At 44.7% G+C, this 122,379-nt stretch overlaps 1 protein-coding gene across 2 annotated transcripts; it reads right to left on the bottom strand.

Annotated features, from left to right (window-relative positions):
* Nucleotides 1-52,613: 52,613 nt before the first annotated feature.
* On the bottom strand, nt 52,614-117,291 carry ggt6 (gamma-glutamyltransferase 6). Of its 2 annotated transcripts, XM_043704269.2 has the most exons (4): nt 117,056-117,291; nt 76,465-76,715; nt 65,777-65,890; nt 52,615-55,413 (listed from the first exon to the last, which is right to left on the bottom strand). In XM_043704269.2, exons 1-4 carry the CDS (start codon nt 117,163-117,165, stop codon nt 54,143-54,145), a joined length of 1,746 nt encoding a protein of 581 aa, XP_043560204.1. In that variant the 5' UTR covers nt 117,166-117,291; the 3' UTR covers nt 52,615-54,142. The 2 variants fall into 2 exon arrangements, with proteins under 2 accessions (XP_043560223.1, XP_043560204.1); XM_043704288.2 differs by lacking the exon at nt 65,777-65,890 and having other exon boundaries at nt 52,614-55,413.
* Between the last annotated feature and the right edge of the window lie 5,088 nt (nt 117,292-122,379).

Raw genomic sequence — 122,379 nt, 5'->3', positions numbered from 1 at the left:
TCTGCCGTCAGTGCAGCATACCCTCAGTGCAGCGTACTCTCAGTGCAGTGTACCCTCAGTGCAGCGTACCCTCTGTGCAGCGTACCCTCAGTTCAGCGTACCCTCAGTGTAGTGTACCCTCAGTCCAGCGTACCCTTGGTGCAGTGTACCCTAAGTGCAGTGTACCCTCAGTGCAGCGTACCCTCTGTGCAGCGTTCCCTCAGTGCAGTGTACCCTCAGTGCAGCATACCCTCAATGCAATGTGCTCTCAGTGCAGCGTACCCTAAGTGCAGTGTACCCTCAGTGCAGCGTACTCTCAGTTCAGCGTACCCTCAGTACAGCGTACCCTCAGTGCAGCGTACCCTCAATGCAGTGTACCCTCAGTGCAGCGTACCCTCTGTGCATTGTACCCTCAGTCCAGCGTACCATCAGTGCAGTGTACCCTCAGTGTAGCATACCCTCAGTGCAGGGTACCCTCAGTGCAGTGTACCCTCAGTGCAGGGTACCCTCAGTGCAGTGTACCCTCAGTGCAGCATACCCTCAATGCAGGGTACCCTCAGTGCAGTGTACCCTCAATGCAGGGTACCCTCAGTGCAGCATACCCTCAGTGCAGCATACCCTTAGTGCAGTGTACCCTCAGTGCAGCGTACCCTTAGTGCAGTGTACCCTCAGTGCAGGGTACCCTCAGTGCAGCATATCTTCAGTGCAGTGCACCCTCAATGCAATGTACCATCAGTGCAGGGTACCCACAATGCAGTATACCCTCGGTGCAGCGTACCCTCAGTGCAGCATACCCTCGGTGCAGCAAACCCTCAGCGCAGCATAACCTCAGTGCAGCATAACCTCAGTGCAGTGTACCCTCAGTGCAGCATGCTCTCAGTGCAGTGTACCCTCAGTGCAGCGTACCGTCAGTGCAGCATACCCTCAGTGCAGCGTACCTTCTGTGCAGCGTGCCATTGTTGCAGCATACTCTTAGTGTAGCGTACCCTCAGTGCAGTGTACCCTCAGTGCAGTGTACCCAAAGTGCAGTGTACCCTTGGTGCAGCATATTCTCAAAAAAGCGTACCCTCAGTGCAGTGTACTCTCAGTTCAGCAAACGCTCAGTGCAGCATACTCTCAGTGCAGCATACCCTCAGTGCAGTGTACCCTCAGTGAAGACTACCCTCAGTGAAGTGTACCCACAGTGCAGCGTACCCTTGGTGCAGCATAATCTCAGTGAAGTGTACCCTCAGTGCAGCGTACCCTCAGTGCAGCAAACCCACAGTGCAGCATACCCTCAGTGCAGCATGCTCTCACTGCAGAGTACCCTCTGTGCAGCGTATCTCCGGTGTAGCGTACCCACAGTGCAGCCTACCTTCAGTGCAGCGGACCCACAGTGCAGCGTACCTTCAGTGTAGTGTACCCTCAGTGCAGCGTACACTCAATGCAGCATAACCTCAGGGATGTGTACCCACAGTGCAGCATGCTCTCAGTGCAGCGTACCCTCAGTGCAGTGTACCCAAAGTGCAGTGTACCTTCTGTGCAGCATAACCTCAGTGCAGCGTACCCTCAGTGCAGTGTACCCTCAGTGCAGCATACCCTCAGTGCAGCATAACCTCAGTGCAGCGTACCCTCAGTGCAGTGTACCCTCAGTGCAGTGTACCCAAAGTGCAGTGTACCCTTGGTGCAGCATACTCTCAAAAAAGCGTACCCTCAGTGCAGCGTACCCTCAGTGCAGCATCACCTCAGTGTAGTGTACCCTCAGTCCAGCGTACCCTTGGTGCAGTGTACCCTAAGTGCAGTGTGCACTCTGTGCAGTCTGCCGTCAGTGCAGCATACCCTCAGTGCAGTGTACCCTCAGTTCAGCGTACCCTTGGTGCAGTGTACCCTAAGTGCAGTGTACCCTCAGTGCAGCGTACCCTCTGTGCAGTGTTCCCTCAGTGCAGTGTACCCTCAGTGCAGCATACCCTCAATGCAGTGTACCCTCAGTGCAGCGTACCCTCTGTGCATTGTACCCTCAGTCCAGCGTACCATCAGTGCAGTGTACCCTCAGTGCAGCATACCCTCAGTGCAGGGTACCCTCAGTGCAGTGTACCCTCAGTGCAGGGTACCCTCAGTGCAGTGTACCCTCAGTGCAGGGTACCCTCAGTGCAGCATACCCTCAGTGCAGCATACCCTTAGTGCAGTGTACCCTCAGTGCAGCGTACCTTAGTGCAGTGTACCCTCAGTGCAGGGTACCCTCAGTGCAGCATATCTTCAGTGCAGTGCACCCTCAATGCAATGTACCATCAGTGCAGGGTACCCTCAGTGCAGTATACCCTCGGTGCAGCGTACCCTCAGTGCAGCATACCCTCGGTGCAGCAAACCCTCAGCGCAGCATAACCTCAGTGCAGCATAACCTCAGTGCAGTGTACCCTCAGTGCAGCATGCTCTCAGTGCAGTGTACCCTCAGTGCAGCGTACCGTCAGTGCAGCATACCCTCAGTGCAGCGTAACCTCAGTGCAGCATACCCTCAGTGCAGCGTACCTTCTGTGCAGCGTGCCATTGTTGCAGCATACTCTCAATGTAGCGTTCCCTCAGTGCAGTTTACCCTCAGTGCAGCGTACCCTCAGTGCAGTGTACCCTCAGTGCAGTGTACCCAAAGTGCAGTGTACCCTTGGTGCAGCATATTCTCAAAAAAGCGTACCCTCAGTGCAGTGTACCCTCAGTGAAGACTACCCTCAGTGAAGTGTACCCACAGTGCAGCGTACCCTTGGTGCAGCATAATCTCAGTGAAGTGTACCCTCAGTGCAGCGTACCCTCAGTGCAGCAAACCCACAGTGCAGCATACCCTCAGTGCAGCATGCTCTCACTGCAGAGTACCCTCTGTGCAGCGTATCTCCGGTGTAGCGTACCCACAGTGCAGCCTACCTTCAGTGCAGCGGACCCACAGTGCAGGGTACCTTGTGCAGTGTACCCTCAGTGTAGTGTACCCTCAGTGCAGGGTACCTTGTGCAGTGTACCCTCAGTGTAGTGTACCCTCAGTCCAGCGTACCCTTGGTGCAGGGTACCCTCAGTGCAGCATATCTTCAGTGCAGTGCACCCTCAATGCAATGTACCATCAGTGCAGGGTACCCTCAGTGCAGCATACCTTCAGTGCAGTGTACCCTCAATGCATTGTATCCTCAGTGCAGGGTGCCCTCTGTGCAGCGTTATCTCAGTGCAGTGTACCCTCAGCGCAGCGAACCTTCGTTGCAGTGTGCTCTCAATGCAGTTTATCTTCAATAAAGCATACCCTCCCTGCTTTAGTGTCAGGAGCCAACTGTGGGACTTGAATATCTCAGGATTTCAGGATGGAGATTGCTCCCAACAGAGGCAAGGCCATAGACACAAGTTGAATGAGTATTCCTGCAGAAAGTTCAGGAGAATTTGTAAATCGACAATATCATTATTATTTACAGATTACTGTCACGTGGTTTAATTTACAGACTCCTGAAATAAGGAGTTAATTAATTATTTACCAACTGGATTGGGAGTATTTATCAAGCATTTAGAAACTGGATTGGATGAATTCATTAAAACTTCAGTGAACAGGTTTTAAGAATCCATTCATCTTTTCAAGAGCAGGCTGGGAAATTTCATTAATCATTTGGTGATTGCATTTGGAAAATGTATTAATTATTCAGAGACTAGATTGGTTGACTCTATTAATTATTCACTGCCTGGATTGGGAGAATTCATCACTTATTTACTAACTGGATTGGGAGCACACATTAAATGTTTTAGAGATTGGATTCAAAGAATTCACTCGTCTTTTAGAGGGGATGTGGGAGAACTTGGGGCTGCACGCTGGCACAGTGGTTAGCACTGCTGTCTCACAGCGCCAGGGACCCAGGTTCGATTCCAGTGTCAGGGGACTGTCTGTGTGGAGTTTGCACATTCTCCCTGTGTCTGTGTGGGTTTCCTCCGGGTGCTGCGGTTTCCTCCCACACTCCAAAGATGTGCAGGTCAGGTGAATTGGCCATGCTACATTACCCATAATGTTAGGTGCATTAGTCAGAGGGAAATGGGTCTGGGTGGGTTACTCTTTGGAGGGTCAGTGTGGGCTTGTTGGGCCGAAGGGCCTGTTTCCACACTGTAGGGAATCCAATCTAATTTGTGCAATCATGAGGTCAGGATCTTGTGGAGGGGGTGGGCGTTTCATCAGCTGGTGGGAGAGCTGGATTGGGAATCTTAAAGCAAGGCACGCTGACACCAATGGGGACATCGTGGTCATTGGGTTGTAATCCAGAGGCAGGATCTGAAGTTCAGGTTCAAATTCTGGTGAAAGTTCAATTGGTAAAGCTGGTGACTAGTGGTCTTTTTATTTGTGTTTTTTAAAACCTATGGATTTTTGAACTTTATTAAATCCAGGGATTTTCAAGGATGACTACATGCTTTGAAAGTGAACAATTTGATACACATTGTGAACTCTGTGTATCTGAGCAGACAAACGGGAGCTGATTGTTTCCAGGTGAAGCTGATTGGATTGTCAACTTTGGACCAAATATCAATGACAATGATGCTCTGCTTGACAACAGCAAAGTGATTGGTTGTCAAGGAGCTGAACAGCTTGGACTGTCAGTGAGACAGAGAGAAGCTGGTTCAGCTCAGGAAAGAAACCAGCAGGTCTGCAGCAGTCAGAACTTCTCTCTCAGTTCTCTGCAATAAGTCACTTTAAATCAGAGGATAACCAGTTTATCTTTCCTTCAGCAGTTAGTGCAAACTGTGACCTTGAATTGGAAAAGTTAGAGATCTTTCATAAGTGAACCAGCCACCCTGTGCCTCTTGCAAACCAGTAGATCCAGAATAAGATATGGACAAGGAGAAACCTTTGGATCAGCAAGATCCAGTGCCAAGAGATCTTGTGAACAAATTCTATGGAACTGTTTCTTCAATTTATGTTATGTCCATGTTTTATTTTAGAGTATGTGTGTGTGTGTGAGACTACTCAGACCCCTTGGCATCATGGTAGCCCACAAACCCACCAACACACTAAAACAGCAGCAAATGAACTTGAAAGACCCTATACAGACAACGAGCAAAACTAATGTAATTTACAAAATACTGTGCAAGAACTGTAACAAACACTACATTGGACAAACAGGCAGAAAACTAGCCACCAGGATACATGAACACCAACTAGCCACAAAATGACATGACCCTCTCTCACTAGTATCCTTACATACAGATGAGGTAGGATTCCACTTCGACTGGGACAACACATCCATCCTAGGACAAGCCAAACAGAGACATGCACAAGAATTCCTCGAAGCATGGCATTCCAACCGGAACTCTGTCAACAAACACATCGAGTTAGACCCCATCTACCACCCCCTGAGAAAAGGAACAGGGGGTGACTTCACCACAGGAAATAACATCACCACAGGAAATGACATCACCAACCCAAAGAAACCCAAACATATAAATAGAAGCAGGAATTTTCAGCATTCTTCACCTGAGACCCACTGAAGATGTTACCTAGTAGGGTAACGAAACATCTGGAAATGAACCTTGCAGCTCAGCGAGCAAACCTACATCCAAAACCTCAACCTGAGCTACAAATCTTCTCAAAACTCGCTATTGCTCATAGTGTTCAGGAATGTGTAGGTTAAGTGCATTTGACAGGGGAAATGTAGAGCAATACAATAGAGGAATGGGTCTGGGTGGGTTTCTCTTCAGAGGGTCAGTGTGGACTTGTTGGGTGAAATGGCCTGTTTCCACACTGTAGGGATCTATGATGATCCGCTCAGCCAAGTTCCCTCACAATCTTAATTGTATGTTTCAATTAAGTCATCTCTGACTCTTCTAAACTCGAGAGGATACAGGCCCGGCCTGTCTAGCCAACCTACTCTCAGGCAACTTGCTGCCCCAACAGGTTAACCAGTTGTGAAGGCCACCCACTGCTGGGTTAATCTCACTGACAAAGGATTGGGGCCCCTAACCTCTTCTTAACTGGCCACTTAGAGACTTCAGTTAGTGGTCAAACACAGGCTTCCATGCAGAACATAACACCTGAGGCAAAAATATACAGGGACTTGGGAAAGATCTAACTAAGTGACCTTTCCTCCAGGTCCCTTTGGGAACACAAGATTCTGTCCAAACTAACTGAATTCAGTTAATTCATTAATTAATTTCAACTCAGATTGGAATAATTCATTAATCATTCACTAATTCGATTCTGAGAATTCATTAATCATTAAGGATTAGACTAGGAGGATTCATTAATAATTTACTGATATTATTGGGAGAATTACTTAATCAATTACTAACTGAAATTAACAAATTCATAAATAAATAACTGAATAGATTGAGAGATTTAATTAACTATTTACGGATTGCATTGATGAAATTGATTGATTATTCATTAAATTGAGGGAATTCTTTCATTTCATGATCAGTTTGGGAGATTTCAGTAGACATTCAAGGATGGATATGGGAATTCATTTAGCATTGACAAATTGGAAGAATTCATTAATCGTTCAGTGATTGGATCGCAGAAATTATTCGACTGTTTACTGATTTTGTTTTGAGTGAGTTCATTAATCATTCACATATTGAATTGGGATTACAATTGAAGACGTGAATGATCAATGAATTCCCCCAATTTAATCTGTGAATAACTAATGACTTTTCCCAATCTGATCAATAAATCATTAATGAATTTCCCAATCCAGTCCACTTTTTTTTGCAGGGAATTCATTCGTTATTTATTAATTAAATTGGGAGATTTATTTAACCGTTTAGTGATTGTCTTGAGAGAATTCTTGAATCATTTTGTGATTGGATTGAGAGAATTCATTAATCACTTCCAGATTGGATTGGGAAAATTTATAAATCACCTTGGGGCCAAATTTGTAGCATGCATTAATCACTTAGAGCCAATGTTGAGAGAACACATTAATTCTGAGACTGAAGTGTGAAAATGTGTTAATTAGTTGGATTATTTATTTTAAAATATTTAAGTTGGATAGAGATAGTTTTTGTTACATCAAACACAATTCATTAACTTTTTATGTTTACATCAATACATTGAAACAATCATTCTGAGTTAATAAACATATATCCCAGTTGATACTGTGTCTGCACTACGTGAAAGAAATTGCATTTACATAACACCTTTGATATTGTCCCAAAACACTTTACAGTCAATGAAGAACTTCTTAACTGCAGTCACTATTGCAATGTAGGAATTAATGTAGAATGAATCTATGAGTTACTTCTTACCCAGTTCCTCCCAGTTGTGTCCCATTCCTTATCTATTTATGTACACATTGAAATGGGCTCTGGGAACGGGCTCTTGAAATATATTTGCAAAGTCACAAAAACAGAAATTGCTGAGGAGACTCAGCAGATCTGGCAACATCTATTGAAAGAAAAACAGAGTTAATGTTTCGAATCCAATGACCCTTCTTCAGAGCTGTTCTGAAGATTTGGATGAGAATGAAGGAGGCATGGGTAGGAATTTTGCAGATGAAACTAAACTTGGTGTGAAGAATGTTATCTATAATTACAAAGGGACCTTGATCAATTGGGCCAATGGGCTGAGGAGTGGCAGATGGAATCTAGTTTGGATAAGTGCAAGGTATTACATGTTTGTAAAACAAATTAGGACAAGACTTATACAGTTAAAGGTAGTACCCTGGGTAGTGTTGTTGAGAGAAAGTGAGGGCTGCAGATGCTGGAAATCAGAGCTGAAAATGTGTTGCTGGAAAAGCGCAGCAAGTCAGGCAGCATTCAAGGAAAAGGAGAATTGACGTTTCGGGCATAAGCCCTTAGTGTTGTTGAACAGAGAGACCGAGAGGTTCAGGTACATAGTTCTTTCAAAGTTGTGTCACAGGTAGGCAGGATGGTTAAGAAGGTGTTTAGTGCTCTTGGATTCTGGATTAGTGGTGCTGGAAAAGCACAGCAGTTCAGGCAGCATCTGAGGCGCAGTCCTTCATCAGGAATACCTGGTATTCCTGATGAAGGGCTTTTGCCCGAAACGTCGATTTTACTGCTCCTCAGATGCTGCCTGAACTGCTGTGCTTTTCCAGCACCACTAATCCAGAATCTGGTTTCAGCATCTGCAGTCATTGTTTTTACCTAGTTTAGTGCTCTTGTCTTCGTTGCTCAGACCATTGAGTATAGGAGTTGGGCAGTCATGTTGAGGGTGTACAGGACGTTGGTGAGGTCACTTTTGGAGTACTGTGTACAGTTTTGATTGCCCTGTTATAGGAAGGATATTATTAAACTGGAGAGGGTTCAGAAAAGATTGACCAGGATGTTGCCAGGAATGGAGGGTTTGAGTTATAATGAGAGGCTGGATAGACTGGAACTTTTTTCACTCGTGTATAGAAGGTTGAAAGGTGACCTTATTGAGGTTTATAAAATTATGAGGGACATAGATAAGGTGAACAGCAAAGGTCTTTTCCCCAGGGTGGGGGAGTTCAAAACTAAGGAGTATATTTTTAAGGTGAGAGGAAAAGGATTTAAAAGGGACCTAAGGGGAAACATTTTCACACAGAGGATAGTTCATACAACATTGAAAAGACATTTGATCGGTACATGAATAGGAAACGTTTGGAAGGATATGGCCAAACGCAGGCAAGTGAGACTAGTTTAATTTGGGAAACTTGGTCAGCATAGACCAGTTGGACCGAAGGGTCTGGGTCCATGCTGTATGACTCTCCGACTCTCCAATAATTTCAGTTTTGGTTTCAGATTTCCAACATCCACAGTTCTTTTGTTTTATATTTACACAGTGGTGTGTGCAATGTTTTTAAAATGTTTCATTAGCACGTGAATCCCTTGGAACTTATTCATTATTTAATAGCTGCCTCCTGATATCATGGTTCTGTCTATATTTATTTATATATTGAACTGGTCATTGGAAGGAGGAGTGCTCAAAGGAAATATTTCATGCATTGCTGTCACATTTCATTTCCTATTGCTCTGGCAGCACAAAAATCTAATAAAGTATATTAAATTATTTAATGCTTGAGTTCGGGGTATTGTGCTCTCTTTTTTAGTACTGCCTTGAATTGGCAACAGCAGTGCCAATTAGTTTAGAAATAAAAAGGGAATATGCTGGAGGAGCTCAACCAAGTTTACATCTCTACCTCTCCTTTATCACTATCAGCACTCGTTTTGTCTTCTGCTCTGAGCTCCCTTGCCATCTGTTCCACCTGCCCCATCAACAGCAGTTAAAAAAACCCACCAATTCCAAAGAAGTGACATCTCAGACTCGAAATGCTAATGCTGCTGTTCCTTTCTGCAGAGATGCTGTCAGACCTGCTGAGTTTAAGAAGTTTAAAGGAATTTATAGTATCTACGGAGATGGTGGTGATGCAGTTGGCAGTAATCTTCCAAGAGTCCTCAGATTCTGGATAACTGCCAGCGGATTGGAAAACTGTCAAAGTTATACCTTTATTTAAAATGGGAAGAGACAGAATAAAAAAGGATAACTGTACATTAGTTAGCTAAATGGGTGTCATCGTGAAAACCTTACAGTCTATTAGAAAGCATGGCAGGAAGCAGTGAGTTTAGAGTGGATTTGAAGAATTTTTCTTTCACCCAGGGGGGTGGTGGAAGTCTGGAGTGTACTGACTAGGAGAGTAATTGAGGTAGCAAGTGTCACAGCCTTTAAAAAGTCCTTGGATGAACACTTGAAATGTTATAACATTCAAGGGTACAGGACTAGTGCTGGAAAGTGTTGATTTAGTGTAGGTTTTTGTTGGTACACACTAGAAGGGTGGAAGGGCCTCTTCTGCACTTTGTGATTCTATGATTCTTGATTTAGTAGCAACGTGATTAGAAATATATCATATGGTCAGAGTCAACACTGGGACATCATGACAAATTTAGAACATAGAACACAAAACATAGAACATAGAACAATACAGCACAGAACAGGCCCTTCAGCCCTCGATGTTGCGCCAACCTGTGAACTATTCTCAGCTCATCCCCCTACACTATCCCATCATCATCCATATGCTTATCCAAGGACTGTTTAAATCTCCCTAATGTGGCTGAGTTAACTACATTAGCAGGTAGGGCATTCCACGCCCTTACCACTCTCTGAGTAAAGAACTTGCCTCTGACATCTGTCTTAAATCGATCACCCCTCAATTTTGGCCCCTCGTACAAGCTGACATCATCATCCTAGGAAAAAGACTATCCTCAGACCATTTTGTATGTCTCTATCAAATCCCCTCTCAGCCTTCTTCTTTCCAATGAGAACAGACCCAAGTGTCTCAGCCTTTCCTCATAAGACCTATCCTCCAGACTAAGCAACATCCTGGTAAGTCTCCTCTGCACCTTTTCCAATGCTTCTACATCCTTCCTGTAATGGGGCCACCAGAACTGTACACAATATTCCAAGTGTGGCCATACCAGCGTTTTGTATAGGTGCAGCATGATATTGCAGCTCCAGAACTCAATCCCTCTACAAATGAAACCTAACACACCGTATGCCTTCTTAATAGCACTATCCACCTGGGTGGCAACTTTCAGGGATCTATGTACATGGACTCCAAGATCCCTCTGTACATCCACACGACCAAGAATCTTTCCATCGACCCAGTACTCTACCTTCCTGTGAGTCTTCCCAATGTGCATCAGCTACCTTCCCCCCAACCCTACCCCTCTCCCATTTATCTCTCAGCCCCCGACCCACCAGCCTCATTTCTGATGAAAGGCTTATGCCCAAAACGTCGATTCACCTGCTCCTCGGATGCTGCCTGCCCTGCTGTGCTTTTTCAGTGCCACACTCTTGACTCTGATCTCCAGCATCTGCAGCCCTCATTTGCTCCTGCTGATAGAAGTTGCTGCCCATTTCTTCTGGTGGCACATTGTGAACTGGTCCTCAGAACGGAGGACCATTCATAAAGAGCCCTATCCCAACCCATATCCCAGAACATTGCCATATCATTCCAGATGGATTTGCCAATGGCTGGGCTGCTGGGTATATCCAAGAAAGCAATTAATACATTTTTAAAGAATATGGTATTCATGTTGTGGATCAGCCATGATCATATTGAATATTGGAGCAGAGTCAAAGAGCCAAATGGCCTACTCTTGCTCCTGGTTTCTATGGACGGACAAAGAAATACGTCAGACCAATAGAGAAAGGCAGCACTATCATAGCAGGAGTTTTGGATAGACTGCGGTATTGTGAGATGAGGCTCTGGTCTCTTTGGGACAAATGCAGACACTGAGGATGCTGGAGATCTGAAAGAAAAACAAAACAGAGTGCCGGGAGAACCAGCAGGCATAGTATTAGAAGTAGGCCATTCAGCCCATCAAATCTGCTTCACCATTCAATGAGTTCACAGCTGGTCTGATAATCCTCACCTCCATTTTCCTGCCTTTTTCCCATAACTTTTGATTCTCCTTACTGATTAAAAATCCATTTCAGTGTTGAATTTACCTAATGATCCAACATCAACAACCTTCTACCATAATGAATTCCAGATTCACAATCCTCTGAAAGAAGGGAAATCTCTTCATCCCCCAGTTTAAATGTATGACCCCTTATTCTGAGATGGTGCTTCTGATCCTAGACTCTCTCACAAGGGGAATCAACCTTTCTGCATCTTGTCTGTCAACTCCCTGAAGAAACTGATATGTTTCAATAAGGTCACCTCTCATTCTTCTAAACTCCAATGAATGCAGGCCCAACCCCACTTCGCCTCTTAAGTAAATCCCTCTACACTCAATATTGGCCTTGTGAACTTTCTCTGGACTGCCTCCAATACCCCTATATCTTCCCTTAAATAAAGGGACCAAAACTGTCCACATAATTCCAGCTGTGGTCTGACTTGTGCTTTGTAGGAGGTCTTCCTTAGTTTTCTATTACAGTGTTATATATATTGAAATAATTGTGGTCTCTGTATTGATCCCTTGGCACACCACTAGCTACAGGTTACCATTCTGAAAATGTCCCCCAACTTTGTCTTCTATTTGTTAGCCAATCCTCTATCCATGCTCAGACCCTATGTCCAATACCATTGGCTCTTATTAAGCAACTTTATGTGCAGTTGATTATCAAATGCCTTTGGAATTCCAAATATATTGCATCTTCTTGTTCCCCTTTATCCACTACAATTATTTACAGTGTATATTAATGACATGGATGAGGTAAGTGAGTGTGCTGTTTCCAAGTTTGCAAATGACACGAAAATAGATGGAAGTCAAGTGGTGAAGGTGATGCAAAGAGTCAGCACAGGGATATAGGCAGTTGTAGCAATTGGACACAAACAGAAAGAAAAGAAGAGGTGGATATTATTGAAATGGAGAAAGACTGCAGAAAGCTAGAGAGCAGAAGGATTTGGGAATCCTCGTCCATGAATACAAAATGCTAGCATCTGAGTTCAGCAGGTTCAGCAGGTTAAAGGAAAAGCAAATGAAGTGTTGGCTTCTATTTCAATGGGAATGCAATACAAACATAGGAAGCTAGTGAAACCACAGCCGGAATACTGTGAACTGTTTTAGGCCTCTTACCTAAAGAAAGATGTACTGACATTGTAGTAGTCCAGAGAAGGTTCACTAGACTGATACCAGGTCTGGAGGGATTGTCTTATGAGGAGAGGTTAAGTCAGTTGGGCATGTGTAGTTGTTGGAATATCAAAGAAATTATTGAAATTTACAAGATTCTTAGGGGATTTGAGCGGGAAGGTTGTTTCCCCTTGTGGGGGAGTCTAGGAACAGAGGACAAAATCTCAGAATAAGAGGTTGTACATTTAAGACAGAGAGTGAGGAGGAATTTATTCTCTCAAAGATTAGGAAACCTGTGGAATTCTTTACCACAGAGGGCTGGCAAGGGTGAGTCATTAATGTTTGTTCAAGGCTGAAATAGACAGATTTTTAATCAGGAAGGGGTATCAAGGGTTAAGGGGAAAAGGCAAGAAAGTGGAGCTGAGCATTATCAGTTCAGCCGAGATCTCATTAAATGGCAAATAGACTCATTGGGCTGAATGGTCTACTTCTGCTCCTATGTCTTGTGATGGTTGTAACCTGCTTGTTACCTGCTTAGAATACTGTAGCAAACAGATATTGCATGTCCTTGATAGGTATGTCCCTGTCAGGCAGGGAGGAAGTGAGAAGGTAAGGGAACCGTGGTTTACTACTGAAATTGCATCTCTTGTTAAGTGGAAGAAGGAGGCTTATGTGTTGATGAGACAAGATGGTTCAGATGAAGCTATGGAGAGATACAGATTAGCTAGGAAGGATTTAAAGAGAGAGGTAAGAAGAGCAAAGAGAGGACATGAGCATTTTTTAACAGGTAGAATAAAGGAGAACCCTAAATCTTTCTATTGATGTGTGAGGAATAAAAGGATGACTAGGGTAGGAATTGGGCCAGTCAGAGACAGAAGTGGGAAGTTGTGTGTGGACCCTGTGGAGATCAAAGAGGTACTAAAGGAACATTTCTCATCGGTTTTCACCTAAGGAAAAGGAGAATATTGCAGAGGAGAAGAATGAGATACAAGATATTTGACTAGAAAGGATCGAGGTTAGTAAGGAGCAGGTGTTATCAATTCTAGAAGAAGTGAAAGTAGACAAGTCCCTTGGACTGGATGGGATTTATCCGAGGATTCTCTGGGAAGCTGAGGGACAGATAGCTGAGTCTTTGGCTTTGATATTTGAGTTGCCATTGTCGACAGGTTTAGTACCTGAGGACTGGAGGATTGCAAATGTGCCCTTGTTCAAGAAGGGCAGTACAGATGACCCAGGTAATTATAGACTAGTGAGCCTTACTTCTGTTGTAGGAAAGGTTTTGAAAAGGATTATAACAGATAAGATTTATAATCCTCTAGTCAGCTCAGCCACATTAGGGAGATTTAAACAATCCTTAGATAAGCACATGGATGATTTTGGGATAGTGTAGGGGGATGAGCTGAGAATAGTTCACAGGTCAGCTCAACATTGAGGGGCCGAAGGGCCTGTTCTGTGCTGTATTGTTCTATGTTTTATGTTCTAAAGCAATAGGTGGATGAAGGTGAGGGAGAAGGTGATACATTAGACGGAGAGGTAGAGCAAATAGATGGGAAAGGTGATGGACAGGGCAGGAGGGTGCTGCCGAGTTGGAAGCTTGGGACTGGGATAATATGGGGGGAGGGGAAATGAGGAAGCTGTTGAAATCCACATTGATCCCGTGTGGTTGCAGGGTCCCAAGGCGGAATATCAGGCATTCTTCCTCCGGGGGGAGGGGGGGGTTCTGTCCTTGTTGCATTGGGAGGGGTGGGGTTCAAGGGCAGTGGTGCATGAAGTAGAGGAGATACGCTGGAGGGCATCATCAACCACGTGGGAAGGAAAGCTGCAATCGTGGAAGAAGGAGGCCATCACAGACTTACTGAGGTGGAATTGGGCGGTACAGTAGCACAGTGGTTAGCACTGCTGCCTCACAGCGCCAGAGACCCGGGTTCAATTCCTGCCTCAGGCGACTCTTTGTGTGGAGTTTGCACATTCTCCACGTGTCTGCGTGGGTTTCCTCCGCGTGCTCCGGTTTCCTCCCACAGTCCAAAAATGTGCAGGTTAGGTGAATTGGCCATGCTGAATTGCCTATAGTGTTAGGTGAAGGGGTAAATGTAGGGGAATGGGTCTGGGTGGGTTGCACTTCAGCGGGTCGGTGTGGACTTGTTGGGCTGAAGGGCCTGTTTCCACACTGTAAGTAATCTAATCTAATCTAATCCTGGGAACAGATGCAGTGGAGGTGGAGGAGTTAGAAATAAGGGATGGCGTTTTTACAGGAGGTAGGGTGAGAGGTGGTGTAGTCTTTGTAGCTGCGGGAGTCGGTGGGCTTGTAGTATATGTCTGTGACTGGTCGGTCACCAGAGATGCTGATGGAGAGGTCCAGGAAGGGGAGGGAGGTTTCGGAGATGGTCCAGGTGAATTTGAGATCAGGGTGGAAGGTGCTGGTAAAGTTGATGAAGTGTTCAACTTCCTCATAGGAGCACAAGGTGGCGCCGATACAGTCATCAATATAGCTGAAGAACAGGTGGGGTGTGGTGCCGGTGTAGCTGTGGAAGATGGCCTGTATTAGGAGATCCGGTAGTGACAGAGAAATAAGGAATTGGTACGGCACAGAAAAAGGCCATTCAGCCCATTGTGGCTGCATTAGATCTTCAAACAAGATTCGTCACCTAATTCTAACCTCCTGCCTTTTAACCTGTATATTATTGCTATCCAAATAGACATTCAAAACCCTCTTGAGTGCCTCAATTGAACCTGCCTTCATCATGTTTCCAGGCTGTGCATTCCAAACCCTAACTACTCACTGTGTGAAAGAGTTTCCTCTCACATCACCCTTGCTTTGTGTGCAAATCACTTTCAATCTGTGCCCCCTCGCTTTTTTTTATTTTACAAGTGGGAATACAACAGTCTCTTTCCTATCTGCTCTCTCCAGCTGCTCATGGTTTGGAAAAAAATCTACCAAATCTCCTCTTAGCTTTCTTCTCTCCAAGGAGAACGGCCACAACTTCTTCAGTCTATCCTCATCACTGAGGGGAATGTCTATGAATGTTGTTTATACGTACATCTAGAAGGCATTTAGTAAGAGTTCACACAAGAGATTAGAGCAACACTGAGAGCAAACAGAGCTGTAGGTGACCTGAGGACATAGAGGCTGCCATTGGAGAGAAGGTAGACACAGAGAGTAGGTACAGAGGGAATGGCAGAATATGGCAATTTCCACTGATCCATCCTGGGAATTCAGCTTTTCACCTTGCATTGACTGATGAAACACAGTTTATAGGTGACCCTAGGTTAACAGGAATAGCAGTTCATCCAGACAGGGTGATTAAAAATTGCTCAGTCCTTTGAGCATAGGAGTGAGGAAGTCATGTTGAGATTGTACAGAACATCGGTGAGGCCTCTTCTTGAGTACTGTGCATTCTGTCCAGTTGAATTGAATTGAATTGAATTTATTGTCACGTGTACCGAGGCACAGTGAAAAGCTTTGTCTTGTGAGCAATACAGGCAGATCACAGAGTTAAGTAGCATAGCTAAGTAAATAATAGGTAAACAGCAGCAAAAACCAAAAGACAGGTATAGGTGACTGCTAAGGGTTTGTGAGTCCATTCGGTATTCTAACAACAGTAGGGTAGAAACTGTTCCGAAACCAGCTGGTGCATGTGTTCAGGCTTCTGTACCTTCTCCCCGATGGCAGAGGTTGTAGAAAAACATTGCCAGGGTGGGATGGATCTTTAAGAATGCTGGCAGCCTTTCCTTGTCAGTGGGCCTGGTAGATGGATTCTGTAGATGGTGAGGTTGGCCTTTGTGATTGTCCGGGCTGAGTTCACCCCTCTCTATAATCGTCTCCGATCTTGAATGGTACAGTTGCCATACCAGGTAGTGGTACATCCAGACAGAATGCTCTTGATGATGCACCTATAAAAGCTGGCAAGGGTATTTGTCGTCATGCCAAATTTTCTCAGCTGCCTGAGGCAGAGGAGATGTTGTTGGGCCTTTGTAACCAGTGTGTCCACATGAAGAGTCCAAGAAAACTTGTTGTTGATGACCACTCCCAGGAGCTTGACACTCTTCACTCATTCCACCTCTGTGCTGTTAATGTGTAGGGGGGGCATGTGTAACATAGAACATTACAGCACAGTACAGGCCCTACGGCCCTCGATGTTGCACCGACCAGTCATACCAAACTGAAGCCCATCTAACCTACACTATTCCATGTACGTCCATATGCTTGTCCAATGATGACTTAAATGCACTTAAAGTTGGCGAATCTACTACCGTTGCAGGCAAAGCATTCCATACCCTTACTACTCTCTGAGTAAAGAAACTACCTCTGACATCTGTCCTATATCTATCACCCCTCAATTTAAAGCTATAGTATATCCCCTCGTGCTCGCCGTCACCATTCTTGGAAAAAGGCTCTCCCTGTCCACCCTATCTAACCCTCTGATTGTCTTATATGTCTCTATTAAGTCACCTCTCAACCTACTTCTCTCTAATGAAAACAGCCTCAAGTCCCTCAGCCTTTCCTTGTAAGACCACCCTCCATACCAGGCAGCATCCCAGTAAATCTCCTCTGCACCCTTTCCAAAGCTTCCACATCCTTCTTATAATGTGGTGACCAGAACTGTAGACAATACTCCAAGTGCGGCCGCACCAGAGTTTTGTAAGCTGTATCATAACCTCATGGTTCCGGAACTCAATCCCTTATTAATAAAAGTTAAAACACTGTATGCCTTCTTAACAACCATGTCAACCTGGGTGGCAACTTTCAAGGATCTGTGTACCTGGACACTGAGATCTCTCTGCTCATCTACACTACCAAGAATCTTACCATTAGCCCAGTACTTTGCATTCTGGTTACTCCGACCAAAGTGAATCACCTCACACTTGTCTGCATTAAACTCCATTTGCCACCTCTCAGCGCAGCTCTGCAGCTTATCTATGTCTCTCTGTTATCTACAACATCCTTCGTCACTATCCACAACTCCACCGACCTTAGTGTCATCTGCAAATTTACTAACCCACCCTTCTATGCCCTCATCCAGGTTGTTTATAAAAATGGACCCAACACCGACCCTTGTGGTACACCACTAGTAACTGGACTCCAGGATGAACATTTCCCATCAACCACCGCCCTCTGTCTTCTTTCAGCAAGCCAATTACTGATCCAAACTGCTATATCTCCCACAATCCCATTCCTCCGCATTTTGTACAAGCCTACTGTGGGGAACCTTATCGAACGCCTTGCTGAAATCCGTATACACCACATCAACCAGTTTACTCTCATCTACCTGTTTGGTCACCTTCTCAAAGAACTCAATAAGGTTTGTGAGGAACCCTTCACAAAAACCGTGCTGACTATCCTTAATCAAATTATTCTTTTCTAGATGATTATAATTCCTATCTCTTATACCCTTTTCCAACACTTTACTAACAACTGAAGTAAGGCACACTGGTCTATAATTACCAGGGTTGTCTCTACTCCCCTTCTTGAACGAGGGAACCATATTTGCTATCCTCCAGTATTCCTGTAGACAATGACGATTTAAAGATCAATGTCAAAGGCTCGGCAATCTCCTCCCTGGCTTCCCAGAGGATCCTAGGATAAATCCCTTCCGGCCCAGGGGACTTATCTATTTTCACACTCTGCAGGTTTCTAATACCTCTTCCTTGTGAACCTCAATCCCACCTAGCCTAGTAGCTTGTATCTCAGTATTCTCCTTGACAACATTGTTGTTTTCTAGAGTGAATACTGTCGAAAAATATTCATTTAGTGCTTCCCCTATCTCCTCTGACTCCACACACAACTTCCCACAACTATCCTTGATTGGCCCTAATCTTACTCTCGTCATTCTTTTATTCCTTAAATACCTATAGAAAGCCTTAGGGTTTCCCCTGATCCTATCCGCCAACAACTTCTCATGTCTCCTCCTGGCTCTTCTGAGCTCTCTCTTTAGGTCTTTCCTGGCTATCTTGTAACCCTCAAGCACCCTAACTGAGCCTTCACATCTCATCCTAACATAAGCCTTCTTCTTCCTCTTGACCAGAGATTCCACTTCCTCTGTAAACCACGGCTCCTGCACTCTACAGCTTCCTCTCTGCTTGACAGATACATACTTATTTAGGACACACAGGAGCTTTTACTTGAATAAGCTCCACATTTCTAATGTGCCCATCCCCGGCAGTTTCCTTCCCCATCCTATGCTTCCTATATCTTGCCTAATCGCATCGTAATTGCCTTTCTCCCAGCTGTAACTCTTGCCCAGTGGTATACACCTTTCTATCATTAAAGAAAGCATAACAGAATTGTGATCGCTATCACCAAAGTGCTCACCTACTTCCAAGTCTAACACCTGGCCAGGCTCATTACCCAGTACCAAATCTAATGTGGCTTCGCCCCTTGTTGGCTTGTCTACATACTGTGTCAGGAAGCCCTCCTGCACACACTGGACAAAAACTGACCCATCTATAGTACTCGTACTATAGTGTTCCCAGTCAATATTTGGAAAGTTGAAGACCCCCATGGCAACTACTCTGTCTCTCTCACTCATATCGAGAATCATCTTTGCTATCCTTTCCTCTACATCTCTGGAACTATTCGGAGGCCTTTAGAAAACTCCCGACAGGGTGACCTCTCCTTTCCTGTTTCTAACCTCAGCCCATACTACCTCAGTTGATGAGTCCCCAAACATCCTTTCCACAACTGTAATATTGTCCTTGACCAACAATGCCACACCTCTCCCTCTTTTACCATCTTCTCTGTTCTTACTGAAACATCTAAATCGGGGAACCTGCAACAACCATTCCTCTCCCTGCTCTAACCATGTCTCTGAAATGACTACAACATCAAAGTCCCAGGTACCAACCCATGCTGCAAGTTCACCCACCTTATTTCGGATGCTCCTGGCGTTGAAGTAGACACACTTCAAACCAACGTCTTGCTTGCCGGTGCCATCTTGTATCCCTGAAACTTAATTTTGGACCTCCCTACTCTCAACCTTTTCTATACTTGAACTACAATTTTGGTTCCCATCCCCCTGCTGGATTAGTTTAAACCCACCCCCAATAGCCTTAGCGAATATCCCCCCCCATGATATTGGTACCCCTCTGGTTCAGATGAAGACCATCCTGCTTGTAGAGGTCCCAACTACCCCAGAAAGAGCCCCAATTATCCAAGAATCCAAAACCCTCCTTCCTGCACTATCCCTGTAGCCACGTGTTCAACTCCTCTCTCTCCCTATTCCTCACCTCACTAGCACGTGGCAGGGGCAACAAACCAGAGACAACAACTCTGTTCGTCCTAGCTCTAAGCTTCCATCCTAGCTCTCTGAATTTCTGCCTTAAATCCCCATCTCTCTTCCGACCTATATAATTGGTGCCTATGTGGACCACAACTTGGGGCTATTCCCCCTCCCCCTTAAGGATCCCAAAACCACGACCAGAGACATCACGAACCCTGGCACCTGGGAGGCAACACACCAACTGTGAGTCTCTCTCATCCCCACAGAACCTCCTATCTGTCCCCCTAACTATGGAGTCCCCAATGACTACTGCTCTGCTCCTCTTTCCCCTTCCCTTCTGAGCAGCAGGGACAGACTCTGTGCCAGAGCCCTGTGCCCCACTGCTTTCCCCTGGTAAGTCCCCCCCCCCAACAGTATCCAAAACGGTATACTTATTGTTGAGGGGAATGGCCATAGGGGATCCCTGCACTGCCTGCCGGTTCCCTTTCCGTCCCCTGACTGTAACACATCTGCCTTTTTCTTGTACCTGAGGAGTGACTACCTCCCTGTAACTCCTCTCAATAACCCCCTCTGCCTCCCGAATGATCTGAAGTTCATCCACCTCTAGCTCCAGTTCCCTAATGCGGTTTTCGAGGAGCTGGAGTTGGGTGCACTTCCCGCAGATGTAGTCAGCAGGGACACTAGTGGTGACCCTTACCTCCCACATTCTGCAGGAGGAACATTCAACTGCCCTAACCTCCATTCCAACAATTCTAAATTCCCAAAGAGACTGTTGAAAAAATAAGGAATAAAAAATAAACGCGTTACCTTACCAATATGGCGCACAGAACTTTTTTTTGGTTAGGGGAGGAGGATGGGTGGAAGACACTACCCGAGTAGTGTTTCGGGTAACGCAACTACACAAATATATGAATTCCCAGAATTCCTTCGCTCCTCCCTCGCACCTCTCGGCAAATGGAGGCCTGACTCATGAGGTAAGTCCCTTTTAATGCGGGAAATCTCACCCTTTCCGGCAGTCCTCGCTTCATCACTCCTTCTCTCCTCACTGCTCTGGCAAAAGTCAATAATGAATTCCTTGGTTTTGCCAGCATTGAGAGCTAGGTTGTTCTCAATGCACCATTTTTCCAGGTCTTCCACCTCCCATCTGTAGTCTGTTTCGTCACCATCTGAGATTCAACTGACTATGGTGGTGTCATCAGCGAACTTGCAAATGGCATCAGTCTGGTATTTGGTGACGCAGTCATGGGTATACAGTGAGTACAGTAGGGGGCTGAGTACACACCCCTAGGAGGGTTCCAGTGTTGAGTGTTAGTGAAGATGAAATATTGTCCCCAATCTTCACTGATTGTGGCCTGTGGGTCAGGAAACTGAGGATCCAGTTGCAGAGAGTGGGGCTTAGTCCGAGGTCACTAAGTTTAGCAATCAGTTCTGGTTATAGGAAGGATATTACTAAAGTGGAGAGGGTTCAAAAGAGATTTATCAGGAGGTTGCCGGGTATGGAATGTTTATAAAGAAAGGCTGGATAGGATGGAACTTTTTTCACTGGAGCATGGGAGATTGAGAAGTGACCTTATAGCGGTTTACAAAATCATGAGAGGTATAGATAGGGTTAATGGTAGGTTGGTTTTATCCTGAATGGGGGATTTCAAGACTAGGAGACAGATGTTTAAAGTGAGAGGAGATAGAGATTTAAAAAAGACATGGAGGCTTTGTTTTAGAAAATGATGGTTTGTGGGCAGCACGGTGGCACAGTGGTTAGCACTGCTGCCTCACAGCGCCAGAGACCCGGGTTCAATTCCCGCCTCAGGCGACTGACTGTGTGGAGTTTGCACGTTCTCCCAGTGTCTGCGTGGGTTTCCTCCGGGTGCTCTGGTTTCCTCCCACAGTCCAAAGATGTGCAGGTCAGGTGAATTGGCCATGCTAAATTGCCCGTAGTGTTAGGTAAGGGTAAATGTAAGGGTATGGGTAGGTTACGCTTCGGCGGGTCGGTGTGGACTTGTTGGGCCGAAGGGCCTGTTTTCACACTGTAATGTAATGTAAAAAATGTATGTGGAATGAACTTCCTGAGGAAGTGATGGATGTAGGTACAGTTACAACGTTTAAAAGACATTTGGATAAATACATGAATAGGAAAGGTTTGGAGGGATATGGGCCAAGAGCAGGCAAATGGGACTAGTTAATTTTGGGATTATGGTCAGCATGGATTGGTTGGACCGAAGGGTCTGTTTCCGTGCTGTATGACCCTCTGATTCTATGTCTGTATAACTAAGAGAGCATGAATTCAGAGAGAGACCCAAACTGAGTGTGTGGGAGAAACTGTGGCAGATACAGTTCAATGTGAGAGTGAATCCATTTTGGATCTGCAAAGAACAAATTGGGGCATTTTCCTCATCATGGGAGATTGCCACCTGTGGAGGATGAAGAGGGTTTAAGGTTCACAACCTTAGGAAAACAACCGGTAATAGTGACAGTCAGCCCTTAAGTGGCTTTTAACAGGCCCAAGGTAGAAATGCCAGAGAAGGCAGATTGGCATGGTGACCCCTTGCCATCCAATCTTATTTATGTACCTTACCCTCTACCTGCCAGGCCACATCCAGGGTGGGAGTGCAGTGTGGGTTGAGGAGCGACCATGAAATATAGGAGCAGAATTAGGCCATTTGGTCCATCGAATCTCCTCCACCATTCGATCATGGCTGATATGTTTCTCAATCCCATTCTCCTGCCTTCTCTCCATAACCCTTGGTTCCCTTACTAATCAAGAAACTTTCAATCTCCGCCTTCAACACACTCAATGACTTGGCCCCACAGCCCTCTGCGGCAATGAGTTCCACAGATTCCCCACCCTCTGGCTGAAGAAATTCCCCCTCATCTCAGTTTGAAAGGGCCGCCTCTTCACTCTGAGGCTGTGCCCTGAATCCTAGGCCCTCCTACTAGTGGAAACATCTTCTCCTTGTCCACTCTATCCAGGTCTCTCAGTACTGTGTAAATTTCAATCTGAGTTTCAAAGGAGCTGCCTAATTTGGGAGCTAAAATGACTAAAAGGCTTGATAGAATGGATACAAAGGAATATTTCCACTACTGGAGTAATCTGGAACACGATAATAAGAGCCAGGCCACTTAGGATTAAAAATAGAAAAACTATTTTTGCAGAAGGTGGTTGAAGTTTGGAAACCCATCATTGATTCTGGGATTCAATTGACAGTTTCAAATTTGAGATCCATAGATTATTACACTCAAATAAAGGCAAAGTGCAGCTGATGCTGGAAATAAAAACATAAGAATTACGAGCAGGAGAATTCAGCGCCTCCAGCCTGCCACACTATTCAATGGCTGATCATACCTCAGCCTCAACTCCACTTTCCTGCCTGCCCTTCAGAACCTTTCAGCAGTTTACTAGTTGATCATCTGTCCGTCTCCTCCTCAAATCGACTCAGTGTCCCAGCATCCCCTGCACTCTGGGGTACTGAGTTCCACATAGCCTTTGACAGAAGTTGTTTTTCCTCACTTCTACTACCCCTTCACCTATAACTATGACCTCTTGTTCCAGATTCTCCAACAGGGTTCTCAATATTGAATTCATTAACTTCAGAAACTGCATTATGTCTGCATTGCATTTTTTTTAATTCCCCACTCTCCAACACCCACCCACACCAGACCCTGCAATAATCTTGTTACCTTCCTGTCTTGTTTACTTACTCTTAGTAAAGAGGACCCAACCTCCCCTTTTCACAGCTTAATTCTCGCCCAGTTTACCTCTCTTTTTCTCTTTCTCTGCCATTGACAACTCTTTTATCGTTGGCACTGGGCCTCTGCCTCTGTCAATAATATATTTTAAAAAAACATTTTCCAATCCCTTTCAGTTCTTATAAGGAGCCATACCAGGCTCAAAACATTAACTCTGTTTCCAGTTCCACGGATGCTGCCAGACCTTCTGAGTTTCTCCAGCATTCTCCGTGAGGGTTTGAGGTACAGGGAAAGGCTAAATAGACTGGGAACCTTTTTCCTGGAGCGTCAGAGGCTGAGGGGTGACCTGATAGAGGTTCATAAAATCATGAGGGGCACGGATAGGGTGAATAGCCAAAGTCTTTTTCCCCAGCTGGGGAAGTCCAAAACTTGAGGGAAGAGGGGTAAGGTGAGAGGGGAAAGATTTAAAAGTGACCTAAGGAGCAACTTTTTCATGCAGAGACTGGTGAACATATGGAATGATGATATGGTGGAGGCTGGTACAATTACAACATTTAAAAGGCATCTGGGTGGATATATGATTAGAAAGGATTTAGAGGGATATGGGCTAAATGCTGGCAAATAGGACTAGATTAATGTAGGATATCTGATCAGCATGGACAAGTTAGCCCAAAGGGCCTGTTTCCGTGCTGTACATCTCTATGACTCTGACTCTAAAAGAATTTTGTTGGGTTAAGGGCTGTAAAGCAAAGGCAGGCAAGTGGAATTGAGATCTATTTTGGCCATGATCCAGCTAAAGGGCTGAATAGCCTCCTATGGTCCTAAGTGCTAAAAATGCATGTCATCCACAAGACTTGAGATAAAATAAGTACTGGCCTTTCAGCTGATGACTAAACAAGTTGTATGAACCTATTACAACACAGATACAGACAGATGAGTTAAACAGTTTCAAGGAAATTAAATCTCAATGAGAGCCATTATCATTAAAATCGCTGCCTGCAATCATTACGATAGACAATTTAATCCACTACCCACCTTAATTGTCCCTGCAAACTACTGATGTCAGATACTTACTCAAAATAAAGTGCTACGGATCTTTACTGCACTGAATTTATCAAAGAAAGGCAGGGTTAAATGGAGATTACAGAGCTGCTAAATCCCATCATGACGTCTTCTGCTTAAAATCAATTTCACTCAAATCTTGTCCCGTAAAGGAGACGAGGGAGCCAGAGATGGTGTATACTCGATGCAGAGTTCTTGTTTATATTAGAACTCAGGCTATACTCAAAGTTGATCTGATCTTTTCACATCAGGTAGAGGCACATTTAATACTTCTCTCAAACAAGTGGTCAGTGACCAAATTTCAGGAAGATAATCCTAGAAACAGGCTGTTTGGCCCAACAAGTCCACATTGATTCTCCGAAGTGTATCCCACCCAGACCCATTCCCCTACCCTATTACTCTATATTTCTCATGACTAATGCATCTAACCTGCATCCAAACAATGTATGTGTTAGGTGAATTGGCTATGCTAAATTGCCCATAGGTTAGGTGCATTAGTTGAGAGTGTGTTGCTGGAAAAGCACAGCAGGTCAGGCAGCAGCCAAAAAGCAGGAGTGTTCCTGATGAAGGGCTCTGGCCCAAAACATCAATTTTCCTGCTCTTTGGATGTTGCCTGACCTGCTGTGCTTTTCCAGCAATGCACTCTCAACTCTGATCTCCAGCATCAGCAGACCTCACTGTTTCCAGGTTAGATGCATTAATCAGGGGAATGTAGAGTAGAGCAATGGGTCTGGCTGGGATACTCTTCAGAGAGTCAGTGTGGACTGGTTGGGCCAAATGGCCTACTTCCACACTGTAAGAATTCTAATTCTAATTCAAATCCCTGAATACTATGGACAATTCACCTAACACACACATCCTTTGGATTGTGGGAGTAAACTGGAGCACACCCACGCAGACACTGGGAGAATGTGCAATCTCCACACAGACAGTTACCTGAGGCAGGAATTGAACCCAGATCCCTGGCCCTTGAAGCATCAGTGCTAACCACTGAGCCACCGTGCTGCCCATAACATATAGAACATAGAACATTACAGCGCAGTACAGGCCCTTCGGCCCTCGATGTTGCGCCGACCTGTCAATACCATAAGGTTTGGCACAACAGTAAACATTAAAATTACTTTTAAAAATTTCTGAAGCAATACATTGATCTTTAAAATAAATGGGTAGTTAATAAAAAACACCATTAAGAAGCAGAAAGCAACAGAATCAATCAATAAAATCTTGATTTGCTGTTTTGGTTGAGAAGCAGAGATAGCAAGAGAGACAAATAAATCAGGCGCCGAAGACCTAATGAGGTAAGGAGGGTACTGTGTCTAATTGAAAAACTGGGGTTATCTAAATAAAAACTGAAAAAAAACTGCAGATGTTGGAAAGCAGAAACAAAGACAGAAGTTGCTGGGAAAGCTCAGCAGCTCTGGCAGAATTAGTGAAGAGAAATCAGAGTTAACATTTCAGGCCCAGTGACCCTTCCTCAGAACTGATGGCAGCTAGGAAAATAACAACCAAAAGAGCTGCGGACACTATAAATCAGAAACAAACACATAAATTGCTGGAAAAGCTCAGCAGGTCTGGCAGCATCTGTGAAGAGAAATCTGTCAGTGGATCTAAAATATTAATTCCAATTTTTCCTCACAGATATTGCCAGGCCGGCTGAGCTTTTCCAGCAATTTATTTGTTTGTAGCTGGGAAATTGGTGTTTTTTATGGGGAAGATAGGGTGAGGGAGGGATAAGGAGTAAACTATAGGTGGGGATATAGCCTAAAGAGAGAGAGGAACAGTTGGACAGACAAAGAAGTGGGTAACGATCTGGCTAGGAGGGTGAATAGCTGTTAATGGGAACTGTTAGTCACTAACAATGGGGTATGTGTAATAGCAGACTATGTGATAACAAGGCCTGGCGAGTGGGAGTCAGTGTAAGGTCATGAGAGAACTCAAGTCTTAAAGTTGTCAAACTCAATATTGAGTCCAGAACACAGTAGGATTGGATTCTGCAATGTCAGCAATGGGATAACACCTACCCTCAGAGCCTTGCATATTCCCAAAGTACTTCTGCTATTTTTCTGAGTTTTCAGCTCCATGTAAAAATATCATAGTTACAAATCACACAACACCAGGTTATTATCCAACAGGTTTATTTGCAAGTACAAGCTTTCAAAACCCTGCTCCTTTGTCAGGTTTCGGGCTCCAAACGTTTGTGCCATTTTTAACTTTGTCCATCCCAGTTCAACACCGGCACCTCCAAATCAGAAAAATATCTTGACTGAAATCTAGTATGAGCTCAAATTAATTTTGAAATGATACAGTCAAATGAGCTCTCCTTTCCCAGTGTCCCAGTTGAAAAAATGGCCAGGGGGGTCCTCAAGTGATGCCTATCACAAACGTATCTGCACAGGTCATTACCATCACTGGATCCTCTAAAATCAACATCATGGGCATTATCATTGATTAGAGACTGAATTGGACTGGATATAAAAGTCCTGTAGCTACAAGAGCAGATCAGAGGTTAGGAATATACCTTCTGATTCCTCAAAGCCTGTCCACCATCCACAAGTCATAGGTCAGGAGTGTGATGGAATACTCCCCACTCACCTGGATGGGTGTGGCTCCATTAACACTCAAGAAGCTTGACACCATCCAGGAGAACACACTCTTCTTGGGGGTTTACACCACATCCATAAGCATCCACTCCCTCCACCACTGACACTCAGTAGAAGCAGTGTGTACTATCTACAAGGTGAACTGCAACACTCAGCAAGGCTTCTTAGACAGCACCTTCTCACATAGAGGGACAAGGACAGCAGCTACATGGGGACAGCACTCCCTGCAAATTCCCCTCCAAGCCACTCACCATCCTGACTTGGAAATATATCACAATTTCTTCAGTATCACTGGGTCAGAATCCTCCTTAGTCATCCACCTATAAAAATGATTGCTGCAGTTCACAAAGGCAGCACCTCACCACCTTCTCAGTGGTAGCGTCCAAACCTCCAGACTAGAAGGTCGCAATTCAAGCCCTACCTGCCCTGGAGATGTATTATAACATATTTGAGTAGGGAGCATGGAGAGGAATTTCACAGATTCTAACTTCCCCCACTGCCCTCTTTCTCACAGACCCTGGATGCACAGATTTGTTTGACTGTTCTGGTGAGAAGGTTGCGGCACCAGCGGTTTAGGTCTTATCGAGTCAGCGTGCTGCAACCACTGTGGGACGTGGTCCCTTTCATAAAATATTTTCACGGTGGAGAACATAATTGGTGAGGCCAGCATTTGTTGCCCGTCCCTAATTGCCCTGGAGAAACTGGTGCTGACCTATCTTCTAGAACCACAACAGTCCATGTGGTGCAGAAACGCTCAGAGTGGCATCACGGAGGATTCAGACCCAGGAAGAGTGAAAAGCCATTGTTGTTCCAAAACTGTACCTCCAGAGGGGGGAAAGCAACAAACAATAAGCAGCAATAATTGGAAACGAATGTGCTGGTCCTCCATTTTGAAGCATACAATTCAGACCAGCATGTTCCGTTCACCAGCTTTACTGGTTTCTCCTTCTGGGAAAGTAAAGACATATCAGGCTGCTGTCTTGGTAGTATCACAGTGAATGCAGCTGCAAAAAGCAGGTTGCCCATTTAATGGTGGGGATTGCTGTGAAATTGTGCTCATTTCATTTGAAATATGATACGGAGATGAGTAACTTCTTCCCATCGTCACCAACACTCAAAGGACAAGGCTTGTGTTGCTAGTTGCACGCACACAGATGAATATTGAGAAACAAGTATTTTTGCTCACAAGCTGGGCAAAGAGGGAGGAGGTATTATGAGAAAACAGCGATCAATAGTGCTTTTTGTTTCCCATGGGGATGTGGGTGTCTGACACGCACAGCACATACAAGGGAGGCTAAGTAATGGATGAGCTAATGAAAGAAACTACAATCTGTTACAGAAGTTAATTCCAGGTCACTAACTGCTATGTATGTTGCTTAAATTATTCAATTTATTGCATTATTCAATTTCTACATCCATGCTTTCATTGCAACCAGGAATCTTCTTAAAATGTCCTGTGTTCCTCCTTCCTACGAGGAAAGGCTGAGGGACTTGAGGCTGTTTTTGTTAGAGAGACGAAGGTTGAGAGGTGACTTAATAGAGACATATAAGATAATCAGAGGGTTAGATAGGGTGGACAGGGAGAGCCTTTTTCCAAGAATGGTGATGGCGAGCACGAGGGGGCATAGCTTTAAATTGAGGGGTGATAGATATAGGACAGATGTCAGAGGTAGTTTCTTTACTCAGAGAGTAGTAAGGGTATAGAATGCTTTGCCCGCAATGGTAGTAGATTCACCAACTTTAAGTGCATTTAAGTCACCATTGGACAAGCATATGGGCGTACATGGAATAGTGTAGGTTAGATGGGCTTCAGATTGGTATGACTGGTCGGCGCAACATCGAGGGCTGAAGGGCCTGTACTGCGCTGTAATGTTCTATGTTCTATGTTTCTTTGCCACTGAGTTTTTGTACAGCTCTGCTGTGAGTATCAATTTGTCCCATTGACCCAGCAACTCCATGCTTGGAACCTATAATATCTACTGGTCCACCAACACCACAAAGTTTAAAATTCCCACCCGGTGTTCAAATCCATTCAGGCACTCATCCCTTCTTAGCGATCAATCTCTCGCAGTACTACAGCCTTCCTGAAATTCTGTACTCCACCAATCCTTCTTCCCTCTTCCACATCCTCCACTTCCCTTTGCTCTTTTTTTATTTATACATGGGATGTGGCTGTTGCTGACTAGGCCAGCATTTGTTGTTCATCGTTAATTCACCTTGATGAACTCGGTGGGTATTCACAGAACACTTACGTTCTGCCCACAAAAGAGAGCCTAAGCTTCCAACTGCCTGCCACTTTAACATCCCACCCTATTCCCTGACCAACATCTCTGTCTCAGGCTTACTGCAGTGCTCCAGTGAAGCTCAGCACAAGTTGGAATAACAGCACCTCATTTTCTGCTTGGGAGCTGTACAGCCTTCTGGACCCAATATTGAGTTCAACAATTTTATGACTTGAGGCACCTCCACACGTGCTTACCTCAACCCTTACACACCAGGCCTTGTTATCACATGGTCTGCTATTTTTTTTAAAAGGAAACACCCGAGTGGCCAGTGACAAGCAGTGCCTTTCACATCAAAGGGCAATGCTGTGTGATCAGACAGTGAAGGGGAGGGCAGGGATTAAATCAAAATAGAGTTGGAGGGAGAAATAATGCACTCCACTCCCTGTGGCGCCCACCTCTCCCTGAACAACTCCAGGGTGTTGGTCGACACCACGTGCTCCTTCTCCAGAGACCCCGGGCACTAACGTAACCGCGGAAGAGGGGCAGGCAGTCGGCCCTAACGACCCCCTCCACGGCCCGCTGCCTCGACCTGTTAATGGCCAGTTTGGCCAGGCCCAGGAGCAGACCCACAAGGAGGTCTTCAGACCTGCCCTCCCTCCTCCTTACCGGGTGCCCAAAGATCAGGAGCGTGGGACTGAAGTGCAACCAAAAGCAGAGAAAGAGGTTTTTGAGAAAATCAAAAAGGGAGTGCAAACGCCCACACCCAATATATACATGGTCCACAGACTCCACAGCGCCACAGAACAAGCAGTTGGGCTGGGAGTCCGTGAACCACCGCAATCTGCAGTTGCAGGGGAGTGCTGCGTGCAGCACCCTCCACCCCAGATCCCCGAGAGAAAGGGGGAAGACTCCCGCGTAGAGAGCCCTCCACTGGGGATCCCCACTGCCCGGTGGCAAATGGGCAACATGGTTTGCTATTACACACCACCCATCATTAGCCACCAATTGATCACTAACAGCTATTTATCCTCCCAGGTCAATTGCTATCCACTCCTTTATCTGTCCAACTGTTCTTCTCTCCCTTTGGGCTCTATCCCCACCTATTGTTTATTACTTACCCCCTCCCCCACCCTATCTTCTGTATAAAAACCAACCTTTTCCAAGCTACTATCAGTTTTGAGGAAGGGTTTTTGTACCTGAAACATTAACTCTGATTTCTCTCCACAGATGCTACCCCAGACCTGCTGAGTTTTTCCAGCCATTTCTGTTTTTGTTTGTGAGACTCCTTCAGAACTCAATGAATCCATGCTGGTTTCAGGAATATAAGATGATACCTCATACAAGAAAGAATCCAACTAGCATTACCATCGCTGAGTACCCACTATTAGCAGATTGGAGGTTACCATTGACCAGAAACTGGACTATACGGCACAGTGGCTCAGTGGTTAGCACTGCTGCCTCACAGTGCCAGGGACCCGGGTTCAATTCCTGCCTCGGGTAATTGTCAGTGTGGAGTTTGCACATTCTCCCCGTGTTTGCGTGGGTTTCCTCCGGGTGCTCCGGTTTCCTCCAAGGTCAGGTGAATTGGTCATGCTAAATGGCCCATAGTGTTAGGTGCATTAGTCAGGGGTAAATACAGGGTAGGGGAATGGGTCTGGGTGGGTTACTTTTTGGAGGGTCGATGTGGACTTGTTGGGCCAAAGGGCCTGTTTGCACACTGTAGGGTATCTAATCGTATAAATACCATGTCTACAACAGCTGGTCAGAGACTAGGAATCCTAAAATGAGTAACTCACCTCTTGTTCCCTCAAACCTGTCTATTATCTACAAGGCACAAGTCAGAAGTGTGATAGAATATTCCCCACTTGCCTGGAGGGGTGCAGCTCCAACAGCACCACCCAGGACAAAGCAGCCTGCTTGATGGCACCACGTACATAAACATCCACTCCCTCCAACACCCAAGCACATTAGCAGCAGTGTGTACTATCTACAAGATACTCTGTGGCCACTCACCAAGGCTACTTGGGCAGTGCCTTCCAGGCGCATGACCTCTCTCATTTGGAAGGACAAATGCAGCAGATACATGGAAACACCACCACCAGCAAATTCCCCTCCAAACCACTCACCATCCTGACTTGAAAATACATCACCATTCCTTCAGCCTTGCTGGGTCAAAACACTGGAATACCCCCCCCCCCCCCCCCCCCCAAGGGCACTGCAGGTCTACCTACAGCACACGGACTGGAGCAATTCAAGAAGGCAGCTCACCACCACCTTCTCAAGGGATGGGCAATAAATGCTAGCCTCATCCATATCACATGAAGAGGTTTACAGTACAGTACAGCATCTGAACATCTTGCGGACCATGCTCCAGCCAGTTGTGCAAGCCTCCTGTCTTCACCAGGTCAAAATCAGAATGACTGCCAGAGCTAGTCCTGCCACAATGCACAACCTCTTTAAGAACTGCAGCCTGGTAGCTGTGGTACTAACCTCTGATGGTTTTGTACCTCCTGCTCAGCCATGCAGCCACTTAATGCTGGCAACAATTTTTTACATCAGTACACAGCATGAAGTCTGCTTTAGAATGGTGCTGGAAGGATGGAGGACCTTTGCCCGAAATGTCAATTTCCTTGCTCCTCGGATGCTGCCTGACCTGCTGTGCTTTTCCAGCACCACTGTAATCTTGACTTTCATCTCCAGCATCTACAGTACCCATTTCCGCCTAGCATGAAGTCTGCTGACTGCCAGCATTGCAATCCTCGATCCGGAATTTGGGCACTGTCCAATTTCATGGACCATGGACTTTTGATGGATTGTGGTAACCCAAACAGAACAGACTGACTTCAGGAGGATTCACTTAAGGTTTAACAAGGCCACACAGCTGATTACCTGCTTGGCCAGGCTAGGGAATGACTTTATTCCCTCTTCTCCTGGGAAAAGATGACAGTAGATGACATCCATTGACACCATGATATGACTGAGGTGGAGGCAAGGTGTGGAATGTGGAAGTGATGTACTCACAATCTACCAGTATCATGCTGTTATTTTAATGTTAGCTTCTGTAACATAAAAATGATAAACAGAAAGGGTCATGTAACACTGCCAAATACAGCACCTGGTCTCTACACGGGTACATTACAATTTCAGGGATGCAATAGCCTAGTGGTATTATCAGGAGAATCGACGTTTTGGGCATAAGCCCTTCTTCAGGAATGAAGAAGGGCTTATGCCTGAAACGTCGATTCTCCTGTTCCTTTGATGCTGCCTGACCTGCTGCGCTTTTCCAGCAACACATTTTTAAGCTCTGATCTCCAGCATCTGCAGTCCTCACTTTCTCCTAGTGGTATTATCACTAGATGATTAATTCAGAGACCCGGCTAATGCCCTGAAGACACAGGTTCAAATCAGCCACAGCAGATGGTGGAATTTAAATTCAATTAGAGAAAAATCTGGAACTAAGAAGCTACTGATGACCATGAAACCTTTGCTGATTGTTGGGAAAGCCCATCCGGTTCACTAATGTCCTTCAGGGAAGGAAATCTGCCATCCTCATGTGGTCAGGCCGACATGTGACCCAAACCCATAGCGATGTGGTTGACTCACAAATGCCCTCGGAGATGGCACAGCAAACCACTCAGTTCAAGGACAAGTAGGGGCAGGCAATAAATGCTGCCTCAGCCAGAGATAGCCACTTCCAATGAATGATTGAAATAAATGGAACATGGAAATGCAATTCAGAAAATATCGTTCTAAGAATGCTAAGATGACTCAACCCAACCTTTCAGGTTTTCTATAAATTGGAAGTCAACAGCTCTCATTCACAACATCTGATGAGGGACTAGATTTGGTTTCTTAACTGAACATAGGATAGTTTTAGTTTTAGATTCCCCACAGTGGAAACAGGTCCTTCGGCCCAACAAGTCCACACCAACCCGCCGAACAGAAACACAACCAGACCCATCTTCCGCTGACTAATACACCTAACACTATGGGCAACCTAGCATGGCCAATTCACCTGACCTGCACATCTTTGGACTGTGGGAGGAAACCGGAACACCAGGAGGAAACCCATGCAGACACGGGGAGAATGTGCAAATTCCACACAGACAGTCACCCAAGGCTGGAATCGAACGGGGTCCCTTGTGCTGTAAGGCAGCAGTGTTAACCAGGCAAAAGTGAGTACTGCAGATGCTGGAAACCAGAGTCTAGATAAGGGTGGAGCTGGAAAAGCACAGCACATCAGGCAGCATCCGAGGAGCAGAAAAATCGATGTTTCAGGCAAAAGCCCTTCATCGGGGCCTCCATTCCTGATGAAGCGCTTTAGCCCGAAACATCGATTTTCCTGCTCCTCAGATGCTGTCTGACCTGCGGTGCTTTTCCAACACCATTTTAATCTAGAGCAGTATTAACCACTGAGCCACCTTGCTGTCCCTTGGGGAAAGAAAAGGTCATGTAGCTCTTTGAGCCTGTTCTTTCTATTGCTTTGGTCATGACTGACCTGTATCTTAACTCCATTTACTCATTTTCATTTTATATCCCACCATCACTCAATCAAATAAAATTCTAAAAATGCTCAATTCTTATATGTGAAATTGACACTCAGCCTTGACAACTTTCCGGAGAAGAGAGCTTCAGATTCCCATGCAGTATCTTTGTTCCTAGTGGTCACATTGAACTAATCGTTGTCCATCCTCGCCCAGTCATCATGTCACTGAAGCCTTTCAGAAAACCTATTCGCTGATTATCTAACCCACACAGTACCTCAGCAAGTGAGTCATCAGCACTATCTCAGCACCACGCTCACCAACTAGTCACCCTGCACGCCCTCCCATTAGCTTCAGTTTCTGACCGAAGAGCTCTATCCCAACACAGAGTTACATTGTATTTACAACACAAAACCAGACCATTCAGCCCATCTGATCCATGTCAGAGTTTATAAGCCATATGAGCCTCCTCCCTTACTACATTACGAATTAACAACACAGCTGGCTCGGTAACGTCCTTTTTTGCAGGAGCAGTAGCAGGAGCAGTGACAGTGAAGACCAGGGGGCTGCTGGGAAGGTAAATTAATCCTGTAATAACTTACCTCATGAATAGGCGGAGTGTCCTCTTAGCAGGAGTGGACACGGGAATGCTGAGTAAGTGAGGTAGTATATTTGGGCGGTTGCATTACCCTAAACACTACTTAGGTAGTGTCTCCCACCCTTCCTCCTCCTTTAACCAAAAAAAGGTTCTGTGTGCCGATTTGGTAAGGTTACTAGTTTTTTCAATAGTCTCTTTGGGAATTCAGAACAGTGGGGATGGATGTTTGGGGAGTTGCATGCTGCTCTTGTAGGATATGGGAGGGAAGGGTCATCACTACTGTCCCCACTGACTTCATCTGCGGAAGTGCTCCCAACTCCAGCCCCTCAGAAATGTGCTAGGGAACTGGAGCTGGAGCTGAATGAACTTCAGATCATTTGGGAGGTGGAGGGGGTAATAGAGAAGAGTTACAGGGAGGTAGTCTCACCTCAGATACAGGAGAAAGGTAGACGTGTTGTCAGGGAATGGAAAGGGACAGTGCAGGGATCCCCTATGGTCATTTCCCTCAATATTAAGTACACTGTTTTAGATAGTGTTGGAGGGGATGACCTACCAGAGGAAAGCCATAGTGGCCAGGTCTCCGGCACTGAGCCTGGTTCTGTGGCTCAGAAGGGAAGGGGGAGGTAGAATAGAGAAGCACTATTGGTAGGAGACTCAATAGAGGAACAGACAGGAGATTCTGTAGTCGTAAACAGGACTCCCGGAAAGTATGTTGCTCCCAGGTGCCAGGGTCTGGGATGTCTCTGACCAAGTCAGCAAGATTCTGAAGGGGGAAGGGGAGCAGCCAGATGCCGTGGTACACATTGGCACCAATGACGTAGCTAGGAAAAGGGATGAGGATCTAAAATGTGATTTCAGGGAGTTAGTTTGGAAGCTAAAAATCAGGATGAGCAGAGTAGTGATCTCAGGATTACTACCGGTACAATGTGCTAGTGAGGCGAGGAACAGGGAGCGAGTGGAACTCAACACGTGGCTACAGGTCTGGTGCAGGAGGGAAGGCTTCAGATATGTAGATCATTAGGGTAGCTTCTGGGGAAGGTGGGACTTGTACATGAAGGACGGATTGCACTTAAACTGGAGGGGCACCAATGTCCTGGACTGGAGATTTGCTAGAGCACTTTGGGCGGGTTTAAACTATTATGGCAGAGGGATGGGAACCAAAGCTATGGATCAGAAAAGAGGGAAGTTGTTGAACATCAGAAATAGAAAGCAGAGAGTCTGTCAGGAAAGATACACAGTTGATAGGGCAAAGGGATGGGTTAAAGTGTGTCTGTTTCAATGCAAGGAGTGTTAGGAATAAGATTGATGAACTTAGAGCATGGATCCGTACTTGGAACTACAATGTTGTGGCCACAACGGAGACATGGATTTCACAGGAGCAGGAATGGTTGCGGGATGTTCCAGGGTTTAGATCTTTTGAAAAGAACAGAGAAGGGGGGGTAAAAGAGGAGGGGGAGTAGCATTGTTAATTAGAGAGTGCATCACAGCTGCAGAAAAGGAGGTTGAGGAGGGTTTGTCTACTGAGTCAGTCTGGGTAGAGCTCAATAACAGGAAAGGAGCAGTCATTTTATTGGGTGCTTTCTATAGAGCTGAAAATATGTTGCTGGAAAAGCGCAGCAGGTCAGGCAGCATCCAAGGAGCAGGAGAATCGACATTTCGGGCATGGGCCTTTCTTCAGGAATGAGGAGAGTGTGCCAAGCAGGCTAAGATAAAAGGTAGGGAGGAGGGACTTGGGGGAGGGGCGTTTGAAATGCGATAGGTGGAAGGAGGTTAAGGTGAAGGTGATAAGGTGAGGGTGATAGGCCGGAGTGGGGGTGGGAGCGGAGAGGTCAGGAAGAAGATTGCAGGTTAGGAAGGTGGTGCTGAGTTCGAGGGTTGGGACTGAGACAAGTTGGGGGGAGGGGAAATGAGGAAACTGGAGAAATCTGAGTTCATCCCTTGTGGTTGGAGGGTTCCTAGGAGGAAGATGAGGCGCTCTTCCTCCAGCTGTCGTGTTGCTATGGTCTGGCGATGGAGGAGTCCAAGGACATGCATGTCCTTGGTGGAGTGGGAGGGGGAGTTGAAGTGTTGTGCCACGGGGTGGTTGGGTTGGTTGGTCCGGGTGTCCCAGAGGTGTTCTCTGAAACGCTCCGCAAGTAGGCGGCCTGTCTCCCCAATATAGAGGAGGCCACATCGGGTGCAGCGGATGCAGTAAATGATGTGTGTGGAGGTGCAGGTGAATTTGTGGTGGATATGGAAGGATCCCTTTGGGCCTTGGAGGGAAGTAAAGGGGGAGGTGTGGGCGCAGGTTTTGCATTTCTTGCGGTTGCAGGGGAAGATGCCGGGAGTAGAGGTTGGGTTGGATGTGGACCTGACGAGGGAGTCACGGAGGGAGTGGTCTTTTCGGAACGCTGATAGGGGAGGGGAGGGAAATATATCCTTGGTGGTGGGGTCCGTTTGGAGGTGGCGGAAATGACGACGGATGATACGATGTATATGGAGGTTGGTGGGGTGGTAGGTGAGGACCAGTGGGGTTCTGTCCTGGTGGCGATTGGAGGGGCGGGGCTCAAGGGCGGAGGAGCGGGAAGTGGAGGAGATGCGGTGGAGGGCATCGTCGACCACGTCGGGGGGGAAATTGCGGTCTTTGAAGAAGGAGGCCATCTGGGTTGTTCGGTATTAGAACTGGTCCTCCTGGGTGTAGATGCCACGGAGACGGAGGAATTGGGAATATGGGATGGCATTTTTACAGTGGCAGGGCGGGAGGAGGTGTAGTCTAGGTAGCTGTGGGAGTCGGTCGGTTTATAGCAAATTTCCGCCTTGATTCGGTCGCCCGAGATAGAAATGGAGAGGTCTAGGAAGGGGAAGGAGGAGTCTGAGAAGGTCCAGGTAAATTTGAGGTCGGGGTGGAAGGTGTTGGTAAAGTGGATGAACTGTTCAACCTCCTCGTGGGAGCACGAGGCAGCGCCGATACAGTCATTGATGTAGCGGAGGATAAGGTGTGGGGTGGTGCCAGTGTAGCTGTGGAAGATGGACTGTTCCACATATCCGACGAAGAGGCAGGCATAGCTGGGGCCCATGCGGGTGCCCATGGCTACTCCTTTGGTTTGGAGAAAGTGGGAGGATTGGAAAGAGAAGTTGTTCAGAGTGAGTCGTGTTGCTATGGTCTGGCGATGGAGGAGTCCAAGGACCTGCATGTCCTTGGTGGAGTGGGAGGGGGAGTTGAAGTAAAAACAATGACTGCAGATGCTGGAAACCAGATTCTGGATCAGTGGTGCTGGAAGAGCACAGCAATTCAGGCAGCATCCGAGGACAGGCAAAATCGACGTTTCGGGCAAAAGCCCTTCATCAGGGGAGTTGAAGTGTTGAGCCACGGGGTGGTTGGGTTGGTTGGTCCGGGTGTCCCAGAGGTGTTCTCTGAAACGTTCCGCAAGTAGGTGGCTTGTCTCCCCAATATAGAGGAGGCCATATCGGGTGCAGCGGATGCAGTAAATGATGTGTGTGGAGGTGCAGGTGCAGGCAGATATGGAACGATCCCTTTGGGCCTTGGAGGGAAGTAAAGGGGGAAGTGTGGGCGCAAGTTTTGCATTTCTTGCAGTTGCAGGGGAAGGTGCTGGGAGTAGAGGTTGGGTTGGTGGGGGATGTGGACCTGACAAGGGAGTCACGGAGGGAGTGGTCTTTTCGGAACGCTGATAGGGGAGGGGAGGGAAATATATCCCTGGTGGTGGGGTCCGTTTGGAGGTGGTGGAAATGACGAAAGTGTTGCTATGGTCTGGCGATGGAGGAGTCCAAGGACCTGTCGTGTTGCTATGGTCTGGTGATGGAGGAGTCCAAGGATCTGTGAGAAATCACTCAGATTTCTCAAGTTTCCTCATTTCTCCTCCCCTCATCTTGTCTCAGTCGCAACCCTCGAACTCAGCACCACCTTCCTAACCTGCAATCTTCTTCCTGACCTCTTCGCCCCCACCCCCACTCCGGCCTATCACCCTCACCTTATCACCCTCACCTTAACCTCCTTCCACCAATCGCATTTCCAACGTCCCTCCCCCAAGTCCCTCCTCCCTACCTTTTATCTTAGCCTGCTGGGCACACTTTCCTCATTCCTGAAGGGCTCATGCCCGAAACGTCGATTCTCCTGTTCCCTGGATGCTGCCTGACCTGCTGCGCTTTTCCAGCAACACATTTTTCAGCTCTGATGTCCAGCATCTGCAGTCCTCACTTTCTCCTAGCTGCTTTCTATAGGGTCCCCAATAGCAGCAGAGAAGAGCGTATTGACAGCTGATCTTGGAAAGGTGCCGATGGAACAGTTGTTGTTATGGGTGACTTCAACTTCCCCAATATTGATTGGAACCTCCTTATTGCAGATGGTCTGGATGGAGCTGATTTTGTCTGGTGTGTCCAGGAAGGATTCCTCATTCAATATGTAGATAGGCTGATTGGGGGAGGCCATAGTGGATTTGGTGCTAGGCAATGAGCCAGGCCAGGTGTCAGATCTCTTGGTGCGAGAGCATTTTGATGACAGTGGCCACGACTGCCTCACCTTTACCATAGCCATGGAGAAAGATAGGAACAGACAGTATGGGAAGGTATTTAATTGGAGGAGGGGAAACTATACTGCTATTAGACAGGAGCTTTGGGTATAAATTGGGAACAACTGTTCTACAGGAAATGCACAACAGAAATGTGGAGGCTGTTTAAGGAGCACTTGTTGCGAGTGTTGGACGACATTGTCCCACTGCGACAGGCAAGGAATGGTAAGGTGAAGGAGCCTTGGATGACAATAGAAGACGAGCTGCTCATCAGGAGGAAAAAGGAAGCCTACTTAAGGTTGAGGAAGCAAGGATCTGGCACAGTTTTAGAGGATTATAGGGTAGCCAGGAAAGAACTCAAAAATGGACTGAGGACAGCTAAGAGGGGGTATGAAAAAGCCTTGGCGGGAAGGATTAGGGAAAACACAAAAGCGTTCTACACGTATGTGAGGAATAAGAGAATGATCAGAGGGTAGGGTCGATCACGGATAGTGGAGGGAACTTGTGCCTGGAGTCTGAAGAGGTAGGGGAGGCCCTAAATGGGTTTTTTGTTTCAGTACTCACTACAGATTGGGACCTTGTTGGGAGTGAGAACACCGCTGAGCAAGCTTGAACAGATTGATATTAAGAAAGTGGATGTGCTGGAAATTCTGGGAAGCATCAAGAGAGATAAGTGCCCAGGACCAAACCAGATATATCCAAGGTTAGTACAGGAAGCACGGAATGAGATTGCTGCACCTCTGGCAATGATCATTGGATCCTCTCCATGGGAGTAGTACCGGATGATTGGAGGGAGACGAATGTTGTTCCTCATTAGGGAAATCCATGGGAATTACAGACCAGTCAGTCTTACATCTGTGATAAGCAAGGTAAAGGAAAAGGTTCTGAGATAGGATTTATGACTATTTGGAAAAACATAGTTTGATTATAGAGCCTTATGAGTTCTTTGAGGATGTGACGAGACAAGTTGAAGAAGTTCGAGCAGTGGATGTGGTGTTTATGGATATCAGTAAGGCATTTGATAAGGTTCCCCACGATAGGCTCTTTCAGAAAGTTAGGAGGTATGGGATACAGGGAAATTTGGCTGTCGGGATACAGAATTGGTTAGCCGAAAGAAGATAGTAGTGGTGGATGGAAAGTATTCCACCTAGAGATCAGTGACGAGTGGTGTCCTCCAGGGATCTGTTCTTGGGCCTCTGCTCTTTGTAGTGTTTATAAATGACTTGATGAAGAAGTAGAAGGATGGGTTAGTAAGTTTTCCAATGACACAAAGGTCGGTGGTGTTGTAGAGAGTGTAGAGGGTTGTTGGAGACCACAGTAAGATACTGACAGGATGCAAAGCTGGGCTGAGAAGTGGCAGATGGAGTTCAACCTGGAAAAATGCAAAGTGATGCATTTTGGAAGGTCAAATCCAAATGCTAAATTAAAGACAGGATTCTTGGCCGTGTGGAGGAACAGCAGGATCTTGGGTTCCACATACATAGATCCCTCAAACTTGCCACCCAAATTGATAGGCATATGGTGTTTTGGTTTTCATTAGCAGGGGTATTGAGTTTAAGAGCCGCAAGGTTTAGCTGCATTTCTATAAAATCCTGGTTACAGCACACTTGGAATATTGTGTCCAGTTCCAGTTGCCTCATTACTAGAAGGATGTAGATGCTTTAGAGATGTTGCAGAGGAGATTTGCCAAGACGCTACCTGCATTGGAAGGATTGTCTTATGAAGACAGGTTGAGTGAGTTAGGGCTTTTCACACCGGAGAGAAGGAATAGAGATGACTTGATAGAGGTACACAAGGTAATGAGAGGCATCGATAGAGTAGATAGCCAGAGACTTTTCCCCAGGGCTTAAGTGGCTGTCACTAGGGGTCATAATTTTAAGGTGATTAGAGGAAGGTCTCGGGGAAATGTCTGAGGTAGATTCTTTACACTGAGAGTGCTGGGTGCGTGGAATGCACTCCCGGCAGTGATAGTAGAATCAGAGACATTACGGACATTTACGCGACTGCTGGACAAGCACATGGACGGGGTAGTAAATTAAAGGGTGTGTAGGTTAGGTCGACCTTAGACTAAGATAAATGCTCGGCTCAACATCGTGGGCCGAAGGGCCTGTACTGTGCTGTACTGTTCTATGTTCTATGAAACTGCCATTCTTATCTGGACTGGCCTATGTGAGACTCCCCACCCAGAGCAGTGGGGTTGACTTAACTGCCCCTGTTGACAATTAAATGTTGGCCCAGGCAGTGACACCCACATCCTGTGAATGAATGAAAATATGACACCCTACCCCGTCATGGACTGATCTATTTTCCTCTCAAGGACAATAATAAAATGAGAACACAAAAAATTTAACAATAGTTGAACCAAACTAAAAGGAACTGAGAAAATGTAAGTTTGAAATCACAAAACTGTTCCAATGCGGAAGAGGCCCATCATGCCTGCACCGATCTATCATCTAGTGTCAACCTCCTACTTTTTTCCACCTATTCCCACTCATCTTTTCTATCCAAATAACCATCCAATGTCCCTCTTGAAGGCCTCAGTTGAACCTGCCTCCACCACATTTCCTGGCAGTGTATTCCAGACTCTAACTACTCGCTGAGGGAAGAAGTTATTTTTCACATCACACTTGCTTTATTTTCACATCACTTTAAACCTATGCTCTCTCATTCTTGTTCCTTTTGCGAGTGGGAACAGCTTCTCCCGATCTACTCTGTCCAGCTCCACTCGTGATTTTGAAAACCTCTATCAGATCTCCCCTTAGTTTTCTTCTCCCTAAGGAGCACAGTCTCAACGTCTTCAATCTATCTGCATCACTGAAGTTATAAAATGTCCACCCATTTATTTTGACACACACTGATGGATTTCATGTGTATTTTCAGAGTTTTATGCTGTAAGGAAGTGTTTCTGTTTATTAATTTATAATTTATTAAAGTGAGTAAGTGAGAGTTGATGTTCCTACTCTGCCATCTTTCAGTTCTGAGTGAAAGCCGGAGATAATAGGCAGAAACATTAAATATTTAACATCGTTTCAACACCAGGTTTTGTAAATGTTGCATACTTAATATAATGTCCTATAATTTTCCATCAAAATAAAGATGAGGCTAACAGAGCTCAGTGTTATTTATATGCAGTTTACATCTCCTCCACTCCAATCTAAATGCCATGTTACATGATAATTGTTAATTACGGCTAATCAACCTCTACAGCAATAAAAATTACAATATTAAAGAGTGGAGAGTTTAAAAGTGCGAAATTAAAAATCCATAAACTTTTAAAAATCCTTTGAGTTGAATCTTATAGAGGCGTGAACAACCAATGTGGGCCGAATCACAGACGTTGGGTGAGGCCTATCTACAGAAACATAAAAAGAGAAAATAGGAGCTGAAGTAGGCCATTCGGCCCCTCGAGCCTGCTCCACCATTCTACATGATCAGGGCTAATCTTCCAACTCTGTCCCGAGTACCCTCTTTTTCCCCAAGCTCTTTAATTTCTTTAGCCCCAAGAGCTATATCTAACTCCTACTTGAAGACATTAAGTGTTCTGGCCTCAAATACTTTCTGTGGTAGTAAATTCCACAGGCTCACCACTCTTTAGGTGAAGAAATTTCTCCTCATCTCAGTCCTAAATGGCGTGCCCTGTATCCATAAGACTGTGACCCCTAGTTCTGGACTCCACGGTCTTCAGGAACATCCTTCCTGCACCTACACTGTCTAGTCCTGTTAAAACTTTATGGTTTCTATGAGATTCCACCTCATTCTTCTAAACTCCAGCGAATACATTAGGTGAATGACAATGGTCTTTTCCCTTGGGTTGGAGAGTTCAAAGCCAGGGGGCATATTTTTAAGGTGACAAGAGAAAGATTTAAAAAGGACATGAGGGGTAATCTTTTTAAACCAGAGAGTGGTTCAGAGATAGTGGTCGTTGTAGGTACAGTTACGACATTTGAAAGACATTTGGTTAAGTTCATGAATAGGAAGGGTTTGGAAAGATATGGGCTAAGCGCAGGCAGGTGGGACTAGTTTGGAAAGATAGTTGGCATGGACTGATTGGATAAAGGGATCTGTTTCCATGTTGTGTACCTGAGAATTGATTCTCAGGTAACTGAACAGCTTAGGACTGGGAACAAAGACAGACGTGATCAGATCTCCAAAAGCTCAAGAATTGTTTCCATTCTCTATCATCAAAACCCAATTTAAACCTGAAGAAAACCAATTTCTCTTTTCTTCAGCAGCTACTGTGACTTTTAGTTGATAGGTCAGAGCCTTTTCTAAGTGAACCACCCATCCTGTGCCTTTAGCAAATTAGGGGAACATTCATAAAAAGCCAAGAAAAAAAATCTTCTGATCAGCAAGAATCAATTCAATAGATCTTGTGAAAAGAGACGATAGAATATTTTCGCCAGTTTTCCCTCTGCCAATTTCTTTCCCTATCTATATCTGTGTACATGTAAGGGAAAGTCGATAAGAGGTTTCGAGTTTTAACTGGTGGAGTTGTACACTAATGGTTTATTACTGTTTACCTGTAGATAGGGACAGTAATAAACCATTAATTACTAGGAATAGATAGTGAATCCTGTTAAGGAAAGAAACCTTGCCTGTGTGTTCTATCAACATTAGGGAAATTAAGGCATCTTTAATATAATTATTTTAAAATATTTAGTCTTTAGATGGTTCCACAAATTCTGGCTTCATTTCCAATGTGCTGCCCCATTTGACTCATGACACCACTCGAACAGACAGTCCCCCACTTTACGGGCTCCCACCCACCTCCTCCTTCCTTGTCATTGTTCTCATTCAGAAAGTCATAGCAGCTTTCAGAGTTCAAAATGGAAAAAGGTTTGGGAACCACTGGGCTAAGGCTTCAGCTCGACTGCTTCTGTATTGAAACATTATTGAGGGAAGATTACGTCTAAATTAACTTCATGAAATATTGTGATATATCAAAGAGAGTCGATGAGTCTAGTACAGTCGATAGAGTTGACTTGATGAAAAGCTTTTGATAAGGTTCCAATACAGAAGAGGTCAGAAAAGTAACAACCCATGGGATCCAAAAGGCAATTTGTATCCAAAGATTGCTTCAGTAGCAGGGAGGAAAGGATAATGGTCAACAAATATTTTTGTAACTGAGGAACTCCATGCAGCTCAGTGCTGGATTCTGAGGGTAATCCTGGAGAACTGGAGAATTACAAATATTACAGCCTTGATCCAGAAAAGGTTGTTAAAGTAGGCCAGTAATTACAGACCAGTCCCTTAAATTCATTAATGGAGAAATTTTGAAAAACAATCAGTTGGGATACCATTGATAGTTGCATAGCAAAATGTTGGTTGTTTCAGATATGATGAGGAAAAGCACAGCCAGACAGGCAGCATCCAAGCAGCAGGAGAGTCAATGTTTCGAGCATAAGCCCTTCATCAGGAATGAGGGGGTGGCCCAAGGGGGCTGAGAGATAAACTGGAGAGAGTGAGGCTAGGGGGTAAGTAGCTGGGAATGAGATCAGTAGATGAAGGTGGGGGTGAAGATGATAGGTCAGAGAGGAGGGTGGAGCAGTAAGGAGTGAAGGAAGATGGACAGGTAGGACAGTTCAAAGAGGGTAGTGCTGAGTTGGAAGGTTGGATCTGCAATAAGGTGGGGGGGGGGGGAAGGGGAGGGGAAACTGGCAAAATTCACGTTGATCTTGTGTGGTTGGAGGGTCCCAAGGCGGAGAGCTCGAAACATCAACTCTCCTGCTCCTTGGATGCTGCCTGACCTGCTGTGCTTTTCCAGCACCACACTTTTCAACTCTGATCTCCAGCATCTGCAGTCCTCACTTTCTCCCTGTTTCAGATGTGGCAACATGGAATCGATCAGGTACATCCTGTAACTAATTTGGAGGTTTTTGTTTTGCACAGTCAGTCATGCAAAACAGGAACAGGAATGGGAGAGGTCACACTCCTGGGAGTTTTTTTATAGGCCTCCGCAGAGTTCCTGGGAGTGAAAGGAGCAGGGTGGCCATTATGAGGGACTTTAACTTCCCCAACATTGACTGGAAATGTTATAACTCTAGTACATCGGATGGTTGAGTTTTTGTCCAATGTGTGCAGGAGGGTTTCCTGACACAGTATGTCGAATGGCTGACGAGAGGGGAGGCCACACTGGATCTGGTGCTTGGTAATGAACCAGGCCAGGTGTTTGATTTAGTTGTAAGTAAGCACTTTGGAGAAAGGGACCATAATTCAGTTACATTTAGTTTAGCGATGGAAAAGGATAGGTACATTCCACAGCACAAGAGTCATCGATGGAGGAAGGGCAATTATAATACGATTAGGCAAGACTTAAGATGCATAGAATGGGGACAGGTTTGGGGACCATGGAAATGTGGAGCTAGTTTAAGGAACAGATACTGCATGTCCTTGATAGGTATGTCCCTGTCAGGCAGGGAGGAAGTGATAAGGTAAGGGAACCATGGTTTACTACAGAAATTGTGTCTCTTGTTAAGCAGAAGGAGGAGGCTTATATGATAATGAGACAAGATGGCTCACATGAAGCAATGGAGAGTTACAGATTAGCTCGGACGGATTTAAAAAGAGAGTTAAGCAGAGCAAAGAGAGGACACATAAAGTTTTTAGCAAATAAAGGAGAATCTTAAAACTTTCAACAGGTATGTGAGGAATAAAAGGATGACTAGGGTAGGAATAGTGCCAGTCAAAGACAGAAGTGGGAAGTTGTGTGTGGACCCTGTGGAGATCAGGGAGGTGCTAAATGATTATTTCTCATTGGTTTTCACTCAGGAAAAGGAGAATATTGCAGAGGAGAAGAATGAGATATGAGATACTTGACTAGAAAGGATCGAGGTTAGTAAGGAGCAGGTGTTATCAATTCTAGAAGAAGTGAAAGTAGACAAGTCCCCTGGGCTGGATGGGATTTATCTGAGGATTCTCTGGGAAGCTAGGGAGAAAGGTTTTGGAGCCTTTGGTTTTGACCTTTGAGTTGTCATTGTCTACAGGTTTAGTACCAGAGGATTGGAAAATTGCAAATGTTGTGCGCTTGTTCAAGAAGGGCAGTAGAGATGACCCAGGTAATTATAGACCAGTGAGCCTAATGTCTATTGTAGGAAAAGTTTTGGAAAGGATTATAAGATACAGGATTTATATTAATCTAGCAAGCAACTGTTTGATTGCAGATCGTCAATATGGTTTCATCAAGTGCAAGTTGTGTCTCACAAACCTGATTTGAGTTTTTTGAGAAGGTGACCAAGCATGTGAATGAGAGTAGGGAAGTTGACATGGTGTACATGGACTTCAGTAAAGCCTTTGATAAGATTGCATGTTAGGCTGTTAAAGAAAATGCAGAGGCATGGGATTGAGGGTGATTTAGCAGTTTGGATTAGAAATTGGCTTTCTGAAAGGCGGCAATGAGTGGCGGTTAATGGAAAATATTCAGCCTGGAGTCCGATTACTAGTGATGTGCCACAAGGATCTGGGACCACTGCTGTTTGTCATTTCTATAAATGACTTAGACACAGGCATAGGTGATGGGCTAATAAGTTTGCAGATGACACTAAAGTTGGTGGAGTAGTGGACAGTATGGAAGAATGTTATAGATTGCAGGGGGACTTGGATAAACTGCAGAATTGGGCTGAGAGGTGGCAAATGGAATTCAATGCAGCTAAATGTGAGGTGATTCACTTTGGGAAGAATAACAGGAAGGCAGAATACTGGTCAGTGGAAAGATTCTTGGTATGTGGATGTGCAGAGGGATCTTGGGAGTCCACTGGTCTATAATTACCTGGGTCATCTCTCCTGCTCTTCTTGAACAAGGGCACATTTGCACAACATAGATCCCTGAAAGTTGCCACCCAGGTTGATAGTGCTGTTATGAAGGCATGTGGTGTGTTAGGTTTTATTGGTAGATGGTTTGAGTTCTGGAGCTGCAATGTCATGCTGCAGCTATGCAAAATGCTAGTGCAGCCGCACTTGAAATATTGTGTGCAGTTCTGGTCGGCCCAATACAGGAAAGATGTGGAAGTATTAGAAAAGGTGCAGAGGAGATTTACCAGGATGTTGCCTGGTCTGAAGGGAAGGTCTTATGAGGAAAGGCTGAGAGACTTGGGTCTGTTGTCATTGGAAGGAAGTAGCCTGGAGGGGTTTGATAGAGACATACAAGATGATCAGAGGATTAGATAGGGTAGTGAAAGTCTTTTCCCAAGGATGATGACGTCAGTTTGTATGAGGGGGTAGAGCTACAAATTGAGAGGTGACAGATTTAAGAGAAATGTCAGAGGCAGGTTCTTTACTCAGAGAGTGGTAAGGGCGTGGAATGCCCTACCTGCCAACATAGTTAACTCAGCCACATTAGGGAGATTTAAACAGTCCTTGGATAAGCACATGGATGATGATGGGATAGTGTAGGGGGATGGGCTTAAATTAGTTCACAGGTTGGCACAACATTTGAGGGCCGAAGGGCCTGTTCTGTGCCTTATTGTTCTATGTGACAATAATATGACTTTAAGAGGTATATTTTTTTCCTGGTGTTTTTTCTCCTGAGGAGAGGTTTTAAGAAAGAGGCAATGAGCTGTGTATTTGAATCCAAAAAACAGCTTGTGAGGTCTTGGGTTTTATTTTTAAAAAGTTGGAACAATAGAAGCAGCCTGAATGGGTGGGCTCAAGCTCCCCAGGAACCAGGATTTATAGCTTTAGTTTTTTAGTAGTAGTTGCTGGGGTTTTGAAGCTGGAATTACAAGCTGCAGTATGTCTCTTCCTACAACTCCCTCTCTGATGTTTTCCTCCTGGACTGGACAACTGTCCGTGAGACAATCTATTTCACTAAATTCACCTTTGCCAAGGATGTGTTTATGGGATATTACTATATTGGAACAGTTGGCCAGGGGCTGCTCACACATAAAAACAGCAAGCTTGTTAACTGAAGTTACCTGAACCCCAGCGAGTAGCTTGGGCAGGCTTGAACCAGATCAGCTCTGAGGATGCCATAGGTGCAAGTCCTTATTTGGAGGAAGAATAATGAGGTAATCCTAAAAGATGTCATTGGAGTGAGCCTACAGTGGAAAGACACTGCTGTCAAATGAGCTGAGGAACAGACAAGCACAAGACACCACAGTTCAGAAAGATAAGGAAAAGGATAAAAATGAAGGATTTCAGTGCACCATCAGTTAAACATTCCGCAAAACAATCTTTGCAAAGTGCAATCCATACTTAGGTCTGGAGGAGACCTGGAAGAGACTCCCAGGCCAGCTTAAAGTTCAATTACCCTGGAGTGCAGGTACATAGCTTCTTGAAAATGGAGTCACAGGTCGGTAGGTAAGTGAAGAAGGCATTTGGTATGCTTTCCTTTATTGGTCAGAATATTGAGTACAGGAGTTGCGAGGGCGTGGTACAGGACATTGGTTAGGCCACTGTTGGAATATTGCATGCAACTCTGGCCTCCTTCCTATCGGAAAGATGTTGTGAAACTTGAAAGGGTTCAGAAAAGATTTACAAGGATGTTGCAAGGGTTGGAGGATTTAAGCTATAGGGAGAGGCTGAACAGGGTGGCGCTGTTTCCTCTGGAGCATCGGAGGCTGAGGAGTGACCTCAGAGAGGTTTATAAAATCATGAGGGGCATAGATAGGATAAATAGACAAGGTATTTTCCCTGGGGTGGAAGAGTCCAGAACTGGAGGGCATAGGTTTAGGGCGAGAGGGGAAAGATATAAAAGAGACCGAAGGGGCATTTATTTCACACAGAGGGTGGTACGTGTATGGAATGAGCTGCCAAAGGAAGCAGTGGAGGCTGGTACAATTGTAACATTTAAAAGGCATCTGGATGGGTATATGAATGGCAAGGGTTTGGAGGGATATGGGCCGGGTGCTGGCAGGTGGGACTAGAATGGGTTGGGATATCTGGTCAGCATGGACGAGTTGGATCGAAAGGTCTGTATCAGTGCTGTACATCTCTATGACTCATTTAGCTTTTGTTTTGCTGGCTGTTCTGGGAACATCAATCTTAGTGATAAATTGCATGCTTGTTCTTAAACCTTTTCTAAACAAATTGGTGGGACATTGGTGAGCCCACTATTGGAACACTGTGTGCAATTCTGGTCTCCCTGAGAAGGATGTTACGAAACTTGAAAGGGCTCAGAAAAGATTGACAAGGATGTTGCCAGGTTAGAAGGTTCGAACTATAGGGAGAGGCATTTGGATGGGTATATGAACAGGAAGGGTTTGAGAGAGATTTGGGCCAAATGCTGACAAATTGGACTCGATTAATTTAGGATATCTGGTCAGCATGGATGAGTTGGACTGAGGGATGTATTTTCATGCTGTACACCTCTATGACTCTAAATGGTGTGAATTTTAAGTCTGCTTTAACCAAAGTAATAAAGGTAGTGGTTAGTTGTTATAGACTTGACCCTTGTCCTCTTTGTGCCAATAACTACTATCAAGGGAAGCAAACGGGCAACAGAACAGTTACTGTTTAGAAGCTAAATAACCAATTATTCTCTTAAGTTTTCCAAAAAAGTTGTTATTCCAATTTCTTCTTTCTCTTATTGTATTTTAACTACAGCATATTTTGCTTCAAATCTGTTAGTTTAACCAATCAAATTGCATCACCTGGTATTAGCCTTTAAAATATGAAAAGATTAGGGACAAGGCTATCTCCTTAATATATTTTGAAGGTTTGCTTATAATTCATAATACAATAGTGAGAGCTGATGAGGGCAAGGCTGTTGATGTGGTACACATGAACTTCCAAATTACCTCAAAGCACCACAAAGCAGACATGTAAGGAAAGTGATAGGTTAAGGATTATGCTGACAGGGTGCAAACTACATGAAGCAATGAATGCACATGAGCAGAAACTCAGTGTTGCAGTGCAATGTTTCCTAGTTAATTGTATACAGTTTTGTTTAAACTAAAAACTTTTTGCAGCATAGTGCACAGGAACACAAGCCCTATATAGTACGCGCAGGGAATTTGTAGAGGAAAATCACAAGACCAACTTATCCAAATCTGCTCACATTCATCAAAAGTGGTTACCAGGCAAAACATCGCTTCTTGCAATGCTATGCTCTTGCCTTCTAGCATACCTACAGTGCATGGACTGCAGCAGTTCAAGAAGGCAGCTCATTGTCACCTTCTCAAGGGCAACTACGCATGAAAATATACAGTAAATCCAAATATCTCACATCTACCACTCCCCTTTTTTATTGCTCCTCGGATGCTGCCTGAACTGCTGTGCTTTTCCAGCACCACTAATCCAGAATCTGGTTTCCAGCATTTGCAGTCATTGTTTTTACCTATCCTGTTTGTTACCTCTTCAAAAATGTAATAAATGTGCCAGACGTAAGTTGGCCTTCATGAAGCCACACAGGTTCTGGTTGCTTATATCATGCATTTCTAAATGGTCTGCTGTTACATTCTTCAGAATAAACTCTAACATATTCCCAATGATAGATGTTAAGCCTATAGTTACCTTTCTTGTGTCTCCCTTTTTGGACAAGGTGATAAATTGGCTGTTTTCAAAACTTGCAGATTTTCAAACCTTTCAAATCTGGACTTTTCCAGAATCTAAAGGCTTGCAGGAGATTACTACCAATGCATTCATTATGTTCCACGATTGCATGGATTATTTTTAGAAGGTAAGAGGGAGGCAAGAGTAGACACTGCACTGCTGAAAATGAGCTGGAGAAGCAGTAACGGGGAACAAAGAAATGGCAGAGGAACCGAAAAGGCATTTTGCATCAGTTTTCACACTATCAACATACCAGAACTTCAAGAGAGTCAGGGGGCAGAGGAGAGTGCAGTGGCCACGATTAAGGAGAAGGTGCTGGAGAAGCTAAAAAGTCTGTAGGTGGATAGATCAACCTAGACTAGATGGACTACACCCCAGAGTTCTGAAGGAGAATGTACAGGCATTAGTGATTCCTGAAAAAATCACCACCAAAGTCAGGGAGGATCCCAGATGTCTAGCAATGGCTCATGGAACATCCCTATTTAAGAAAGGAGGGAGGCAGAAGATAGAAAACTAAACGTTAGTTAGCCTGGCCTCGCTCATTGGTAAGATTTTAGAGTTCATTATTAAGGATAAGATTACAGTATATTTGGAAGTGCATTGTAAAACAGGACAGAGTCAGCATGATTTCAAGGAGAGATCATTAGATTAGATTACTTACAGTGTGGAAACAGGCCCTTCGGCCCAACAAGTCCACACCGACCCGCCGAAGCGCACCCACCCAGACCCATTGCCCTACATTTACCCCTGCACCTAACACTACAGGCAATTTAGCGTGGCCAATTCACCTAACCTGCACATTTCTGGAGTATGGGAGGAAACCGGAGCAACCGGAGGAAACCCACACAGACACGGGGAGAATGTGCAAACTCCACACAGTCGGTCGCCTGAGGCGGGAATTGAACCCGGGTCTCTGGCGCTGTAAGGCAGCAGTGCTAACCACTGTGCCACCGTGCCGCCCACATGTCTGACAAATTTGTCATGTTTGACAAATAGGTTGGAATTCTTTGAGGAGATAATGAGCAAGTTAGACAATGGAGAGCCAGTGGACATGATCTATTGGGTTTCTAGAAGGCCTTTGACAAGGTGCCACACAGAAGGTTCTTAAGTAAGAGCCAATGATATTAGGGGCAAGGTACTGGCATGGATAGAGGATTGACTGACTGGCAGAAGGCAGAGAGTTGGGATAAAAGGGTCTTTTTCAGGATGACAGCTGGGAACTAGTGGAGTTCCACAGGGGTCCCTATTGGGACAACTACTCATGTTAAACATTAACAGTCTGGATGAAGGAACAAAGAGAATTGTTGCTAATTTTACAGATAATAAAAGACAGGTGGTGGGGCAGGTAGTGTTGAGGGAGTGGGGTGGCTACAGAGGGACGAGGACAGGCAAGGAGGAGAGTAGGCAAAAACATTGCCGATGGAATACAGGGAAAGTGTGAGGTTATGCACTTTGGTAGGAAGAACAGGGGTATAGACTATTTTCTAAATGGGTAAAGGCTTCTAAAATCAGCAGCACAAAGAGACTTAGGAGTCCTAATTCAGGATTCTCCCACAGTTAATATTCAGGTTCATTTGGCAGAAAGGCAAATGCAATGTTAGCATTCATTTTAAGATGGCTAGAAAACAAGAGCATAGATGCATTGCTGAGGCTGTATAAGGCTCTAGTCAGACTGCATTTGGAATATTGAAAGCAGTTTGGGGCCCTGTATCTAAGGAAGGATGTCTAATGTGTTGGAGGGATCCACAGGAGGTTTATAAGAATGATCCCAGGGATGAAGGGCTTGTCATGAGGAGTGGATCTCATTGAAACTTACAGAATACTGAGAGGCCTGGATACAGCGGATATGGAGATGATGTTTTCAGTATTAGAAGGGCACAGCCTCAGAGTGAAGGGTCGACTCTAGAACTGAGGCAATGAGGAATTTCTTCAGATGAGGGTGACAAATCTGTGGAGGCCAAATCACTGAATGTATTTGTAACAGAGATAGATAGGTTCTTGATGAGTGAGGAGATCAAGGGTTACAGAGAGAATGCAGGAAAATTGGGATTGAGAAAAATCTTCATGATTGAATGGAGGAGGCAACTCAGTTGGCAGAATGGTCAAATTCTGCTCCTGTATCCTTTTTTTAAAAATCACTGCAGCTGTCTCCATTAATATCCTCAGATACATCCTATCAGATCCAGGGGACATATTGACCTTTCATCCCATTAGTTTCCCTCGCACTTTTTCTTGAGTGATAGTTACTTTATTTATTTCCTCCACACTACTGCCCCTTGATTATTTAGTGCCTTCTACCATGAAGGCTGATGCAAGGTATTTCTTCGATTCCTCTGCCATCAATAATGCCTTGAATGAAAAAGCTAGCTGCATGTACATACCGTTCCAGGGAGACAACATACATCAGCCTGCGAAGTGCAATCTTTTTAAAATTTAAAACTGAACTGTGGTTATAACTACTCTGACAAAGAGCTTTGACAGCTCGCTGAGGTGATTAATCTTGGACATTATATGCCATCAACATTAACTGGGTCCTGGGAAAAGTGACTACCTGTACTCCTGTTCAATAAAGGTGCAACGTGCACAACGCAAATCAATTGCATTCTGAACCTTCACATTTAAAACAACATTTTAGTATAAAAGAAACATTAGCGCAATGCCAAAGAGCTTGTAGAAAAAAAAGCTTCGACTGAGATGTCTCCATTCACACTTTAATGCAATCCCCTTTATGCAATCTGCCAAAGGAGGTGGGATTTGAAAGCAGTCACGATCAATGCAGTTCAATCCCTGTTCATATCCTCGAGGGAAAATCCAATAAGGACGCATTTACTAGCCCTGCTTGGCCCCAGTGCAATCTGATCTTCCAGGCGAGGCAGAACAAGGCTTGATGGATATATCATCGAAAGGCGCGACTCCTAGCTTAATGCAGTGCAATCAAATCTCTTCAACCAACCACCAGGGAAATACATGAAATACTGAGAGATGAGAGGTCAGTAATCATCATAAAGAGGAAGAGGCACGTTACTGTTTAAATTGGATACCCTCAGTCAGAATGGGTGATGGTCCTGCAGTGTCGAGCCGTGGCATTCCCTGTTGTTAGTTCACATTTGCAGCACTTACACGTTTCGTTTTATTAAAATAATTAAAATAATACATATTTAATTAATGTGGGATTGTTGCATGCAATTCTGCTAGCGTGGGATTAGCAACTGGTTTTATGCAATAAGTTTTTTCAAAATGAATGATCCATAAATTAAAAGACAGATTTACATTTCTGTAGCACCTGGACCTAGCCTCACGATGTATCCAAAGTGCTTTACAACCAATGCAGTGCTGCTGACGCAAAGTCTCTGTTGAAATGTAGAAATTGCAGCAGTTATTTTGTGCACAGCAAGCTCCCACAGAGATCAATGAGTTAAGGGAGAAATAATCTGTTGTCAGTATTGATTAAGGAATAAATACTGGCCAGACACAGGGGACAACTCCCTTGCAGTGCATCAAAACGTGCTCTGATGCTTTTAAATGTACCTGAGAGAGCAGATAGGTTTTGGTTTAATGTCTAAATCAAAAGAAAGGATGTCTGACAAATATGACACGTGCCCCTCAATACTGGAGTGGAGGGCACTAATGAGGAGCCAGAGGGTGACTATACAATTCAATGACGAGAGGAGGTAGCAATCGAGGAATGGCTGGTACCCCAGGAATGGATTTAAGGTGGAACGGGGGAAACTTAAAAACTCCCAAAAGCATTTAGGAGAAGCCAGCTGGAGGGGACAGGGAAGGAGACGTTGTCTGTTCATTCTGAACAGAACAGGAATACCATGGTGTTAATAACCATCAGCATATAGATGTGCTTGCGGTTGTCCAAATGCACTGATGTGGCCCAGGTGGATTCCCACCATTGTGACAGTCACACCTGCTGCAGTTTCATTGACCAGTTCCAGCTCGGGCTCCTCCCGCAACAACAGGGTATAGATTTCAGAATCTCTCTTTAGTCCGGACACCAGCTTGCGCAAGGTTCCTCCCTCTCCGACATTCAGGTAAAAGTGGGGACCAGAGACGGCTTCCTTGGTCGACCTCTCAAAGTAAACTTTGTTCAGCACCATCTGAGCGATGGCAAACGGGACAGAGGATCCTCCCGTACTCACCACGGCCACGAGATCATCCCCGCCCCCAGCGGTCAGCACTGCCGGACAGGCCCAAAGGTGGATGTCAGAGTCCATTCTCCTGGTGAAATCACTGAGGAAAATGCCTGTGGAAGGAGACAGGAACCCCGCCCCGAAGGCACTATTCAGGGAGCCCACCATCGCCAAAATGTTACCAGAATGGTCAATAACCACAACCTGACTGCCGGCCGGAGATGTCTTGTTGGAGGGTTTGTCCTCTCTCTGTTTCTGGCGGCTCCAGGGAGCGGGTGACGGGAAGCTGGATTGGCTCTGGTAAACCCTGCGGGCTGCATCCAGAATATCCCAGTAAGCGGCGGACGCGTTTTCTGAGCCGGAAAGGCTCGAGAGCGAGAGGTTGAGTTGCCCAGCCTGCTTCACGATCCGTGCCAGGATACCCCCCGAAGCAGGAGGGGGGGCTGCGTAGAGTGAGAAACGATCAAGCCCGCTCACCAGGGGGTTGACCAGGGCAGCCCGCTGACCTACGGCAGCCCGCACAAATTCCTGCCGACCCTTCCTCGGTAAGTCTCGGGCCAACCGCCGAGCGAGGGACTCTGGGAAGTTGGCCTCTCCCATCTCTGTGCTGACCCTCTCAAGGACGTCGGCCAGCTTCCCGTTGGTGGTGTTGACCCCTGCTCCTTTCAGCTGCTGTCCCCCGTCACAGAGGATCGGGCACAGGTCAGTCCCCCGTATCGCCGCCTCTTTTGCGGCTCCCGCCAGGACGCGATCGATAGGGAAGCCCTTTCTTGCCAGCTCCACCGGCCGCTGGAACAGCTCGGCCCAGGCCAGGCTGCCGTACTCTCGGTGCAACAGCCGGAGACCCTGGAGGGTTGATGGGATACCGAAGCTCAGGTTCAAGGAGTCCACGGGATAGGCGTTGAGAACCTTCGTCACCCCCAACATTTTGCTGTGGAATATTGCAGAGACAGCACCACCTGCAGCAAAAACACAAGTCGTGAAACTGGACACATGTGACCAAGTCACCCACACTGCAGACGGCAAAACTCCTGCCTCAGAGTCAGAGAGGAAGATAGATTCATGTTCCATTTCACCAACTCGAGTGTGAAAGCTTACTGCCCTCCTGGAAATGTTATCTTGCAAGTGAAAACCGAGGCACAGTCTGTCTTCTCACTTGGACTGAAAGATTCCAAAAATTTTATTTTGTATGATAGCAGGAGAATTATCCTCAACTGGAACAGAGAAAACAGGAGGAGGAGGCCATTCGGCCCTTCGAGCCTGTTCAACCATTTAAAATGAGTGTGGCTGATCATCCAATTCAGTCCCCTGTTCCCACTTTCTCCCCATACCTTTGGATCCCTTTGGAATCGTTATGCATCGAATCCCTACAGTGTGGAAAGAGACCATTTGGTACATCAAGTCTGCACTGACACTTCAAAGTTAAGAGTGTGTTGCTGGGAAAGCACAGCAGGTCAGGCAGCATCCGAGGAGCAGGAAAATCGCATTTCAGGCATAAGCCCTTCATCAGGAATGAGGCTTGTGAGTCAGGACCGACAGATAAATGGGAAGGTTTGGTGTTTGGGGAAAGCTAGCTGAGAAAGTGATAGGTGGATGAAGGTGAGGGAGAAGGTGATAGGTCGTGGGTGGGGTGATAGACAGGAGAGCGGTGCCGTGTTGGAGGCTTGGGACTGGGATAATGTGAGGGGAGGGGAAATGGGAAAGCTGTTGAAATCCACATTTATCCCATGTGGTTGCAGGGTCCCAAGGTGGAATATGAGGCATTCTTCCTCCAGGTGTCGGGTGGTAACTGTTTGGCAGTGGAGGAGGCCCGGGACCTGCATGTCCTTGACGGAGTGGGATGGAGTGTTGAAGTGTTCAGCCTCAGGGCGGTGGGGTTGGTGGGTGCAGGTGTCCCAGAGATGTTCTCTGAAATGATACGAAAGAAGGCGTCCTCACTTCTAAGACCACTCTTTTCCTGTAACCCTGCATTTTTACCATGGTTAATCCACCTAATGTGCACATCTTTAACTGTGGGAGGAAACCAGAGCACCCGAAGGAGAGCCATGCATACATGGGGGAATGCACAATACAGACAGTCACCCGAGGGTGGAATCAAATCAAAGTTTCTGGCACTCTTTAACCCTAATAATTATATCTAATCCCTGAAAACATTTAACGTTTTGGCCTCAACTGCTTTCTATGCCAGAGAATTCCACAGGCTCACCACTCTCTTGGTGAAGACATTTCTCCTCATGCAACCCCAGGCTCTGATCTCCCCAGTCATCAGGAACATCTATCCGGTCGAGCCCTGCTGGAATATTTATGGATATCTATGAAATCCCTCTCATTCTTCTGACCCCCAGTGGATATTGTCTTAACCGATCCAGTCCCTCTGCGTATGTCAATGCTGCCACCCCAGGAATCCATCTGGAGACCTTTGTTGCACTCCCTCCCTGGCCAGAACATCCTCCCTCAGCTACGGAGACCAAAACTGCACACAATACTCCAGGAGTGGTCTCATCCACGCCCTGTATGGTTAGAGCAAGACATCCCTGCTCCTGTACCCGAATCCTTTCACTATGAAGGCCAGCATACCAGTTGTCTTCTGCACCACGTCCCTTATTCCTCAATTAGGAATATCATCTGGGCATTTATCTCACTCTTCATGGGAGCTTGCTGTGCACAAATTGGCTGCCAGCTTTCCCGATATTGATGTGCAGCCACTGTTGCATTAAGTATTTCAAAGGACACTGGAAATTGTGAAAGGTACTATCTAAATAAAAGTTCCTTCCCTTTAAACCATGTTAGTCAAGGCATTGAATAATGAGTATCTTAAACAGATAAAGGGATAAGATCTCAGAGACCCTCAATGGAAACACGGAAACAAGAAGAGAATACTTAACCCCTCAAGTTTCTTCTACAATTTGTTTGAAGCTTTGCTGATCTGCCCCGATTCTCACTGTCTCGTTATACATTCATTGTTAACTCAAGAAATATTTGTTGTGCACAGCCTCGAAAATAACGAGGGTGCAAGTTCCAGATTTCCACAATCATCTGCGTGCAACAGTGCCCGTTCACACATGGAGTTAAATTGAAAAACATATTCTTGGCTCTTTTTTAAATTCAGTCTTTCATGGGACGTGGCAAAACTGATGTTTAATGCCCATTCCTAAGTTTCCCTTGATTTGTGGGGTTGCTTGGCTTCAGTGCTTTGTTGAGACTTTGTCACGATTGATACGACTGAGCGGGAGGGCAAGTTTCAGTTGGCAGCTGAGAGTCAACCAAATTGCAGTGGGTTTGGAATTCTACATGGGCCAGACCAGGTAAGGATGGCAGATTTCCTTCCCTTAAGGTTATTAGTACAACATTGAACATGACAGCACAAGCCCTTTGCCCTCAATGGTTTCACAGGGCAGTACAACAACCTGAAGCCCATTAAACTTACATACTTCCATTCTCTTCCATATGCCTTTCCAATGACCATTTAAATGGCCACGAAGTTGGCGAGTCTACAACTGTTGCAGGCCATGCGTTCTGCACTCCTACTACTGAGTAAAGAAACTACCTCTGACATCTGTCCTATATCTATCACCCCTCAATTTAAAGCTATGCCCCTTTGTGCTAGCCATCACCATCTGAGGAAAAAGGATCTCACTGTCCACCCTATCTAACCCTCTGATTATCTTATATGTCTCAATTAAGTCACCTCTCAAAATCTTCTCTGATGAAAACAGCCTCAAGTCCCTCAACCATTCCTTGTAAGGCCTTGTCTCTATTCCAGGCAACATCCTAGTAAATCTCTTCTGAACCCTTTCCAAAGCTTCCACATCCTTCTTATAATGCTGTGACCAGAACTGTATGCAATATTCCAAATGTGGCCACAAGTGAACCAGATCGGTTTTCATAGCAACCAGTGAACATTTAATGGTCATTATTATTGAGGTTGGCTTTCAATTTTAGAATTATTAATCTAATTCCATGAGTTGTCATAATGGGATTTGAACACATGACCCCCGAGGGCTCTGGACTCCTGTCTCCTCTTAGAATACTTATAAAAGAAGGCCCAAGATTTAAACAGAGTCTGGTTATAACTAAGAAATTTCCCATCTTCTCAGTCCTAAAAGGATAAGGGGGGTATACCTTCTAGGATTGAGATGAGTAATTTCTTCACCAAGAGAATGGTGAACCTGTTCATCCTGAATTGATGGTACAAAGATAAAGAAATACAGATTTAATGTCGTTGCAAAAGATGCAGGACAAATGGGAGGAAATTTTCTTCTTCTGCAAGCAGTGTTAACAAACAAGGTCTTGCAGGTGGTCGAAGTCAGAATAATCACAGGAAACTGAATGGACACTTTAAACTTACAGGGCTCGCGGTGAGAGAATGGGATTCTATTGTTCATCAGGGAGCCAGCATTGACTTGATGGGCCAAACGGTTTCCTGCTATGTTACGAATGACTTTCCGACTCTTTCAGGTCATCCCTCAGTCATCCCTTTTCGAAGTTAAAAGGTGGATTTATAGTGTTTCATACAGTGACTGTGAAAGTCATCGCTTCCCAATTGCTACGACATCAATAAATACTCAGTTGCTGGAAGTGTGTGCCTTCCAGTTTCTGAGTGAGAGATTTAATGTTGACATTAGCGGAGTTCCAATGAAGCTGAACGGTCAAATTCCACAGCTGATTATTAACCATCTTTCTCTCTTCAGCCTTTTCTCACTGATTCTCTCCCTCCCCCAGCTTCCTCCCTGAAACAGACAATTTGTGCATCACCTGCAAACATCTAAGAATCTCCACTCTCCCTACATTTAATCATTGATCTATTCTATTAGCAGTGAGGGACCCAATACTGAACCCTGAAGAATTCTGCTAGAAACAATTACAAAAGTATCCAATGACTTTTGCTTCCTGCCATGTTGCCTCAGAGATTCTAAGCAAATAATCTTGGGGCTGTGGGTGGGCTATTTAACCTTGCAGTCGAGAGTGTAGTGCTAGAAAAGCACAGCAGGTCAGGCAGCATCCGAGGAGCAGGAGAATCGTCGTTTCTGGCGTAAGCCCTTCATCAGGAATCTTATGCCTGAAACATCGATTTTCCTGCTCCTTGGATGCTGCCTGACCTGCTATGCTTTTCCAGTACTACACTCTGGACTTTGAGCACCAGCATCTGCAGTCCTCACTTTCTCCTATTTAAACTTGCAGATAATTGGAGCCTGTATTAACCCCAAATGTACACATAGACTTTCAGGCTCTACATAATAATTGAGACATGATCTGTTAGCCTTCCATCAGTTGCAGTTCCATCAGTTGCAGGAAAACCATTTGGAGTACTGTGTCCAGTTTTCGTCCCCACACCTCAGGAAGGACATACTGGCACTGGAGCGTGTCCAGCGGAGATTCACACGGATGATCCCTGGAATAGTTGGTCTAACATATGAGGAACGGCTGAGGATCCTGAGATTATATTCATTGGAGTTTAGAAGATTAAGGGGAGATCTAATAGAAACTTACAAGATAATACATGGCTTGGAGAGGGTGGACGCTAGGAAATTGTTTCCGTTAGGCGAGGAGACTAGGACCCGTGGAAACAGCCTTAGAATTAGAGGGGGTAAATTCAGAACAGAAATGCGGAGACATTTCTTCAGCCAGAGAGTGGTGGGCCTGTGGAATTCATTGCCGCAGAGTGCAGTGGAGGCTGGGATGCTAAATGTCTTCAAGGCAGAAATTGATAAATTCTTGATATCACAAGGAATTAAGGGCTACGGGGAGAATGCGGGTAAGTGGATTGAAATGCCCATCAGCCATGATTGAATGGCGGAGTGGACTCGATGGGCCAAATGGCCTTACTTCCGCTCCTATGTCTTATGGTCTTATAATACAAATCTATAATAGAAGGATCTGTAATAGAGATGGGCCCTGGTTGACAGTGATTTGATTTGTGTTTGCGGAATGTGACGATGCTATGGCTTTAAGAGGTGTGTTTTGTGTCCTGGTTTCGTTTAGAGAGAGATTGGGGAACAGGTGCTGAGTAGTTTATGAGTAATGATAAACAATTTGTGAAGCATTGGGTTTTCTTCTTTGAAAGTTGGAACAATAAAAGCAGCCTGAATGGGTGTGATCGAGCTCTCATGGAACCAGGGACTTTAGGTTTCGTTTTCAGCAGTTGCTGTTGGGGTCTTGAAGAAGTGGAAGCTATTTCTCTCTCTCTCTCTCTCTCTCTCTCTCTCTCGATCACAGTCAAAAGCTGCAGATTCTTTTCTTGGGCTGTTGGATTGCATGAGAGACAAAATCAGTTTTTATGAATTTACCTTTTGCCAAGGATGTGTTTATGAGATGTCACGATACTGGAACAAGGTTAAAAAATCACACAATGCCAGGTTATAGTCCAACAGGTTAATTTAGAAGTACTAGCTTTCAGAATGCTGCTCCTTCATCAGGTAACTAGTGGAATAGGATCATATTGGAACAGTTATTTAGTTAGTTAGTAAGTTTTCCAATAGAGTTAAGTTAATCCAAGTCCTTCTTTCTTTTGTTGTATTGTTAGTATAGTGTTTGAATAAATTGTGTTTTGCTTAACATTGAATAATTTGAGCAATTGAATTTCATCTGGAACACAGCACTTCCCTCTTTAAAATAAGAGAGTCTGGGCTTTCTTCTCAATATATTTTGAGGGGGTCTGGTCTGGTGCATAACAGGAAACTAAACTTTTTTGAAGATGTTACTAATGAAACTGATAAAGGAATGGTAATGGATTTTGTATGCTTAGCTTTTCAAAAGGCTTTTAAGTCATGCACAGGAGGCTAGTTAGAAAGATTACAGCACACTGGATAGGAGGTAGTGTACTGGCATGGAAAAATGATTGACTAACAGATAGAAAATAGAGTGTAAGAATAAATGGCTATGTTAGGGCGGCACGGTGGCACAGTGGTTCAATTCCCGCCTCAGGCGACTGACTGTGTGGAGTTTGCACATTCTCCCCGTGTCTGCGTGGGTTTCCTCCGGGTGCTCCGGTTTCCTTCCACAGTCCAAAGATGTGAATTGGCCATGCTAAATTGCCCGTAGTGTAGGTGAAGGGGTAAGTGTAGGGGTCTGGGTGGGTGGTGGGTCGGTGTGGACTTGTTGGGCCGAAGGGCCTGTTTCCACACTGTAGGTAATCTAATCTAATCTATTCTAAAATTAGTGGGATACCCCAAGGATCAGTACTTGGCTTCTAGCTGTTCACTGTACATATAACATATATATAAATGATTTGAAGTTGGGGATGTAATATTTCCAAATTTGCAGATGATACGAAGTGACGTGGGAATGTGTGTTATATCAAACTTCAAGAGGACTTGGATAGGTTTAATGAATGGACAAGAACATAGTAGATGACACATAATGTGGAAATATGTCAAGTTATTCACTTCAGTAGGAGAAACAGATGTGCACAGTATTTCTTAAACTGTAAGAGGTTAGAATGTGTAGAGGTACAAACCCAACGACTCCCACAGCTACCTGGATTACACCTCTTCCCACCCTACCTCTTGCAAAAATGCCATCTCGTATTCCCAATTCCTCCGCCTCCGCCGTATCTGCTCCCAGGAGGACCAGTTCCACCACAGAACACACCAGATGGACTCCTTCTTTAGAGACCGTAATTTCCCTTCCCATGTGATTAAAGATACCCTCCAACGCATCTCATCCACATCCCGCACCTCCGCCCTCAGAACCCACCCCTCCAACCGTAACAAGGACAGAACGCCCCTGGTGCTCACCTTCCATCCTACCAACCTTCGCATAAACCAAATCATCCGCCGACATTTCCGCCACCTCCAAACAGACCCCACCACCAGGGATATATTTCCCTCCCCACCCCTTTCCGCCTTCCGCAAAGACCGTTCCCTTCGTGACTACCTGGTCAGGTCCACGCCCCCCTATAACCCACCCTCCCATCCTGGCACTTTCCCCTGCCACCGCTGGAACTGTAAAACCTGCGCCCACACCTCCTCCTTCATCTCTATCCAAGGCCCTAAAGGAGCCTTCCACATCCATCAAAGTTTTACCTGCACATCCACTAATATCATTTATTGCATCCGTTGCTCCCGATGCGGTCTCCTCTACATTGGGGAGACTGGACGCCTCCTAGCAGAGCGCTTTAGGGAACATCTCCGGGACACCCGTACCCCTTCACCACCGTTCCCTCACCACCAGACGCCTGGGGGAAGAACGCCTCATCTTCCGCCTCGGAACACTTCAACCCCAGGGCATCAATGTGGACTTCAACAGTTTCCTCATTTCCCCTTCCCCCACCTCATTCTAGTTCCAAACTTCCAGCTCAGCACAGTCCCCATGACTTGTCCGGACTTGTCCTACCTGCCTATCTCCTTTTCCACCTATCCACTCCACCCTCTCCTCCCTGACCTATCACCTTCATCCCCTTCCCCACTCACCCATTGTACTCTATGCTACTTTCTCCCCACCCCCACCCTCCTCTAGCTTATCTCTCCACGCTTCAGGCTCACTGCCTTTATTTCTGATGAAGGGCTTTTGCCCGAAACGTCGATTTCGAAGCTCCTTGGATGCTGCCTGAACTGCTGTGCTCTTCCAGCACCACTAATCCAGAATCTGGTTTCCAGCATCTGCAGTCATTGTTTTTAACCTAGAGGTACAAATAAACCTAGGTGCCCTTGTCAATAAGTCACTGAAGGCTAACATGCAGATTCAGGAAGCTGTTAGCAAGGCGAATGGAATGTTAGATTTTATCGCAAAAGGATTTGAGTACAGGAGGAGTGTGGTGTTGCTTCATAGAAGCAGAGAAGACAGGAGTAAGAGTAGACCATTCAACCCCTCAAGGCTGCTCCACCATTCATAAGACTATGGCTGATCATCCACAATACTCTAATCCCACACTCCCCCAATATCCTTGATCCCTTTAGCCACAAGAGCTATATCCACCTCCTTCTTAAAAACACGCAATGGTTTTGACTCTATCACTTTCTGTGGCAGTGAATTCCACACGCTCACCACTCTCTGGAGGGAATAAAGTTCTCATCTCAGTCCTAAAATGTTTACACCTTATTTTTAAACGATGATGCCTGGTTCTGGACTCCTCCATCATTGGGAACATCCTTCTTGCATTTATCTGATCTTGTCCTGTTAGAACTTTATAGGTTTCTATGAGATCACCCTCGTCCTTCTAAACTCCAGTGAACACAATACTAACCAATTGAATTGCTCCTCATACAACAGCCCTGCCATCCCAGGAATCGGTCTGGTAAACCTTTGCCGCACCCCCTCTGAAGCAAGAACATTCTTCCTCAGATAAAGAGACCAAAACTGGACACTATATATTCCAAGTGCGGGCTCACCGAGGCCCTGTACAAGTACTGCAAGACATCCTTGTTCCTGTACGCGAATCCTCTTGCCAAGAAAGCCAGCATACAGTTTGTCTTCTTTACCATCTGCTGCCCCTCCATGCTTACTTTCAGTGATTGGTGTACAAGGACACCCAGGATTCATTGACCAGTCCTACTCTCAATTTACAGCCATTCAAATAATAACCTGCATTCTTATTTTTGCAACCAACACACACTCTGTCTATAGGAGCTTAAATAAACTGCACCTACAGCACAGTGTGTAGTTTTGGTCTCTTTATCTCAGGAAGGACATTATTTCCAGAGAGCGAGCAGAGTGAAGGTTCACCAGACTTGTTCCTGGGGTGGGGGACTGTCCTATGGAGAGCAATTGGGCAAACTGGGCAAGTATTCTCAGAAGTTGTGAAGAATGAGAGATGATCTCATCAAAACTTACAAAATACTTAAAGGGATTGACAGGGTAGATGCAGGTTAGATATTTCCCCTGACTGGGAATCTAAAGCCAGGGACCACAATTGAAAAAATAAGGAGGATGCCATTTAGATTCAAGATGAGGAGAAAATAGGCCATTCTGCCTGTGGAGAATTCAAATGTGAATTTACTCAGTAGGTTGTGAATCTTTGAAATTTGCTACCACACAGTGCTATGAAAGCTGAGTCTTTGAGACTTTTAAGGTAAAGATTATAGATTTCTGATTACTGATGGTGTACAGGATTACAGGGATGAGGGTGGGGAAAGTGTATCAAGCAACCACGATCACACTGAATGGCAGGTCAGGCTCTACAGGCAGAATGGCCTATGCTTTCCGATGGCTAAACCTACGTTATCCATTCAGAAGTTAACTTAAATAATCTTCACTGTCACCCTGGATAGAATCAACTAGCGACTCCAACCATGCCTATTTCTGGTCAGGCTTGGATGTGACCATAGGAAGCATAGTTAGTAAGTTTCCAGATGACACCAAAATTGGAGGGTGTCGTGGACAGTGAAGAAGGCTACCTCAGATTACAACAGGATCTTGATCAGATGGGCCAATGGGTAGAGGGGAGTTTAATTTAGATAAATGTGAGGTGCTGCATTTTGGAAAGGCAAATCAGGGCAGGACTTATACACTTAATGGTAAGTTCCTGGTGAGTGTTGCTGAACAAAGAGGCCTTGGAGTGCAGGTTCATAGTTCCTTGAAAGTGGATTCACAGATAGATGGGATAGTGAAGAAGGCATTTGGTATGCTTTCCTTTATTGGTCAGAGTATTGATTATAAGAGTTGGGAGGTCATGTTGCAGCTGTACAGGACATTGGTTAGGCCATTTTTGGAATATTGTGTGCAGTTCTGGTCTCCCTCCTTTAGGAAGGATGTTGTGAAACTTTAAAGGGTTCAGAAAGGTTTTACAAGGTCAGAGGAATTGAGCTATAGGGAGAGGTTGAATAGGCTAGGGCTGTTTTCCCTGTAGCTTCAGAGGCTGAGAGGTGACCTTATAAATTCATGAGGGGCATGGTTAGGGTAACTAGACAAGGTCTTTTCCCTGAAGTCGAAGAGTTCAGAACCAGAGGCATGGGTTTAGGGTGAGAGGGGAAAGATTTAAAAGGGACTTAAGGGGCAACACTTGGATGCAGAGGGTGGTGTGTGTGTGGAATGAACTACAAGAGGAAGTGGTGGAGACTGATACAATTACATTTAAAAGGCATCTGAATGAGTAGGTGAAGAGAAACAGCTTTGAGGCCAAATGCTGGCAAATGGGACTACATTAATTTAGGATATATGGTCGGCATGGGCGAGTTGGACCGAAGGGTCTGTTTCCATGCTGCACATCTCTACAACTCTTAAGGAATAGATATATTGAGGTTTGATATCAGAGAGGCATCAAGGAATTCACTGGCTCAGACAGTAAGCATCTCTAAATCCATGCACCAGCAGGACCCCCACCACACCCTCCCTGAAACAGAAACTCCACATTGCCCATTATCAGTTCCCTCGAGCCTCACGGACCTATTCCGGTACTGTGTGGATGCACCACTCCCAAACACAGCATTGCTGCAACTCCAGCATCGACTGCATTCCCACCTTCAATCAGGATCTCCTTCGCAAAGCTGGAGCAGATTTCTTCATGGTGTAGGAAAGAAACAGATGGCATTCAATTAGTACAGTGCTCACCACCGAGCATTCCAGAAATAACCATTTTTGCAAGTTAGAATTTATGACCTGAAGGAGACAGTAAACAGAAGAGGTTGGCAGGGAGTGATTGCAATAATAACTATACACCTACAAACTAATCAATAGATCACATTATTGGAATCTCCGGCAATGAAAGATGCTTATCTCCAGCTCACTGCCACAGAACAGCACAGCATGAGAAATGGTCATTTTTCATTTCCATTATATATAATATTGTTCAAAAAGGACTGAAAGATGCTACTTAACTGGGTTGAGCAGTTGGAGGATGTTATGTGATGAACCTTCAGCAATACATCCAGGTTTGGGAGCTCCCTGGGTGGTATTATCACTAGGTAATCAATCCAGATTTGTTCTGAGGACCCAGGTTCGAATGCTGTCTTGGCAGATGGTGGATTGTGAGGTGGATAAAAATCTGGAACTAGAAGTCAATTGTCAGAAAAACCTATTTGGTTCACTAATGAGATTTAGAGAAGGAAATTTGCTGTTGTTCTCTGGTCTGTCTCACACGCAAGTCCAGACCCACAGCAATATGCTGCCCTCTGGGCAATAAATGCCGATCAAGCCTGTGAATGAATGAATAAAATTTGGCTGATGAGCTTGAGGGACTGGGATCTGGAAAGGCTCACAGAGTTGCATAAAGTCATTGTAGTCTTTTTGAGTCCAGGTTTCGGTCAGATGCACTGTGTGGGTCTGAATGTTAACCTGTAGACCTGAGGAGGCGACTTGAAATGATTTTGTGGGATCACATGTCACTAACTGCAAACACCTCTGTAACTTCACAAGACATCAAGAGATGGGGTAGCACAAAAAAAGTGCTTTTGTACTTCCCATACTGGATTGATCACTGCACAACATTTAACACACGTCCTAATGGGCAGCCGTGTGACATTAATAATAATCAAGAATGCTCGTGGACCTTAAGCAGACAGGCAGACACATTCCAACTCATTAGCTACCTGGTGATTCATTTGTCATCATTTCAGGAAATTTTCACAGCTTCAGCCTTCACTGATGAGTAACAGGCATATTGAAAAGCCAAGCTTCACAGCACAGAATTGCTACTTCTTGTCTTATTTATTATCTTCTCACAATTATCTTTTCTCCAGCCTGTTTTATTGGCTTTGACCCTGGTTTCACTAAAACACAATCTCTTAAAGTGCTCCTTGATAAGCTTACTCCTGAAGAGCTGCACTAATATTTTTAGGACATTCTTCTGAGAGCTTTCCATAAAAATCAGACCTGCTACTTTTGTTCACTTCGTCTGTAACCCTCACCCATTTTTAGCTGACACTACCAATGCAGCACTGAGAGAACTTGCGAGATTACTTGGCCAGCTGCCTGCTCCCTCAGTCAGACTGCAGATATCCCAGGGTGCTATTCCATGGCAGCATTGGAAGTGGTGTGCAGGGATATGGAGAAGAGGCAGGAGATTGGCATTAGGTAACAGAACTGGCACAGGCATGATAGGCCAAATGGCCTCTTCTCTGTAACAATTGTGGCTCTATTTCAAAGGCAAGTAGTCAGTAAGGGGTGCTGGACAAGATTTATCTTGTAATCAGGACCACTGAAGGCAGATTATCTGCTCGTTAACTCACTGCTATATATGGGAGCTTACTGTGCATAGTTTGCCTACCATATGTTTAATACTGCAATAGTGGCTACACTTCACTGGGATTTTAAGGGGTAGCAAATGCTTTAGGACTTCCTGGGAATGCGAAAGGTGCTATATCAATGCAAGGATTCTCTACTGAGCTTCACTGTCCTCCCCACGCAGACGTTTTTTCTAAGTTAATTCATAGGATGTGGGCATTGCTGTCTCAGCCAACATCTATTGTCCATCCTTAATTTCTCCAAAGGGAAGTTAAAAATCAGCCACACTACTGTGGGTGTAGGGTCACATGGAGACTAGACCAGGTAAGGTTGGCAGATTCCCTTCCCTTCCCCATGAGTGAACTAGATTTCCTTTTGATAATCGACAGTGATTATGTAGTCGCCGCTGGCTTCTATTAATTAAGTACTTCTATTGAATTTATCACTTAATTCCAATTAAGTAAGTAATGCCAATTCCAAAAAATATATGACAAATGAGATCACCAAGACTTGCCTGACTGATTGCTACTCAGGACAAAAGCATCGTGTTTCATCGGTAACAGAAAATAACTATTTATTGTAACAGTTAACTGTAACATAAGAAAAAGAAAGGATTGCTAATCTATTTCTGTGAAATTATCACTATACCCCTTCAAACATATTAACATATATATTAATGTAAACAAAGTTTGAAATATCAAATGTCCAGACAACAGATGGAAAGTGTTTCTCCCCACAGTCTTTTTGGTTTGAGCAATGATGATACACTATTGTCTATGGGTTGATAGACTTTCTTTGATTTCATACTTGATCAGTTTGACTTAGGTTTTTTTCTCTTGTTTTGAATTCTCTCTCTAAAGCTTCCTTGGTTTTTATGCTGTTTTCCCAGATAGCATCCAAGAGGGAGGGAGGGATGTTTTCTATTTGTAGGCTCTGAATGTTTGTTTAGTTATATTGTCCAACGCCCATTTCAGTTTGTAATCCCCTCAATAAAACATTTGGTCTCTTATAAATTCAGATTTCACCATATGCCACACTGGGACTCATACCCCTGCTTCCAGAATATTAGTCCGGGGGCTGGACGATGAGACCGATGACATTAACACCACATCACTGCTGCCCACTGCAAAACGGAGTCTTCAGCACTACCACTCAAATTTCAGTCCTGATAGACCCCACTGTCATTTCAGTGTTGCAAGGTGGGCAGCATGGTGGCTCAGTGGTTAGCACTGCTGCCACACAGTGCCAGAGACCCAGGTTCAATTCCCGCCTCAGGCAACTGTCTGTGTGGAGTTTGCACATTCTCCCCACGTCTGCATGGGTTTCCTTTGGGTGCTTCAGTTTCCTCCCACAGTCCAGGTCAGGTGAATTGGCCATGCTAAATTGCCTGTAGTGTTAGGGGAATGGGTCTGGGTGGGTTGCTCTTCGGTAGGTCGGTGTGGACTTTTTGGGCCAAAGGGCCTGTTTCCACACTGTGGGGAATCTAAATCTAATCTAAAACCCCTCTGGCCAGAAGAAATAGGAGCAGGAGTAGGCCAATCAGCCCATCAAGCCTGCTTTAATATTCAATAAAATCATGATTGATCTTACTGCAGCCTTAACTCTTCTTTCCTGTTCCCTATAACCCTGTGCTCCTTTTTGATCAAAAAATACAGATTGTTTTTGGCATTCAGTTAAAGCTTTCACTTATTTGCTAGTTCCACGCATCCTATTCTTCAAACGATCGTGATATATGAAGCCCAGTCTTAACAAAGGCCTGCTCAGTATTTTCAAAACTGGAAATAGAAGACTTGGGGGCAGAAAAGTGGGATCAAGGTTCAATCATTTAGACAGACACAAGTGTCTGAAAGCCTCTTTCCCCAGAGGGCAGTGAAGACAGTGAATATTTGTTTTAAGGCAGAGATAGATTGACTCCTTTGTCAATTAAGAATCTAAGGGGAAAAATAAGAGTAGGCAGGAAAGGGAATTAAAAGCTAGAGTCAGATCAGATTTACGAGGGTCAATGACCTAGAGGTATTATTGTCAAACTATTAACCCAGAAAATCAGCTGATGTTCTGAGGACCTGGGTTTGAACCCAAACACAGCAGGTGGTAGAATTCAAATTAAATTATAAATATCTGGAATAAATCATGTATATATTGATGATCATGAAACTATTATTAATTGTCAGAAAAACTGGCTCACTAATGTTCTTCAGGGAAGGAAATCTACCTTCCTCACCTGGTCTGGCCTACATGTGACCCCAGACGCTCAGCAATATGGCTGACCCTCAACTGCCCCCTGAAATCTGAAAAACAAAACACCCTCTCATTCAGTTGTATCAATTGCTACGATGTCTCAACAAAGTAGTGAGAAGAGACAGATCACCTGGCATCAACTGAGGCATTGGAAAAGACAATGGTGGAAACAGCCATATCAGCCTGCAAAATCCTCTTCACTAACATCTGGGAGCTCGTGCCAACATTGGAACAGCTGTCTCAGAGTGGTCAAGAAACAGCTTGACCAAGTCATGTCTCACAGAATCATACCTTACAGACAATGTCCCAGACACCACCATTCCTGGATATGCCCTGTCAGGTCAGACTCAGCAGAAGTGGTGGCACAGTGGTGTACAGTCAGGAGAGAGTTGCTCTGGGAGTCCTCAACATGAGGTCTCATGGCTTCAGGTTAAACATGGGCAAGGAACCCTCCTGCTTACTAACATATACCATCCTCCCTTGGCTGATGAGTCCGTAATCCTCCATTTTGGACAACAGTTGGAGGAAGCACTGAGGTTGGCAAGGGCACAACGTGCACTCTGGGTGGGGGATTTCAATGTGCACTACCAGGAGTGGCTTGGCAGCAGTACTGCTGATTGAGCTCGTTGGGTCCTAAAGGAGGTGGCAAGGGAACCAACAAGAGGAAAGAACATGTTGACCTCACCCTTACCAATCTGCCAGCTGCAGATGCATCTGTCTGTGACAGTATCGGTAAGAATGACCACCGCATAGTCCTTGTGGAGACAAGTCCCACCTTCACACTGAGAATGACCACAACCAACTGATCAGACCTTAGCTCTGCCACATCCAGTTATGAATGGCAACGAACAATTGAACAACTCAGTGGAGGAGGTGGTTCCACAAATATCCCCATCCTCAGTAATGGAAGAATTTAACACAAGTGCAAAATGTAGGCTGAAGCTTTCGCAGCAATCTTCAGCCAGAAGTGCCAAGTGGATGATCAATCTTGGCCTCCTCCCAGCCTTCAGCTAACTCGATTCATTCCACGTGATATCAAGTGTGGCCGGACAGGCCGCTCAAAATGATGGACTTATGAAAAAATGAACAATAAATGAGACATGCTGTGAAATTGAGGCAAGCCTTTGGCCAAAAGTGACGGCGCTCAAAGACTTCACAATAAACAAGCTGCAGAATCCAGACAGGCTGCAGCTATAGACAGACAGTACACAATTGAAGGTAAAAACAATGACTGCAGATGCTGGAAACCAGATTCTGGATTAGTGGTGCTGGAAGAGCACAGCAGTTCAGGCAGCATCCGAGGAGCAGTAAAATCGATGTTTCGGGCAAAAGCCCTTCATCGGGAATAAAGGCAGAGAGCCTGAAGTGTGGAGAGATAAGCTAGAGGAGGGTGGTGGTGAGGAGAAAGTAGCATAGAGTACAATAGGTGGGTGGGGGAGGGGTTGAAGGTGATAGGTCAGGGTGGAGGGTGGAGTGGACAGGTGGAAATGAAGATAGGCAGGAAGGGACAAGTCATGGGGACAGTGCTGAGCTGGAAGTTTGGAACTAGGGTGAGATGGGGGAAGGGGAAATGAGGAAACTGTTGAAGTCCACATTGATGCCCTGGGATTGAAGTGTTCCGAGGCGGAAGATGAGGCGTTCTTCCTCCAGGTGTCTGGTGGTGAGGGAGCGGTGGTGAAGGAGGCCCAGGACCTCCATGTCCTCGGCAGTGGGAGGGGGAGTTGAAATGTTGGGCCACAGGGCGGTGTGGTTGATTGGTGCGGGTGTCCCGGAGATGTTCCCTAAAGCGCTCTGCTAGGAGGCGTCCAGTCTCCCCAATGTAGAGGAGACCGCATCGGGAGCAATGGATACAATAAATGATATTGGTGGATGTGCAGGTAAAACATCGATGGATGTGGAAGGCTCCTTGAGGGCCTTGAATGGTGGTGAGGGAGGAGGTGCGGGCGCAGGTTTTGCAGTTCCTACGGTGGCTGGGGAAGGTGCCAGGATGGGAGGGTGGGTTATAGGGGGGGCGTGGACCTGACCAGGTATTCACGGAGAGAACAGTCTTTGCGGAAGGTGGGGAGGGAAATATATCCCTGGTGGTGGGGTCTTTTTGGAGGTGGCGGAAATGTCAGCGGATGATTTGGTTTATGCGAAGGTTTGTAGGGTGGAAGGTGAGCACCAGGGGCATTCTGTCCTTGTTACGGTTGGAAGGGTGGGGTCTGAGGGCGGAGGTGCGGGATGTAGACGAGATGCGTTGGAGGGCATCTTTAACCATGTGGGAAGGGAAATTGCGGTCTCTAAAGAAGGAGGCCATCTGGTGTGTTCTGTGGTGAAACTGGTCCTCCTGGGAGCAGATACGGCGGAGGCAGAGGAATTGAGAATACGGGATGGCATTTTTGCAGGAGGTAGGGTGGGAAGAGGTGTAATCCAGGTAGCTGTGGGAGTCGGTGGGTTTGTAAAAAATGTCAGTGTCAAGTCGGTCATCATTAATGGAGATGGAGAGGTCCAGGAAGGGGAGGGAGGTGTCAGAGATGGTCCAGGTAAATTTAAGGTGAGGGTGGAATGTGTTGGTGAAGTTGATGAATTGCTCAACCTCCTCGTGGGAGCATGAGGTGGCGCCAATGCAGTCATCAATGTACCGGAGGAAGAGGTGGGGAGTGGTGCCGGTGTAATTACGGAAGATGGACTGTTCTATGTAGCCAACAAAGAGACAGGCATAGCTGGGGCCCATACGTGTGCCCATGGCTACCCCTTTGGTCTGGAGGAAGTGGGAGGATTCGAAAGAGAATTCTTCGAATTGAGTACACAATTGAGTACACAATTGACTCAGCAGCTGCAGACAATACAATTTACACTAGAATTTGAAATGAATAGAATTCACCTGAATGTCATCCCAGGACAATCGGAAACACTGAGTTGTTTACCAGACGAAGAGACACCTCACATCCTTACATGGAAAGGGCTACCTGACCTACTGGCCCCAACACGTCTAGGAATGGATACCATCGACATGTCAATGCCTGGTTGAGTCCAATCGATCAGCATGATCGAACCCTGATCGATCTATTGATGGTCATCAAAGACCCTCCCAAAACAGCAAAAGACCTCTAGGTATAAGAATCGCCATCATACCACCCTCTGAGGGAGGGGGATGGTGGTGGTGGTAGTAATGCAAGACCAACCACCGAGAACAGAAGACACTCCTGGGACCACCGGGAGAAGACGACCAGACGATCATTGCCACATGGATCAAGGCCTAGATCTAGTGTGGTGGGATATGATCATCCAGATTTACATTAGAATGCAAGATAGAGCATTAGCTTTATCATGTAAATTGTTAGCTTATAAAGTATTTTGTTTTTATAATATTAATTGTGTTAAATGCTATCGTTTATTACTATTACGAGTTGACTTGCTGTTTGTTTGTTAAATATAGAGTTAAAACACCCCATGTGGGAGGTGCAACAGAGGAAACTGTTTCGGCACTGATCATGCAAAGGCTAATGGGCCTGACGACATTCCAGGAACAGTACTGAGGGCTTGTGCTCCAGAACCTGCCACTCTCCTAGACAAGCTGTGCCAGTATAGTTACAACACTGACATCTACCTGACAATTTGGAAAACTGTGTATAGATATAACCTGTACACAAAAAACAGGACAAATCCAACCCAGCTAATTACTGCCCCATTCGTCTAATCTTGATCATCAGTAAAGTGATGGAATATGTATCAACAGTGCTATCAAGCAGTACCTGCTCAGCGATGCCCAGTTTGGGATCTGCCAGGGTCACTCAGCTCCTGACCTCATTACAGCCTTGGTTCAAACATGAACATGCAGAGCTGGATTCCAGAAGTGAGGTAAGAGTGACAGCCCCTGACATCAAAGACGCATTCAACCAAGTGTGGCATTAAGAAGCCCGAGCAAAATTGGAATCGATGGGTATCGGGATGGGGGCGGGGTGTCAAATTATCCCCTGGCTGGAGTCATACGTGGCACATAGGAAGATGGTCATGGTTGGTGGACGGCAGTTGTGTCAGCTCCAGGACCCCTCTGCAGGAGTTCTTCAGGATTGTGTCCTCGGCCCAACCATCTTCAGTCACCTCAATAAAGACCTTCCATCCATCGTAAGGTCAGATTGGTGATATTCGCTAATGATTGCACAATGTTTAGCACCATCCATGGCTCCTCAGATACTGAAGCAGTCCATGTTCAAATGTGGCAAGACCTGGACAATATCCAAGCATGGGCTAACAAGTGGCAAGTAACATTCAGGCCACACAAATGTCAGGCAATGATCATCTCCAATAAGAGACAATCTCACCACAACCCCTTTACATTTAATGGTGTATTCATCACTGAATCCTCCACTTTCAACATCTTTGGGTTAACATTTACGAAAAACTCAACTAGTCAAAGGTTAGGAATAATGCAGCAATTCTAAACCCATTTTCCATGACTTGACAACACGTATGTTATGGTGTTTCAAGCGCTCATCTAAATATTTCTTCAATATCTTCATTGAAAGCCTGGATTGTTCATGAACGTGTGATGATGAGAAAGACCTTCTGAGTCACATACTTGGAGAACTAGAGAACAGGTGTAGTCCAGAGTCTCCATTATTTATTGGCTGTCCAAACCATCTCCCCTCCCCCTACCACTGCTCCATATTAGCAATGCCTTCATTCAACTATCTAGCCTTGAAAGCTCCAACTGACCATGACGATCCAAAGTCTTTTCACAAACACTGTTTCAGATATTCATTATCTTTTGCATGAAAAAGTGCACACTGGCATTACACTGAATGGTCATACTCCAATTTTAGGATTAATGTTGCCTGACTCATGATTCTAATAGCAGAAAAAATGGTTTATCTTTATTTACCTTTCCAATTCCCTTTATCCTTTTAAATACCTCAATTAGAGCTTCCATTAATCTCCTATTTTCAGGAGAAATGCAACGAAGTCTACACGACTGGTGCTTAGAGTTAAACCTTTTTTACCTTCTGCATTTAATGTACATTATGTAACAGAAGGTGGTGTTTTGTACATTATAGATCTATATATTAAATATTGGCAGAGTGCAAAAAATGTGTGTCTACATCCTGTCACGCTTTAGAGTTGAGGTGTCATAATAATGTGCTCATTCAGCAAAACTAAAACTGAAACAAACACACTGAAGTGAACCAACTGTCAGGGTGCTCAAAACTGTAAGTAATTCAATTTCATGGTTCTGCAGATTAATTGCTTAAGGTTTTGCTGGCTTAATGGCTTTAATCAAGGACTTTTGACAGAGTTACAGACTTTGCAACTCCTCACCAGTGACCTATTAACCCAGAGATGATCTGTATGGGGAAGATGTGGAAGATGACAGCAGGAACACACCAAGAACTTTTTTTTTTAAAAACGCCTCAAAGCAAACTCACTCATTTACTAATTTCAGCCAGCAGAACTATATAAACATACAAAGGTAGGAGCAGGGCTAAGCTGGTTTACCCCTCTGTTATTCAATAAAATAATGACTTATTGTTTTTTGACAAGATTTGTAGCTCAGGTTGATGGTAGTATGTCAGTTAGCTCAGTGAGCTGGAAGGTTTGTTTTCAGACGTTTTGTCACCATAACTAGGTAATATCATTATTGAGAGTCTCCGGTGAAGCGCTGGTGGTATGTCCCGCCTCTCTATTTACAGGTCTTGCTTTCTTAAGGTGGGTGATGTCATTTCCAGTTTTTTTTTCAAGGGAAGGTATCTGGGATCTAAATCAATGTGTTTATTGTTGGAGTTCTGGTTAGAATGCCATGCCTACAAGAATTCTCGTGTGTGTCCTTTTTTCGTCTGTCCTAGAATGTGTGTGTTGTCCTAGTCAAAGTGGTGTCTTTCTTTGCCTGTATGTACGGAAACTAGTGATAGTGGGTTGTGTCTTTTGGTGGCTAGTTGTTCATTCATCCTGATCGCAAGTTTCCTGCTTGTTTATCCAATGTAGTTTTTTTTTTAAACAGTTCTCACATGGTATCTTGTAAAAGACATTAGTTTGCTGGTAGTAGCTAATGGATCCTTTAGGTTGTTGTGGTTGTGTTCACCGAGCTGGGAATTTGTGTTGCAGACGTTTCGTCCCCTGTCTAGGTGACATCCTCAGTGCTTGGGAGCCTCCTGTGAAGCGCTTCTGTGATCTTTTCTCTGGCATTTATAGTGGTTTGAACAGCCAGGGAATTCCTAGAAGCATGGCACTCATCCACTGATTCAATCAACAAGCACATCGACCTGAACCCAATATACCGGCCACTGCAATGGACAGCTGGAACTGACAACCAGAAGCGGCAGATTCAAACCACTATAAATGCTGGAGAAAAGATCACAGAAATTGGAGACCCTTTATTTTCAAACTGTATCCCTGAAATCTAGTCTCTCCCACAAGGGGAGACACCCCTTCTGCACTTATCCTGTCAATTTTGCTCAGGGTCTTACGTGTTTCAATCTCATCCTTCTAAAATCCAATGGACAAGGTAAGCCTACATCCAATCTTTCCTCATAAGTAACCGTCACCCCCTGCAAAGCCTGAGCCTTTTTTTGTCCTTTGGCCTTCACTGTGGGATCATAGCCTGACAGATGCTCAGGTCATGGGAGCCAGTATGAACGAGAAAGGAGTGAGCAGAATCGGTTTGAAATTGAAGGGTGTGGAAACTCTCCACTGACCTGAATCAGAAATCACAGCAGCATGGTGATAAACTCCATGTTCATGGTGGTGATCAGGCGCTACTTTGTCGCCCTGGTGACGATGAGCCTTTGCATCATTGGCACTGCTGCCTTTCCCGGGAGACTCCAGGCTGCCATAGCTTAAAACGTGGAACCCAAAATAAAGGCCAATGCCGAGCAACACCAACGACGCACTGATACGGACGCAAGACTCCCGCCTCTGACGAGAAAGCAAGGAGCGTGCTGATGCCCTAAAAATAGAGAAAACGATTGTTGCATTCTAGCCCATATTTATTTGGGATAGGGGAGGGAAGTGTAGGTAAGGGCAAATAGATTCAGATAGCACAGAAGACGACCATTCAGCCCATCAGTCCAGTTTCTGGAAGCGGAGACTCACTGTCTTTGTCCACATTCTTTTTCCATGATCTAGCAAATATTCCCCTTCTGAATCACATAGGGAATTGAAATTACTTTGGAATTATTGAATGTGCTTCCATCACCCTTTCAGGCAATGTACGTGAGGTCACAACAACTCGCTGCATGTGAGATTTCTTTCCTTTTTAAATAAAGAAAATATGTGGAGTGAGATAGAACCTTGAAGTGATCATACTTTGTTCCTTGCTTCCAGCTCCAGGCTGCTATTTGCATCATGAAAGCCTTATCTTTGCTGTTGGGATTCAGGCCAGTTTCAGTACTCAAACATCCTGGCAACACTGTGCTCTTTATTTATTCCATTCAGGCTCAGTCTTATAGGTTCCTGGCATCAAGAATAGGCAAGATACTATTATCTACTCCTTTTCACCATTTACATAAAGATGTCAATATAGGAGATGACAGATTACAAAATAGGCGGTGTAGTGGACAGTGAAGATGACAATGGGGCTTTGATCAAATGGGGCGATTGTCTGAAGAGTGGCAGATGGAGTTTAATTTAGATAAATGTGAGGTGTTGCATTTTGGTAAGGTAAATCAGGGCAGGACTTATACACTTAATGGTCAGGGCCTGGACAGTGTGGCCGAACAAAGAGATCGAGAGGTGCAGGTGCATAGTTCATTGAAAGTGGAGTTGCAAGTAGATAGGCTGGTGAAGGAGGGATTTGACAGGCTAGTGAGTATAGGAGTTGGGACATCATATTGTGGCTGTACAGGACATTGGTGAGGCCATTTTTAGAATACTGCGTACAATTGTGGTCACCTTTCTACGGGAAGAAAGTTGTTAAACTTGAGAGAGTGCAGAAAAGATTTACAAGGATTTTGCCAGGACTGTAGAGTTTGAGCGATAAGGAGAGGCTGAATAGATCTTGTCTGCGGAGCATCGGAGGCTTAGGGGATGATGTTATAGAGGTTTATAAAGTCATGAGGGGCATAGATAAGGTGATCATCCAAGATCATTTTCCTACGGTTAGGAGTACAAAACTAGAGGGAAAAGGTGTAAGGTTTGAGGGGAAAGATTGAAAAAGGACCTAAACAATAACTGGAATAAAGAATCCAATTATGGCCTTGAATCCATTGCTGATTGTTAGAAAACCCACTTGGCTCACTAATGTCCTCTTGGGAGGGAAACCTGGTCTGGCCTACATGTGAGTCCAGACCCGCAGCAATGTAGTTGACTCTTAACTGCCCTATGGGGAATCAGGGATGGGCAATAAATGTCGGCCTAGCCAGCAACACCCTTATCCTATGAACGAATTTTTAAAAATGTCGAAAAGGGGAAAATGAAGTTTAATTTGGAAAAATGCAACATGCTATATTTTTGTAAAGTGAATTAGGGCAGGACTTGCACAGTTTGTGGTGTCCCTCGGGAGCGTTGTCAAACAGAGAGATTTAGGGCTTCAGGTACATACGCATCACAGTGGACAGGGTGGTAATGAAAGTGTTAGGCATGCTTGCCTTCATTACTCATGGCGTTGAGATTAGGAGTTGCGACATCATGTTACTGTTGTACAAGATGTTTGGTGAGGCCATTTTTGGAGTACTGTGTACAGTTCTGGTTGCCCTACCATAGGAAGGAAATTATTAAATTGGAAGCGGTGCAGAAAAGATTTACAAGGATCTTAATGGGACTGGAAGGTTTGAGTTATAAGAAGAGACTGAATAGCCTGGAACTTTCTTCCTTGGAGTGTAAGAGACTCAGGAATGACCTTACAGAGGTTTATAAAATCATGAGGGGCTTGAATAAGGAGAATAGCAAAGGCCTTTTCCCTAGGGTAGGCGAGTTCAAAACTAGAGGTGACAGGAGAAAAAGACTTAAAAGAAACTTGAGGGGCAACTTTTATCACATAGATGGTGGTTCGTATGTGGAATGAACTGCCAAAGAAAGTGATAGAGGCAGGTACAGTTACAACATTTAAAAGACATTTGGCAGGTACATGAATAGGAAAGGTTTAGATGGATATGGGCCAAGCACAGACAAATGGGACGAATTTAGTTTGGCAAACCTGGTTGGCAAGGATGAGTTGGTCCAAAGGATCAGTTTCTATGCTGTATGACTTTATAAAAGTTGAGAATAAACTTGCAAGTAATATCAAGACAGATAGCAAGAGCTTCTTTGAATATATAAAAAGGAAGTGAGGGGTCAGAGGAAACATAGACCCTTTACAGAATGAGACTGGAAAATAATAAGGGAGAAATTAGGAAATAACAGGGATGTTGAATAAATACTTAGCATCAGGCTTCACAGTAGAATAATACTGATAGCATTTCAAAAATACTAAATAAAGTGGAGAGGAAATACATACAATAACTACCATGGGAGAAAAAGTGCTCAAGAAACTAATGGAGACTAAAGATCGACAAATCCCCTGGACCTCATGGAATGCATCCTAGGATGTGAAAAGAAAAGTAGCTACAGAGATAGCATAGTAACCTTCCAAGAATCCTTAGATTCTAAGGATTGTCAGATCAACCCCATGATCTCATTGACTGACAGAGCAGATGTGATGGGCTGAATGGCCCACTTCTGCTCTTATATTTTACAGTCTAATTGTTAATGTAGAGAAGGTCATCATTTAGCCCAACGTATCGGCACCATCTCTCCAAAGGACCAATTCACTCTGTGCCATTCTCCTACTTTCTCCCTGTATTCTGGCACATTCTTCATTTCAGCTAACGGTCTAATTCCCTTTTGGATGCTTCCTGTTCTAAACAGTCCTAACTTCTACGATCTCTCTTCACAATTGAAGATTTCTATCCCTTAAAACATTTGCTTGATTTTTTTTGCTTTCTTTGCAAAGTGTTCACATCCTTCTGCAAGTGTGGAGCCCAGAACGGGACACAGTACTCCAGCTAAGTGGCATTATCTTGGCTGAATTCCCCACAATCAAACATTCATCAGAAACTGACCTGGACCTGTCATACAATTACTTTGGCTCCAAGAACAGGTCAGAACCTAGGAATTTTGTGGCAAGTTGATCAGATTCCCCAAAGTCTATCCACCATCTACAAGGCACAAGTCAGGAGTGTGATGGGATACTCCCCACTTGCCTGGACAAATGCAGCTCCAACAACACTCAAGAAGCCTGACAGTATCCAGAATAATGTAGAACACTTGACTGGAAACATTTCCACAAACAGCACACACTGCTGGAAGGAGGAGTGAATATCTACAAGGAACACTGCAGAAATTCACTAAGGCTCCTTGGGCAGGACCTTCCAAACCCACAACCTCGACTAATTAGAAGGTCAAGGGCAGCAGATACAAAGGAAACCACCAAATGCAAGATCCATCCAGATCACTCACTATTTGCCATTACTATAGAGTCGCTGGATCAATATCCTGGAATTCCTTTCCTAATGGCACTGAGGGTGTAACTACTTCAACTATAACATAGCAGTTTCTGAAAGCAGCTCATCACTAGCTTCTTAAGGACAATTACAGATGGGAGAAAATGTTGGACCAGTCAGTGACACTCACGATCTGTGGGGGGTGGGGGGGAGAAAAGTACATTTTTAAAAAAGGACATCCGATGGCATTCATTCCTTCGGTCCTTCACTGGAACCACTTTTGTATCCGAGGTGTCTACATTACGTACAATATCCCACCAAGCTGAGTCCTGGGTAACAATCCCTCTTGTTATTTTCTCTGCTTCACGGACCTCAGGAGACAGTGACTTCCAAAACCAAAAGTCAATACTTGGAATGGTTTTGGCACACCAATGAGTGTATGCCGAACCTCTGAATGGCTGCCAAGCAGTTCAAAGGCAATGTCGTACCTGGGACCAAGGGAAACAATCCCAAAGCAAGAAAGAGCTTGAGAGAGGAGGAAAGGAAAATCAAACTTTTCTTAAATTAATTTACAGGATGCAGCCCCGCTGCCCAGACCAGTATTTGTTCGTCATCCCCAAATGCCAATCACATTGCTGTAGGTCTGGAGTCACATTTAGGCCACACCAGGTAGGGCCAGCAGATTTCCTTCCCCAAAAGGGCATTAGAGAACCAGATGGGTTTTCACAACAATTGACTGTTTATGTAGGCTGGCTTTTTATTCCAGATTTTGTTCCTATCAAATTCAAATTTCACAATCTGCCATGGTGGGATTCAAATTCACGCCCACAAAACATGAACGTAGGATTCTGCACTATTAGTTCAGTGACACTTCGACTATGCTCCCACCCCCTTTTAATTGATATCGCGTCTCTCAGATCATTCCCTGGCCAATGAAGTAAGTTTGAAGTGTAATCTCTTTTGCAAATCTGTGCCACAAACAAAAATGAGATCCAGTAGCATATATTGAGAAAGAAGGCACACTTAGTGATCTTTGGGTGAAAGATATGTCAGATCATAAATTTAACTGAGAGACATCCTGGTTTTCATGGAGTCAATACCACAGGATCTTTTCCATCCACCCGAAGAGAGCAGAAGGCACCTCAGTTTAATACATTACCTGGAAGACAGCACCTCTGACATTGCAGTGCTCTCTCAGTGCTGGCCTGTGAAAAGCAGCTGAGATTGAGACCTTGAGTCTATGTATCTAGTGCTGGAAGGTGGGACTAATGTAGATTTAGTATAGCTTTGGTGGTGCTGACTTGATGGGCTGAAGGGCCTCTTCTGCACTGTGTGATTATGTCATTCCAGGCTTCTTAAACAGGGAGTGAACTCATGGAGTTTCTAACTCAGGGGCAAATGATCAAATAAAGGCTGCGAACTCTGTTCTTAGAGGCTGAAACCCAAGTGAATAATTTATGCAGTTTAGACATATAGTCAATATGCAGAAGCACGTATGTGCTAAAATCTAATAAAGGTGTATAAAGAAGTGAAGAAGCATTCAGAACATGGCAGAAATCTAATCAAAATAGTGCCATAAATCTGGAGAGCTGGGTTTGAATTGCTTATGGCCATTATGAAAACTAAATCTTAATTGAAGCTTTGAAATCATTCCGCTGCATTGGACCTCAATAGGTGCATTGTTTGACCTGGGGTCTCTTAGCTAGCATATAGATTTCCCTGAGCTCAGCAAGAACATTCACAAGGAACTCTGCTGTCGGTGCAAATCAAGTCTCGAGTAATCAGATGGTGTCAGGGAACCCAGATTATCAACTGAAATGTAACGACTACAGATTTGTCAAGGGAACATCTGCCACCAATTTCTTCAAAATACTTGCACCGATGACAAAAATATTGGTGAACTGCAAGAGTATAGTCCTCTTGAAATATATCTGATGAGGCAATTAAATAACAGTAGAGGCCAAGCCATTTATATAAATTAATGTGCACCCACAGCATGTTCATTGACAGTTTGACGATCTGTCACAGATGATAAATTTTTGATATATCATGGGCTGTCATTTATTCCTCTCGATTGTGAATTAGGTGTAAGGTCAGGTTCCATCATACATTTTGCACCAAGTTTGAACAGTATTAATCAGAAGACTAAGCAAATTCAGAGCTTTGAGCAAAAGATCCAGACTTACAGTTCCAATGCAGTACTGAAGGAATCCTCATGTATTAATGAGGAAGCCCTAGCGCAATACTGAGGGAATCATGTACTGTTGGGGGTGACATTACTTCAGTTTCTAACTTGCGTCTTGGATGGCCGGTAATGATCCCATGACACTATTTCAAAGAGGAGCAATGGAGATCTTCCTCGGCTTAGTATCGATATTTGTCCTTCAAAATCAGCAACATTAATACACGAACCAAAAGCAAAATAACTTTTGTTTCAAAAAATGTGATGAGAATATCACTGACAAGGTCTGCATTTATTGCCCATCCCTAACTGTACTCCAGAAGGTGCATTCAATGACAATAGAGTGCCTTGCTAGGGAAGTTCAAAAGATGGTTGAGATTAAGAAAACTAGATAGAGTGAATTAAGCAGGATGCTTCGTCCTGAATAGTTCCAGTGTTGTTGGAGGTACACCCCTCCAGGCAAGCGAGTAATATACCATCATACTCCTGACTTATACCTTTTGGATGACAGACAGACTGTGGGGAGTCAGGAGGTGCTGCAGGAATCTAGCCTCTGATCTCTTTGAAGAGAGTGGAAGAACAGAAAGGCAGATTCACAAACCTTTGATGGATAGGAGGACAAGATGTGAATACAAAGTCTGATCGCAAAAGCTTTTTTTCGGTATGTGAAGAGAGATCAATTAGTGAAGACAAATGTAGGTCCCTTACAATCAGAAACAGGGGTAGGTATAATGGGGAGCTGAAAATGTGTTGCTGGAACAGCGTAGCAGGTCAGACAGCATCCAGGGAACAGGAGAATCGACGTTTCGAGCAACACATTTTCAGCTCTGATCTCCAGCATCTGCAGACCTCACTTTCTCCCAGCTGTAATGGGGAACAAAGAGATGGCAGACCAATTAAATACACACTTTGGTTCTGTCTGCACAAAGGAGGACATGAATATAGTCCCAAAAATGTTGGGGAACACAGTCTAGTGAGAGAGAGGAACTGCTGGAAATCATTATTAGTAGGGAAATGGCATTGGGGAAATTGATGGGATTAAAAGCTGATAAATTCCCAGGCCGTAATAATCCCAGAGTACTTAAGAAAGTGGCACTAGAAATAATCATGATTCGGAGCACTGGTGATCATTCTTCAATATTCCATTGACTCTGGAACAGTTCAGATGGGTTGGAGGGTAGCTAATGTAACCCCCCTATTTAAAAATTGAAGGTACAGAGAAAACAGAAAATTATAGCCTGCCATCAGTAAGAGGGAAAATGCTGCAGTCCATTATAAAAACAGAGCACTTGGAAAACAGTGACAGAGACAGCATGGATTTATGAAAGATAAATCATGCTTGATGCATCTACTGGAGTTTTGAGAGTTTGCAGAGTTTTTGAGAGTTGATAAAGGGAAGCCAGCGGATTTTCAGAAGGCTATCAATAAGTCCTACATAAGAGATGAACATGTAAAATTAAAGTATATGGGATTGGGGATAGTGTACTGACTGGGTAGACATTGGTAGTCAGCAAACAAAGACCAGGAGTAAATAGGCCTTTTTCACAAGTGGCAGCCAGTGACTAGTAGGGTACCACAGGGATCAGTGTTTGGCCTCCCACTATTTGCAATCGACATTAATGATTTAGATGAGAAGCTAAATGCAATGTCTCCAAGTTTGGACACAATACAAATTTTGGTGGGATGGTGAACTGTGAGCAGGATACAGATTCTTCAGTGTGATATGGACAAGTTGAATGAGTGGGCAAATATATGGCAGATGCAGTGTAATGTGAGGATAAATGTGAGGTTTCAAAGAAGGCAGATTATTTGCTGAATGAGGTTAGATTGGGAAAGGGGGAGGTGTAACAAGACTTGGGAGTCCTTGCAAACCAATCGTTGAAAGTAGGTATGTAGGTCAGTAGACAGTGAAGGCGGCAAATGACACGTTGGCCTTCATAGTGAGAAGATTTTGGTGAGACCACACCTGGAGTATTCTGTGCAGTGTTGATCTCCTTATCTGAGGATAGATGTTCTGGTGAAGGAGGGAGTGTAACAAAGGTGCCAAGACTGATGTATAAAGAGAGACTGGATTGGTGAGGATGATATTCATTGAATTTTAGAAGAATGATTGGAAATCTTGTTGAAAGCTGTAAAATTCTAACAAGACTACAGTAGTTCCTAAATGTAGGATGTTCCAATACAGGAGAGTTCAGAACCAGAGGTCACAGGCTAAGAGTATGGGGTAGGCCTTTTAGATCTGAGATGAAGACAGTGATGAGCCTGTGGAATTCTCTGCCACAGAAAGCAGTTGAGGCCAAAACATCGAAGGTTTTCAAGAAGCAGATAGATATAGTTCGGAGGCCTAAAGGGATCAAATGGTAAGGGGAGAAAGTGGGAAAAGGGTACTGAGTTGGATGATCAGATAAGATCATATTGAATGGGGGAGCAGGTTCAAAAGGGCCAAATGTCCTACTCCAAATACTAGTTTGTACGTTGCTATGTTTGTTTCTGAAGGTTCAAAGAATCAGTAAAAGCGCCACGTTTGAGTATATTAAAAGCAAAGTCTACGTAAACTAAGCAGCATCAAGCTTGAGATTTAAAAAGCTACAGATACATAGCAAGAGAGGTAAGGATTAGCAGAGTTCTGAGACGGCGTTCCAAGTAGGAGACAGTAGGATTAAACTGTGTGTTGACAAAACTGTGCTTTCAGAACACGTACGTGGGTACAAGGACATGAGTTGCAGCTTGAACAAAAGTGAAATTCAAACTCGAGAGAGAGTCCATGTCAGAGTTCCTTCTTATTATCTGGTGGCTAGACATGAAAGTGTGGCCAGCAGGAGATCAAACAGAATTCAAAGACTAACCATATTAATTTCCTCCTTTCCTTAAAGGCTGTTGTGATGAGTAGCCTAGCCTGTGTTACATTCAGCGCCGTATGGAGGCGGCTTGTTCAATGATATATTCATCTACAGACACACATCTATTATTTACCAATGAATTTACTTATCCTTTCACGTCGTATGAGTCAACAGAGAAAATACAAACATTTAATTGAACAAACCATGTTCATCCGCACATTGAAAATTTTAGCCTTCACCAAATAAATCCTAATCAATTTAATCTGTGCTGATGAGGTTTTAATAGCAGCTGGTTCAATTGGTGTTTAACTTTGACTACCTTATCTAAATCACCTTCAGTCTTGGAAATACAATCACTCAAGTCAAGCCTGGTCATAACAGCAGAATTAATTTCCCACTGGCAAAGTTTGTAAACGCTATAAACAACACAAGAAGGAAATCTGGACGAGAACTTAAAATGCCAGGCTGCAGTAGGATACGGACTAAGTGCAGGTAAATGGAATGAGTACAGTAGGTGTTTGTTAGTCAGCACAGACATGGTGAGCCGAAGGGCCTCTTGCTGTGCTGTATGACAGTGAACTCAATGAAGAAATGCTAGACGTTAACAGATAGAACATAGAACAATACAGCACAGAACAGGCCCTTCAGCCCACGATGTTGTGCTGAACATTTGTCCTAGCTTAAGCACCTATCCATATACCTATCCAATTGCTGCTTAAAGGTCACCAATGATTCTGACTCTGCCACTCCCACAGGCAGCGCATTCCACGCCCCCACCACTCTCTGGGTAAAGAATCTACCCCTGACATCCCCCCTATACCTTCCACCCTTCACCTTAAATTTATGTCCCATTGTAACACTCTGTTGTACCCAGGGAAAAAGTCTCTGACTGTCCACTCTATCTATTCCCCGATCATCTTATAAACCTCTATCCATTCCTGAAGAAGGGCCTGTGCCCGAAACGTCGAATCTCCTGTTCCCTGGATGCTGCCTGACCTGCTGTGCTGTTCCAGCAATAAAGTTTCAACTCTATCAAGTCACCCCTCATCCTTCGCCGTTCCAATGAGAAAAGGCCTAGCATGCTCAACCTATCCTCGTACGACTTATTCTCCATTCCAGGCAACATCCTGGTAAATCTCCTCTGCACCCTCTCCAAAGCTTCCACATCTTTCCTAAAATGAGGGGACCAGAAGATGACAAGGAGAAAGGAAGACCTATATTTATAAAGCCAATAAAGTAATTAATAGTCACTTTAAATTGTAGGAATGTATGAAACGCAGCCACTTTGAGCACAGAAAGCTCCCACAACCAACAACATAATAACAACCAGTATCTGCTTTTGTGGTGAAGACTGAGGCATAAATATTGACCTAACACATCACTCCCTTGATGGTCTGAAATAGTGCGATTTTACATTTGCAAGGGTTGGCAGTTGGAGCTCAGTTCAACAGGTCACCTTAAAGTTAGGGGAAAGTGAGGATTGCAGATGCTGGAGATCAGAGTCAAGAAGTGCGGTGCTGGAAAAGCACAGCAGGTCACGCAGCATCCGAGGTGCAGGAGAATTGACATTTCGGCCAAAAACCTGATGAAGAGCTTGTGCCTGAAACGTCAATTCTCCTGCTCCTCAGATACTGCCTGACCTGCTGTGCTTTTCCAACACCACACACTCAACATCTTAAAGATAGCCCTGACAAGACAGCACTCCTTCAGTACTGCACTGCACTGTTAGTCTTGACTTTTCTGCTGAAGTCCTGAAGGCAGAGCTTGTGACTTAGAGGCAACAGTGCTACCTACCAAGCCACAGCAGACACAGCAAATGCGAATGGCTAAGGCAGGTTCACATTCTGGATGGAAGCAGTTCTTCATACTTTAATTCACCGTTGACATTGTTCTCTTCACAGATGCTGTGTTTTCTGCCTTTATCTGTCTCTATGGACACCAGTTGGTTCCACAGGTGTCACTCTGCAGTCAACAGACCGATTGCAGCGCTCGCAGGGAGCACTCTCAGAACTACAAAAGGGGTTAACACAACTGTTCCTGTAAACCATGCAGAAACCAGAGACACAAAGTCAAGAGTCAATCATTTTTGGTTTGAAAAGGAAAGGAAATCTGATAGAAGTCACTTCGCTGTCTCCTACGCTAACTAAAGGACTAATAGGAACAGGTGTAGGTATTTTTAAATCACAATCTGTTCAGTGGTGTTATTCCACACCCCTGAAGCAAGCGGGTCCTGAACCCAGGCCTCCTAGCTCATGGACTGAGACACTACCACTGTGCCACAAGAGGCATAAGGAACAGGAGGTGGTCATTCCATCCTGGGTGGAAACTCCACTGCTCCCTACCTCACGGCATTGTGGGTATTCCTGCACCTCACCAGCACCTGCTCCTGGACATTTACAAAATCAACTTTATTGAATATGAAATATACAAAATTCTTAGGGACTTGACAGGATAGACATGGAAGGATGCTCTCTCCTTTTGAGAGTCTAGGGCCAGAGGGTAGAATCACAGAATAAGGGGTCGCACAGTTAAGGCAGAGATGAGGAGGAATTTCTTCTCTGAGAGGATGGTCAATCTGTGGGCTTCTTTACTGCAGAGAGCTGTTGAGGCTGGGTCATTAAGTAAATGTAAATTCAAGTCTGGGATCGACAGGTTTTTAATCAGAAAGGGAATCATGGATTATAGAGAAAGGCAGGAACTGAGGATTATTAGATCCAGCATGATCTCATTGAATGATGTGATGGGCTGAATGGCCTATTTGCTCTACTACAGATGCATCAAACCATAAGATGTAACATGTCCAGCTCTGACAAAGTGTGATTGAACTGAAACATTAAACAGGTTTCTCAGTCCAGCATCTTCTGTTTCTGACTCAGATTTCTCGTCGACTTTAGGGACTGAATGGCTCCTAATTCTCACGTTCACATTTCCATATCTCCTCTATCTGCAATGATTCCAAATTGTCATATACCCTAGTTCACTGTGACACTCGAGAACTGCACCCAAGCACATATTAACCAATCTGCCTGGAATCACACACATCCTGCCCCATCACATCACAAGGGAATGTTCAGGGGCATTTGTAATTTCCTCTCTCCTGAGCTTTAACCAATCACTAGAGCATAGCGATAGCACCACGATGCAGGTAATGTCTACTGCAAACTCTCAGCTTCCAGCAGTTGCTGAAGGTAATGCTGGGACAGTTCATGCTGCAATAGTTTGAGGAATACATTACATGTGGGAATCTCCATGTTAATACTCTCTCAAGCCTGCTTTTGTTTTGTAACACAAGCACCTCCCAAGCACTGCTGCCTCACAGCGCCAGAGACCCGGGTTCAATTCCCGCCTCGGACTATTGTCTGTGTGGAGTTTGCACATTCTCCCCGTGTCTGCGTGGGTTTCCTCCGGGTGCTCCGGTTTCCTCCCACAGTCCAAAGATGTGCAGGTCAGGTGAATTGGCCATGCTAAATTGCCCGTAGTGTTAGGTAAGGGGTAAATGTAGGGGTATGGGTGGGTTGTGCTTCGGCGGGTCAGTGTGGACTTGTTGGGCTGAAGGGCCTGTTTCCACACTGTAATGTAATCTAATCCATACGGTCCTACGAGTTGACAAGTGTCCATTTTCCTTCAGCTGCCACTACACTACATACACAATTATTGAAGCACAAGTGATACTCATTAACAACAATCTGCATTTCTACAGCACCTGTAATGAGCAAAACAACCCAGATCATTTACAGTAAGAAACTATCATTGTTGTATGGTGATGCTCTCAGTTGGAAAAACAGCCCCACTCTCCGTGCTTGTGGAGCCCAGTATGTGGGTACAAATGTCAAGACTCTTTGGAAGACCTCTATAAATAGTCCCAGATCTCACTTCCAATCTTTCATTCATTTTCAAATGTTACAACTGGATCTACTTTCATCCTTTCTGACAGTACATCCTAGATCATAACAACTCCCAGCGTCAATTGATTCTAACCTCTCCTCTATGTTTTTGTCATTGGCCTTAAATATGCATTGTTAATTCTTTTATCATAAACAAACAGTTATCCCCTCTGTTTCTCCCCCAATGCCTTTCAGAGTCTTGAATATCTCCATCCAATCATTCCTTTCCCTTCACTGATCCAAAAAGAATAGCCTCAACTTCCAGTCACAGAATCACGGAGGTCGACAGCATAGGAAAAGGCCCTTCAGCCCATCAAGTCCAAGCAGGTCAAAGCAATCACCTAACTATTCTGATCCCATTTTCCAACACGGCCCATAGTCTTGTATGTGTGGTGCTGGAAAAGCACAGCAGGTCAGAAAGCATCTGAGGACTAGGAGAGTCAACAATTCAGGCAAAAGCTTTTGCCCCGAAATGTCGATTCTCCTGCTCCTCGGATGCTGCATGACCTGCTGTGCTTTTCCAGCACCACACTCTTGACTCTAATCTGCAGTCCATTGTCTTGTATGCCTTGGCATCTAAGTGTCCGTCTAAATACTTTTAAAATATTGTAAGGGTTTCTGCCTCTACTACCCTTACAGGCAACTACTCCACATAATGGAGATCACTCATCCTCGATTCTAGTGTAGCACCCTCATGGCAGCAATATATTCATCCTTAAATGTGATGATCAGAATCATCATAATATTCTAGTTGTACTTCATTGAGGGGGTCGGTCAGGTCAGTTGACGGGACAGCTGGTTTGCGACATAGATTGACACCCAGTGCACGAGTTCAATTCCCACACCAGCTGAGATTACCATGAAGAACTCTCACGGAACATACAACAGTACAGCACAGGAGCAGGCCTTTCGGCCCACAACGTCCAATTCCATCTGCCTGCACATGGTCCATATCCCTCTATTCTCTGCTTGTTCATGTGTCTTAAACATTACTATCATATCTGCTTCTACCACCTTGCCAGCAGCACATTCCTACAATCCTCTGCGTAAAAGAAACATGCCTCACACATCTCCTTTAAAACTTACCTCCCTCTTACTTTAAACCTGTGCCCTAGTATTTGATATGTCCACTCTAGGAAAGAGGAGAAAGTGAGGTCTGCAGATGCTGGAGATCAAAGTTGAAACTTTATTGCTGGAACAGCACAGCAGGTTAGGCAGCATCCAGGGAACAGGAGATTCGACGTTTCGGGCACAGGCTCTCCTGTTCCCTGGATGCTGCCTGACCTGCTGTGCTGTTCCAGCAATAAAGTTTCAACACTCTAGGAAAGAGACTGACTACCTGCCATTTCCACACCTCTCATAACTTGATATATTTCTACCAGGTCATCCCTCAGCCTCTGCTGCTCCAGCAAAAACAATCCAAGTTTGTCCAGCCTCTCCTTATAGCTAACACATTCCAATCTGGACAACAGCCTCGTAAACCTCTTCTGCACCCTCTCCAAAGCCTCCACATCCTGCCTATAGCATGATGATCAGACTGTGCACAGTACTCCAAATATGGCCTGACTAAAGTCTTATAGAATGAGGACGTCGCTGGCTTGGTCAGCATTTATTGCCCATCCCAGAGGGATGTTAAGAATCAATCACCATTGCTGTTGGAGTGAAGTTATGTTCAGACCAGGTAAGGATGGCAATTTCGTTCCCTGAAGGACACATCTGAACCAGATTGGTATTTCCCACAATTGATAATAGTTTTATTGATCTGCCAGTCCTGCCCTTTTCAACCAAATTTCAGTAATGGATACAACGCCCTAAATTCATGCATTAATTCAGGTTCTAAGCTCATCTGCCTTTTCTGTTATACTCCTTGCATTAAAATAAATACACTTCACACCACAAATCCCACCATGTTCGTTAACCCGGCCCTGCCTGTTACTCCCACTTGACGTCCTTGATTGAGCCCCTCTCTTCTCTTCAAACATTCCACACGCTGATCAACTGCTCCGGTTTCCACAACTGCATACCCTCCTCCCTCACCAACCACACTACTTTAAACCCTCCTGAGTCACACTAGCAAACCTCCGTACCAGGATATTGGTGTCCCTCCAGTTTAGATGTAACCCATCCTTGTTGAACAGGTACCACCTGCCCTGGAAGAAATCCCTTGTTCCAGATATTTGAATCCCTCCCTCCTACACCAGCTCTTCAGCCATGCATTCAACTGCATTATCTTCCTACTAGCATCAGGTGTTAGCATGTGGCACAGGGAGTAAACTCAAGATTGCCACTCGAGAGGTCCCCCTTTACAACGTTTTACCCAGCTCCCTAAATTTGCAGGACCTCATCACTGTTCCTGCCTATGTTAATAATACTGTTATGAAGGTGTTGAAGTGTACTGTATCTTTAAGAGACTGAAGGACTTAGCAAGTGTACAGGGTGCTAGAGAATGTACAATGGAACATTTGGTCCAGCAGATAGCACTGGCTGAGCTGTTATGAGACAAAAAAAAACTAGTTCAAATTCAGCATAATTTATACCCCAAAATATCAACCTCCAATCAAGTTTGAATTTAGCATATTGACAATATTAAAAACCTATGACACAATCCAATCCTTTGGGGTATAAAAACCGGGAAAAATTGAACAGATGAGGGAGAACTGCCAAGCCATCAGCATGTACAGACTGTCCAGAGAATAGCTCTCTTAAGGGTACCTTTTTAGATCAATGAGCTGTGAAACAGAAATCCCTAAGGCAAAAGGAAGACAGAGGAAGATACCAAGAGAAGATTCAACAGCTGGCTGGTTTTGAAATTTGAATTTTTTGGTAAATCTTGACTGGGGGTTTTATCAGACCAGTATTGTAGAAGGAAAAGTAAAAGATAGGTTAGTTAATATTTTATGTTAGACTTAAAGAATAAAGTTCTTAATTTTTTTTGTACTTTAAATAGTGACTTTTGGGATAGTTCTTTGCCTCTTGAATTTTAACAGTTTCCAGCACGGGTTAAATAATTTCTGTGTTGCAAGTTTAAATTTGCGTGGGGTTGGGGGGATAGCGTTCACCCCATGTTGTAACAGTACCATTGTCGACCACAACCTCTGGCTGCTCACCCTCCCGCTTCCTTCAGAATATCATGTGCCTGCTCAGAGACATCCTTGATCCTGGTACCAAGGACACAAAACCATCCTGGATTCTCGGTCATGGCCACAGAAAGCCCCCTCTGCACCCCGGAGTATGGAGACCCCCATCACTACTGCTCGTCTACACTTTAGTCCTCCCTGCTTTACATCAGAGCCAGTCATAATGCCACTGATCTGGCTGCTGCTTTTCCCTGAGAGGACATTCCCCCAATTGTACCCAAAATGGTTTACCCTGTTTGAGGGGGAATGGCCACAGGGTGGTCACCCACATTTCTTTGGTCATTGTAGCCCTTACAGGTAGTGACCAGCTCACTAAACGTGCTATCCATACTATTCTCCGCCTCAGGGATGCTCCATAGTGAGTCCATCTGCAGCTCCAGGTGCTCCGTGCAGCAAATCAGGACCTGCAGCTGAAAACACTTCCTGCAAAAGTCAACACCATGGAGACTACTTTCCCACATATTGAGGAGGAATATTCCACGGTGCCAAATTCTCCTGCCATTTTGAATCTTCTCAACTGTAGACAATAATCTAGGAACACATTACACAACCTTATCCACTACTCACTAAAATCAGGTTACTTATCCTCACTATCTATTCCTCCTCAACTCTCCCCTCACCCGAGACATGGTGACCCTCAGATTAATCCCAGCACCAGCCATCTCTCTCTTTCTTTCTTTCTTTCTTTCTGTCTCTCTCTCTCGCAGATGCCCTTATAATCATTTGAAATGTTTTTGTGCTCCATGTCTGAGTTAACGGAACAAGGATTCTTTATACACATTTCTTCTTTAAGAAAGAAGAACAGACCTTGTCCTATCCAATCAGCTACATTGACCCAGAAATGGCACGAGGATAACTCCATGTGCTGTAAGCTGTGGGAGCTGCAGGTTCAAGTACAATGTGAACCCCAGGCAGAGATAATATGATATCAATGTGCTCATTATCTGATGCAGTTATATCCTAATCGTTTTAGCTCAAGGAAAATTATGCAGACTACACTTCAGCCCAAATCAATTTCAGCCGAAAATGTTGCCAGTCCTGGAAGACAGACAGACTTGCAATTACATTGGGCTTTTTGTGAACTTAGGGCATTGCAAAAGGCCTATTAACTACTTCGGAAGCATGGTAGCGCTCACGTCAATTAGCTCAATTGGTTGGACGGCTGGTTTGTGATGCCAACAGTGTGGGTTCAATTCCCGCACTGGTTGACATTAGCATAAAGTAGTGTCCTTTTCAACCTCTCCCCTTGCCTGAGGTGCAGTGGCCCTTAGGGTAAACCACCACCTTGAGTCACCTCTCTCTCATGAAAGAGTAGCCTAAGGGACTACAGTGACTTTGCCTCCTTACTTTAGTTGCTGTCTTTTAGGAATTGCAGCAACTCGTCAAGGTCTCTCAAACAGCAAGGCGATAACAATAGATTATCAATTTGCTAAGGATATTGGTTAGAGATAAATACTGCCCAACACACCATTAGAATGCTCCTGTTCTTTAAGAATAGTGATCTGAGAGGTACATCAGATCTTGATTTAAGATCTGAACTGAAAGCAAAGTCTGCTTTCGACTCTGTTTCTCCTCAAATGGTCAGGCTGTGTATACCAGTATGCATGGCATACACAGCCTGACCTAACATAACTAACATAACTACTGAACTAGCATAAACATCTGCATTCTTCATGATGGTAAACTCACCTCCTGAGCACTCAAGGCAAGTCTGAAGCATGAGGTACCAAGGTGACAATCCACGTCAGCCTTCTCAAGATTCCAGTATCAGATGCCAGCCTTTGGCCAGTCCGTTTCACTCCATGTGATGTTACAGGTTTATAGGTCCTTTGGTTTATAAATGCTTTGGGATTATAAAATCTTATAGGATCCTTGGGTTTATAAATACTGGCATCTAGTATAAAAACAAGGAAATAATGCTACACTTCTACAAATCATTGGTCAGACCATATTCCACATATTGTGTTCAGTTCTGGGCACCTGATTTCAGAAAAGATGTGAAGGACCTCGAGAGATTGCAAAGGAGATTTAATAGAACAGGAATGAGAGATTTTAAATACAAGGAATGATTGGAGAATGTGGGCTTATTTTTCTTGGAGCAAGTAAGGTTAAGAAGTGACTTTATGCAGCGCTAGGCTCAAAAATGGAACCAGATCATTAAGCATCAATTGTTCAGGATTAGTTGGACATGGCAATAAGCAATTGAAGGAAAATACATGAAAAACAGGCTTCAAGTAAAAGCAGCCTATGTTGGCTGGAAGGTGACTGCAAAAACCTTGAACAAAAACAAAAATTGCTGGAAAAACTTAGCGGGTCTGGCAGCATCTGTGGAGAGAAATCAGGGTTAATACTTCAGGCCCAGTGACCCTTCTTCAGATGGTAGCTAGGGAAAGGTCAAAGTTAAAAATCACACAACAGGTTATAGTCCAACAGGTGTAACTGGAAGCACTAGAGTTCGGAGCGACGCTCCTTCATCAGGTGGTTGTGGTCCAAAATACACGGGCGTCCAACACTGGCCCCTCCAAATTAGGAAAAGGTCAGTTTTTTTATTAGATTCCTTACAGTGTGAAAACAGGCCCTTCGGCCCAACCAGTCCATACCAACCCTCCAAAGAGTAACCCACCCAGACCCATTTCCCTCTAACTAATGCACCTAACGCTATGGGCAATTTAGCATGGCCAATTCACCTGACCCACACATCTTTGGAATGTGGGAGGAAACCGGAGCACCCGGAGGAAACCCACGCAGACACAGGGAGAATGTGCAAACTCCACACAGCCTGAGGCTGGAATCAAACCTGGGACCCTGGTGCTGTAAGGCAGTAGTGCTAACCACTGAGCCACTGAGGATGGGGAGAGGGGAAGGGGGAAGAGTAAATGATAGGTGGAGTTAGAGCCCAAGGAGACAGAAAACTAGTTGGACAAACAAAAGAGTGGGTAAAGGTCAGTCTGGGGTCCACATTAGTAGCTGACAATGGATTGTATGTGGTAGCAGCCCATGTGATGACAAAGTTTGATGTATGGAGTTGGGGGGAGGGGTAAGGACATGGGAGAAGGTGCCTCAAGTCTTTGAGTGATGAATTTAGAGGGTCACAGAGGTAGAACCGGAGAATACGACTGGCTGAATAGTTCTTCTGGGAGCCAGTATAGACTTGATGGGTTGGATGGCCTTCTGCACTGTAAATTCTGTGATTTGATGTTGAGAGCTCAGTGAAATGGATATAGCAAAGGCTATGGAAAACATCCGGTCTGTACTGCTAACTGTTTATACTCCAGAACGAACCAATAGCTTCAGTCAAGCTGTTCCAGTAAATCTAGAGAATTGAAATCTAATGGACAAACGTGGATCATTTCCCAAGTATGACCCTGTCACAAAACCAAGACATATCCAACCTGGGACTAGATTAGGTTGGGATATCTGGTCAGCAAGGGCGTGTTAGACCAGAGGGCCTGTTTCCGTGCTGTACATCTCTATGACTCTACTTCTATCAAAACACCCCCAGCTTAGAAGCTCCACAGACTAGAAATCACTTCTGCTTAGAATGATGTGTTCCCCTGAATGGATTTGATTTTCCTCCTGGGAGAAAATATTCTATCTTCTGAATGGAGCTCTGGTTTCTTCTGAACAAACGTTCTTCTGAATTTTCTGTTCTGAATGCAAAGCCAAACTAATCACCTTAATGTGTTTGCCGGGCCTATTGCATACCCACAGTATAAACATTTTTCCATTAATGATGCAGCGAGGTTTCTCAAGCCCTATTGCAGTTCCATACTTTGTTGTATCTGATGTATTTAGTCACTGTTCCAAAGTGATTTTCTGACCATTTAAAAAACCTTCACAGACCGTACCTATATCCACATCCCTCTACTTTGAAATCCAAATCCAGAAACATATATTATCGATCTTTCATCACGGTGGTGGAAGATATTATCGATTATGCTATGACAGTAACTTGGGCCAAGTCAGATTCAAGAGAAAAACCTGGCTTGTTAGTTTGTAATTTTTTTTTAAAAATTGCTTAATGTGATGGTTAGTCACTAATCATATTCACAGGAGGCTGCCAAAGTACTTAAACAAAAGAATGTAAAGTTTGTACACAAAAGGAAAAACAAACTACATTACACAAAAAATCTATGTGAAACACAGTCTTATTTCAAACCGCATAAATAAAGGTTAAACCCACCCATCCTTGACAATAGCCTCACAGAGATTCAAATCTCCATGATGGGTCAGCTTGTTTCTACTTTAAAGTTTCTGCTCAACAGATATGGCTGTACTGGGTTTCTTTCTGGCAAACATTTGCATTCATTCAGTGCTATTTAGTGGGCGGCACGGTGGCACAGTGGTTAGCACTGCTGCCTCACAGCGCCCGAGACCCGGGTTCAATTCCCGACTCAGGCGACTGACTGTGTGGAGTTTGCACGTTCTCCCCGTGTTTGCGTGGGTTTCCTCCGGGTGCTCCGGTTTTCTCCCACAGTTCAAAGATGTGCAGGTCAGGTGAATTGGCCATGCTAAATTGCCCGTAGTGTTAGGTAAAGGGGTAAATGTAGGGGTATGGGTGGGCTGCGCTTCGGTGTGGACTTGTTGGGCCGAAGGGCCTGTTTCCACACTGTAATGTAATCTAATCTAATCACAAGCTCCTTAAACTCCTCACACTGCTCATTTATTCCTCAACAAGTGTTAAACTACACTCATGTTACAAGCCTTTTCTCTGAAAGAGACCAACACACTTGCTGACCATCAGGAGGGTCTGTATTTTCTATAAAAACTTTTATCTGTCTCCATTTCCCCTTGTCATTTGCCAATCATGTTGCTAGGCAACAGCCCAACCATTTTCCTCCTCTAAATCATTTAACTAAAAAAAACCCAAGTTTTATTTTAAAAGCCTCAATTAAACACATAAACAATTTACCAGACAATGCACTACCAGTCACCGAACACAAAAGTGAAATTAAAACGGTTTTCCTTTTTAACACACAATATAGAAATACCAATCACATTTAAAGCTAGACTTGGTCTGTCCACTTTCAGAACCCTACTCTCCAAATAAAAATACTTTTATTGTACAGTCATGGAGATCTACGGCACAGATAAAGGCCCTTTGACTCATTGCATCTGCGTCGGTCAAAAACAAGCCCCCTAGCTAATCTAACTTCATTGGCAAGCTTCTCGCTATCAAGCAACGCTTAGCAGCAAACTGCTCAATGATGCTCAGTTTACGTTCAGTCAGGAGTACCTGGCTCCAGACCTCTTGATAACTTCGGTCCAAACACGAACACAAAAGGCTGAGTTCCAGGGATAAGATGGGCGTGACTGCCCTGGACACGGATGTAGCAGTTGACCAAGCACGGCATCAAGGAGTCCGAGCCAAACCGATGCCAATCAGGATCAAGGACAGGGTTTTCCACTGGTTGGAGGCAAATTATAGTAACCAGAGCAAATCATCGCTGTACCAGGATATCTGTGCACGAGTTCCTCAGGGTAGTTATTTTCTAATCAACCTGTTCAAAAAAAGTTATTACGCAACTTTGGAGTAGGTGGCACCTGAACCCAGAGGTGGGACCTGGCTCAGAGATAGGGACACGAGCAATGCACCACAAGAGACCCAGCTCCTTAAAGTAGTGTCCTATGCCAAACCACCTTGAGCTGTTTCCAACAAGCACCAAGACATGGCTTGGCTGGTGGTGAGAAGGGCTCTGCCTGTGAGATCCTTTATACACGCCCGGACTCTCAGCCGCACTGCACGCTGCCCTCGAAGCGGCTGCGGGGGGGGGGGAAAGACTGTCACACACCTCCTTCTGGAATGTGCCTATGCAGAAGAAGTCTGGAGAGGAATGCAGTGGTGTTTGTTGAGGTTCGTCCCAAGCAGCGCCCTGATGCGGGACTCCATGCTCTACGGCCTGTTCTCCGGGACGCACACTGAGACGAACATCAACTGTGCCTGGATCAACTCGGTGAAGGACGCTCTCTGGGCGGTCCGAAACCTGTTGATCTTCCAGCTGAAGGAGGTGACCCCGACTGAGTGTTGCAGACTGGCACATTCCAAGGTGCAGGACTACGTGTTGAGGGACGCGCTGAAGCTTGGGGCAGCTGCCGCCAAGGCGCGGTGGGGAAAGACCACCGTGTAACATCTGCCTGCCTAACGAAGAACAGGGGGCCCACGCAGTCATTTGGGCTCTGCTGACGTCTCAGCTAAAAATGTAATCGTACTGACCTGTAAATAGGGATGATTACTCTGTTTTTGGTAGGCAAACAAATGGAATGTTTACATATGTATGGCATGTCCAGTTGTACAGATCAAAGTATTTTATGAATAAATATATTTTTGAAATAAAAAGAAACCTTGAGCTGTTTCATCAATGGCCTTCTGTCCATCAAAAGGTCAAATGTGGGTCTGTTTGCTGATGATTGCAATGTGCAGAACCATTCACAACTTCTCAGCTAAGTTGCTCTTATATGCGTACAGAAAGAACTGAATAACATTCACATGTGGGCTTAAGTAGCAACTGACGAGCAGGTTACACAAGCATCAAGTTATGATCATTTTCAAAAACAGTGAGAAACTCTGATGTTTCATGACTTGATCACCAAACCCTGTCACTGCCATTGCCCAGAGATGCCCCTTGGTTGTTCATACAAATACTATAGATACAAGAACAGTAAGAAGTTAGGAATTCCATGATGAAATTCCCCTCCTGACTCCCCAAAACCTTCCCACCATCATCAAGGTACAAGTTAGGAGTGTAATGGAATACACTTGTCTGGATGAAGGAAATTCTAACAACACTCAAGAAGCTTGACACTATCCAGATTAAAGCTTGATTGGTACTCCATCCACTACCTCCAAACAATGCGCACCATTTGCAAGATGCTCTATAACAACTCAATTTCCTTCCATAGCACCTTACAGAACTGCAAACTTGACCGTCTCGAAGGACAAGAGGAGCAGATGCACAGGAATGCTGCCTAATTCCACTTCAAGTCACACACCATCCTGATTTGGACACATATCATTTGGTCCCTTCATCATCACTAGGTGAAAATGCTGGAACTCCTTCCCCAGCAGCACTCGGAGCATACTCTCTCCACAAGGATTGCAGCAGTTCAAGAAAGCAGCTCATCACCATCTTCAAGGAGGGGAATTTAAAAAATCATGCCATAAATCCCAACGACTGTCCAATAGATTTTTTTTGTTAAAAATTGCAACACAGACCACAGGAGAGGCGCAAGGAAGGAATTTATTATACGTATAGCAGATATTTATAGGCCAACAATTTTGAACTGTCAGTGCGCAGTAAGAAGTCATAGGCAATCTGCTGGTTCACTTCCGCCTGATGAATTAGTGAGAGAAATCAAATTAAATTGAAATGGCTACAGTCACATGAAATTTATTGCTATCATTACTCGAAGGCAGCAGTTTAAAATCCTTATCTCTCTGCAACAGATTACTTCCAAGGGCCATATTGTAAATACTTAGTCTATTTGTATCACCCACATGATGACATAACAATCCAGGGCTAATGATAACAGATAATGAGATCATCAAATCCTTTCTTGATCCTTTGTGTTTTGTACTCCTATTTTTGTCAAGTTTATAGATCAAGAACTCTCCGCATCCCTATAGTGTGGCGACCATTCCAAACTTGATGAATAACAAACAATCTTCATGATGGTGCTGAAAGTAACCATCCGGATAAAACTCTTATGGGTGGTTAAAAACTTTGCATTTGTTTTAAATTTACTAGCAGAATGTGAGCACTTTTGGTTTGGCCAGCATTTGTTTACCTGTCCCTAGCTGCCCTCAAGAATGTGGTGGTGAACTGTCTTCTTGAATGGTGGCAGTCCATATGTTGTAGATAGCCCAGTGTTGTTAGAAAGGGAAATCTAGGTTTTTGATGCAGCGACTGATGTGATGCGTTACAAGAATGGATCTGTTAAGTGACCAATAGTGGGAATACATGGATAAGACCATAAGATATCAGAGCAGAAGTCGGTCACGTAATGCAGGGCTTGGGGGAATGGGACAGACTGGATGGCTCTTTCAGCATCTGAATAGGAACAAAGGATTGAGAGACTTATTTCTGTGCTCAGCGAATGGGACTGTCTTCAGGTGCTCCAATTTGAAGAGGGGTCAGTACGGAAACCAGAAAAAACAGATTCATTTGTCGAATACAGGTGAATGTATTTGCTTATGTAAGGATCCTTGCATTTTACAATAGGCTTTAAAGAGGCATGAATGTGTTGTATAAATACAAATTCAAAATCTTTTATTCAGAGAATTTTTTTTTTGAGAAAGGTCAACAGACCTTCGAGAGGACAGTGTTCAATTCATCATGTGGGTAAAGAACCAAACCGGAGGAAATACAAATCGGGAGATGAAAATAGAGTTGTTCGCACATAGCACAGTTCACCACTTCACACCCCAAAGCACTTTACAGCCAATTAAGTATTTTTTGAAGTTTAGTTACTGTTGTACATAGTAAATGTGGCAGTTAATTTACAGCCAGCAAACATCCATAACCAGCATGGTAATAATGACAAGCTCATCCTGTTCACTGATGATGGATGTGGGATAAATACCCAGAACATTATGGGAGGCCTTCTTTGCCCTTCTCCAAAATAGCTCCAGCACAGGAAGTGGATAGGGTAAATGGCTAATGTTTTGTTAGAAATATGAATATTTCACATTTACCTGGATGGGTGCAGCTCCAGTAAGACTCAAAAAGCTTGACACCATTCAGGATAAAGCAAGCCACTTGATTAGCACCACAGCCACAAAAATTCACTCCCTCCACCACCAGTGCTCAGTAGCAGCAGTGTGTAACAACTAGAAGATACCTGCAGAAATTCTGCAAAGCTCCTTAGAGAGAACCTTCCAAAACCCTAACCACTTCCACCTAGAAGGACAAGGGCACCACCACCTGCAAGTTCCCCCCAAGCTACTCATCATCCTGACTTGGAAATCTCTCACTGTTCCTTCAGCGTTGCCCAAAATCCTAGAGTTCTCTCCTAACAGCATTGCTGGTCAACCTACAGCACATGGACAGCAGCAGTTCAAGGAGGAATCACCACCTTCGCAAGGGCAACTAGGGACAGGCAATAAATGCATGCCCAGCCAGCAACATCCATGACTGAACAAATAAATATTGAAAATGTGTCAATTGCAGACTAGAAACTTGTCATTTGGCCCAACCAGTCTATGTTAATAATTACTTTCCTCTCAAATGTTGCTTCAGACCCTCTCCCATCTAATTTTAGCTGCCTTCACTTCTAGTTCCAGTCTGTCAGTTTTGTGACAAAAAAATGTTTCTCTTTTCCTCTATTCCAAATCACTTTCATTTAATCTGGTCTCAAAGGTTAAATGGTGCCAAGATTTTGAAACTGTAACCTTCATCCATTAACTGCACTTCCGTGTGCTTTAAAAATGGAGACAACCTTTAGCAAGCACTTAAAGCCCTGGAGAAGTATCAGCAAAGACATCAGCAGAGAGCAAGATCCTCCAAACCCAATGACTAAAAAGATTGCCCAGTGACAGTGTCCTCTTCCATGATACCTTACCCAGTGGCGAGGTACAAATTACTCAAAAATCAGTTCTCCTGGGCAGGACTTGCAGTTCAGACGTACTGGACTCCTCAAGGAGCTGCTGCACTCCAAATTCAGTAGAGGCAGGAGACTCCTGGGAAGACAGCAGAAACATATTAGGGATATCCTCAAACCACTGCTGAGGAGGTGAAGTGATCCCCAGTGACTCTGGAACGTGTAACGGCAAGGCGTCGGAGGATTGCACAAGCCTCCAAACACCATATCAATCCAAACCTTCAAATACCAGGTGCCCCACTTTATAGAGTTACAGTCATAGAGATATGTAGCATGGAAACAGATCCTTCAGTCCAACCTATCCATGCTGACCAGATATCCTAAATTAAATAGTCCCATTTGCCAGCTTGTGGCCCAAATCCCTCTAAATCCTCAGTATTCATATACCTGTGACAGAATCTGCAGACTGCTCATTGGATTTATCAGAACCCACTGAATCAGAGTGGAGGTAAGTTATTCTCAGTTGCTCAAAAAGATGCCGAATGGTCATCAGCCTTAAAGCTTCTGTCTCTTGGAGGTTTGCCAGAACAATGGCACAGATTTGGAGGTATGACCTGGCCAGATCCCAAGAATGACCTTCCTGCAAGTGACGCAGCTTTCCAAACAGCAGGTCACCTCGCTCACTGGCACAGGAAGCAAAGGAAGACTTGATTGGATTTGACAGCTTTTCCCTGATTAGGTTTGTGCCAAAATTAGTGACCTGTTAGATGACACAGAAAAAGGGAGCATGAATTATAAATTGCCTGGTCTAATTCTGGGTTCGATCTAGGAAGAGGAGGGCACTACACTCCCAGGATCCAATGTAACCTTTAGAAAATGACATCAGTAGACTTCCTGTATTAACTCCAAATGTCCAACATCACATTTTAATAGATGCGTTAAATGAGCAAAAACAGAGACAGCTGCAGAATACAGCTGGATGATAATTTAAAGGAGCAGCTACTTATTTCACACATCCCTGCCAATTGAAACAAATTTAACCCTCTCTACATAAATCCCTCATAATATCAACGCATAAACCAACCAAACCCCATTTTGTGGGCGGCACGGTGGCACAGTGGTTAGCACTGCTGCCTCACAGCGCCTGAGATCCGGGTTCAATTCCCGCCTCAGGCGACTGACTGTGTGGAGTTTGCACGTTCTCCCCGTGTCTGCGTGGGTTTCCTCCGGGTGCTCTGGTTTCCTCCCACAGTCCAAAGATGTGCAGGTCAGGTGCATTGGCCATGCTAAATTGCCCGTAGTGTTAGGTAAGGGGTAAATGTAGGGGCATGGGTGGGTTGCGCTTCGGCGGGTCGGTGTGGACTTGTTGGGCCGAAGGGCCTGTTTCCACGCTGTAATGTAATCTAATCTAATCTAAAATTCTCAGCAGTATTTCACCAGAGAGTGCTCAATAAGCCTCTGTCAAAGCTAACTCACAAGATCAGAGATATGAACTTGACTGACATTCCCCTATCACTGGGGATCACTTCACCTCCTCAGCAGTGGTTTGAGGATATCCTTAATGTGTTTCTGCTGTCTTCCCAGGAGTCTCCTGCCTGTACTGAATTTGGAGTGCAGCAGCTCCTTGAGGAGTCCAGTACGTCTGAACTGCAAGTCCTGCCCAGGAGAACTGATTCCCCATTCCTGAAGAAGGGCTCATGCCCGAAACGTTGATTCTCCTGCTCCTTGGATGCTGCCTGATCTGCTGCGCTTTTCCAGCAACACATTTTCAGCGCTGACATTCCCCTGTCTCTCCCAAGATGAGTAATGAGAAAAGGTGGGTTTATGATGGGGACAGCACGTGTAAACCTTTGCTCTAAACTCTGGGGTGCCACTAGATTTTTGATATGCAACAGGGTATGTAAATATTTGCAAACAGGCAAGTCAGAATACAGCATCAATCAAAATGTCAATACACAGAGGACAATAGATATCTCAGTGAATTACAAGACAGTAATCCAATTGAGTGGTTTAGATAATCCCATAAACCGCCCAAGCAAAGATATTTCAGTTTATATTTGCTGTCTCCACCAGTGAAACCAGAGTTTTAAATCTGATAGTCATTTGCCAGCAGGGCTTGGAGTGCACCGTGTTGTTAATTTTATTTACAGTTCTTTGTTTTTTTTTAGAAATCATTTATTATTCTTTAAAGCAGTGAAGATTAAGCAGATATTTAAGAGGTGGTCAAAATGAAGGAGAGTTTTAGTGCAGTAAGTAAGGAGAGACTATTTACAGAGACAAGAGTATTGACCGGACACAGACTAAAGGTGAATGGCAAAAGAACCAGAGGCAAATTTAGAGGAAAGATGTTGTGTGCACTGAAATGCTTCCTATCACTCGGAAATGATTGACTACAACATTTGAGACTATTCCTCATAAAGCCTTTAAGGTAGTATGGCACATTAGATTGGTAATTGGAAGATTTTGGGTTCAACCTATCAATTGGCATTGAATGAAGCTGTTGGTCATCACATTTGGGGAGTAAATTGTAAAATCCTATAGCAGAGGAGGGTACAGTTTGGAGATAGACCAGACTGGGAGCAGAAGAGAAAGAGAAGGAGCATGGTCTTTATTTACCTGACAATTGCCCAACTGCATCCTGCACACAAAAAACAGGATAAATCCAACCCAGCCAATTACCATCTCAACAATCTACTCTCGATCATCTAGGAAAGTGAGGGAAGGTGTCATCAACAGTGCTATTAAGCAGCACCTGCTCAGCAACAACCTGTTCAGTGACGCCCAGTTTGGGTTCTACCAGGGCCACTCAGCTCCTGACCTCATTACAGCCTTGGTTCAAACATGGACAACAGAGCTGAATTCCAGAGTGGAGGAAAGAGTGACAGCCCTTGACATTAAGGCTGCATTTGACTGAGTGTGGCATCAGGGCGCTGTCATGGCAATCAGGGTTAAAACACTCTGTTAGTGGGAGTTATATCTGGCAAATAAGAAAATGGTTGTTTGTGCTGTTAGTGGACAGTCTGCTCCTGGACTTCTCTGTAAGAGTTGCTCAGCGTAATGTCCTAGGTCCAACTACCTTCGGCTCCTTCATTAATTACATTCTCTCCATCATAAGGTCAGAAGTGGGGATGTTCGTCAATGACTGTGTAATGCTCAGCACCATTCATGACTCTGCAGATACTGAATCAGTCCACATCCAAATGCAGCAAAAACTGGGCAACATCCAGGACTGGACTGACAAGTGGCAAGTGATGTTCATGCCACACAAATGCCAAGCAATAACCACGTCCAATTAGGGATGAGCTAACTATCACCCTCTGACATTAAATGGTATCAGCAACACTGTATCTCCCACTATCAAGATCCTGGGAACTATCACTGACCAGAAATTGAACTAGACTAACCATATAAATGCAGTGGGTAAAAAAAAGCAGGTCAGAGGCTAGGAATCTTATAGCAGCAGCAATCTTGCATCTCCTGAACTCCAAAGACTGTTCACCATCTACAAGGCACAAGTCAGGAGTGTGATGGAATACTCTCCACTTGCCTGGATGGGTGCAGCTCTAACAACACTCAAGAAGCTTAACACCATCCAGGACAAAGCAGCCCGCTTGATTGCACGACATCTACAAATATCCATTCTGTCCACCACCGCCACACAGTGGCAGCAGTGTGGAACCCCACCCACAAGACGCACAGTAGAAATTTAATATTACTCCTTAGCACCTTCCAAACACGGAACCGCCGCCATCTAGAACAAGAAGGGCGGCAGATGCAAAGGAATCACCAGCAAGTCCCCCGTCAAGCCACTAATCATCTTGACTTGGAAATATATCACCGTTCCTTCAGGGTCACTAGGTCAACATGGTGAAATTCCCTCCCTACCAGTATTGTGGATCCACGTACACCACTTGGTCTGTAGCAGTTCAAGACGGCAGCTCACCAACTTCTCATGGTGCAGGTAGGAATGGACAGTAAATGCCAGCAACGCTCATGTCCTGTGAGTGAATGAATTAAAAAAAGCAAGAAACATCTTCTGACCTTTCCAACCTCAGTGCAGACTGGTGGTGGGTGGGATGGGGAGCAGGTTTTACGATACACCCCTTCCCTACAGTTCCAAAGGCTTCCACCAAAACTCTTGGTCACAAATGGAAAGGAATTATACCTATTGAACAAAATCTCTCCTACTTTTATCATACATATTATCAACTCTAGCTCGTTCTTTGCTGAGCATTGCATCCAACTTGGATCACCAAATGCTAAAAGAATGTAACCCAGAAAACGTTTACAGGAATGGTTACAGAGCTGAGGGATTTGGTTGTATCGATATTGGTGAAGCTGGGGCTGTTCTCCTTTAAGGAAGAATGATAAATTATGAGGGGTATGGGAAGAGAGAAGATATGGGGAGAGAGAAACTTGGCAGAATGAACCAAAAGACAGTGATTTCAAGCAACTGGCAAAAGGAGCAACATTAACATGAGGAAATTTTTTTTTTTTGTTGATGATTAGGATCTGGTATGCGTTGCCTGACACAATGATGAAGGCCAATTCAGTTGATCTTTTAAAAGTGGTTGGATAACTATCTGAAGAAAAAAAGGTTCTTTACATTTATTGACAAAAAGACACAGAGTGCATCCAGCTGAGTTGCTCTAGCAGAGAACCACGATGGACACTATGGGGCAGGTGGCTTCCTTCTGTTCTCAGTCTAAGCTTCTTACAGTCATTTACCCCTGAGCATGTTAACATCATTCCGTATAATGGTGTAATGCATAACTGCTGTTTCAGCACAGAATGCAAAATCCCTCAGATGTGATGGCTGAATTGTTTTGCATTACTGAGATGGAGTCAGAGGCTCGGCTGGAATTCTCTCTCAGCAGGGTAGCTTTTCAAACTAGTGAAAGAAAATAAAACTCTATAAGGAAGTCACAAAAATAGATGACAAATTCTAGAATACCAACTTGGAAGACGGGCCTTGGAATAACAGCAATGCCACCTAGTGTGGGGAGATCAGACAGATGAGTATAATGATATCCTAAATCTTAACATCACATTAGAAGGGATGCAAAGGCTGTGACACCCAGTCAGAACAGAAATTGCATGACACAACATGACAGACAAAAGAACTTGATACATGAGGAGGTCCAAGTGTTTTACAAATGGAATTGCAAGTACCTTCAACACCATCTTCAAATAGACTTAAAAAGATTAGACATTTTATGAATCTGGACGTTTTCAGAGGCTATTAATAATCCATGCTAGATAAACTTAGAGTCTCCTGGCACTTCTAGAAATGGTAATGAATGCTCTTAAACCAACATGATTAATAAAATGCTCTTTAATCCATTTCATCAGTCAGCTTATGAATTTATCAAAATAAATTGGGTGATTTAAATGGCACTTATTATGCATCAAAATGTGACTAATGCAGGAGCCATGAGGCTTTATATATAAATATAGAATAAATGTTGCAACTATCTATTCACAGGAAAGGTGTAAATATTGGGACATAGTAACACAGCAGATTAATGTACAAGGCAGCTGTATAAAGTGTTAGGGTCTGACTCTCTGATCGTGACAGTGCTGTTGAAAACAAACTTACACTCTGGATGTCCTGGGGCTGTGAATGGGCTTGCAAAGAATTTCACAACCAATGAAGTACTCCGGAAGCACAGATGTTGCCAGAACATGTTACCACAAGATATCTTACCACATTCAACAATGAAATAAACGATGATTGATGTTGGTTGAGGGATAAGTGCTCACAAGGGCACCGTGACCTTGTTTTTCTTCTGAATTATGCATTCACTGAAGGAGGAGATGGGACCTCATTTTATTGGTCAACAAAAGAATGTAGGAATGAGGTGTCAAAGACCCAGCCAGCAATGCCCACCATCCCATGGATGACTAAACAAAAACACTACTACTACCTTCCAGACTTCTTTTTCCATCAAATACGCTGGATGTCCAACAATTTTTGGGGTTCTGGTGCACAGCTCTTCAAAATATCACAGACAGATACAGAAAATAGTCAAGGCAGCTAATGAAATGCTGGCCTTCCTTTCTGAAGGATTGGAGAAATGGCGGCAGGTGTTATGCTGAAGTTGTGAAAAATCCTAGTTGGACTCTACTTATACTGTGAGCAGGTCTGGGCACCACAGCTTAGGAAGGATATTTCAGCCCTGGAGGGAGTTCAATGCAGGTTTACCTGTACCTCAGGGGTTACATTATGAGGAGAGATGAGACAAATGAAGCCTTCATCCTCTAGAATTTAGAAGGTTATGGGGTGATTTAATCAAGGTCTTCAGGAGATTAAGTGGGAAAGACAGGGCAGATAAAGATAAATAATTTCCACTGGTTGAAGATTCCAAAGCCAGTGGCAAAGTCTAAGAATTAGGGCCAGACCATTCAAGAGAGATATTAAGAAGCATTTCAACACAGAAAGAGTAGTGGAGGTTTGAACTCTCTTCCTCAAATGGGAGTAATGTTAATTCAACTGTTAAATTTAAATACGAGACAGACAAATTTTTATTAAGCAAATGGATATGGGTCCAAGGCACGTCCACCACCGTGGTAGGATAGATATCAAACAATGAGTCAGAATACAGAAAGGAAATGGAGGGCTTGGTGACGTGGTGCAATGGTAACAACCTCTCTCTCAATGTCGGCTAAACTAAAGAACTGATCATTGACTTCAGAAAGGAAGGAGAACACATCCCCATCTACATCAACGGAGTGGAGGTTGAGAGGGTGGAGCGAGTCAGATTCCTCAAAGTGACAATAACCAACAACCTGTCCTGGACTTCCCACACAGATGTGACGGTCAAGCAGGCATAACAACACCTCTTCGTCATCAGGCACCTCAGGAAATTTAGCATGTCAATAAGGACCCTCACCAATTTTTACAGCTGCATCATTGACCGGGTGCATAATGGCCTGGTATGGCAACTGCTCTGCCCAGGACCATAAGAAACTAAAGAAGATTGTGTGCATAGCACAGACCGTCACAGAAGCCAACCTCCCATCCATAGACTCCACTTATGCATCGTGTTGCCACAGAAGATCTGCCAACATCATCAAAGACCCCTCCCACACCAGTAATGGTCTCCTACAACCTCTACTATCAGGCAGAAAATATACGAGCTTGAACACACTCACCAGCAGGTTCAAGAACAGCTTCTTCTCAGCCGTTATGAGACGGCTGAATGGAGTGTCCAACTCCACATAATGCTGATCCTGCCTAGTGCATCCTGTGAGGTGTAACCTGTATACCTTACTCTGTTGTGGTTCTGTTCGCCGAGCTGGAAGTTTTTGTTGCAAACGTTTCGTCCCCTGGCTAGGCGACATCATCAGTGCTTGGGAGCCTCCTGCGAAGCGCTTCTTTGATGTTTCCTCCGGTGTTTATAGTGGTCTGTCCCTGCCGCTTCCGGGTGTCAGTTTCAGCTGTCCGCTGTAGTGGTTGGTATATTGGGTCCAGGTCGATGTGTTTGTTGATGGAGTTTGTGGATGAATGCCATGCCTCTAGGAATTCCCTGGCTGTTCTCTGTCTGGCTTGCCCTATGATAGTAGTGTTGTCCCAGTCGAATTCATGTTGCTTGTCGTCTGCGTGTGTGGCTACTAAGGATAGCTGGTCGTGTCATTTTGTGGCTAGTTGATGTTCATGTATACGGATTGTTAGCTGTCTTCCTGTTTGTCCTGTATAGTGTTTTGTGCAGCCCTTGCATGGTATTTTGTACACTACATTAGTTTTGCTCATGTTGGGTATCGGGTCCTTCGTTCTGGTGAGTTGTTGTCTTAGCGTGGCTGTTGGTTTGTGTGCCGTTATGAGTCCTAGGGGTCGCAGTAGTCTGGCTGTCAGTTCTGAGTGTAAAGGGCCACAACACACTGCAGTACACCAGAACTGCAAAAAGAAGAAGAGGAACACCGAAACAAGGTATTCGCCAAAAACGGATATCCGCGCAACTTCATCAACAGATGCCTAAGAGAAAGACCACGGAACGAGGACATACCACAACCAAAAGGACTAGCCACACTACCATACATCAGGAGCATCTCAGAACTGACAGCCAGACTACTGCGACCCCTAGGACTCATAACGGCACACAAACCAACAGCCATGCTAAGACAACAACTCACCAGAACGAAGGACCCGATATCCAACATGAGCAAAACTAATGTAGTGTACAAAATACCATGCAAGGACTGCACAAAACACTATACAGGACAAACAGGAAGACAGCTAACAATCCGCATACATGAACATCAACTAGCCACGAAACGACACGACCAGCTATCCTTAGTAGCCACACACGCAGACAACAAGCAACATGAATTCGACTGGGACAACGCTACTATCATAGGGCAAGCCAGACAGAGAACAGCCAGGGAATTCCTAGAGGCATGGCATTCATCCACAAACTCCATCAACAAACACATCGACCTGGATCCAATATACCAACCACTACAGCGGACAGCTGAAACTGACAACCGGAAGCGGCAGGGACAGACCACTATAAACACCGGAGGAAACATCAAAGAAGCGCTTCGCAGGAGGCTCCCAAGCACTGATGATGTCGCCTAGCCAGGGGATGAAACGTTTGCAACAAAAACTTCCAGCTCGGCGAACAGAACCACAACAACGAGCACCCGAGCTACAAATCTTCGCACAAACTTTGAATACCTTACTCTGTGCAAGTTTTTTTTTCACCCAATGATCTGCCTGAACTGCTTACAAACAAAGCTTTTCACTGTACTTAGGTACATATAACAGGAAATCAAAGATCAATCAATATTCAGTTAGGCCACAGATCAGACTGAATGGCAGAGCAGGCTCAAGGGACTGAATGACCTACTCCTGTTCCTCTCTTCCCTTCATGATTTATCCTTACTGAGTGTTTGACCTCGAAGGTAGGTGGCAGTGTTGCCCATCTGCCGTTGATATCTCAGTTGTCATTCTAATCTGACCTCCAGTTAGGTTTTCACAGGATTTAAAAAAGTTATGTTCATTTGTAACCTCACAATTGTTCCCATGGTGAACTGTACAAAGGTAACCCAGCACCTATTCTTGGCCTCCAGTAACACAGTCATGCCTACTGTTTGGCTCCTGCCTGGATTCCCTCCTCCCTTGTCCTCAAACACCTCAGGGCTCCAGCTGCACCCACAGTCTTTGTGGTTTTAACAAACGACCACTCCCTCCATATATCGTCAGCTCCCCACCAATACACTGATTAATCATCAGTCAGCTCGGATTGACCCTTTCAGGTCTGAGAGCTGATGAACAGCAGGGAGAGACGAGATGAGAGAATAGGTAGAGGTGAGGAATTGAACTGAAAAAAATAGCTCCTTGTCATGCATTCAGGGAAAATATGCCTGGGAGGTTATATCCCAGATGCATGCTCCATGGCAATACAATGACCAAAGTCAAGTTGCCAAAACAAAGTGCACCCTTTTTCTCATGAAGTATAACTTGTTGGCCCCTTTGAAATTTGGTCTTTTTGCATCTCTCCTGATAAGTATCATTTTTTTTTAGCAATAGTCAACTCACCAACAAAGCTTTTTTCTAATTTATTCATTTGTGGGATGTGGGTGTCACTGGCTGGGTCAGCATGCACAGCCTGTCCCTGGTTGCCCTTGAGAAGACAGTAGTGACCTATCCTCTTGAACTGCTGCAGTCCACATGCTATGGGTTGACCCCAATGCTATTAGGGAGGAGTTCCAGGATTTTGACCCAGCAACAGTGAAGGAACAGTAATACATTTCCAAGTCAGGATGGCAAGTGGCCTAGAGGGGAACTCGCTTGGGGGGGGTTCCCATCTATCTGCTGCCGTTGTTGTTCTAGATGGAAGGTGCGGGTTTGGAAGGTGCTGTCTATTCCTGCAGTGCATCGTTTGGATAATACACACTGCTGCTACTGAGTATCAGTGGTGGAGGAAATGGATGTTTGTAGATGCGGTGCGAATCAAGCGGGCTGCTTTGTTCTGGATGGTGTCAAGCTTCCTGAGTGTTGTTGGAGCTGCACCCATCCAGGCAAGTGGGGAGTATTCCATCACACTCCTGACTTGTGCACTCTAGATAGTGGACAAGCTTTCGGCAGTCAGGAGGTGAGTTAGTTGCCACAGTATTCCTAGCTTCTGACCTGTTCTTGTCATCACTGCATTTATGTGGTGAATCCAGTTGAGTTTCTAATCAAATCAATAATAACTCCCAGGATGTTGGCAGTGGGCGATTCAGTGACAATAATATTATTAAATGTCAAGGGGCAGTGGTTAGATTATCTCTTGTTGGTGATGGTCATAGCCTGGCATACATGTGGCATGAGTATTACTTGCCACTGGTCAGCCCAAACCTAGATATTGTTCAGATCTTGATGCACTAGGACAGCTCCATGGACTGCTTCAATGTCTCAGGAGTCATGAATGGTGCTGAATATTGTGCAATCATCAGCAAGCATCCCCACCACTGACCTTATGATGGAGGGGAGGTCATTGATGAAGCAGCTGAAGATTGTTGGGCCGAGGATACTACCCTGAGGGACTCCTGCAGAGATGTCCTGGAGTTGAGATGACTGACCTCCAACAACCATGGCCATCTTCCTATGTGTTAGGCTGGACTCTAACCCCTGGAAAGTTTGCCCCTGATACCCATTGATTCCAGTTTTGCTAGGGCTCCATGACGCCACACTCAGTTGAATGTGGCCTTGATGTCAAGGGCAGTCATTCCCACTCCCCTCAGGAATTTAGCTCTTTCCCTGTTTGAAACAAGACTGTAATGAGGTCAGGAGCTGAGTGGCTCTGGTGGAACCCAAACTGGGTGTCACTGAGCAGGTTATTGCTGAGCAGGCGCTGCTTGATAGCACTGTTGATGACACTTTCCATCACTTTACTGATGATCAACAGTGGAATGATGGGGCGATAATTGGCTGGGTTGGATTTGTGGAGAAAGTGAGGTCTGCAGATGCTGGAGATCAAAGTTGAAACTTTATTGCTGGAACAGCACAGCAGGTCAGGCAGCATCCAGGGAACAGGAGATTCGACGTTTCGGGCACAGGCCCTTCTTCAGGAATTCCTGATTCCTGAAGAAGGGCCTGTGCCCGAAACGTCGAATCTCCTGTTCCCTGGATGCTGCCTGACCTGCTGTGCTGTTCCAGCAATAAAGTTTCAACTGGGTTGGATTTGTCCTGCTTTTTATATACAGGAAATACTCGGGCAATTTTCCATATTGTTGGGTAGATGCCAGTGATGTAACTGTACTGGAACAGCTGGCTGGGCGAGCAGCAGGTTCTGGAGCACAAATCTTCAGTACTTTTGCCGGAATGTTGTCAGGGCCTGTAGCCTTTGCAGTATCCAACAATCTCCAACTGTTTCTTGATATGTGCAGTGAATCGAATTGGCTGAAGACTGGTATGTGTCAAGCTGGGGTCCACTGGAGGAGGCCGAGATGGATCATCCACTTGGCACTTGCAGCTGAAGATTAATGCGGAAGCTTCAGCCTTATCTTCTGCACTGACATGCTGGGCTCTTCCAACATTGAGGATGGGGACATATTGTTGTTTAATTGTCCACCACCATTCACGACTGGATGTAGCAGGACTGCAGAGCTTAGATCTGATCTGTTAGCTGTGGGATCACTTAGTTCTGTCTATCACTTGCTGCTTATACTGTTTGACATGCAAGTAATCCTATTTGCTGGAAATGTGTTGCTGGAAAAGCGCAGCAGGTCAGGCAGCATCCAGGGAACAGGAGAATCGACGTTTCGGGCATAAGCCCTTCTTCAGGAAACGTTTCGGCTTATGCCCGAAATGTCGATTCTCCTGTTCCCTGGATGCTGCCTGACCTGCTGCGCTTTTCCAGCAACACATTTCCAGCTCTGATCTCCAGCATCTGCAGACCTCACTTTCTCCTCAAGTAATCCTATTTGGTGACTTCACCATGTTGACACCTCATCTTCAGATATGCCACGTTGCTCCTGGCATGTGCCTCCTGCATTCTCCTTTGAATCAGGGTTGATCCCCTGGCCTAATGGTGATGGTTATGTGGGGGATATGTCGGGCCATGAGGTTGCAGATTATGCTGGTGTACAATTCTGCTGCAGTTGATGGTCCACAGCGTCTCATGGATGCCCAGTCTGGAGTTGCTAGATCTGTTCAAAGTTTGTCCCAATTAGCACAGTGGTAGTGCCATACAACACGATGGAGGTTATTGTCAATGTGAAAGCAGGACTTCGACTCCCCAAGGACTGTGTAGTGGTCACTCTTACTGATACTATCATGGACAGATGTATCTGCAGCTGGCAGATTGGTTAGGATGAGGTCAGGTATGTTCTTCCCTCTTGTTGTTTCCCTCACCACCTGCCACAGCCCCAGTCTAGCAGCTATGTCCTTTAGGACTCGACCAGCTCGATCATTGTACTGCTGCCACGCCACTCTTGGTGGGAGACATTGAAATCCCCATCCAGAATATATTTTGTCCCCTTGCCCCATCCTCAGTGCTTCGCCAAGTGTTTTTCAACATGGAGAAGTACTGATTCAGTCAAGCTCTTTCACAGACATTATCGGGTCATAGAGAAATACACCCTTTGGTCCAACTTGTCCATGCTGACCAGATATTCTAAATTAATCTAGTCCCATTTTGCTGTCATTTGGCAAAATCCCTCTAAATGCCTACTATTCATATACCCATCCAGATGCTTTTTAAATGTTGTAATTGTACCATCCTCCACCACTCCCTCTGGCAGTTTGTCCCATACGCAGACTACCTGCTAAATGAATATGTTGTCCTTCAGGTCCCTTTTATATCTTTCCCTTCTCACTTTAAACATATGGCCTCTGGTTTTGGGTTCCCTGGCCCTGGGAAAAGACCTTGACTATTCACTCTGTCCATGCCCCTATGATTTTACAAACCTCTAGGAGGTCACCCCTCAGCCTCCAATGCTCCAGGGAAAAAGGCCCCAACTTAGTCAGTATCTCCCTATAGCTCAAATCCTCCAATCCTGGCAACATACTTGTAAATCTTATGTGAACCCTTTCAAGTTTAACAACATCTTTCCAATAGCAGGGAGTCCAGAACTGAATGCAGCATTCCAAAAGTGGCCTAACTGATGTCCTACACAACCACAGCATGACATCCCAACTTCTATTCTCAATGCACTGACCAATGAAGGCAAGCATGCCAAATGCCTTCTTCACCAGCCTGTCTACCTGTGACTCCACTTTCAAGGAACTGCACATCTGCATCCCCAGGGCTCTTTATTTGAAAACATTCCCCATGGCCCTACCATTAAGTGTATAAGTCCTGCCCTGGTTTGCCTTACCAAAATGCAACACTTCACATTTATCTAAATTAAATTCCATCTGCCACTCTACAGCCCAATCGACCTTCTGATCATAGTCCCGTGGTACTCTGAGGTAAACATCTTGGCTGTCCAGTATACCACCAATTTTAGTGCCATCTGTAAGCCTGCTAACCATACCTCCTATATTCATATCCAAATAATTTATATAAATAACGAAAAGCAGTGGACCCAGGACTGATACCGAAAGAGAGACAGAGAGACCTGAAAGTCCGTGGCAGAATGTCCCGGAATGCTGAAGTGTTCCACGACTGGTTGTTGTCAAAGTATCGACATGGGTAACATCATTATATGTGGGGACACCTCCCACCATACACAGCAAGTACTCACGTGACTTGGCCAATGTGGTCTATCTCATAAGCTGCAGGCAAGGATGCCCTGAGGCATGGTACTTTGGCTACAACAACGGATGATTGGACACCGCACAACAATCACCAGGCAGGAGTGTTCCCTCCCAGTCAGGGAACACTGCAGCGGTCTTGGACATTCAGGCTTAGACCTTCGGGTGACCATCCTTCAAGGCGGACTTCGGGACAAGCAACAACGCAGGGTGGCTGATGGAGCAGGGTGCCAAATGCTAGTGCTTCCAAATAAACCTGTTGGACTATAACCTGGTGTTGTGTGATTTTTAACTTTAATCAGAAGCTAATAGCAGTTTGCTACCCATGGGAACGGCCTCACCCAGGACTTTGGATTCATGTCACAGTACAGGTGACCCCACTGCACGATGCATTCACACACACAGACATACACCTACCCACCCACCCACCCACCCAGACCCTCCCTCATACGCAAACATACACCCCCTGCACCCACACTAACACACGCACCCTCTCACACATACCCCATCACACTCACACACACACTTAACTAAGGTTACACAAACATACGTACATATACACACACACACACTTATCACATGCACTCACACCCACACACTCAATCTGTCACTCCTACATGCGCACACATATAAGCTTGGGGGCGAATTTGTTTTTGCAGAATTAAATTTTATTTTGCTCAAAAACTGCATGAATCCATGTAAAACTCTAAAACTATACAGAGGGTTTGTCAGTCTGACATAGCATTGGGACACAGGCAGACTTCACATCTTGCATTTAAAAAGTTGAGCTATCTTGAAAATGTAAAAGGAAGTTCTGGGATTTATATACCAAAGAACAGAAGCCAGCATATCCCATTATAAAAGATGAAAGTTTTAATCTAAGATTGTTTACTGTGTCACATCTCCATGACACTGGACTCCTTTGGCGATAAATTCTGTGAGCATGATTTTAACATCCACAACCACCTGATGAAGGAGCTGCGCTCCAAAAGCTAGTGCTTCCAAATAAACCTGTTGGACTATAACCTGGTGTTGTGTGATTTTCTTTAACTTTGTCCACCCCAGTCCAACACCAGCACCTCCAAGTCATAACTCATTCATGACTTTGAAAAACTCTGTCAAATTTCCACTCAGCCTTCTTCTCTCAAAAGGAGCTGAACTGACACAATTTAATAATTTAAATTTATTGCAAGATTAAACAGGTCAGAAGTTTCTGTTTGAAACTTGGACAACTAATTATGACTGGAATTTTCTCAGGTTAAATATCATATAAACATTATTCACTGAGCCTCAAACATGCACATTGTAATGAGCCTCTGTCTATGCACACAAGCTCCTCTTCCAAGGTTCCCCCTTTCCTGTCACTTGGTCAGCTGCCACATATTCTGTCACCTCCTCCACCCATCTGCCACCTCTCAGTCCGAAAGTCGTCTCTGTGATATTGGACTTTGGTCAGAATAAAATCTAAATATATTCAGGAAATATTCTGCTTTATTATTTGTTGATATAGTTTTGGTTTAACATTTAAAGTAAGCAGTGCACCCCTAACATTCTCCAGGTAGTTTTCTTTTGAGCAGTCTGTTCTTTGAGTGACTTATACTCACGAGTGTAGGTAGATGGTGACTTTCTCCTCCTCCTCCTCTTCCTTTTCCTCTTCTTCACTCCAGTCCTCGGCCTGGACCCTCTGGTAACGGGCCCCTAAAGCCGAAATCATCTCCACGGATAGTCCTTGGACGCTTCCACCCTCCTCAGACCCTTCCCTGGGGCTCTCAATCCCTTCAGTGCCCAATCTTGTTTTCTCTTTTCCCGGGCCTTGGCGAATTCAGGTAACTTCCAGGCGGCGACAGGTGAGCCAGGCCACACCTGTGACAGGCAGCGGGCGGCTGAGGGGACAAGTCGCCCCGGCACCTGAATAACGCATGAGCCGTCCGCCCCGGAATCTGAATGGCGGACTCTCATCGCTTCCCCCGAACCCTGAATACTGGATAACATCCACCCCGCAACCTGAATGCCGTATGGCCCCTCCACAAACAAGCAACAAGGAACAAACCAGGAAGCCACCAACGCAATGCAACTTTTTTTTTATGCATCTGTGGGATGGGGGCATCACTGCCCAGGTGGGCATTTATTCCTCATCCCTAATTGCCCATGAATTGAGTGACTTGCTTGGCCATTTTCAGGGAGCTGTTAGGAGACCTAAATATAGGAACAGGAGAAGGCCATTCAGCCATTCAAGCCTGTGGGGCTTGATTGACCAGAACCTGCTGGAGTTGTATGACAGCATGTTTAAATCCATCAGGAAAGGTATCATCACCCTCATGTACAAGCAGAAAGGGGAGAGGGAGGAAATTAGAAATTGGCGACCAATCCCATTGCCGAATGCAGACTACAAAATCCTGTCTAAGGTCATCGCCAACCAAGTCAGGTCACCTCTGGGATCGGTGATTCACCTTGATCAAACCTATGGTGGACCAGGCAGGACGATCGTTGAGAGTCTCGTGTTCCTCAGGGATATGATCGCTTATGTGCAGGATGGCACAGTGGACACCTCCCTCATCAGCCTCGACCAGGAGATGGTCTTTGACAGGATATTGCATACCGAAACGTGGGACATGCTCTCCAAAATAGGCTTTGGGGAGAGAATCTGCAATTGGATCTGACTGCTCTACACTAACATTGTTAGTGCACTCTCAATCAATGGGTGGGAATCAGAAAGCTTCCCGATCAAATGCAGAGTCAGGCAGGGCTCCCCATTTTCTCCTGCCTTGTTTGTGTGTTGTATAGAGCCCTTAGCTGAGTCCATCAGGAAGGATGCAAGCCAGAGAGGGCTGACTATTCCAGGCAGCGGACACCTGCAGGTCAAAGCCTCCCTGTACATGAATGATGTTGCCGTTTTCTGCCCGGCTCCGCTGTCAGTGCATAGACCCATGAGCATCTGTCACCAGTTTGAACTTGCCTTGGGGGCCAAAGTAAATCGAGACAAGAGTGAGGCCATGGTGTTTGGGAAATGTAAGGAAATGGGTCTGGGTGGGTTACTGTTTGGAGGGTTGGTGTAGACTTGTTGGGCTGAAGGGCCTGTTTCCATATGTAGGGAATCTAATCTAATCTTATCAAAACCTGGGTCAACTAATCCTTCATCTCCTTCACTTTCAATATAGATTACATGAAGGTGCTGGGAATGTGGTTCCGGAGGGCCGGGGAATGCACATAATTTTGGGAGGAGCTCATCAGCAAAGTGAAACAGAAACTGGTGATCTGGGAGCACTGCTTCCTCTCCAGCGCAGGTAAAAACCTGGTCATCTGGTGTGAGGCATGCTCTTTGTTATTGTATGTGCACAAGTCTGGCCCATTCCCCAAAACTGCGCTGTTTCAGTCGCCCAAGCCGTCTTCCCCTTCATCTGGAGGTCTAAGATGAACCATGTTTGCAGGAAGAGTAGAATGGTGCTGAAAAAGCACAGAAGGTCAGGCAGCATCCAAGGAGCAGGAAAATCGATGTTTTGGGCAAAAGCCCTTCATCAGGAATGAAGGCAGAGAGCTTCCTCTCCACCTTGGAGGGATTTGTTGTCTGCTATTACTACAAATTTAGTGTTAATGTTAATGGAACATCCTGACTCCAAATATGACCACCAACCCTTTCTTTTCTATCTGGGCATATTTACGTCTGTATTAGTCCACATGCTGATACATCAGCTATTGGGCGTTCCTCTCTAATGGGCCACTTGTGAGCTAATACTACCCCGATGCTCTAGGAGCAGGCATCACATGTCAATACCAGGTCTCGTTTGGGATCATACTGAGCCAACACCTCAGGGAATGCTAGCTATTTCTTCACTTCCCTGAAAGCTGCAGCTTGGCCATTTTACCATTTCCAAGGCTGACCCTTTTTTAGGAGTTGATGCAAAGGTGCCAGGATGGAGGCCAGGTTATGTATGAACTTTCCATAATAATTCACCAGCCCAAGGAAAGACCTAAGCTCTGATGCTGATGTGGGATGTTCAAGGAGGCTATTGGAAATTTGTTTCGACTGAAAGGCTTTTACAAATGAGCAATGCAAACAGCAGCTATGTATTAGGTTTTCAGTTTTGAGAATTGTGATTGTCTTTTTTTTTCCTTTTGATTAAGGGAAGCATCCATAGTTTGGAAATAAAAGCTTTATAGTTCCAGTTTGGAATAATTTGTGGAAGTCTTGGTTGCTGAGGGTGAATTGTGAAACAGTTGTTCCTGAGAACAACCTTAGGGCAGTTAAGAAAGCCATTACCTCAGGGTAAGGAGCTTAATTTGAAAGTTCCAGTCCAGAGGTCTCTGGTTAAAGCCCTCAGAAGTTAATGTGAAGCTGAGAAAGTCTAAGCTCAGTTATATGAAGGCTCCAAGAAGAGGCAATTAGATGCTCAAGATGGGGAATTGTAGCCACAATTAAATTAAGCATTATAGATGTGAAACAGAATGAAATTCTCTCTGGTGCAAGTATTGTAAAGGAGTGCTGTTGGGATTAATGAAATTTATTTTAGCATATTTCAAAATCTTTAATTTTGTGTTATATATAAAATGCTTGATTTATTGTATTTTATCTTCATTTCATTTGATTAATAAACTTCTGTCTTATTGTTAAACCCAAATCTATAGCATTGCATACTTGTGTTTCAGTGAAGGATTACCTCATTAACGCTAAAGAAAATCTATCAAGCCATGTTTCATTCTGATCTAACTTGTCCAGTAATAACATCAGTCAGGAACATAACACTGGAGAAAGTGACTTGAGAATTAATAATGGAACATAAAGAGATGACAGAAAAATTGAACAGATATTTTGTCTTCATTTTCACTGTGGAGGATGCAAGTTACATCTGTGAATCAGGAAACAGAAGAGGGGGAGGAACTCAAGAAAAATACGATCACCTGGGAATTGGCACTGAGCACATTGCCAGAGCTGCATTTTCCGTCAACACCAATTCAACAACATTACCCTCATTGACTCTTTCTGCTACCTATTCAGAAAAAAACATTAAGTTTGTTAAAACTTGTTCTCACAGTTTTCCAGTGAGAAATTTATGCTAGTTCACTTTAATCTCCCTTTCGCCAAGTAACTACTAAGTCTATCCTCAACAATTGCTTCTCAGATGCTTCCCCACCACTGATTTTAAATGGATTAGTTGAACTGTAATCATAGGACTTACCTTCTCAATAAGAGTGTACTTCTATGTACTAATTCAACACCAAATTCATATGTTTGTACATTTATATACTTCAACCCTCTGCAGTAACAATGAACATATCTTTTATGTCCCTGATTATTTTCTGGAGCTGCATGTTAACTCATATACATGGATACCCACATCCATCTGCACCGCAGCGGTCCACAGATGCTCTCCATTTTAAGTAATATTCTGTTTACTATTCTTTCAAACAAAGTGGAAGCTTTATACTCGCCCATCTACCAAACGTTTCCCCCTCACTTAACCTATCTATATCCCTTACAGACTCTATATCCTCCTTGCATCTTGCTTTACTACCTATCTAAGTCAATCGCTTCATCCAAGTCATTAATGTAAATAGCTGAGGCCCTAGCACAGGTACCTGTGACATTTCACAAGTTGGAGTTTGCCCATCTGAAAATGATCCATTTGTCTCAACTTTGTTTTCATTTGCTAATTCTCTATTCAGCCCATATAGCAGCTAACCTCTCATATGGTACCTTACTGAATGTCTTTTAGAAACCCAAATACATTACATATACCGATATCCCTTTATCCATCCTGCTTGTTAATTTCTCAAAGAACTTGTACTTTGTCAAACTCAATTTCATGTGTGATTCTGTAGAAAGGACACTATAATTCCTAGGTCTCCTACACATAGATTATGACTGATTGGTTGATGATAGAGTCTCTGACATTTGATTCACTATTCCTTGTTGCACACATGTCAATTACTATATTGCTACATGATCTCACCTTCTGGAAGTCACAGTTTAGAGGAATGTGCGTGCTCTTAATAGGTTTTGCCAGCTCGTTGTATCAATTTCAATTTGGTCTAGATGGACTGTCAATGAAGGAAATTTCAGCATAACAATGCCACTAAATGAATAAGGAATACATTGGGATCTAATATGTGAAGCCAGTATATGACATTACTGGAAACCTAGGAGGCTATTCAGCCCATCACATCCATACACACTCTCTACAAAAGCCGCTCTGCCAGTCCTGAGCCTCTGCCCATTTTCTGTAGTCCTGCAGTTTTTTTTCTTCAGCTGCTTGTCTCACCGGATGAAGAAAAATAACAAAGAATGCTGCAGTGGTCCACCTCCACGTTCGGCCAGGGGCCCCAGAAACAAATTGCAACCCCAGAAGTGACCTCCACCTTGAAAGCAGCAGCAACGTTCGGGATATTTCAGAGACCTGCCTGCGGTATGCCCAGTGGCAGAGCAATGTCATGAATCACAAGGTAAAGCTACAATGATGGGTGATGAACCTGAACCAACGAAATATAAACCAAAATCCACAGGAATAGGAACGTGGATTTCTGTTCACAACTGCAAAAAATTAAAAGCATTAGCCTTATATATCATTAAATAATATTGATGAGTAAAAGGGAAATTTGGAATGACATCACATAACAACATATAGTGAATTCAAGGGTAGTTTTCCCTGGAACAACATGTTTTGGAACAGGACATTGACAAGCTGAAAGCAGTTTTAAAAGCTCCATAGTCTTTTTCTTTTGTGAATCAGCAGTAAAAGCAAAAAGGTGAAGGACCCTGAATTTCCAGTTGCCTCCCACTCCAACTCACCACCATGTTCCTTGGCCAACGTCTCTGTCTCAGGCTTATTGCAGCAAAGCTCAGCACAAGCTGGAAGGACAGCACCTCAGTTTATACTTGGGGATCCCTGCAGCCCTCTGGACTCAATATCGAGTTCAATAGCTTTACAGCTTG

Source organism: Chiloscyllium plagiosum, unplaced genomic scaffold (assembly GCF_037043375.1).
Source record: "Chiloscyllium plagiosum isolate Xiang-an unplaced genomic scaffold, Cpla_swu_hap1 HiC_scaffold_2, whole genome shotgun sequence".
In the NCBI taxonomy this organism is placed as follows: Eukaryota; Metazoa; Chordata; class Chondrichthyes; order Orectolobiformes; family Hemiscylliidae; genus Chiloscyllium; species Chiloscyllium plagiosum.
Note: the sequence above shows the minus strand (reverse complement) of the source record. Positions and strands in the feature narration are given on the sequence as shown.

Excerpts from the sequence above, each read along its gene's own strand:
- ggt6 (XM_043704269.2), bottom strand. The coding sequence starts at position 117,165 with ATGATTTCGGCTTTAGGGGCCCGTTACCAGAGGGTCCAGGCCGAGGAC. Across the intron at positions 76,716-117,055 it reads GTCACCATCTACCTACACTC|GGCATCAGCACGCTCCTTGC; the intron begins GTGAGTATAAGT and ends CTCTATTTTTAG. Across the intron at positions 65,891-76,464 it reads TGCTGTGATTTCTGATTCAG|AAATCTGCTCCAGCTTTGCG; the intron begins GTCAGTGGAGAG and ends TACACCATGAAG.